The sequence below is a fragment of the Sitophilus oryzae genome, unplaced genomic scaffold, assembly GCF_002938485.1.
Source record: "Sitophilus oryzae breed Bouriz unplaced genomic scaffold, Soryzae_2.0 scaffold_484_pilon_pilon, whole genome shotgun sequence".
Taxonomy (NCBI): Eukaryota; Metazoa; Arthropoda; class Insecta; order Coleoptera; family Curculionidae; genus Sitophilus; species Sitophilus oryzae.
Window position 1 is genome coordinate 316,072 of NW_022147067.1, and position 144,179 is coordinate 460,250.

The window sequence follows — 144,179 nt, forward strand, 5'->3', positions numbered from 1 at the left end:
AACAAAAATTAATCAGTACCGAAAGTATCAAAAAAACCCGGGAAATCCCGGTTCCTAAGAAGCGCGGTACCGAAATTCCCGGTTCCGAAAAACAGCTCCGGTTCCGAAAAACAGCTCCGGTTCCGGAAACCCTAATGGCCACGCGCATAAAATAGTTGTTCCTATTTTTCACCGCTAGTCTGCCGCGATAAAGCGAGAAGCCGATGCACTATAGACGTACCTTTACTGTACGTCCATAGTACGCCGGTGTAAATAGTGGTGTTAAATTTTATAAATGTTGCATGTAGTTTATAAAGATACTTACCCCAAAAAATGTAATGATAATATTGATAATACCTATCAAAAAAAGCGTCAAAGATGGCTAGAGAATGACAATCGATGACAATTTTGGCGATGTCATGCCCTCTAAATATCATTTACTTGACCCTTACTCTACTTTATTCCTTAATGGCACTTAGGTACTGCCAGTTGGCCTTCAGAAGGTTGTAAATTATTTTTATATTGAGTAAAAATGAATTTTAAATGGTGTGATTTAAAATTCGAGAAATGTTTAATCTTTCTGTAATTCGTATTAATAATTGTTGACGAGTTTTGTGTCAATTTTTAGTAAATGACGGCTAGAGATTGACCACGCCAAAATTCTCATCGATTGTCATTTACTAGCCGTCTTTGACGCCGTTTTTTTTGATATTGTTATTTGTTTGATCTTTTTAACAATAAAGCACTATTCTTAATATGGTCCAGATCTGTAGCTCTAAATTGTAGTGCGGTGAATAAAATATCCTTAACTGATTATTACGTTATTGCATATTTTATATTCTTCCATTCACTTAGATATTTTTATTCAATAGATTATAAGATAAATTATAAATGGTACACTCATTTCTATTACATAGTTTTTACTTTAGTGTAAAATAAATTTATGAAACATAGTTAAAAGTTTTTTATTATTAATAATATACTTTAATATAATATAATATATAATACAAATAAGTTTAAATAAAAATTAAATATTATCAACACAAAAAGTATAAGCTTATAGGCAGGGCAAATGCTTTAGAAATAAGAATAAATACGAACAAATATATAAATCACCTAAATATTATTTAAAAAAGATGTTTATAAATATTTTTCTACTTTAAAAAAATATCAATGATAAACATAAATATAAATAAGTTTCAATAAATAATTAATAATTATATACTAACGACTATTTAAATAAAAAAAACTACAAATACAAACATACAAAAATTACTAAATATCACATTTACATAACAACATAATTAATAAAGAAATTACAAGAAAATGCTGTAATCTATCACAACAATTTTTTTTCATGAAATACTACACTTAAAATCATTATGTATTTTACTACCTACCATCACAGCTTCCAGTAATGTCAATAAATTACCATTTATTACTCCCAACACTTTCTTCGGATTTAGTTTACTTTCTGTAGGTAATTCCATTAATAATAGCTTGCTGGCACCCATTTTTATAGACGATCGTAGTTTGAAACCTTCAATACCTAAAATTTTAAACGCATATATTAATATTTATCTCATTTTTATGTTAATCGTTTCTAATAATATCTCAGTCGATATACACATATATTGAGCGACACATAAATATATACATCCTTATTACTCGGTCAAGAACATTTTTCTGTTTTACGATTTATTTAACGCTTAAGTCCCGGTTACAGTTAATGTTGATCGCATTAAAATAATATTGAAATCGTGGCTTTTGAGTGGCACTAATATTATTTTTATTTAAGTATTTTAGTTTTTTGCTAGTGTAGTTACTAAAACTATAAAACACTCAGGTACTAGGTTTGTGTGATGTAACGCGCTGTTTCTGGTAGTACAAATTAAGTGAAAAGGACTCGAACTGGGCGTCGCGTTGTGTTCTGACAAAATTCAGAGTTATTTTAATAAAAAATGTTAAGTTAAGTGAAGAAAATAAATGACAATCGGAATTGTATTGTGGATTGTCATTGTCAAATACTTGTGACAACCATGGTGACAACACAAGCGATTCCTACAAAGGATTTGTATTATCATCGGATAATACGAATAGGTATTCGTATATACAGGGTGTTTCAAAACAAATACGAAAAACTTCAGGGGTTGATTCCTTGTTCAAAATAAAGGCTAGTTTGCTTTATAAACATTGGGTCAAAAGTCAACCATTAGGGAGATATTGTAGTACAAAGATGGCGGAAAAATAATGTTTTTATTTTTTATCTTGAAAACGAAAAGCGATAGACTAATGAAATTTTATGGAAGCATTACTGTTATGAAAACACACTTTCTGGTAATTTTTTCACTTTTTTAAAATAAGTGGAAGGGGTTGAAATAAACTACCCCTATCACTCTTGTTAACGAAATTTAAAGAAAAATCTTATCAAACACACACAAAATTAATTTGGATAGTTTAGTTTATTTAGGAACTTTTTTATCTCTTGTGTTTTTTTGATAAAACTCACCGATTTGAAATTAAAAAATAAAATGTAAAGCATTACATGTCAGGACAAAAAACATTTTTAAATAAAGAATCAAGTGAGCTGCTGTACTTTTTTTAGGAAAAAATCTAGTTGGCCGCTGTCACTTTTCAGGATGTTTCTAATATTATTTTATCTGACTTTACTCTACTGCAATACGTTATTATCTTACGATCAATTAATTATTCCGAAGCCTTTTTTCTTTATGTGAAAATGTTTTTTTGTCCTGACAGGCAATGCTTTACATTTTATTTTTTAATTTCAAATCGGTGAGTTTTATCAAAAAAACAGAAGAGATTAAAAAGTTTCTAAACAAACTAAACTATCGAAATTAATTTTTTTGCATGTGTTTCATAAGATTTTTCTTTAAATTTCGTTAATAAGAATGATAGGGGTAGTTTATTTCAACCCCTTTCACTCATTTTAAAAAAATGAAAAAATTACCGGAATGTATGTTTTCATAACAGTAATGCTTCCATAAAATGTCATTAGTCTATCTCTTTTAGTTTTCAAGATAAAAAATAAAAACATTATTTTTCCGCCATCTTTGTACCGCGATAGCTCCCTAATGGTTGACTTTTAACCCAACGTTTATAAAGCAAACTTCCCTTTATTTTTAGCGAGGAACCACCCCCTGAAGTTTTTCGCATTTGTTTTGAAACACCCTGTATAATGGACCTATAACGGAGGCATATATATGCATATATCCTATAACGGAGGCATAAAAATGCAGTAAATTTACGAACATAAAGAAAGCTGGTTTTAAGCGCTTATTACCAGCACCGTAAGTAAATGGGCGCGTTCAGGGACGATCAGCGGCTGAGTGGCTGAGTAAGCGATTTCCCTAAACGGTCTATTCTGACGAACAGCAACAGTGAGCCGCTGTGCAAAATTCTCAGCGGTAAATATTTAGGCTGAGATAAGTCAGCCTTAATCTATTTCCTTATCAGTGGTCAACTAATGTAAAATAACTAAAAATAACTTTAATTTTCTCATTTTATTGTTTACTTTTTATGGTTTGTTGAAGTTTGTAGTCAATCCTAGTTAATCGAATCTTTAAAAAATAGGAGATATTTGCTGCCAAAAAAGTTACAAAGCAGTAGGTTAATCTAAAACGTTCGAAAAGACTTGTAAATAGAGATCGAAGAAGTTAAAGAAAATAAGAAAATTCAACTTGATTTCTATCTCATGTAGAATTTTCTAAATACATTGAAATTAAGAAAAAATACTACTTTCTGAAAAAATCTAAATCGGCATAAATAACTTTTGATTGTAATTATAATACCGTCTGATCGAAAAAATATTGCGCCTAGTTGGCTTATAAATAACAATCGATAATATTCCCTATATACATAAGTTTACTTATAAAGTAACAGCAATCTTCACCTCCAGATCACCCCTGACGTCGTTTTTTTTATTGTAGGGTATTTACACCTTCAGTAATTTTATTTATACCATACCATCGAAAAAAATGCGTAAAAGGTGACTTGGTCGAACTGCCCAGTAGTTCCTGTTATTTTAAGTTGTTTTGTTTAGGTGTATTATAGATAAAATTATTTTTTTAAACTTATTTTTTACGAAGACGATTTATTTATATTTCTCTCAAATTTTTATAGTAGACAGAGAGCGCATGAGACAGCTACTGTTTCTTGTTCTTTCTGCTGCTTTGTGCCGTTTAAGGAATATCGTAAGCTGCTGGTCAGCGAAATTCTACGCTGAATGTCAGCGGCTGTGTTCCCTGAACGCGCCCATAGCTTCTAAGTCCCAATAGTCAAGTCGCATACCCAACAATGTTGCCGTTTGCTGTCGCCTTATTTTATGAACGGTTCTATAGCCAATTTTGCAAGAGCAGCTGTAGATCTAAATATCCATTGGTGAGGCCGAATTCGCTTCGGGAACGAGAGGTCCCAGGTTCGTGTCCCACAAATATACAGGGTTATTCACCAAATACGACACGGAGTATTGTAGCTAAACGATTAGATTTTTACAAATTGTAAGTTTTGGGTTCGTTGAAGGACTATTAGAGCTACAATTTACAAATAATTTTACAAAATACAGAATGTCCCAAATAAGTAAAAAATATTATAGTTGTATTTTTTTTTAAATGGAACACCCTGTATATTGTTCTATTTTTAGATTCTACGATTGAAATAAAGATAAAAATTTGATTAAGGTTTATCACACTTAAACCGTACCGTTTTTGAAATATTTTGCAATTTTGTGAAATTGCAGTAAAAAATTTAAGGCTTCATTTCTCCAATGTTATCGAAGTTTTTAATATCGAAGTTGCAATAATAAAAATTATACTACCTTATACTGAGTGTCCAAAAATTTATATTAAATAATTACTAGCAATAAACGACAATAACTTGTTTAATTTAAATAGTAAATTATTACCGGAAAAACCTGTAAATTTTACCGGAAAAATTTTACTCTGTAAATCTTACCGGCATCAGATGCACAATTTGATTGTCTATGAAAGTGTATTACCATTTTTTACCTATCTCTTGAAGTTTTCGTAGAAAATGCATTTTCTGATAATTTAGACCTCAGTTATCACTCTCTAGTTCTAGTTTATTATTGCATTTTATTTATACCCATGGAATATTGACATTTTAGATTTTTTTAAAGCAACATATGAACAAAATGTACAGGTGGTAAAAATGATATTATTGTAAGCCTAGTTGTTTAAAGAAAGAAAACTATTTAAATCTTTGTAAAAGAGGATACCAATTATTTCTAATTTCTCATATACCACCATTATTTCGGCACTAAAATTAGTTAGTTACATACTTAATTGTTTTAATTAATAAATTAACAGCAGTCATATTAAATTCATAAAATTTCATAAAATAAAATAAAAAAAATTCATAAAATAAAATAAAAAATTTGCATTTGATTAAGAAATCAAAACAATAATAAGTTATGAAAAGAAACGTCTCTGTTGTTATAAATAAACATTCGTCAAGAAATTAAATAACATTTATAAGGTGTTACTTTTTACCACACTGTCTAATATACACACAAAATTCTTTTTAGTATTTGGAGCAATTATTATTAATCAACGTAAAGTTTGAATAATGGGATCATATTAATTGGTCCTCTTTAACAAAAAAATATTTCAACAATTTTTTTATCTTTTAATGAAATAAGCGAAATATATCGACAATATTAGTATCTGTACTCTTTCAAAATTTCTTACATCTTGAAACATGATCTAAAATGTCAATATTTCATGGGTATAGTAATAAATGAAATCTAAATTATAAGAAAATGCATTTTCTACGAAAACTTGAAGAGATAGGTAAAAAAATGGTATAATACAATTTGACAGACAATTAAATTGTGCATCTGATTCTCGTAAAATATACATTTGATTCAACGATCTTCTCCATGCTACCGAGAACCATTCGCTCATATAGTTTGTAGAGATGGCACAGCATGCAGCAGCGAGATCGGTCTATAGCTACTGGCTAGTTCTGGATATTTGGCCGGTTTCAGGAGAGCCACGATTTTTGATTTGCGCCAAAATTTCGGGATTTTGTGGCTTTCGGTGCATTCTTGAAACCATTTTAAATATATTCCATTCAATTTTCTTGACCATTGAAAATGACCACGTTTTTGTTGCTGGGTCGAAGTTTTTAATCTGCTCGGTACAGAGATCATCTACGCCTGCTGCCTTCCAATTCTTCATACTGTTTAAGGCATTGTTGAGTTCTTTTAAACTGGATGGATGCTCCAGGATGTTAATCTCGTTTGCTCGATCTCTCTCTAATTTTGATATTCTAATTCTTTTTTCGGGTTTTCCATTCTTCAGTAGCTGGTGGGCAATCTGGTCAGGTTTGATGTTACTGATTTGTTTCCTTTCAATTGGGTCGCCATCAAGTTTCTTTAGGAAATTCCATGCGATCTTACTACTGTGGGTCATATCAATTTGCTCTAGTTTCTCAACTTCAGTAAATATTTAGTATTAAAAACTTCGATACCCCTGGAGAAATGAAGCCTTTAAATTTGTACTGCAATTTTATAAAATTGAAAATATTTAAAAAAAGGTAAGGTTTAAGTGTGATAAACCTTAATCAAATTTTCCTTTATTTAAATCATAGAATCCTTTGAATAAGAAGACTAAGGAAGGAGCATAATGCTATCCATGTATTCATGCATGATGGGCGGAAAAAGCGCCATAAAAGCACTCTAGGGTAGGGATCCTTGACAGTTCTGTTTTACGATGCATTTGACACATTTGAATTTGATTTGAAATTTTATGGATTTGTCAGTCTTTACGGAGCTTATTTTATGTTATTTATTATTTATTCTACTACTGATAGTTGTATAAAGGTAGTAAATCTAGGTGGAAATTGTGGCAGAACTTAAATTAACAGTGACACTATCGCGATTTATCGAAGAAGACTCTAAAATAGTTGGTTGTCTAGCGTGCGGTAGGTCTCGGCAAAAATTGAGTGAAATAATGGAACAACTTTTCGCTAGTAAGTGACTATATAATATACATACGTGTAGTAAACCGATCATTTATGAAATTCACTTAAATTAACTAAATTATATATTTTTCTTGCATTTTAGCTTTTACTTATTACTTGTCAAAGATTAGATGTCAAAGAATTTAGATACGTTAATTTGACTTACTTGCTTCAGTAGCGTATCATGTGTTTGTGGTAATAAATACTTATTATAACTTATCTATTTTTATTAGAATTATATATTTTTATAACAATTTTAATAACTACCAACATTTATTCACAACGTAAAATAAAACAACAAATTATTGAGTCTACCCCACGTCTACCCTACATCATAGTTTTACATTTTTTAAAAAAAATTAGAACGACACTGATAAACCGGATTTTTAGTCGGCCATATTTGAGGCCCATCGCAGTGTACCTAAGATTTTTGATATGCTCCTTCCTTAGTCTTCTTATTCAAAGATAGAATCTAAAAATAGAATAATATACAGGGTGTTCCATTTCTTCATTTCATTCAAAAACACAATATAATATTTTTTACCTATTTGAGACACTCTGTATCTTGTAAAAATATTTTTAAATTGTAGCTCTAATAGTCCTTCAACGAACCCAAAATTTACAATTTGTAAAAGTCTAATCGTTTAGCTACAATACTCCGTGTCGTATGTGGTGAACAACCCTGTATAACATTTTAATTTATTTACAACTGTCGGCAATAGCAATCGAAATACGCCGTAAGATTCTCGATCGGTTTGACATAAATATGACAGTGCCCACCAATGAAAATGCGAGTTACTAACTAATAATTCTAATTCTAAGTTGGCAACCGAGCTGGCAACTCAGCTAGATACTTTACCTATACCGTTATTCATAAGCTACAAACCTAACCTTTCGATGAAAATATGCGTAAAAAAATACTTCCTAGCACACAACCAAATAATATTAGTACAAAGGTACAATATCAAGTTTATTATAGTGATGTTCTTAGGCGCGTATGACACAGGTCATTACCAAGAACGAGTTAAATTGTTTTACAAAGGGGTAGATCTACCCCAAATGGGGTAGCTGTGGCACCACTGCTGTTACCACTTTTCCTGACGCTAGCTCGTGTGTCACGGCCTTGAATTTTTATTCCCAACGCGCATAAAGAAGTTTCACTTCAAAAATATATGTTTTTACTTTTCAAGATTTCAAAATGCAAATTGTCACACAATTTTTTTATTTACCTTTATACTCGTACAGCTGTAATATCTCATTATTTTCTATAAATGCCAGGAGAGTTTCTCCATTATCTAATTCAATCGAAACGAGAGAATTTGGCTTGTATGTCAGTATCTTATCAAATAGTTGTCTATTCTTTTCAAATGGGTTTAAATAAATCTGAAATCAATTAAAATATGATTTGTGTACCAATTCAATATGAACAAAATAGTACTACCTCAACCAAATCTAATCTATGGCCCACTGTGGTTCCTTTGTGCCTGGCCACAGCTAACATAGTTTTTGGTGCTTTGCTAGTTCCAACTTTTATAGCAGTTATGTCGCCATCTTTTCTTCCTGGTATATCGGGATTCCACTCTTCCGTTACATTCCCTGAAAAATGGCGAGAGATTTGTAAAATTACAAACAGTCATAATAGAGTAAGGTCCCAGAGCGATCAGACATAACATATTTTCACAAGGATGAAACTCTAGGCTGTCAGTAGTGTTCTCATGTGCTTTGAATACAGGCGTTTTTGTGAGGTTCGCCCCGTGACACCTTGACAGATACCAGGTGAGAAAGGTAACTAAAAGAAATAGGTGACCTTTACTTATTTTTACTTATTAAGCGCATAGTTCTCCCGCGCTCATAGTCACGGCTAAATAATTTTTGTGTTTAGAGGATGTCTGGTCATTATAATCTGTCTGACTGATTAAATATAACTTTATAATAGCTGTCTTAATAACATATGTAAAAATCAGATATGTAAAAATAAGTAAAGTTCATTTATTTCTTTTAGTTACCTTTCTCACCTGGTATCTGTCATGGTGTCACAGGGCAAACCCCACAAACACGCCGGTATTCAAAGCACATGAGAGTGTTACTGAGAGCCTAAGGTTTCATCCTTGTGAAAATAAGTTTTGTCTGATCGCTATGGGATCTTGGACTATAACATTTTTGATTCTATTAAATTTAATTATTCACTGTGAACATTTTTCTTTAAATATAGTTCACCGATTAATGAATCTGTAACTTTATTAAAATCAAGTATTTACCAATAATAACAGCTTCGGCATTGATTCCGAAATCTTCGTCTATAAAAGAATTATCCCTGAACAGATGCTGTATTGTATTGCCATTTCTCAGAGACAGTCCTGTGCTGAAGCCTCTTGGTACAAAGTCTGCATTATCTAAAAACGATCAGCAATACAATACGTTCATTCAATTACTTGAGCATTATACAGGGTGTCAAGAAAATAGTGTATCTAACTCCAGTGGGTGATTCTACAGATAAAATTATATCAGAAAGTTTCTTGACCATATGCCCTAAAATGCTTCCCTAAGTAATTACAGCCCTCGAAAGTTTAAATAAAAATAATATATTTTGTTTATTTTTAAGAACATTGGTAAACAGTTTTTCTTGAAATTTGATACTCTTACATACATTTTAATGCCAAAGCAAATGGCGATTTGTGTAAAATTCCGTGACAACCCTGAAAATGTACTTTCCATTAGGGTAGACAGTACTACTGGTGGTACTTCTTTTATCCTTATACAGGGTGAGTTTCCTACGATGTTGTCTATGGGTATTTCGGAAACTACTGGAGATAGAGAGTCGGTTAAAAGGGGAAAGTATTGCAGTATTGTGGGATGATAAATATGCGTTTTTCAGATTTTTAAAAAAGTTCATGGATTACGAGAAAAAAACAAATTTTGGCTATATTAAAAATTGTCCTTATTTCCTTCCTTCTATTTTAGACAAAAAGTTTTCAGATAAAAATTGTAGATAATCACATCCCTAATGAGTTTGTGTTCTCCGATTTTTTTTAAAGCCAAAAAAAAGGAAAACGGTTTACCAATGTTCTTAAAAATAAACAAAATACATTATTATTATTTAACCTCTCGAGAGCTGTAACTTCTTCGGGAAGCATTTTAAGGCATATGTTCATAGGGAATTTTTGTTTTATTTTTATCTGTATAATAATCTACCAAAGTAAGATAAACTATTTTTTGACACCCTCTATAATTTCTATTCAACGTTTTACTTTTCTTCGGTATTTTGCAACTACAAGATACCCTTTATATTCGCTAAAATGTATTTTAATACCTAATAATGTGTCCACTCAAGAATAAAATAATGTAAATAGCAAAATATCTTGATGTGTAATTGCCAAGTCATTATAATTATTGTAGAAATAAAGACGTCTAATATTGATACGGACACTAAATGTTTTTAATTGACTAGATAACAATTTAAAACAAAGCCGTTAAATATAGGTGCTTACATAGACACTAGCTAAAATAAGCTGGCTTGGTTTTATAATATATTTTTTACATTTTATGTTTTTGTGATAGGACTTGTATTTACCTGAATTTACTGTCCATTTTCTATAAACTTGGATTTCAAATTCACTATTCATTCTTATTTTGAACTCCGTTACAAAGTCCGATTTTAACCCATAGAATGTTAAGGGTACCACAGAAGCTTGCAAAAGTTGCTGATCTTCGATGCTATCAATGAACTGAAATAATATCAGACATAGTATAATTTCTGTGAGTCATTTTTATTCACGGGGTTGAAAATTTATTGAATTATTAATATCCCTATTCAAAATAGGGATTGATGGCAGAAGGGTGAAAATTTAGGGTTGTATGTATTTTTTAATGCCACATCATAAAAAATAAAAATAAAACATTTTGACCAAATAATTTAAAAAAAATGGGGCGGACCACCCTTAAAATCACTTAGGTATATAAAAAATAGATAACAACATATTCTCAGACCAACTCAATATTCATATAAAATTTCATCAATATCGGTTAAGCCGTTTCGAAGTAGTATGGTAAATAAAACTGACACGAGAATTTTATACCGGGTGTGCCTCAAGTAGTATGACATAAATTAGGATTGATAGACGCATTCTTTTTGGTCCTATTTCAGTGGAAATGACTACAACTTTTGATTTTTAAATGACACTCTCACTATTTTTTTACTGTATTCTATAGAAAATGACAACTCTGAATAGAATAACATATCATATGTCAACTTTTGACATTTTCGCATGTGGTTTATTTGAAATTATAAAATGCGGCTCATATAACGACAGTTGGACTCGAAATACCAAGTGTGTGGTTATGTTTATAAATCATACGTAAAAAAATGCTTTTTCCAAATAAGCTAACGAGACAACCTCTTTCCATTTTAAAAATTGAGATACGATTAAAAATACAATTTCGACATCTTTTTAACCGGCCAAGACAAAACACGAAAAACAATGGACGATTAAATGTATTTTTCCAAGGCTCCTTCATTAAAAATTAGTGTTTTTAACTAGCTAAACTATGGCAATTTAGATTGAAATAATTAAAAATACAATTTTTTTTAGTGAAAATGTCAAAAGTTGACATATAATATGTCATTCTATTCAGAGTGTTCATTTTCTAGGATGCCAGTTAAAGATCAATAGTTATAGGCATTTCCGGTGAAACAGAAAGTGACCAAAAACAATTAAATACGTCAATCAATCCTAATTTATGCCATATACCAACATACCAACCATCTCGAACCCAGGTATATTGCATTAATATAATATTTTACAATATTTTGTATTATTTGAAATACTAATTCCGATAAATAAATTAAATTCTAATCTACTAACTTAATTTTAGTTTTAATATAGGTATTTTTAGGGTTCCGAAGTACCTATCAAAAGGTCCAAGCAATTAAAACCATATATTGAGGTTTATAGACCCTCGAATTTGTAAAAAAATCAAACTTCTGAGTTAAAGTAAAAAGATAGTTTATGGAACTTCGGATAGTTTAGTTTATGCTCATTAGATAGTTTCTACCGCAAAAAAAGACACTCTCAAGAGGATCAAAATATATTGGATATTTTGCGTTGACCTAGAACTACGAAATTTAGCAGGTAATGCCGTTTTATACTACAAGTATAGGAAAAGTATAAAAACTATAAATTTGTAACTAAATCATAAAAAATAGTCTTTATACGTTGACTCGCACTGGTCCGTTTTTTTGTATTTCATAATTCTATATTTTCCTATCGAAAACGCTTACCTTCAAATTATTCTCTGTAAATTCCCACAAAACAGTAGAAAACCTTATTTTGCATGCTAAATTCATTTCCTCGTCACCTCTACTGACCAAAAACAATTCTTTTTCGCCTTTGATTAGTTCAATTTGACCAATGCTTCCTGTATGCACACTGGCTGCATTGTAAAATCTATTTTCTCTATATACGAGTAATAGGGATACACAAGTTTTTTCTTCTTGCATCAACAGGTATTGCTTATTTTGACGTGTAAAGAATTTTACATATTTGATGTTTTCTGTCAAAGATATCGCCTGTGACTCTTCAAAATATTTAAATTTGTAAATTTGATTCCTAGCCTGTTTATGTAAGTATGTAATATCGGTACAAAAACTATTATAATCGCTCTAAAGGATAGAAAAAAAAAGACATTAATTGTTTCCATTAAGGTGCGTACTCACTAGAGCATTTTGCTTCGAACGAACCAAACGAGCCGAGCGCGCAGAGCCGAATTCGACAAGTGAATACGTGTTCGCGAGCAAAATTTCACCGAACCGAGCGCGCCAAACATTTTTGCCGGCTTGTCGGTACATGCATTTTACTCAAAGTGGATGCGTTGTTCAGTGGGTACGGAGGTTCGTTGCGTTCATGGTGTTCGTCCTATTCGGAGCATTTGCGTCTAAAAATTTTCATTGTTTTGATTTTTCTTTGCTCAAACGAAATGGAGTGGAATAGAGAAAAGTACCTTCAGTTAATAGACATTTATGAACAATATCCAGTGCTTTGGAATCCAAAGGATGGATTATACTAAAATAAAGTTAAGAAGCTTGATGCGTGGAAGCAGATAGATGAGATCATGGGATGTGCTTCTGAAGAAGCAAAGAAAAAAATTGAAAGTCTTCTCTGGCAAGTTTCATAAGGGAGAAGGCGAAAGGAAAAAAAATCTATTACATTTACGCAAATTATATCGAATATAACAATAAAGCTTGTTTTTTTAATTGAAAGATTTGACAAATGTCACATGATTTCTAACCTAGCTGTAAAGAAGCAATCACGTGAAAAATATCAAATTTTTATTTAAAGAAAAACAGGCTTTACTGTTTTTTATTTACTTGGAAAATTTTGGCATGTGTCAAATTTTTAAATATTTCCAGCGACTGAACCATTGCATTTTCGGCTACACTAATGATGCTAATTTGTTCTAACTCAGGTAAGCATATAAAATTAATGAAATTACCGAACTACGAATATCAAACACATAGAGTAAAATAGTATAGTAGAGTAAAATAGCAGAGTAGAGTATATCAAAGCGCGAATAAAAATTAAATACAACTGAACGTGGGAACACAGCGAACGCAAGAAGCACTCTGAACATCGCGATCTTTTCCTTATTGAGTTCGTTCGTGCGCGCTCGGCTCGCTTGGTTCGTTCGGACCAAAATGCTCTAGTCAATACGCACCTTTAGATTTCATTTAAATGAAAATTACTTACAATAACCTTTTTTTCGATGTCACAGCGGTCTTTTTCTTTTTCCGAAACATCATCAATTAACTGAATCATACTCATTCCATTAATCGTACCATTGCCTTCCAAGTTTTTAATATCTAAATCAGTTTTAATTGTCCAGTTATTTATAATTTCCTCTGTTTGATTAGAAGATATCGGTAGAGAGTATTCTTTCCATTCGGTAATATTGATTCCATTAATTAAACCATCAATTTCCAAATTACCATTTACAAAATCTTTTGTATTGAAGCTATATGTAGCGTTTAGTATTTGGTCTGTATTTGTTGTTACAATTTTTAAAGTAGATTTGTTGTTAACTGTCGGTGTTGTAAGCATTTCATTAATCACGATATTATTTAAAAATATAATATCTGATGATATATTTTGTTCAACATTTGCCTAACAAAACGTAAATAAATTTATTTGGAGTAACATTTATAAAAATTGTACTAACCATTGCAGTTTTATTTCTTTCAGATACCAAATCTACTCCATTGACTGTATTTCCTACACTAATATTATTTGTTAGGACAGCTTCATTAATTGTAATATTTTCTATTAGTTGATCAGTTTTTAAGGGAACGATCGCATCCATATTAATATTATTTAAATATTTTGTAAACAAGTTGTCATGAATTAGAATATTGTTGAAACAATATGTTCCTAAAATGAAAGAATTAGATATTAGTTCTACAGAGTCCGGCAAGAGTGCGTCGGGCATCTGTAGCTCCTAGAATAAAAAACTTGGGAATTTTGTTTAAGTGCAAACCTAAACTATGTATTAGGATCTATTTCAGGAAAATATTTAAATTTCTATAGGGTGGCTCAAAAAAGTCTTGATGATTTTTTTTTAAATTGAACATCCAGTATATTATTGCATTTTTGGCTCTTTTTCAGATCACTGTATATAATCCTAAGATATCAATAAATATATTCCGATAGTTTCAGAGATATTAATGAGTAAATAAGAAATATATAATTTTTCAGCCTTTCTTAAAAAAATATTAAATATACAAGCACTGTACTGAAATCAAAACCAGAGTACCTAAACCGATGAGTAGCGACAGTCCCGTTTTCAATTTTCTTTGCGGCTGCGCGAAATAAGTAGGTTATCTGTCATACGAAGAAGCGAAGTTGCCACTGTTGCCATTTATCAAATATCTCTATATACTTTATTTCAAGTATACCTTAAGCAACGAATCGTTTTTTTAATTATTTATTAGCAGTAAGATATTTTATACATTCAAATTTAGAAATAAGGATAAAACAAAACAAAAAAGATATGTATAAAACTTTATAATTAATTCCACTTCAAATTGTGAGCAGTGTATACCATGTTTATAGGACCACTTCATAAGTTGAGCAGTTAAATACGTAGTCTATCTGTCAAACACGTCAAAAGAGAGAGAAAGAAAATTTGGTCCCACCACATCAAAAGAGCCGACGGTTTCTGTCGCTACTCGGCGATCTACGTACTCTGTCAAAACTATATTAGGTATTTACTTTAGATGGTTTTTTCTTACTTTCCTATAAATATGGTAATCGTAAATCATATAGGATGTTACTTTGTTTAATTTACGATTCTATTATTGTTCGTATATTATTTTTTTACTAGATGGAGGGTTAAAAAATGAGGGGTTTCGCAGATATTCGCGGTTTCATATTTTATATGGCATTTTCCACAGTAAATTTTTACTAAAGCCACTCAATGATTGAAAGAGCCATATGAAATAATACTGCGTGTGTCTGCAAAACCATTAAAAATTTCGATATACTTTACTTACAAAAAAACAAAGCAAAATTATTTTATATTTTATAAAGTTTATTATTAAGTTGGGTAAAGTTTATTATTAAGTTATGTAATTAAAGTTGGGGTAGAATTTTAAACACCCTGTAAGATTTAAGATTACGAGATTTATAGGAAAGTAAGTATATATCATCTAAAGTAAATATCTAATATAGTTTTGATTTCTAGGACAGTTCTTGTATTTGCAATATTTTTTTAAATCTCGGTTGAAAAAAAAATATTTTTTATTTATTTAATAATATCTCTGAAACTATCGAAATATATTTACTCATATCTTAGGAATATCTAAAGGGATCTGAAAGGAAGCGAAAAAAAAATTAAAAAATCAACGAAAAAGGAAGCATTTAAAAAATCATCTCGATCCACTCCTACTTTTTTGAGCCACACTATAGAAGTTAAAATATTTTCCTGAAATACATCCTCGTATATATTTTAGGTTTGCACTTTTCCACGTTTGCACAAAATTCTCAAGTTTTTTTATTCTGGGAGCTACAGATCCCCTACGCACTATATTGCCGGACCCTGTATATTAATTTCTAACATAAATACATTAATATAAATAATATAAAACTCATTAATATAAAAAATACTGATTTTCAATGCATTTGTTATAGTGAATAAAATGTGTGTCTAGAATTTAATTTAATTTCTAATAACCACAGTTTATTTAGTACCAGCTGAATTAATACCATTCATAGTTCCAAAACACTTGTTGCGGCGCGGCAAAAGCTGTTATAAGAATGGCTTCAAAACTGCGGGTGACCAAGGAATCTCTAGAAAGGTGGAAAAATTCAGTAGAGCAGAGATAGGCGAAAAGGTTCATATTAGACATTCGCCAAAATTCACGACTGACCTGTTAAGACAGGAAGACTATTAAAACTTTAGTCTACCAACAAGTCAATCTTAAATTGATAGAATTGTTGGACAAAACCATGTGCAAGTTCAACGACAAAAACAGAATTGTGCAAGAAACGACAAAAGAGATTTTAGGACAATATTAGCCAATGATAATCCATTGACAAAGAACTATGTATATGGATAGCTCAGTCTCCAAGTTGTTAGAATTTTTGAAATTATTACTGATTGAAAAATGTAACCTACAGTTCAGAAGAGGATCACAATAAATCTGAAAAGGTCGCAGTGTTCTGAGTATGAAACAAATGATCGTACCTCAAGAGGTTTGTTGTTAATAGGCTGTGAAACTAATATTATATTATTATACGTAACTACATAAAGTCAAATACCATTTAGACGTCCCCTATCAATATATACAGCGTCCTCCAAATGTTTTATCAAGTCTTGCCCATACAACTTATTTGTATTCAGTGCTTCGGTAACTTTTAGAGTATCAAAAACGCCCACAATCTTATTAAACTTGATAGGTCCTTCAATAGTCATGTCTTTGGTAATAAGTACAACTTGTTTCTCAAATATTGGTAGTAACTCCCCATTAATATCATCTTTAATTGCTAAATTTCCATCAATATTGACCTAAAATAATCAAACTTAAACAAAATTAACTAGACAATAAGCTTGATATTCCTACAGGTTCTTCAAATATGACATCCTTCTCTAAATATATATCATCATCGGTATAAACTAATTGATTCAGAAGATCTTCTATGATTTGATCGTTGATAGTTCCATTTATTTTTAAATCCTTGATGTAAGGTAATCGTTGAAATACTACATCACCTGTAAGGGATCTTTAATGAAAAGCTCTTTTAAAAAACAACAGAGCAAAATATTACCTTTTACTACAGCTAACTTGTCAGTTATGTTTATATTACCCAAAACATTTTTAATGTCGACATTCTGAACATTAATACCAACTTTTAGGTCATCTGGTACAGTGACATTTCCAACAAATACTATATTTCCAACGATACCCTGTTTGGCGTCCCTTCTTAAAATGTTTCTCAATTCTATGTCGTTCAAATAATCAATTTCAAGCAACTTGTTGACACCAACACCATTTATGAACACTAAATCTCCTTGAATGCTGACACTTGTTTCGTTTTTGTAAATTAAATTTGCTGCGTATCTTTCAAAGTTAGCACCGGCCAAATTAAGTACTTCCAAAGAATCAAAATAACAATTTCCCTTGAAATGAAGAAGTAATATTTAAGCATTATTTTTAAAAGATTCACTTACGGTTATTAGTAAAGATTCATTACTGTAATTTCTGCTTAATTTTACCAACATGTCATTATTAAGAATACTTTGAAAGTTTTTATCGTTTATTGAGTCAATATTGAGATTATTTTCAACATACAGATCTAAAAAAAATATACATCTTTTAAGGTGTTGTTAGTTTTTCTTTAGATACTTACCAGTAATGTTTGGTTGTTCATATAAAGCATTTGTTACATTTTTTATAAGTGTTCTGTATGATAAATAATTGTCGTAATCAATTTCATTTACGTTTTTAGGATCAATATAGGATACAGTTAGCTTATCAATATAGAACGGTTGCAAAATACTTTGATTGTTTACGTAATGCAAATATCCATCTAATAGTCCATTTAAGTCAAAATGTTTGATATTTCCAATAATATTTCCTTCAACTACCAGATCATCTACGTCCATACTTAGGACTACTTCATCATTAGTAGAAGAATTACGATTTATAGACGCGTTGTTAGATGTTATGTTATTTAGATTTTCAAAACGAAGTGTGTTTACATCTAGGTCATCCAAGAACAACAATTTTGAATAGATTGTATAATTTTCTGTTGTTTTTAGTAAAGTTTCATTCAATTCGGTAACATTTTCACCATCAAACAATCCTCCGATGTCTATATTTTCAAAATATACATTATCAGATATTGTATTGCCTAACAGCTCTTGCTCAGTGTCTTTTGTAATAAAAGAGTCTATTGAAATGTTATTTATTTTTCTCGAATTAATATTGAGATTTTTTAATGAAGTAAATCCTTCTGTGAAATTTTTAATACCCGTAATATTTACTTCGGTTTCATTCTACAAAAAAATATAAAATATTAAATACATTCACAGAAACTAACGCATATTGTTTAAGCACCTGATAAACAAAGCTTTGAAAGTATTCCCTTGCATCGATATTATTTAAATTTTTCTCTATTATCAGTTTGCCCTTAATTTCTAAACTTTTCAATTCAACATTTGATATGATATGCTTTGTGTCTTGTAAGCCAACATTGGGAAGAAAATTTTCAATTTCTTCGCCTCTAATATCACCTTGTATCTAAAATTAAAATGAATTTAGTACAGAACAATAATTATATTCAGTAGTTAAGTTATGTTTTTTTTTGTTCTTTGACATTGTAAACATTTATAAATGTTTATTTTAAACAATAAGACTGACAATATTATTTGTATAATGTTTTGTATTATCTTTTGTTTGTTTGTGTACCTTGTTTGTTTAGTTTACCTTTGTCTACAAAATGACAATTTTTTTGCTAATTAACTTAGCGATCAAGGCACAGGCAAAACCGCTTAAGTTAGAAGCACAAAATAAAATTGTTCTTAAATGTTTCTTAAGTAACGTAATTAAGTGTTACAAATTGATTTTCAGAAATTCATCTTCTGAAAAGGCGATTTCATATTTATGAAAAATATGAGTATAGGTATATAGAAGACACAGAATTCGAAATAGAAAATTAGAGAAAGTATAGTAATTTCCAGCTTAAGCCGAGGAACAATACATAACATTAATGTGTCTTGTTTTTTAATTCTGGGTGCAACTTTTTCCGACAAAGAATTTTGGTAATTATGTATTATTTTGTAAAATTTGTAATCTCTAGGATCTTCTAGATGGTAGCTAAGGTAATGAAAATTACTATGATTTACAAAACAAAATATGGGTAGTCACAAATCAATGTGTGTGAATTACAAATTATAATACAATTTTATATATAATTTTCCTGGACATATGAGTAAACCTATTAAGATGAATAGTAATTTATTTGCAATCTTTATGTATAAACCCTACATCTATTGTAATTTGACGGAACTGTTTATGAGTTTTGAATAACAAGCTTCTTAAATTTAAAAATATTTTTTTTTTGGAAAATTACAAAAAATATTGTACTTATTACAGTTGAGGGTTGGAACCTTTGGTGTTACACAGCAAAATAAAAACACTAAATCACCACAATACACCAAAACACTTTTACACCAATACACCAAACCATGTTAGCATCATCAGCAGATGATTATAAACTAGTTTATAATCATCTGCTGATGATGCTAACATGGTTAGCCAAACGCGCGTCCAGTGTAAAAGTAAAAGTGTTTTGGTGTATTGTTTCGCTAACCATGGGTACCAACGCGCGTCCAGTGTAAAAGTAAAAGTGTTTTGGTGTATTGTGGTGATTTAGTGTTTTTATTTTGATATTGTACTTAATTCAAATTACAATGAAATCATTGGAAGTTTAAAAATATATTTTATTACTTTTACGACTTTAGCTGTAAAATTATACGGTATTTTGTAATTTTACTATATTTTGTAATAAAAACAAAAAACAGAACTATACCGGGTGTGTCTCAAAAGTGGCTCACTCCTATATCTTTTTTTATTTTTTCAGATAGAAAAAAAACGAGATTTGGTATGTTGGCATATGACATAAATTAGGACTGACTGACGTGTTCAATTGTTTTCGGTCACTTCCTGTTTCACCAGAAATAACTACAACTTTTGATTTTTAATGGCACCCTCGGTATTTTTTTTTACTTTATTCGATAGATCATATGTCAACTTATGAAATGCTCGATTAACAAAAAACGTATTTTAAATTTCTTCTCTAGAGTGCCATGGCTATGTTAAAAACACTAATTTTTAATCAACGAGCCTTGGAAAAATAAATTTGATCGTCTAATGTTTTTAGTATGGCCGGTTAAAAGATGCCCAAATCGTATTTTTAATCATATATCAATTTTTTTAAATGGAACGAGGGCGGCTCGTAAGAATATTTAGAAAAAGTATTTTTTACGAATAATTTGATACCACACACTAGGTATTTCAAGTTAAATTGTCGTTATGAAAAGCATATTATAATTTTAAATAAATCATAGGCGAAAATGTCAAAAGTTGACATATGATATGTCACTCGATTCAGAGTGTCATTTTCTATCAAATAAAATAGAAAAATACCGTGGGTGACATTTAAAAATCAATAGTTGTAGTCATTTCCGGTGAAACAGAAAGTGCCCTAAAACAATTGAATACATCATTCGATCCTAATTTATGTCATATAATAACATACCAAATCTCGTTTTTTTTAAATGAAAAAAATAAAAAAGTTATAGGGGTGAGCCATTTTTGAGACGCACCCGGTAGAGTAAAGCTACAAATCAACTTTTCTATCACCGTATAGTGAATTTCAAAAAAGTGTTTTGTAATTTTCCCAAACTGAGTTGAATCGATCCTTGTGGTAAATTTACTACACGTAACGTAAATTCAGTAGGCAAAAAATTATTACTAAATTGTTTTAGCAGAAAACTTCCAAAACATTTTAAATAAAATGGTGGAAGCAATTTTTAACAGTGTAATTATGCTCTGCTAATCCATTTTTGCACCCATATTTTTCTTTTATTGTAATTTTTTTACGTAACAAATTCTTTGTTGATAAAATTATAGCTGTTTGAAGAACAGCCTTTATGCACCTTCACCGTTTTAAAGCAACTGGCAGGATCTTTTTCATATAAAATGTATTATTAATAGTAATTTCTTTCAAGTCAGTTGAATTCCTGTGACTTGATCAGTTTACTCGACTCTTGAAAATGCGTCTTAATTAAATAGTTAATTTATATTATTGAACACTGCTTCAATAACTTAACTTTAACAAGCATAAAGCAGTGGACATAAACTATTAGAAGTCTACATCTTTTATAAAAAATATAATAAAAAGATCGAAACAAGTTTTCAAAAAATAATATGATAAAGAAAATTTACTTACATCTATGTTCGATACGACTTCTATGTTATTAAAAGTAATATTTCCCTGAATATCTTGGTCTCCAGATAACGTAACAACATTGTTTAAATCTATGTTGTTAACTAAATTCTCAGAAACAACCTCATACCCTCTAATAATATTGTTAAACGTTTTTACACCTAAAATTATATTTAAATGACTATATAGTAATGTGTTGATAATTTACAAGAAAATATAAACCAACCTGATATTACTAGCTGATCTTCGTTAGAATTTAAAAGAACATAGTCTTCAGGAAACTTCAAGTTGTTCAAGGAATCTGTCTTAACATCACCAGTAACACTGAGGTACTAAAATGAATAGAAACATTATTAAACTAACTCTTCTAAAATTATAGTTATTAATGATACAAGTTCGATACGAACATCATAATGAAGTGTTAGCCGAGTGGCTTAGTTACACAGGTTTCATTAAAAAGTTCATATCGAACGTGTATCATTCAAAATTTAATCTACGACGCGACACGAGGGACGATCCAAACAGATTTGATTTAATTTAAAATATCAGAGATATCCTCATAAAAATTCAAAATTATCAGGTGCCCATATTAGTCGACGCCGTGGTAACCGTGCTTGAAGTGTCCCTTGAAGGCATTGCGCAAAACGTTGTCCATTCCCTATTTCCCGAAAAATCAAGACAAACGTACGAGCAAGCCTATGTTAAACTTGAAGATTGGTGTAAAGGGAAAGGAATCAAGAATAGTAGTAACGAAAAGGCTTCATCACTTTGGGTATATTATTCCATGCTACGTTCAGTTATATCAGTAAAGAAAAATACAGATATTGGTAAGTACGTCCATTTAATTGCATTTCTAAAAAGAAAATCGGAAGGATTTCGGTCAAAAAATCGAGAATTTTAAGAAAAGAAGACACAACTCGTTTTTTGTTGGAAGCTGATGATAAAACTTATTTCCTGACAAAAGTTTCATTGATAGTGGGACTTGCGAGAGCCTGCCGGCGTATCGAGTTGACAAATCTGCAGCTGCAAAATGTTAAAGATGAAGGACAATGCATTCATGTCATTATTCCATTTACGAAAACAAAGATATCACGAGATTTTTTTATAACGAAAGGAAATGTTGAAGGAATAAATATGGTGGAAATGGTTCGAAGATATATAGCTATGCGGCCAAGCAACACGGAGCATACTCGATTTTTTGTGGGGTACAGAAATGGAAAATGTATTCAGCAACCCGTTGGCATTAATACTTTAGGGAAAATGCCGTATAAAATAGCATTGTTACTAAGTCTTCCAAATCCACAACGATACACTGGACATTGTTTCCGTAGATCCTCTGCGTCGTTGCTTGCAGATTCAGGAGTGGATTTATTAACTGTTAAAAGACAAGTGGCAGAGAGCTATATAGAAAATTCCAAAGAAAATAAGAAAAAAGTGTCATGCAATATTTTAGGTAACATTTCTGGCAATGATGGGTCTTGAACAAGTTCAAGCACTCAGGAAATAAATTTACTTTCTAAAAATTCGACTCACCTGCCATGGTCTGGAATTAATTTAACCAATTGTACTGATATTATAATTAATGTTTATAATAAATAAACGTATTTAGGTACCTTTTTTTGCTTTTTCTTATTTTAAAATTTGCGTGTTATTATGAATTCATAATAGCACTTAGTGCTATTATGAAAGCCATAATGACATCCAAATGACAATGTTAAATGTGTCATAATAACATTGTTGTAGATTAAATAAATAAGTATATCCCGTATATCCTTACTTCAGATATTGTTAGATTTGATATATGACAAGTAGTAGTCGTAAAACACAAGTCTCTCAAAAACATTTCAAAATCCTCGCCATTAAGATTTTTAACAGTGACATTCCCTGGAATGGTTATAGTATCGTAGATTCTATTACCAAATTCGGAAGACTTCGAAAAATTCAGAGCTAAATCTACATTATTCAATTTTTCAGTATTGAATCCATCAATGGCTTGCAGATTTTCGAAATGTAAAATACCTTTAAAGAAATAAAATTATTAAATTGTTTTAATAGATATCCACTGTCAACTTATTAAAGTACCTTTGGCTTCTTTCACATTAACCCATTCATTTTTAATATTAATATCATTGACCATATCTGAAATGACATTGATGTTATCAACTTCGATAGTATTTTCAAAAATTGCATCTCCCTGTAATTCAATGTTATCATCATGTTTGATAACAAAAGCATCATGTTGTAAGCCATTGACGTTTTTAAACATAATATTTCTAGTGATTAAGTTTGAAAAAGTCTTTTCACCTTTAATATGGCTTAATTTATCTTTTCTAAAAATAGATTAGGTACCTCGTAATAAAATAGCTTATTTGTCATGTATTTTTTAAGCATTACCTGACAACATCTTCAATTAGGTCCGAAGCCGATTCATTACCTATGAATTTTGTATTTATTTTATTAGTAGTTAGTTGACCAGTTATGTTAACAATGTTATTAAAAACGATTTTATCAAACTTATTGATTGAAAGTTTCATAAAATTTTCGTCTTTTAGTTGCTCGATGTCTTTAGCTAGATCTTCAATTTCTTTCTTTATATTGTCCCTATTGGAAGTTTTTGTATTTGATTCAGGTTTTAAGAAAGGGGCATTATTGAAAGATGGAATTTCCGCAGTGCGATCTAGAAGGATATTGGAGTTGTATTGTTCCTTTAGATTCTTCAAGTCTTCTTTCTGGATTTTTATTTCTTTCTAAATTATAAAGAAATAATTAATGGAATTAAGGTGCGTTCTCACTAGTCGGTTTTAATGGATCAACTTCAGTTATCAACTAAAATCGAAACGAATATTTGTTCACACACACAGAGCTGCAACGAGTTAGTTTTAAAAAGACTTAAGAATTATTTTAAGTCACTTCTAAAATCAAAATGATTTAAGTCAAGTCAAATTCAACATAAAGTTCAAATGATTTAAATCTTAAGTCTTTGACTTAAATCATTTAATTTCAAATTAAGTCATTTTTGTAAAGACTTAAATCGTACGTTATTTAAGTCGTTTTTATGACTTAAAGCCGCGTCTCCACCAAAGCAACATATGTCGACGACATTGTCATCAACTTTTGTTACTATTTTCATAAATATTATCGAGAAATGTATATCGTACCTACCAAAGAAATATTGTTGCTCGACTTCATTTTTCGACTAAAGAGCGAAAGTTTAATTAATGCTTATCAACATGTGGAGCGACGAGGATGTAATTATAATCTCAGCCGCATTCCTTATTATTTCGCGAAATGAACGTCGTCAAGCCAGGCGGCAACGTAGGTTTTGGAATCGTCCTAGCCTCCGGAAGAGAAATTTATATAGTGGTAGTGACTTGCTCACTGATCTTTGTACAGATGACTTAAATCCGCTCCACAATGAAATAAGAAGTACTACCAATAATTTTCTAAGAATGAGTTCAGCTGACTTTGAATCATTGCTCCAAATGATGATTGATCTTTTTCAATCCAGATTTCTTGTTTTATCATTGCTCCACTTCTTACCAAATTTATTTTTAGCAACAGAATCAAAAACAAACTTCTAGCCTTGTGAACTACACGAGTACAAATGGCAAAATATACCCGATAAAGTTACTGATAGAAGTTGATTCGACATGTTCCACATGATTTCGACATGTTTGTAAACATTGTCATCGACACGATTTTTCTTTGATGTACCGCTCCTCAAGCGAAACATGAAACAAAGTCGGCGACTTAAGTCTGCGACATAAAATGTCGACGACTTTACTGAATTTTCAGCAACATTGTCGACAACACTACGAGCGCTAACAACTATATGTTGGGACAAGGTCATATTTTGGAATTATTGCCCTGGTTTTTCAAAAAAATCCTAAACAATTTGACAATATTTTTATGAATTTGTAAATCAATCCATATTTACAGTAGCGGATTTTGTTCATAAAAGGACAAATTTGCTGACAACTAAATGTTGGGATAAGTATTTTTAAATAATTAATATCATCATAGGCGGCTTTGCTATAAACGTCACAAATGTCGCAAACTGTTTACTTCAGCATTGACAGCTTGTAAGTGACTCGATACTTTGAGTACTGATATTTACTGTAAGTAATTTTAATTTTTTTAATTTTCAATTTTCTTAATTATTTAATTCAAAGTAAAGGTCCGTGGGAAAGCTACAAATCAAAAACTACGCAAAATTATCATTCGTCAATACAGTACGGGAAAAACAATTCGAAAAATTTCTGATGATTTAAGTATTCCAAAAACCACGGTCTTTAATATAATCAAAAAATACGGCAAATCTGCCAATGTAGATGTTAGAGGTAAAAGTTCGGGAAGGCCAAAAGTTCTATCTCAGAGAGATTTACGAAATTTAGTAAAAATTTGCAAGTCTTTGAGAAGAAGTACTCTTCGCGAAGTAACAGTTACATGGAATACTGTAACTGGTTTAAATATATCAAGAGAATGTTGCATATATAAATGCTGTCTGGGGTTTTACAAGGTAAACTTTATTTTGTGTGGATAATCAATTACCTGAAGATTATTGATACAAATTCTTATTTAGGCCAAAGAGAAACCGCCACTGACAGAAATTCAAAAGAAAAATCGCTACAATTGGGCAAAATCTAAATTATCGTAGACACGAAATGATTGGAATAAGGTCATATTTAGCGATGAGTCTAAATTTGATGTTTGCGTTGGAGATCATCGAAAACGAATAATACGAAATAAAGCAGAAGCCTTTCATAAAGATTGCTTAAAGAGGGTTGTTAAATTTCCTAAGGAGATTATGGTTTGGGGTTGCATGTCAGCAAGAGGTTTGGGCAAATTAAATTTTATTGATGGCACTGTTAACGCCCAAAAATATCAACATATACTTGAGACCTCACTTTTGCCTAGTGCTCAAGAATTGTTTCCAAACGAAGACTATATTTTCCAACAAGATGGAGCATCCTGCCATTCAGCAAAATCAACTAAAAATTGGTTCCGTAATAATAATATAAAAGTTCTATCCCATCCTGAAAGTAGTCCGGACCTCAATGTTATAGAAACTGTGTGGCATAAAATGAAGCAATATTTAATAAACCACCCTCAACGAACAATTTTTGATTTGCGGACAAAACTGCAGTAAATTTGGGATAACTTTTCTCCTCAAATGTGCCAATCTTTGGTAAATATAATGCCATTAAGAGTTTAGGCAGTTGTTAAGGCGAAAGGTGATGTAACTCCGTATTAAACAAAGTTCTTGTTGTGCTGTCCCAATATATAGTTGTCAGCAAATTTGTCTTGATTTTGGCAAAATAAGCTATTATCAAAAGTGATTTGTTTACAAAGTTATAAAAATATAGTAAAATTGTCTAGATCATATTGTAATGTTTGAATTTAGAATAATAAACAAAATAAATTGAGTCGTTTTAACAAATTACTATTTTTATTGCAAAAAAAGACCTTGTCCCAACATATTGTTGTTAGGGCTAGTAGTCGGCGACAAAGTCGCCGACAAATGTTGCCTTGGTGGAGACCCGGTTTAAGTCTATATTTTTGACTTACATCATGATGATCTGCAAGTTAAGTCAGTAAAATGACTTAATAGTCTAAGAGCCAGTGAAAGGCTACCTGTATGGATTTGACCAGACCTGTGGTTTTGTACAGTGAGGCCCCTATACTTACTGTACATGACATGGGGACTCACTAAGCCCAACGTGGCGGACGTGACGGGAGCCAAGGTAAAAAGGTATCGATTTTTGATAAATTTTAAACGTATTTTACCACGTCTGCCGTTCTGCAATTTGAAAATATATTATAATTATTATCGGAAAACAAGAATTGCAGACCATTATCACGCGTTTAACATTGCTGCAGACAATTTTGAAAGTGGTGAAAAAAAAATTGAAAGTAATTGACCAGATCTATCTGCCATTGATATATTTTATTTATTAGGGTCTTATAAACTTATGTTAATCACGGCAGATGTCTTTATTGAGTACACACTTCAATAGACAACAAAATCTGAACTACTATTCGGTCAGATGTATGCAGAGACTAATAACTTTAATTATAATGATTGGTATTATTTACAAAATTCTCATTGGAATATTTGGATGCTCAATGGAACTGGAAATAACGTATATTGACGTCACAAAAATGTATAAAGAGCTTGGTGAATTGTTAGCCAAAATCTTTATCGACTTCCATATGTTCACAGGATGTGATTTTAATCCGGCTTTCTTCAATAAAAGGAAGAACAGACCTTTTACGTTATTGAAAAAAGATGTTGAATTTCAACAAGCATTTGGGATGCTTGAAGAAGAAAATTTGACGGAGGACCAGCTACAACAGGTATTTAACAGCATTCAGAAATTTACTTGCCAGCTTTATAATGCAAAAAAATCGACCTTGATGATAGAATAAGATAACAACTTTTCGACAGCAATTATAAAGCTTCCGACGTCAATTTAAACTTCAGCAAAAAATACTTAATTTTGATGCAAGCTCAATCCCACTATGTTAGAGTGAGCTTTACCAGCAACTTCTAAGAACACATTATATTTCAACAATTTGGAAAAATGCTCACAAAAAGCAAACTTACGACATTGGACCCATTAGATTATGGTTGGATTGAGCAAGAAGAGAAATTTGTGTTCAAATGCTTCGAAGAAGGTCAACTTCCAACCCCTGTGAGTGACTTAATTATCCAAGTCCCTGGTAAATTCATAGTAATCAATTCTTTATCGACTATGTTCGGATCAATTTACAAATTACATTTATTTCATAATTTACGTTTTATTTTTACGGATTTCGATTCAATGGACGATAAATAAGGCGAGTCAAACCATGAAAAACATGATTCCGATGACGATGAATAAAAATTCAAATTGATAAAAAAGAAATTTATTTTATAATGCGTGCATGATTCACGTTTTTAATTCATTTTTCTTTAAATTTTGTCTTAAATATATAAAAAAAAGATAATCAAATAAATATTTAATGATTATTTGCTGACTGTTATATCTAGATATTTGAAATTCTTTTAAAATATGTTTACTTTTTTATCATCAGCCTTATATGTTTTAGTATTTGTTGACAAAATTAAATATTAATTTCTATAAATACAGTGATAGACTAAATCATATTGATGTGAAACAGGGAACGTCATAACCATACATCTGACCGGATAGTAGTTCAGATTTTGTTGTCTGCTGAAGTGTGTACTCAATAAAGACATCTGCCGTGATTAGCATAAGTTTATAAGACCCTAATAAATAAAATATATCAATGGCAGATCTGGTCAATTACTTTCAAAATTTTATGCCATTGTTGCTTTCCGATAATAATAATAATATATTTTCAAATTGCAAAACGGCAGACGTGGCCAAATACATTTAAAATTTATCAAAAATCGATACTTTTTACGTTGGCGCCCGCCGCGTCCGCCACGTTGGGCTTAGTGAGTCCCAATCAGTCCCAATGTCATGTACAGTAAGTATAGGGGCTTTACTGTACAAAACCCTAGGTCTAGTCAAATACAAACAGGTAGCCTTTCACTGGCTCTTAGACTATAAATCAATATAATTACCCTCAAGTCAAGACAGAATTCAATTTAAGTACCTTTTTTAAATGTTAATATTAATTTTCTTGTATTACCAATTAGGCGATTTTCTTACTAGTATCGTAATATTAATTTATTGTAGGTACAGATATGAGACTAAAACCACATAAAATAAAACGGTTAATTTTCAGAACAACTGCAAACGTAAAAATATGATTTTTTTTATAAAATTTAACCGATTTTGTAGTACTTATTACCATTACAGTTTAGATTTCATCGAATACATATCTAATAAAAAGGGGCGATGCGTCTTGATCACTATGTAGCTAAGGGCTAGATTATTTTAAGGTACTCTTCAATATATTCGAGATAAATTTCTTTCATTCGTCTTTTGGGCTACATAACGGAGTCGGGGATTCACTTGAAAGACAACAGACTTACTACGCACGCGTAACATGACAAATAATCAAAACCGGATCCGAAAAGCATTGTTTTTTATTCTGCTCGACAGTTTAAAAAGAAATGCTTCTGTTAAAAATTTATCACAAAAATATATAAAAATCTGACTTTATTAAAAAGACTTAAATCTTTTTCTATTTTGGAATAAAGATTTAAATCATAAGTCATTTTGCAAAAGACTTAAATTTTAAGTATTAAATCAGCTTCCCAAGAATGACTTAAGTCATTAAAATTATTTAATTAAAAAAATGACTTGTTGGGTAATGGTTTTTAAATTGGCTGCGAACGAATAAATTGTTCAAGTGGGCATACCAGCTACTTGCGAATTATTAATGAAGGAATCAGAGACATTTTGTCAAAATTTCGCAGAAATTCTAGAAAACGTCTTTTATGGGTCAGGAATTGGATACTGCAAAGAAGTACACTGGGTGTTTCAGGAATCCTACTCGAGGAACTGGCTTTAGAGGACGAAATGCAAACAAACATCATTTGAGAATGCCTGAATTGCCTTGAAGTCATCATATCTTTAAAAGATTTTCACTATTAGCATTTTTACATCGAAAGTTTTTACTAAATAAATAGTATTTTAAATAGTTTAATGCAAATAAAAGACAAACAATGCAGCAAAGAAACATTTGCAACAAGAATGGATGCTCCAAAATCAATACCAAAACCAAGACAAAGACCAAGAAGTCTTTGTTTTGGTTTTGGTCATCACTACACATTTATACATAATAACCTATTTCACAAGGATTTCAGATAACTAATAAATATTTACTTCTAATTTTTCCTTGCGTTTAACAAATGTGTCCATTTCTTCTTTCTTCGGATGTTCTAACGGACGAATATTAATCTCCATTTTAAATACTACAGATGCGTTGTTAACTTTAGGAACTATCAAGCCCGTAAAATCGTCAAATGATATATAAGAGGATCCTAAAATCGTTTGATTATAAGAAAAGAAATCTAAAAGTCAATTTGATGGAAGATTACCAATCAGACCACTTTCTGAACTTTGTTCCATCAAACATTTTAGTCCGGTGTATGTCTCGTTGAATAAGTTGCATTGCATGTCTTCGTGCTCTTCGAATCTATAGTTATAAATTAGCATTTTATTCAATTCAGCAGAAAGTGGTAAAGAATTTTGAAAGTTGGTAAGAAAAATCAATTAGTTTTTGTATGTGAGTAAGATATCATACATACATTTTAAAATCCTAAAGGTATTATGTAATGAGGTCGGATTCACAAACTACATTGTTATAAAAACAAACCTGTTTCCATTATAAGTAATAACGTCAATTTCGAAAGCTGAATGTGATTGATAGAACAATTTCCTTTGTGCCAATAGAACAGTCTCATCACGGTAGGTATGGACAGGAACTGCCAGCCAGTAAGTGATGTTTTCCATATTAGAATTAACTATCTCCTCTTTAACAAGTTCAGAATTTCTAAACTGGTAGATCTTGGCATCTAAACCGTTAAACGCTAAAAATGACTTGAACCCGTTCTCAAAAGATATCACCTGATCTGCGCCCTGACTGGGCAATTTTTTAAACAAAGTAAAATGATTATCGTAGTAGCGAAATATGCGTACTTCGCTTAGAGTTGGTTGAGGTACAGAGAGGTAAAAGATTGAATCTGCGATATTGATTGACATGGATTTGGCGGATTCGTGTAGAGGAATGGATTGTAAAAACCTAAAAAGAATATTAATGAATATACTTATGTTATAAGTTATAAGTCTGGTAAATCAACTGTTAAGGTATGAGATAGAATAAAAGTAATAATCATAAAAAGGTATGAATATTAGAAAAAATAGGTATATTTTCTGAGCGCGTTTGGCGTATTTGCGAGCGATCATGTATGCGTTGTGCTTGCAAATGATGAAAATGTTGAAATAAAATCTTATAGGTAATTGATTAATAATTATATAGGCACTAGCTGTTCAGGTATCGATATACAGGGTGGTCGGGAAACTTCGGTTGCATATTCCGCAGATAAGTAAAATGTTCATATAAATGTATGGGTAGTTTTGGAGATATAGGGTGTTGAAATTTAATTTTTATTTCGATTTTTTTCCAAATAATTTCTGAACTAACATCGATATTTGCATGAAAATTGGTATCTGGGAGTTTTTGACATGAGAATTTTTGACATGATTGATTTTGATGTTAATATGACTCCTATTTGCAGAGGGCACCACCTACATATTTTTTAACTGATTTGAAGAGTAATAACTTTTCGTCTGTACCTGTATATAATACTACTGAGTAAAAAATATACATTTACGAAGTTTATTACGTAAAAGAAGTCTTTTGGTAAAAATCGCTACGACTAATAATGGTTCTCGAGATATTTGTAGTCGAAATTAACAATACCTCTGTCATAATTGACATAAATTAAACATGTTGACTAAATACCGTATGATCGAATAAAAACGGCGTCAGCGATGGCTATGAAATGAAGATCGCTGTCATTTTATATGTAAATTTATATAGGAAATGCCATCGATCGTCATTTCCAAGCCAACTGGACGCCGTTTTTATTCGATCATACGGTAGTTGCCTATTAGACTGAAATCATAAATTTGAAATGTTTTTGCGCCAAAAGTTCAGCGGAAACTATTTATCATAATTTTTTGAAAATTTATGATTAATTTAAAAAAAATAAGAAATTCGTAAATTTATCTTTTCAGTCAAGTAACTATATCTTCTCAACATGTTTATTTTTGTCAATAATGACATGTATTGATATTTCCATTCTAAATATCTTGAGAAGGGTTGCTCGTAGCGATTTTTACCTAGAGACATTTTTTATATAATAAAGAATTACGGAAATGTATATTTTTTCACTCAGTAGTTTTATACAGGTACAGACAAAAAGTTGTTACTCTTCTAAATAGTTAAAAAAACATGTAGGTGGCGCCACATACAAGTAGGAGATATATTGACATCTAAATCAAAGTTCTCATGTCAAATAACCCCCAGACACCAATTTTCATTCAAATATCGACCTTAGTTCAGGAACTATTTGGAAAAAATCAAAATAAAAATGAAACTTCTACGCCCTGTATCTTCGAAACTAAACATTTTGGGACTTACATTTATACAAACTTTTTTACTTATCTGCAGATTATATGCTATTGCAGTTTCCCGTATACAATTCGACCCAACCTGGATACCTACAGGTTTAGTTTTGACAAAAATTTGTTTGGTCTCAAAATTTATGAATTACCGATTTATTGAGTTAAAATAAAATGAATAGTGATATTTACCAGTGATCTACTGGATTCAATGTGAATTCATAGATATCCACAAAATAGCTTGAGTCTCGAAGGTTAGCACTGAGAGCAAACATGATATTCCTATTGCCCATTTTAGCTAATTGATATTCCAATATCTTTTTATCTAATGACCACGCCGAAACTTTTTCCTAAAACATTGGAATCATAGTATTTTTAAATAATATCTACCTATCAGTCAAATCATATACCGGGTGCGGCTCAAAAGTGGCTCACCCCTATAACTTTTTTATTTTTCCAGATAAAAAAACGAGATTTGGTATGTCAGTATATGACATAAATTAAGATTGACTGACGTATTCAATTGTTTTTGGTCACTTCCTGTTTCACCGAAAATAACTACAACTTTTGATTTTTAAATGGCACTCTCGGTATTTTTTTACTTTATTCGATAGAAAATGGCATTCTAAATAGAATAAAAAAAAATAAATCATATGTCAACTTTTGACATTCACGCATAATAAAAAATTGTATTTTAAAATTCAATCTAGAGTGCCATGGCTATGTTAAAAACACTAATTCTTAATCAAGGAGCCTTGGAAAAATAGATTTGATCGTCTAATGTTTTTAGTTTTTTAGTGTCTTGTCCTGTCCAGTTATAAAATGCTCAAATCGTATTTTTAATCATATCTCAATTTTTTCAAATGGAACGAGGGTGGCTCACTAGCATATTTGGAAAAAACATTTTTTTACGAATAATTTGATACCCCACACTTGGTATTTCCAGCAAAATTTTCGTTCCGAACCGCAAGTTATAATTTCAAATAAACCGAATGCGAAAATATAAAAACTTGACATATGATATGTCATTCTATTTAGAGTGTTATTTTCTATCGAATAAAGTAAAAAAATATAGAGGGTGCCATTTAAAAATCAAAAGTAGTCATTTCCGGTGAAACAGGAAGTGACCGAAAACAATTGAATACGTCAATCAGTCCTAATTTATATCATATACTAACATACCAAATCTCGTTTTGTTATCTGAAAAAATAAAAAAGTTGTAGGGGTGAGCCACTTTTGAGAGGCACCCGTAACATATTTACCAAAGTATATTCATTTATTGAGTACCAAACCAATTCAATTTTTTGTTCCTCGGTGTATGTAATTAACATCGTAAAATCAGTACCGTTTTTTCTTCTATGATAGAGTTTAAAATTAACTATCGGTGTGTTTAAGTCTAGAAATATAAAAATAATATAAATAACCCTATATTAAACTACAAATCGACTTACTAAATATTTTAAAGTTAATGCCAGGAAGGCTTTCATTTCTTTTTAAGTATACGATTGCCAAATGACTGTTATTTATTAATCCAGCGTTATAACATATTTTTCCAATATTCAATGTTTTCCATTCTCTCACAGTAAAGTTAAATTTATGAAACGCTTCCACATTTTCAATGTATATTTCTGAAAGTTTTAAATTTAGCGTTTTTCAGAAGCCTCTTACATTAGTAGAATAAATGCTGTTTTTACCTTCTCTATTTGTATTTTTAAAACTATTTTCAAACGAATTCCACTCATCTTCAAAACAACCACAAAAGGAAATTAAACACACCAAAAATAATACAATTTTATATAACATTGTGACCAAGAATTTAATACATGCTTATTTTAAAACACTACAAAGACAGTTAAAGTTAACGTATATTAAACCATATCTTAATCGAGTAAAAAATATTTATAATATAAAAAACTAATGGTAGGTATTCACTAAAAAATATGTTATTTTCTTTTTACTTGATATCATGTTACAAATACAGAAAAATATATTATTTATTTTAAGTTATTATAAAAAAGTAAACATATTTTACGTATTAAATAGTATTAATGTATTAATTATTGTTTTTAATTAATGAGAACTATAAAGTGCTATAAATAAAAATCGCTGTATTACTGGTTGTATACCCACCTAACCATACATTCAGTTCAAGGATTTAAATACCAGAGGGCAACGTATAATGTTTATTTTTATTTGACGCGTCGGTTTAAAAAACTAACCTCGAATAAAAGTAAAAGTTGTGTGTTGTGGCGTCTCGTAAAGCTTGTTGTGCCCTAATAACTATAAACATGAGGGGAAATCTTACAAACAACGGTAAAATTGAAACTCTATCATTCGAAGAGGTTCAGAACAACTTCACTTCGAATATTCCACAGAAATCATCATTAATCAGTGTGTCGGCGAATGTTTATTACGGTTATCAACCTTTAACAACAACCGACAATTCCAATGAACCCATGCAATGCGAGGACTTGACAAAATCTTCGAGTGAAATGGAAATTTCGCAGAACGAGTGCTATTTTTGGAACAGAAAACGTGCAAGGGAGAGCTCAGATCCCTTTTTACACAACTGTAAAAAAAGGCGCCAAGATGGTAAGGGTGTTTTGTTCAAGGATTGATTGAAGTAATGAAATAATTGTATATTCGGCGGGCCGTGTTTTCGATATTTTATAAAATAAATTAACAAGAATAATTGTTTAAATCAGCAAGATAAATATACTGGTGATGTCACGCCCATGCCTATTTTTAATATTGATGATGTTTTTAAAATAAACTAATATCTCAAATATTCTATTAGAGGTGCCAAAACAAACATGCCAAGAAAGAACGCCAAACAAAACTGGATTAGAAGAGGATTTGCTCAGAGAAACCCATGGATGTAGCTATTATCATTGGATAGCTAGCAATATATAAATCAGTATATTCAGTAGTTTGTGGTTGTTCAAAATATATTGCATTTATTTCGACAGTGTTCTGAAAAAGATGCACATTAGAAATTTAAGTATAGGCAAATTTGTTAGTAAATTTGATAAGTCCTATTTTTCTATCAATGTTTTAGAATAGATCTATTTTATAGAATATATGGCACATATAATAACAAATTTGTAATTGCAAAACGAAATATTTGTTATTTTTCTAACAATTATCACAAAATAAATGATTCTAAGATTTATATTGTTTAAATTAAGTTTGGTTATAGGAGAAATAAAAATAGTTATGCAGAATATAAGTATTTATTGAAATTTATCTTTGCTCATATCAGTAATGTATATATTTAATGTTTTGAGAAAAATAATGTACTATTCGAAATGCGATACAATCAAATTAAACTTGATTAATAAATAAACTGTTAAGTTCATACCAGTATTTATATAAGAAATCAGAAATGAAAAACTTTTCGATCATACATATTCAGTTTATGAGACTAAATATCTTAAAACAATTAATTAAAACATACATTTACAAGAATGGAATAATGACCTGCCAGATAAAATCACTAGTGTTATTAACAATAGTCCAGGATTTACAGATTAACAGAAAAGTGAATCAAATGAACAAATTAATATATGTGAGAAATGAAACAGTATAAAACGAAATAAATAAATATCCTCAAAAAATCTCACCAGTTTTATGCAACAGATCTAAATAACATTTGAGAGCAGTAAAAGCCAAGAGTAATCTAAATAAAAATTATATAAAATAGGCAAATATACACAATAAAAATATCTAATAATTTGTTTTTAAAATGTGATGGATAGGAAAAAATATTGAATCGAACAATTTCACTTGGCTCTTCATCCCCACTTTTATAAGAATAGAATACAACTAAGATTTATCACATTTTTTATACAGGCAAATAACTTCCTTATGAATTAAAAGAAGTGAAACATTGGTGTATCCTTCAAAAAACCTCCATAATTAAAAATTTCTAACTATAAACAGTAATTTTAGTATAGAGATAACATTTTTGATATATAGGAGATAAATATTTGTTTATTATTAATGATTTTATATTCACAGACAAGTATGTTGTATAACAGTTTTTTAATAACTTATGATATGAAATTTATATCAGTATTCTTATACAGTTTCTTAATTAGAAATGTTTCTTCAAATTTCGATGATTTCGCTTCTAACTTTAATTCTTTAAGGAACTTTGTCAGATGAAGTTTGTTTCAGTAGGGCTCCACATCATGATGTGCACTTAGAACATCTGAAACAATTCTAACTATGCCATATACCATATGATACAAAACTAAAAAAAGGTATCAGGTTACCTCAGAAATTTTGATCAATGTCATATGCCTCATAATTTTAATAACAAAAATTATAATCAAAAAAGTTCATCAAATCTAGGGTAACTTGACACCGTTTTTTTCCGATCGTATTATATAATTTAATACCTTTAGTTGGAGTGGCAGCACCTGATTTGATTTTCGTTTGTAATCTAGTTGGAACTTGATCTAAACCTTCACTACTCGAGGGAAAATCTATTGAAGGTCCATTTAGCACTTCTTCAGAATGACCCTAAAATTTATTTTAAAAAATTACATATATATCCTGAAATAAAATATAGACCAAACAAAATTGCGCTCACACACATCAGGTTCCCTATTTCAAATTTTCTTAGAGTGTCATCGATCGTCATTTCCCAGCCAACTGGACGCCGTTTTTTTTTCGATCATGCGATATTTTACAATAAAGTACGAAAATTCCAAAATATGACAACTACTCATAAAATGCACTAATGCGGGCGTCCTCAGTGGGCAACCTCACACTTGACTGTACTATAAATAATTTATTCTGCAGAAAAACTCGCATATTTTTCGAAGGAATGAATTGTTTTTAAAAATATATCACTTACTTTTAAACAAAATATTCATCGGACAAATCATACTGCATTTTGTAATTTTCTGTACCTGTTTACAACTTGCTGATCACTGTCAATACTCTTTCTTTATAAGCATTAGTACCCGACAAACAAAATTCAATTATTATTTGTGTGTTATTAGTAAAAAATATCTTGCAAAGAAAAATGCTGTAAAATCTTCATCCATTTTGTATCTAATTTAGGATCATTTTGCTTCTACTCGTTAATTTTCTCTAAGGTAACATAATTTTGAATTGAATTCAACCTTTGAATAAGAAGACTAAGGAAGGAGCATAATGCTATCCACGTATTAATGCATGGTGGGCGGAAAAAGCACTCTAGGGTCATGATACAAAGAATACAAGGTATGATATTGCGCAGGTTGGTCACTACGTCACAGGTGATAAACGGCACCATTGGTCGGCTAGCTCTGCGCGCCAATTCCAAATTGTCGAACAGATTGTTATGGATATTTTATTGTATGGCGTATGACGTCACAGGTGGTATGCGCAAACTTAACGAAATTGGAGCCGCTATCGATCATACCTTGTTTTCTTTGTACCATGCCCTAGGGTGGGGATCCTTGACAGTTCTGTTTGACGATTCATTTGACACATTTGAATTTGATTTGAAATTTTGTGGATTTGTCAGTCTTTACGGAGCTTATTTTATGTTATTTATTATTTATTCTACTACTGATAGTTGTATAAAGGTAGTAAATCTAGATGGAAATTGTGGCAGAACTTAAATTAACAGTGACACTATCGCGATTTATCGAAAAAGACTCTAGAATAGTTGGTTGTGTAGCGTGCGGTAGATCTCGGCAAAAATCGAGTTAAATAATGGAACAACGTTTCGCTAGTAAGTGACCATATAATATACATACGTGTAGTAAACCGATCATTTATGAAATTCACTTAAATTAACTAATTATATATTTTTTCTTGCATTTTTGCTTTTATTTACTACTTGTCAAAGATTAAATGTCAAAGAATTTAGATACGTCAATTTGACTTACCTGCTTCAGTAGCGTATCGGATGTTTATGGTTATAAATAATTATTATAACTTATCCATTTTTATTAGAATTTTATATTTTTATAACAATTTTAATAACTACCAACATTTATTCACAACGTAAAATAAAAAAAAAATATTGTGTCTACCCCACGTCTACCCTACATCATAGTTTTACATTTTTTAAATAAAATTAGAACGGCACTGATAAACCGGAATTTAAGTCGGCCATATTTGAGGCCCATCGCGGTGGCCCTAAGATTTTTAATATGCTCCTTCCTTAGTCTTCTTATTCAAAGAATTCAACTGACGGATTAAATGAGACAATGTTGAATGACGGATATCGTGTCTGAATATGATCCTTAATTCGCTGCCAAACCAATGTTGCCAAACTTTACAGGCGGTTGCCATATTGGAGGAATGGCATAGTTGCGGATGCGTATTTGTCTTCGGTCGAACGGCGAAAAGTAACGCCTAGCTCATATACTTATAAACTCTATACAGATTATCGCCTATCTCTGCAATATGTTGGAGTTGAAGCCGAGTTAGAGACAACTAGATAACCGGTCCATGTATATTTCACATAAGTTCATCTGTTAGGCAATCTGGCGCAATAGCGCAACTCCAAAATTCCGAATATCGATTAGGCCTTACTCTGAGGATTTGCCATATGTCGAACGGGAGCGCAAACGAAAGCCGTACGAAATTGGACGAATGAACAGTTGGTGCTAGCATCATCTCTAGCGTCTAGTCTCTTATTGGTCTACTCGATAATTCAAAATTCAGGCTTGCGCACTACGCTTGAGCACGCCTAACTGAGCGACTTATGCGAATTCCTTCAGTAGGAATATACCCATTTCACCGGCTCGGCTTCACAGAATTCAGGGTGGACTTGATACAGTTACTTTATAAATATATGGCCTAACTATAGCCACAGCTGTAGCTTTATTGATAAGGCCATCGCTTTGCGATCGAAAGGTCCAGGTTCGTATCCCACCAATATAGAACTTTTTTTTTGCATCAAGTCTAGAAATTACAAAATTTTCGTTTAACATTTCAAAACCAAAACTCGATATCTCGGAAACGGTTGGATTTAGGTACATTATGTGTATTACAATTTTTGTTTAAAATCGAAGGAAGAATTGAAATACCCAATAATATACAGGGGGTTCCATTTAAAAAATGTATCTTTGAGCTGCCACGACTTTATGACGGATCCTGTATACTTAAATTTATTACAAGATGTTAGGCATTTAAAAACCCTACAACTTTTGGGACCTCGTATACTTTGCCCAATAATCGACCGTTTCCATACATATTAGCCCCACTGTATAGCAATATAAATTTCAAGAGCGCAACTTCTATTGATCTTTCCAGCAAAAACATTACCTGCGACATAATTTTCATATCATCTTCCTCAGATTCCACAAATCCTCCAACAGCGCCCTCCTCGTCTAACTCATTTTCTTCCATCCTAGTTTGATCTGCTTCTGCCAAATCGCCATTTTGAATATTATCGCCATTTTGTAAAGCATCTAAACGACCATTTAATTAAAAACAAAAGTAACAACACAACGATACAAAAAATACCTTGATTCGGAATATCAAACAATGTACTAGCAACACTATATGCAGCATTTGAGTGTATAGAATCCTTTCTGTCTTGACTCACCCGGGTTTCAGGTATAGTCTCTTGTATTAAATGAATAAAAGATAGTTCTCCTTGCAAGAAATCTCCTATAGTCTGGATGAGATGTATTTTTATGTCATGGACCCTAAAATATTAATACGCCTTTAGTATGATGTCGTGAAATATATAAAATATATAAAAAGTTGGCGTGCACGAAGTCGTCGAAACTCGAAACTATTACCAAATTAAATTTCTAAGAAATAAATATTCGTTTAAAATTTGAACGCACTATTTATTTTTATTAGAATATATACCGTGCTGTCAACTGTTACTTTTGGGTCGGTATTTACATGTGTGGAAGTAAAACGCATAGGGATCTTATAAATCGGAGTGAGAGAAATGCGACGGTGTGCTGTTGCGGCGTTGCCCTATCTTTTCCTATCCGGTCTTTCTCTATGAAGTAAAGTAAAATCACGATCGCAAACCGCTTATTTTTAAAAGACTTTTTTCGAAAAGATAACTAGATAAAATAATTAGATATGTTTCTGAGCATCCGAAATGGAATTATAAGAATATCGTTAAGGTGTCAATTTTTTTGATAACGAGAAAACGTCAACAATCCCGATAATTTAAAAATTCAACTTTTTAACACATAACACGCCAGAACTTAAGAATCACTTTAGATACTGAAACCTTTTTATTTTGAAAATCGGATCTTGTACAATATGTTTAAATAAGAAAAATTCAATAAGGTTGCTTTATTCTATTCAAAAATTTTAAACAACCCATTCACTTACTTTTAGTGGGTAGCAATTTTCAGCAATCGTGTAACTTTTTTATTTATAAAGATTTTCACATACTGTCTGCGAAGAAAATATAGCAGAAATGTTAAGAAAGTTTTTGAAAAAACTACAATCAATTATTTCTAATAGATTTCAATTTGTGAATTCAGAGTTCTAATAGCGCGACCACTGTCGAACACCAACTGAATTCCACTTATTTTTACCATTTTTACCAAAAATGCAAGTGTTTCTAACTTGCATTTAAAATTTTCAAGCTATAGGGAAAATTACAATGACTCGTTAATAAATAAACAAATAAAGGATCACCAGACGTGATTAAATCGTGAAGCTGAACGCATGATGTGCACCTTTCCCTAGAACTTTAAGTACTGACAGAGGTACTGATTGGGTCTCTTAGAAATGTGCACAGTTTCTCGGTTTATTTCATGCGTTTGACAACGTTTTTACTATTTTCTCTTTGCTCGGTACATTATAAACGCATTGTGCTCTTACTTAGGAAATCTCGACCCAAGACTAACCTTTGCCAGCTCTTAGTACAAACTCATATTTGAAGTGAAACTTCTTATTAGCAGCAATTTTTTATACTTACTTTTTGCCGAGATACTGTTCTAGTACATCATCTAAGACATTCGAAAAATGTTTTAAAAACACGGTATCTTTCACAGATTCCTTGAATAACTCAGATTCCAGAAACACCTGTTTTATAGTCGTTAAAAGACTGATTCCCATGACCTCATCTTCAGTGTTATCTAGCAAAGAAATTAATTCTTTATAAGAATTTTGGAGCAATGGTTCGTCAGACTCCTGGAATGGTAAAGAAAAAAAAATACATGCCAAAGTTATTTTTTTTGTCTTAATTGACATACCAAGCGCATATTTAAAATGTCTGATGAGAATTGCTTGGTAGGCCTTGACCACACTGAAGCTTGTTCAGAGGACTCTGACAATGTCAATGAGTCAGACTCCGTCAACTAAAAGAAATAAGGTATACACAAATGCAAAATTATTAAAATCGAATAGAGGTCTATCTTCATAAGTGAACTGATCAAGTAACAGGAATTCAAATGGCTTGAAATAATATTACGTGTTTACGCATTTGATATCAAAAAGCTTCTGCTAGTTAGTATGTTGTAAAGTTGCCAAAGTGCATAAGGCTGTACTTCGAACAGGCAAAATTTTGCCAACAGAATTGACAGAAAGTTTATTGCGAAAAAAAAACTAGAAATAAAAGAAGAATATGGACCAGAAAATGTCGCAATTAGTCGCAGAACTACTTATGGTGCATCTAATAATTTAATACCTAAGCTTCAGTTAGATCCTAGAGATTACAAACAAATTTTAAGGGTGGATGCAAACCCATTTAATTTTTAGTTGGAAAAATATGTACCCAGAATTAAAAATCAAGACACATTAATGCGTAACGCTATTTCTCCACAGCTTCAGCTATAAATTACACTAATATTTTTCATAAGTATTAATAAAATCCACAGAAATTTCTTCTGTTATTTTAAAAACACCACTTGGACGCCTAAAGTTAAACAGTAGTCATATTACATTCATGCGAAATGAATTCAAGTGACTTGATCATTTGACTTTACTCGCTAGTGAAAATTAGTAAAAAAGAAAAAGAATATGATACAAGAGCCTTAAAATTATTCTACCTGTCTTGGATTGGCATTTTGCTGGGATGGCAGAGACTGAGTCAGAATGTTTTGAATGGACTGGAGAATTTTCAGTCTTAGCGAATCGGATTCTATTTTTTTGAGGTCTTTGAATAACTGTATGAGAAAATGAGGTCTGGCTTCGTTGGCTGATATCAAAGAGGCTACTTCTTTGTAAACATTCTCACGCAGTTCGTCAACTAACTTATTCCTAAAAAAATATGTCTGCGTAATGCTCACATTCCAAAGTTTGAAATCCAATGACAGATGAATTAACCATACTAGTTCTCAGGAGATTTTAAAAAGACTATTATTCATAAATTGTATAGTGTCTTAAGAGATTATTATGATTTATTTTAGTCTACAACTTTGAAAGAACAAATATAATTTTAAGATATACTTTTGTGCGCGCTAAAAAAATGCACATCAAAAAAATGTATTGTGCGGCGCAGCTGGTGTGGACGCACCTTATGAATATCAATAGCTAAAGAATACAAGGACTAATAACACCCAAGACCAAATTGTTACCAAACCACCAAACAGTGCCGTGGCCGTGCCGTTTTTGATAAATGTTTTGACTACGCTTATGGTGTATGCGGTGGTATCATACTAATTAATTACGAAAAAAACGTATTAAAATTTTAACAAAAGGTACAAAACTAGTATCGACGTATAGCACATATCAAGTATATATATAATACGCGAAAAATAATTATCGAATTCACTAAGAAAACGCTAAAAATATGAACGCGAAAGATGAGTGAACTGTTCATTTACCTATGAAACGTAACTCCTGGCTTTTTCTTATCGCTGCGGCTTTTACACTTGAAAGCTGAACTAATCACTATAGTAATAAAGTTTATACAAAGTTCACTACACACTATTAACTATTAAAAATGGCTGAAATTGTCGCTGATGATCAGCTGATGACTCATTCGTTGCAAACAAAAAATTGGCGTCTAATATCACATATATATCACATATAATATCACATTCTGCTACAGTCCGTATATGAGAGTTACATGTCCTTGTATTTTTTAGTCATTGAAGAATATTCTATAAATAGGCAAGATAAGAGGCAAATCAGAGATGGTGCAAATCAATGGTGCAAAACAACCTGTTTTATATAACTGCTACTTATAAATCACAGTTGTTACTTCTAAAAAAAACTTTTATTTTAAGCTGTAACTGTTTAACCAACAGTAACGTTCTGACTGATATTAGTTAGAACAGTTTTGTCCACATTAACAAAATTTTGATGTAATTCCTGACAATAGTCAAGGAATGTTATACTAGTAAGGAAGAAATAAAAAGTAATTGAACTCAAAAATTGAAATTTTTCCGCTCAGTTGCATGAGAAGAAGTATATCATTTTAGCCTCTATTATACAGAGTGAAAAAAATAGTGTACCAAACTAGAAAATAAAAATAAAAAAAGTTAATGAACAAAATTATACCCCTCTGAGAAATTACCCTTTACGAACTATTACGAAATTTTACACTGTCACCATTTGCTTTGGCATTGAATACTTTATTTCAAGAAAAATAGTTCACCAACGAATCTTAAAAATAAACAAAAAACAATTTTATCTATCCTTTCGAGAGCTGCACCTAAATTCCTCAAGAATCATCTGAAGGCATATGTTCATAGGAACTTTTTCTTTTATTCTTATAAGTAGAATCACCCACTGAAGTTTGGTACAATATTTTATTATATCCTGTATATATTTTTAAGATATGACATTTATAAATCTTACTTTTTGGGTCGTTGACTCGTTTGTTCGTTGTGCCATTCGTTCTGTCTTCGTTCAGGAACGATCGTTCTAAGACCATTACTATCATCTTCAGCACCATCTATTAACGACCTAGGATGGCTGATATTGAACAATCGATGTAGACCCAGCTCCAACTCTTCCAAGTTACGATGTTGCTCGAGCTGCGCCAAACCGGCAATCTCCGATTGGTCGCAGCCCAGTTTGTGCCTGTTTTGATTCACTATTAAAACGTCAGGGGGAGGAGCTTGATGCTCTGAGGCTCTCGATGCCGTTTCCGTGTTGTGTCTGGTGGTTTTGAGGACTCGTTTTCGAGGCGTATGTTCCTGGGAATTGGTCGATGAATGTTCGGAATTGCTTTTCGACGTTCCCGCGGTGAGAGGGAACGGGTTCTGCGTCCTGTCAATTCCCGAAGCTGAATTTTGGAAGCCGCTCTCGCTGTTTTTTGCCGACAATTGGTTTTGGCGAGAATAGCTGAAAAACGTGGCTTTAATTTGCTAGAGCAGTTCCTACATTAGGTCTAAAATTAAATAATTTGGATCTAAAATTATTTTTATATTAATTATTACCGACAGTGGAATTTTTGCTCTTTTAAACTATGTAAATAATTATTACAAATTGATATAAGTATTTTGAAACTTGATTTTAATTGATAATTTGTTACCTACACCAAGGAAGAGTAAATAGACAAGTATTGCTTAAAGTTTCATTCAGAACCTTGCAATTAGTGGAATAAATTAATGGTTTCAACTACTTCAAATACTTAAGAGTCCATTTAACTAGTCCGAAACAGTAGCAAAATAAGCTTTCGGCATTTAACGCTTTATGTAAAACTGGCTAGGTATTTTTACACAAATGAAGAAGGAAATTAAAGATAAAGGATTATAATATATTGGTATTGTAGCACATTTTTAGACAAGTTTTTTATTTTTAAGATTTTGATGGTCATCAACATCAACAAAATATTCCTTATGTTCGGACTAAATTTTCTCGAAAATAAAGACATAATTTAAAATTCCGTTACAATACGGAAATAGATTAAAGTTTTGTGATTACAGTGATATATAATTTATACGGTTTTGTAACAAATTTCTCGCTATTTTATAGCAAATGCTGAAGCTCTGCAAATCTTAATCAACCCTTATTCAAAGCACGTGTGTTTGGAATTTGGGGTGCGGCTTAACACGACAGGATCGGGCTAAGCCTTAGGCAGATTTCTGAATATATAATAAGGAAATATATAATATATATTTCCTTCGGCCACACACCCGCTTTACCCGACCTCTGAGTAACAGTACAGCGTAATTTCACTGACATTTTCAATTAATAGAAAAAGTAATCAGACTTTTGACTTTTCCACTAATTATACTTCGAAATTTGCGACAAATGTCATTTTGGCCTTCGACTATCCTCCGTCAAGAGAAATTGTGGTTAGAAATCAATAGTTGATTGTTTTATAAGCAAAATATTAGGCTTTCTCTATGTATACAATTGGCTAACGCAAGCTGTTGCTAGGATATTATATTAATTTTAACAGTGTTTCTTAAACATTGTGAATGATCGTAAACTAAAAAGTATAAAGAATAATTGAAACCACTAATTTATTCCACTAAATGCGAAGGTTCTGAATGAAGCTTTTGTTTCAATCTAATTGAAATCTACTACCATTAATTTTGACGTTTTAAATGCTTACATTGAAATTAGACAAACAACCTTCTACGCTAATTGAAACGTTACACGCTACAGGTTGTTTCTGAATAAGTGTCCAATAATGATGTATTTATAAATTAACCAAATATATTTTCTCTGTCAAGATGTTACTTCAATATGTCATATGGTATGACATATGGCAAAATGATTGGTCCTGATATTGGGCATGGTAAAAGTAATTTTGTATTGGTCCCTGTTCTTCCTGTATATTTTAAATTATTATTATTTCCAACGACAGGAAGAGATACATTGTTAAAAAGATAAGCTGCTTCTTGTCGGTTAATCCAACTATTGCTCAAAAGAATGAAGTTTCGTAGTGGTTTTGATATTCTTATTTGCTTTGTTTTATTGATTAAATTTGCAGAATATTTGAAGTAATAAACCTGCTACAATATTATGTAAAAAAACTTTACGTTGTGAACGTTTATGCGACCTACACACAAAAAAATAGCCAAATATATATTTAGATACTCACCTGAAATTATGATCTGAGGTCTCTTACACCAATATTAAAAGGATAATTTTAAAGGATAAAAGGAGGAATAGTTGAGAGAGAAAATATCACAACATAAACTACGAATAAATAAATAAAACACACAAAAACTAACTAAAATACATAATGTCGCTACGTGTACGATGGGGTTACCTTCTAAAATTGTCCCAATAATTGTTAGCTCTGTTGCCAGGCGCTACTTGATTATTCAAGGCCTGCCCGTTCCACATCTGAGCAGGTAGGGCCTGATGGTTCAGATTAGATGAATTGACGGCATGCAGAACGTTGTTAGCGTGATCGATGCTTTGCGACGTGTTCAACTGGCTCAGATTATTGAGACAGGACTCGAGCAGGCCGCTATTAGGCACGCCGGATGGGGCTGCTGTTGCGGCTACGTTAGCGAAAGAAGCCAGATCGTTGTTAGAGGCCACTGCTGCGGGGTTATATTGGTTAAGGTTGGGCATGGAGCAGGCCGCGGACACTTGGTGGTTAGTTTTAGTGGGAGCGGGAGGACGGAGATTGTTGTTGGGAATCTGGTTTTGGACGACGCTAGAGGGATAGGGGACTTGTAGATTCAACGGCATGTTTTGATCATTCATGGCCTGAATAGGGTACGGATGAACGTCTAATCGTTCTTGGAGCTGCAAAACAAAATGTGTCTTAAAACTAAACACACGTATAGTTGCTGCAAAAAATAATTGAGATTATGAGAATCTGTTGTGTATAGGGTCCTTCACAAAAGAAACATATAAAGAAATCAATAAAATTTGGCGTGTATGGCACCAAAGATGTTGAAACTATTCCCAAAATAGGTAAAAATTAGTTTAAAACTTAGGGTGTACTTTTCATTTATCTTATAATTTTATCATTGTTAAAAGACAGCATGCTATTGCATCAAGTAAACGAATTTGCCAATAAAAAGGCTTTATACTATATATCTTTATTATATATATCTTTATTATATATAATAAAGGCTTATCATAAGTTTTTTTTTTGCAAATCCGATATGTGGCATTTTCGAATATAATTTTAAAGTTCTGTTTGACAAATATGATATTAAATCTGCACTTTGTTTAGTTAAAAGAGCGATTTTCATTGCAGTAAAATGCCAAAATCACTAAATAGTCGGAATCAGTAACTTGTCTCGCCTCTCCACAATTATTTTGAACAGGAAAGATCATGATGAGCTGTTTATGCCGTTAAAATGCGTCAAAGAGGTAACAATTGATATTTATTGGGCTTAAGTTTTAAGGCTTTTAATAAAAATACATATATCTTTCTACGCGTTTCAGCTGCGCTCACCATCAAAATATTAGTTTACGGACTATGAGTAGAACCTCACAATAAGTGAAGAATTTGTCTGCCCAAATTAAGAGGATATACAGGGTGGTCCGAACGGTATTCCGGAAACTTCGGTGGCATTATTTTGCAGATAAAAATAAGTAAAAAAGTTTGTATAAATGTATGTTCGAAAATGCTTAGTTTCGGAGATACAGGGTGTAGAAGTTTCATTTTTATTTCAATTTTATCCAAATAATTTCTGAAGTAACGTGAATATTTGGAAGAAAATTGGTGTCTGGGAGTTTTTTGACATGAAAAATTTGATTTTGACGTCAATATGACTCCAATTTGTAGGGGGCGCCACTTACACGTGTCTTAACTGTTTTGAAAAGTAATAATATAATGAATAACGATAATTTCGATTCCAAATATCTCGAGAACCATTACTCGTAGCGACTTTTACCAAGAGACCTTTTTTACGTAAAAAACGTCGTAAATGTATATTTTTTCACTCAGTAGTTTTATACAGGTATGGACGAAAAGTTAATATTCTTCAAACTGGTTAAAAAAATAAGTAGGTGGCGCTCTCTACAAGTAGAAATCAAATTGATATCAAAATCAAAATTTTCATGTTAAAAAACTTCAAGACACCAATTTTCATCCAAATTACTTCAGAAATTATTTGGATAAAATTGAAATAAAAATGAAACTTCTACACCCTGTATCTCCGAAACTAAGCATTTTCGAACATACATTTATACAAACTTTTTTACTTATTTTTATATGTAGAATATGCTGCGAAAGTTTCCGGAATACAGTTCGAACCACCCTGTATATTTGTATACTTACCATTGTAACGGTACTTCTCAATGCCGCCAACTCCCTTTGTTGAAACCACAGCATCTGGCAACACTGGTTCAACGTGTTCAACATAAACGATTGCGTCTGTAACGTGTTTGTCGTTAACCAGTTTTGGTAATTGTTGGATTCGTTATGATTGTTATAGTTAGATTGTCCGTGAGACCAAGGCGCATCGCCATTTCCATTAAAAACATTTAATTGATTCTGAGATGTTCTAAAAGTGGAAGACGGTCCCTGCTGTTCAGAGTAGACGGAAGAGGGCGTTATATTGTTTCTCACTTGTTGAAAGTTGGATTGTTGCTGATTGTTAGGGATTTCTCCCAGGACTGAATCGCAAACCGTCTTAATCAGCTCCAGTTGCTTTTGAAGCTGTAACAGATATTAAATAATGACTACCCTTGATTCTTCCCTGTATAAATAGTAATTATATAAGAGAAAGAAAATACACTACAAATAGAAATAGAGAGGTAGGGAGGATGAGCTTCGACGAGTGTGAATCCAAATAGTTTCTTATGTTATGTTCGCGCTTAAGTTTACAGGGCAGAGTAAAAAGTAATAACAGCTCATAACTTCTAATTTATTTGAGTTTAATTTCCTCTTTTGTCCTATTGCTGTTCCGAATTTCTATGTTAGTTATTCAGACTTTCATCTGTTCTAATTTTTTTTTGAACTTATAGACTGATATAAATGGCATGTATATTCTTCTGAACTATTTTTAGTATTTCATGCGTAATTATTGAATAATAAGTGAGTAGTTAGTTTGGTCAATTTTACTATTCGTTTAGTATTTTAATCGTAGCTCGTTGTTAGTATTTTAATCGTAGCTCGTTGTAATTTTGAGAATATTGATGGGTTTAAACAAGAAAATAAGATATCAAATAAGAAATTCCTATTTGTAAACTTTCGAACAGCGAAACAAAATAGCAAATATATTATAAATATATAACTATACTTACTTTGTCTTGTTTATTGGACAATCTTTGTTGTTCCCTTACAAATTCTGAGGTGTTTGATGACAAACTCCTCAAGTTTCTTTCAGGAGTGCGAGAAAACGATTGAATTCTCTCAGTCGGTATTTCACATTCTGACTGACTGTCGCGTAATCTCTTGCTTAAATTTGATTGAAAATAGTTGGTCTGTTGTGGAAAGATAACATTTCCACCGTCTTGGATTTCAGAATATTCATTTTCATCACCGTTACTGTAAAATAGCGAAAAATACGATATAAAAAGCTGTTTAGGTACAGAAAAGGTAGGCGTAGAAATGATTATAATAATTTTGTCCGTGTCGCCCTCTAATGTCATCTATTAGAAAATATGCTTGATAGAAAAATAACTTGGGAAAATATACTTTTTATATGAATGATTCTCTGTAAAAATAATGTCTAATGTAATAATTTTATTATTTAATTATTTTACTGTTCCGCATTAAAATGAAAATAACAATGTTAACTTACACTGTTATATTAATAATTTAAAATTTTAAACTTCAACACATTCAATGTAACTTTAAAAACTTTCTAAATAAAAACTCTAGTTCACTGGAAGTTTGCACTGTGGTTTTATTTAATTATTGTTTAGCGAAGTAGATAAAAAAACATGGCATTTTATTACAAAATTGTATTTATGGATTAAATTTCATTTGTAAACACACAAAAGTGAATTCTGAAAAAATATCAGTTGATAATATGCATTTAATACTTCTAAACAATTTTGTAAAATTACAATATTGTGTGAAACAATGCAAGATGTACTAGCTTAAAATAGCTTATTAAGGAGGCTGTAATATACCGGGTGCGTTTCAAAAGTAGCTCACCCCTATACTTTTTTTATTTTTTCAATTAAAAAAACGAGATTCGGTATGTTAGTATATGACAGAAATTAGGATTGATTGACGTATTCAATTGTTTTCGGTCACTACCTGTTTCACCGGAAATGACTACAACTTTTGATTTTTAAATGCCACCCTCGGTATTTTTTTATTTATTCGATAGAAAATAACATTTTGGAAAGAATGAGATATCATATGTCAACTTTTGACATCTTCGCATATGGTTTATTTGAAATTATAACTTGCGGTTCGTAACAAAAATTTGACTCAAAATACCAAGTGTGTGGTATCAAATTATTCGTAAAAAAATGCTTTTTCCAAATATGCTAATGAGCCACCATCGTTCCATTTGACAAAAGTTGATATATTATTAAACATACGATTTGAGCATTTTCTAATTAGCCAGGACTAATAAGACACTAAAAACATTAGAAGATCAAGTCTATTTTTCCAAGGCTCTTTGATTAAGAATTCGTGTTTTTAACATAGCCATGGCACTCTAGATCTAGTTTCCGGTTAAACAGGAAGTGGCCAAAAACAATTCAATACGTCAATCAATCAATTTATATGTCCTATACTAACATATAAAATCTCGTTTTTTATTTGAAAAAATATAAAAATTATACAGGTGAGCCACTTTTGAGACGCACCCGGTATATTAAGCCATTGCAACGTGGTTTTTAACTTAACATATTCAATGTTACTTTTAATTTTTATGATTATTTGCAAACATTACAGAGAGGATATTGTAGCATTAGGAATTATTCTTGTTTTACAGAACTTTACAAAAAAAAAACCATTGTCATGAAAATCCTTGGAAAAATATTAAGAATATATTTTCTGAAAAGTATGTAAATTTATGAAATTTGACACAAATTCAAAACCACTGTCCTATTCATGACATTCACTTTATAATAATTCACACAATAATTAATAAACAAATCACATTTGTTAAGAACTTCTGTTGCACACTGCACACCCTGTAAATACTTAGTAAAAAATCTTACCTAGACAGTCGATCATCGCTACCTTGATCGTGGCAAAAAATAGACGGTTTCCAAGACATATCATTATCTGGATTACCAATAACATCATGATTTAAATTTGAAGTTCCAGCTGTAACAAGTTGATTATTATATAAAACTTATGAATATTGCAAACGCTCTTACCTTTATGCTTTCCCATTATTTCTTCTAATTCTCGTTTTTTAGCTTCCAGCTCGGATTTTAATGCGAGTTTTTCATTTATGCTGCTGGTCCTTTGTTTAGGTCTTGCCCCTTGATTTCGCTGAGATTTGTTTAACTGTTTCTGATATGTGTCATTTGAGACATGATTATCCAATCTTTAAAAAAAAAATAACAAATAATATATAATTTAGAGTAAATAATTTTATCAGTACCTATTTTCAACATAACTGTCATTTCTTTTGTGCACAGGTTTAGAAATTTGATTTTGTAAATTCTCAGCTCTTAAACAAATTTCATTTGCGGTTGCTTGCACTTCAGCAGCTGAAGAGTTTTCAGCATTGTTCACTATATCCAGCATTTCTTTTAATTTTCCCAACTGATCTTTCATAGAGACTATATTACGAACCTGTAGGCCTGGTTTACAATAAAATATATTAAATTGTAATAAAATCAGTAAGAGTTAAATAAATAAAATTTATTAATACTAACCAATTTCATTAGGCTCTTCATCTTCAAAAGATTGAAGCTGCAGAACCAAATTATCTACTTGTTCCTTTTTAGTTTGCAATTCCAACAGTTTGTTCCTTAACTCGGCTTGCTGTAGTCTCAATTCAGCATCTCTATTATCTAAAACCTACAAAAAACATTTACAAATCTCATAAAAAGAGGAAATGGAAAACTTACATGTATGAGTTCCTCCCTCTCATTATTGGCATTGGCCAAAGTGACCAATTGACTATGTAGATTTTGCATTTCTGTCACAATCTTCTCTGGGCCACCATTTTGATTAGCATTGCTTCTGTTCAGTCTTCTAGCTCTATTCTCTAGATCTTTTATTGCCGAATCAAACTCAGATAGAGACATATTTTTGTTTAGTTTTTGATGATCTAAGTTAACTTGATTACTACCTACAATAAATAAATGTTAGTTTAATATTTAAAAACCTAATAAAAATTTACAATGAGGGAGCAGAATTTTCTCTTGATTATGCCTAGCTTCAACAAATCTATTTTCGGCTTTATGTTGCTTAAGCAAAAGCTGTTGTGACTGTTCCCTCAAAGCTGAAATCTCATTATCGTAGCTATTAATGTCTGGCTCAATTTTTATTCCATTTTCACTATTTTCGGACGAATTGTCGCCATTAGGTAAACCCTAGAACAAACAATAGTTTTTAAATCTAGATATCAGAAAAAAATAGCGTAAAATTTTATAGAAAAAAAATGTCTTTATAAAATACAAATTTTCTTTAATATTAAAAAATATATTAGTAAAATTACTGTGTTACACATACCGGGTGTTGCATCGTCGTTGGGAACATAGGAAATCCCATGCAAAATTTGAACTGTCCAGATATTGGCTCCCCTATGGATTTTATAGCGAAGTCGTAAATAGACTTTTTAAAGGCCTACATTTGGTAAACACACATGCCAAGTTTGAACAATTTTGGACAAACCAATTTTGTGTAATTTGAGAAAAACTTAATCGATTTTTATATTAAAAACGAACAGGTAACAATCAAACACCAGTCAAAAACTGACTGGACTATAGCTTAGGTTTGCAAACTATGATTTTGTCATTGTCAAAAGTCATTTTAATAAAATTTTAATATTTAGGGAAAATTAACCGAAACATGTCAGATACACTGTCTAATCTATTTCCCGCGTATTTTATCATGTTCACTTTTTCTTTATGTATATAACAATAAATTATTACTAGTACTAAATATTAAAAGTTTATTAAAATTAAGTTACGTTTGAAAATGACGCTGACAACTTAAGGAATGTCGGTTTTTGACTGGTGTTTGATTGTTACCTATTCAGTTTTAATTTAAAAATCGATTAAGTTTTTCTCAAATTACCTAAAATCGGCTTGTCCAAAATTGTTCAAATTTGGCATGTGTGTTTACCAAATGTAGACCTTTAAAAAGGCTATTTACGACATCGCTATAAAATCCATAGGGGAGCCAATATCTCGACAGTTCAAATTTTGCAGCATGGGATCTCCTATGTTCCCAACGAGGATGCAACACCCGGTATAATATGATATGCAATGTTGAATATATTCCCTTAAGGAACATCTAAACTATATACTATAGTAGTCACCTATTCTGCCATGTTAAGGAAAAACGCCTAATTAACTTCAATTACGATTCAAGTGTATGATTAAAACGATAAAAGTATTTTCCAAATACATGAGAAGCAAAAGCACCTTTGACTTTATTTTCGGAATTATAATGTCATATAATAAATCTATACATTATAAAAAATATTCTAAAAAGTGCCCTATTTACTAGTACCGTATGATCGAAAAAAAATGGCGCCGGGAGGCACGTATAGCCGCCCATATTTAATAAAAAGTTGGTTGGCAATTCTTTTAGTTTCAAAGTAAAGAAATTTTTCCAATTTTTTTTATCTCAAAAACTGCGACTTTGACTGATTTTGATCGACCAACATTTTTATTGGTAGTCCCACCCTGATGAAGATGTTAATAAAAATAAATATATATTATATATATATATATATATATATATATATATATATATATATATATATATATATATATACACTTATATATATATATATATATATATATATATATATATATATATATATATATATATATATATATATATATATATATATATATATATATATATATATATATATATATATATATATATATATATATATATATATATATATATATATATATATATATATATATATATATATATATATAAAGTGTATATCCGTCGATCACATAGCCTACCCACCAAATTTGGTCGCTATCGGACGACATCAACTTCAGACGTTCCTTACGTCAAAACTAGCTGTCACAGTGACACGTCTCGTACACGGTCAAGTTGGCCTTGATCCAATCTATCGACATATGAAATTTCATTTAAATCGAACGATTTTTTGATTTGATTCATTGATGATGCTGTTTAGTAGTGCACGAAACGTCGACAAAATATCATAAAAAGATGGAGCTCTACATTCCGAGTTTCAGCTCCCTAGTTCAACATAGGCCCCGAATTACGACGCTCCAAAGACCAATCTCAATTTCATCATTGACTTGCCACTTTCTTTTCTCGCTAGCTCGTACGTCAATGCCGTGTCGTGTCAAGGCCCCGTCATGTCACGGCTCTCATTTTTACTCCCATTGCGCATAAAGAAGTTTCACTTCGATAAAAAAATCTTGGGTATTGGGGAAGTTCAAATGAAAATACGTATAAAATGACAGAGATCTTCATTTCGTAGCCATCGCTGACGCAGTTTTTGTTCAATCACATTGTATTAACAAACAGCAACTTAACTTATTCAGCGCGTCAGATAAGGGGTTTTTCGTTAACACGGCAGGTATTTATAAACGTTCTTTTATCAACATAAGTGGGTACTTACTCACTAAAATTAGTACAATATATACATACAGGGTGCGATTGAAATAGTGCATTAAAATTGATTTGAATTTCGATGAATACTCCATATACTAAAAAGTTTTACAGTGTGTCCCAATACCTAATACCCTTGCTAATACCTATACAGTGTGTCCCAATATTCCATGAACATAGAACTACTACGTATTTTTGGAATCAAAATATGTTCAGAGGACACACTTTACCTCGGACAAAAGTGCTTCGTTTGTCCGTTAGAGAGCATCAAACTTAAGTCGAACAAAAGGTAAGTAAAGCCGGGTCCATATATGTAGCACTCTATTGTATCAGGATCATATATCACGTATCAAGAGTATGGGTCGTAAGTATGGACGTTTATTTGGGCTGTGACGACTGAATATGCATATCGTGCCTAAGTAAGCGTCCATACTTATAAAATTCATACGTATCAGCTTACAAGCGTGCGTATCAGTGTATGTGGACGGTACAACAAATCATCTTGTATCGTCGTATCATGTTCATCAATTCTCATTTATATTATCAGGACGGAACCCTCGATGCCCCTTTGATGATCGGAGAAAAACCGCCCCAAGACGGGTCACGGCGTATCAAGTCAATTGTATCGTTCTACTGTATCAAAACACGTCCAAATGACAGATCGTGATACGTGTATCCGATACGCAGTGTTAAGATACGCGCAAAAATTCGGATTGGCATCGATCAGATACGGTATCACAAAGGTGTACCATATGATCGCGTTAATTCTGCGTCCAAACTAGCGATCATCATACATGTTGGGGCAACGCGACGGAGATATGATACAGCAATTTGCTACATATGTGGATCCGGCCTAAGGTAAGGTAAAAAGTAAGTAAGGTTAAAGGTAAGTAACAAAATAAGTACATATTTTGAAATATCTTAAGACTCGTTATTCTGATCTGAATGATAAATTGAGTGTCTATGTTCTGCTGAGTGCGTTAACATTTGACTTTCATAAAAATCAAGAAAAAGTACGGAAAGGGTGAAAACTACCCCTACTTAAATTTTTGTATAAATATTTCTCCACCAACGATCAATTTTTTTTTTCGTAAAATGTTCCTTCTAGTATTTACTACATTTTTTGTCTCTTGTAAAAAATCGCGAAGTTTCAATATTCGGTGGACATAAAAGAACTAAGTATTTTTTCAATCAAAATAAGTTAATTGCACGCAATTTACCTCTATACAAAAGTACTTCGTTTCTCCCGTTAGAGGGCATCAATCCAAAACATACCTGAATGTTAATTAAATTAAAATTTATTTCGTTTTTTAAGCTTTTTATGAAGCTCATTGTCAAATATAATTAGTGATACTAACCATATACTAACATAAAATTCCATATCATATTTTCGCTAGCTTGATATGACAAGAAACATTTTTTGAAAGTCAGCTTCAGAATTTTTTTTTTCATCAAAAAGTTTGCGCGTGCGTTTTTTACAAGATACAAAAAATGTAGTAGATATTAGAAGGACCATTTTACGAAAAAGAATCGGTATTGTATTTGTATTGTATTTTACTAACTCCACTGCGGCCGCGAGGGCCTATTGTGGCTCAGTTTCTACAAGTTCTTTAATAGAAAAAGAGCATTAAAGTTCACCCTCAAGACCCAGCCTTTTAACATAGGCCGTTATGTCCGAGGGTGATATTTGCCAAACACCTCAAACCTGGTACACATAACGTGCTTCATTGTTTCGTCATCTTCCATACAGAGTCGGCATTCGGCGTCTTCCACCAGTCCCATCCTCTGTAGGTGTGATCTCAGCCGGCAGTGGCCCGTGTATAGTGCCGTAAGCAGACGCGCTCCGTTCCTACCAGCCTTTAGGAGTTCATCTGTTCTACGTTTGGATGGCCCTGCTAGGATTGTCTTGGCATGTTCCATTCCGGGACTGTCATACCAATCCCGAAACGTCGCACCCCTAACCCATTCACAGAGCCTGTCTTTTGCGAGATTTTTTGGTACGCTAAGTGTCGGTTCTGGGCTCACGAATGGCGAGCCTGCACCAGTTTTGGCGAGGGAATCAGCACGTTCATTTCCCTCTAGGCCGACATGTCCCGGTATCCATATCAGCGACACTTTGTTTCAATCTTCTAATATATTGAGTAGTTTCTTACAATGAAGAATCGTCCTGGACGTGCTTTTCGTTGCCTCAAGTGCTTTCAACGCAGTTTGACTATCCGAAAATATGCTTATTGTTTTCCCGGTGTATTGCTGTTCTACCAGCAGTGGCACACAGGTTTCAATCGCATATAGCTCAGCTTGGAAAATTGTGGTGTGTTTTCCAAGACTGTGGTAGATCTCAGCCTTTGGACTGCTGCAGTAAATTCCTGCGCCAGATCCTTTATCGTTTTTGGATCTGTCCGTGTACCAACACATTTCCGCAAGTAATAAGCCGTTTCTCGGCTTATCCCATTCGTCCCTATTCCGAAACGGGACGTTGTAGGTGCGCGTCAAGAGTTGGATTGGTGCTGTGAAATCCGAGACCATTCCCAGAATCTCATCCGATTGTAGTTCGTATACTAGTCGATTTTGTATGAACATGATTGTTCATTGGCCTTGAAAAAGAATCAGTGGTCGGTAGAGTTGGAAAATATTTATAATAAAATTTTATTTTAGGGTGGGGGTAGTTTTAAACACTCCCGTACATTTCCTTGATTTCTGTGAAAGCCCTACATTCTCATTTAAATCGGAATAACGGTTCTTAAAATGAGTATATTTTTTTAAAGTTTGATTCCCTGTAACGGACAAACAAAGCACCTTTGTATAGAGGTAAATTGTGTCCAATGGACTTATGTTGATTCCAAAAATACGTAGTAGTTATATGTCCACGGAATATTGGGAGATCCTGTATACAGGTGACAAAATTCATACATTAATGGAGCATTAGAAAGGTAAATTTAAAGAAAAATTTCAAGTTTAAAGTTCAAAAATAACATTAAAACTAAAAAAAATTTTAAGATTGGCATACCATTCTAAGTGAATTGATATACATATCATAAAAGTTTTTTATCATATTTTTTTCAGTTAAAGTTAAAGGGCCACATAACCCTTCAAATTTATATACCCCACTTCAGTGACATCCTTTATATTAGTTTTCATTTCTTAAAACCTAAGGATTATTTAAGTTAGAGCTATGTTAGAGCACACACTGTATAAACAGTTTAAAATCAACAATTTCACCTGCAAGGTATTGTTAGCTGCAGCTTCCATTTTCTCACTGTTATCAATTTCTTCTAACAAATTCACTAATTTCTTTTCACTATCTAGCAAATCATTTCTCATTTGAAGCAAGTGAGTTTTTTCATCTATGTCAAATATCTTGATGGCAAATCAAAAATTATTATAGGTGAATCATAAATATTAAAACAAAGACAAGTAACATTTAAAATATTAGGTACCCAAATATGACCTAAACATACATGTAAACAATTACCTGTTCGTCAGAATTTCTTATGCTGGTCATGAGTGAGCTTGTGACTTCTAAATATTCCCTAATTTGGCTAAGTTTATCTTCAATTTGTTTTCTATCTGGATACTTTGTTACATTATCACACTTTAATGTTGAACCTACAGAATCCCTCCTTGAATTTGACGAACTGGTTACAGGTGTAATGCCGTTGACTAAATAAAATAAATGTTAGAATTGGGTTACTAAAAGCTGTATATAAATTAACCTGAATAAGCAGCTAAACCGTTAGGTAATTCAGATCCATCTAAAGCAACATCCATACTTAAGTACTTATTTCTTTGATTTCTACGTTTATTTTGTAAAATATTGGACGAATCTACATATGTGTGCCATAAGGGAGACTGCAAGAAAGAGCTATTTACTCGAACAACCTATTTAAGTTCTATTAATAATTTATATTATTTTTAGAACACCTTCAATAACATTGAGCCCAATAAATGTTAGATGTAAATATAAATAGGTTACTAATTCAAGTAGTCTTACTAAATTATTAGACATTCTTGGGCCTTTTGACTGCTCCTGTGAGGTATGAATAGCTGCAGCATTATTAGAATATTTTATTTTTGGAACTGTTCCCGTATTTGGTCTATTTTTATGTCCAGTACCATCGGCCATTTTTTTAACATAAACACTTTTGAGTTTTTAGAGGCCTGTTTGTTGAATTCAATAAATTATAATTTTTCGGCTATAAATTAAATAATAAATACAACACTTTACAGGCTGAATGCGAAAAAGTATGCAATAAACAAAAGGTTGTCAAAAACAATTTTATTCTCTAGTGACACCAGAAGTGACACTAATAAAATTCCACAAATTCCTAGCCTATTATTTCTAATTTATTTCTTAAAATGGTATAATTCTGGCAACACTGGCCAGAATCTTAATCTAAGGCCAATAGTAGAAAAAAATACTTTCTCTCAGGGATGTGCCCTTCATCAATCTTTTTAAGTTTTCGAGAGAAATACACATAAAAAACCATAGAGAATCTTAAAACTCTTGTTTATATTTAAAACATATAAGGAAAACAATTAATTTGAATTCCTGTCCCATGTTTCTAATATACTTTTCTTATTCATTTTGGGAATTTTGAATCTGTCTTTTGAGCAGGGTTCGGAAAACTACATGTTACTTTTAAAAACTACATAAACTACATTAGATGTAGTTAATGTAGTTTATGTAGAGGGTGTAGTTTATGTAACCTATGTATCATCTATGTATTATGGAGTGTAGAGGTAAGGAGAAACAACTCCGTGCATTAAAAAATGGTCAAAAAAAGGGAAGAATTGGGATGGCGCTTCTGTAGCAAAAACCAAGAGAAAGAGGTAACAAATGCTCTATTTTATAATGCGCGAAGGCTGCCTGTTTTTCCGATCTGGGTTCCTTTGGTGGGGGTCACGCCAGGAGCGGATTTAGAAATTTTTAAGTGAATAATGATATACATCTAATATATAAAATTCTCGTGTCACAGTTTTTATTACCTTACAGATTTTTATTCAGCAACAATAGACTAGGCTCTTTTTTTTATTGCTCTCATAAGTTATTTCATAAATGTCATTCAAGACGACGAAAACATTATTCTGATAGTTTTTAGCTTAAAATTAATGTTAATTATATTTAAGAAAAAAATTATTTAAAGTAATAATTGGTGATGGGTTTAAAATAAATATAATGCAGCTTTAAAATAACTTCACACCTACATTTATTTAGTAGTATAAAAGTAAGTCAACATGTGGTTTTATTATCGATATTCAGAAGCAATAGACTGAGCCTCTTTTTTATTGTTTCTCATAAGTTATTTCGTAAATCTCATTCAAGATGAAAAAGCTTTAGTTTAAAATTAATGTTAATTATAATTAGGAAAACTTTATTAAAAGTTTAATTGATGATATGGGATTTATAGATAAATATAATGCAGGTCAAAAATAACGTAACACATTTTATTTAGTATAAAAATTAAGCTAATATAATATAATTTTATACTGTACAAGTATTTATTTACGTTTTGCCATCGTAGTTGCCATTCATTTAGAATAGTGGATTTTAAATGTTCGATAAGATGGCTTAACTACCTTAATATCAACTACTTCTAGACAAGAATTGTGTGCTGTATTATCTTCTTTTTCACTCCCAGCTATTCCAACATGGCTTGCATGGCTTGGGACGTGAAATAACTCATGTCTTTCTTGTAGTTCACCCAATAGAATCGTCTCGCAGCTTCCTTCCAAGTTGGTAGTTGCTATTCATTCAGAATAGTGGATTTTAAATATATTTGGTAGTCGGATGGTTTAACTATCATAACTATAACTACTTTTAATAATTCTTTTTCTCAATTCTTTGCACTATAATTTGCATCCCACGTATTGTAATATTTTCCTTTGAATTTCGTTTCCTATTGTTCCATGGCTTGAGACGTAATGTTATAGCCCTTCCAGATCCTCATGTATATGTCCCTTTTTCTTGTAGTCCACCCAATAGAACCTTTCTCTTAGCTTCCTCTCAAGTTGGTTCATTAAGAATAGTGGATTTTAAATATGTTTTGTATTCGGATGGTTTAACTACTGTAACATCATAAATAAATTGTATACCAACACATAATGGCCAAACTTCAACAGACTTTAATATTCATAAGCCTCATCAGAAGAAAATATTTTTTGATCCAAAGTTTCTTTTTCATTATTAGAATAAATTACCTGCAATTTGTTAATTCATTACAACATTGAATAAAAGATGCAAAGTGTTTATACATACTATAATAGATAAATCTTCATTTTAAATTATGTGATAGATCTGCTTGCTTGTAGGATCTAGACTCATAAACTCAATAATTTCTTTTATTGATATAACCAATAAAGTGGTAATGATGAAATTTTGTTTTTGATTTGAGCAGTAGGGTCCATTATTTCCATTATTTGATGCTGTTATTGCTCTACAAAATGTTGATCTTTATCAAGGGATGTTTATGTGTATAATATTATTATTTATGTGTATAATAATACTGTATGATCGAAAAAACACGGCGTCCAGTGGGCTTGGAAATGAACATCTCGATGACATTCTCCATATCATTTTACATATAAAATGACAGCAATCTTCATTTCATAGGCATCGCTGACGCCGTTTTTTATTCGATCGATCAAATTGTACTTACGTGTGTAATATTCATTTAATGGTTCCTGTTTTAGTTGCTGGTGTTCATATTTTGGTTTTTTATTGTGTTGTTGCTCTACAAAATGTTAATATTTATGTGTATAACATTACTCTTTCTTTTGTATAATAATACTTATGTGTATAATATTCATTTAATGGTGCCCTTCTTGCTTGTTGCTGTTGTTGCAACTCTTAAAAATTTAAATTAACCTGAGGCAGTAGGTAGAGCTTCATCCTCAACATTTTCCTATGTAAATACTGCAAGTGGACAGTATTTCTGATGACAATTTTATTCATAAACTTTAACATCTTGTTCTTTAAAAACGAAACTGCCATACCTTATCTGTAGATTTCAAAGCAATATCTAAATGCTTTTGACCATCGCTGTAATCTAATTCTTGTTTGAAAATCAATACCTAATATTATCCTGATGATTTTGATTTTTTGACAGATTATTAAAATACAGCACTTACAGTTAACGATATTTCTTGAAAGTACCTACAACTTTATTTATTTCCTACTTTTATTTGTTTAAAAAAATGCCAACAATTTGTGCATGTCTGTCAAACTTTAAAATCATTAAAAATAAATTTTATTCAGGTTGTAACTTTATAGAAAGGATTGTAAAAATATACTTTGTAACATGTATGTCAATAATCTTACGAAAAATGTTTACTACACTTTTGATTGACTCTAAATTTTTACATATATTACAAATAATACAATACTGAATTATATTATGTATTTTACAGGCTTTGCCTTTGCTCTTTATTTTTTCCATCAGCCATTCAATCAACTTCGCACCACACACTTTAACCATTGTTATATAATAAATAAAGCACAAAATATTGATAAACAATAATTATTTTTATATTCTAAAAAATAAAAAACTTTTTGGGTAATGTTTGGTTATATTTATTTTTTATTCTCTTATCTATGGTTACTTTTCATTTTTTTTTAGATTTATGCGTTTTTTAGCGCCACTAATCATTTAGCGGACCCTGTCATTCTTCCCATTTTGTGACCCCACTTTTTCATTAAAAGTACCATAGCGCAGGGTTCGGAAAACTACATGTTACTTTTAAAAACTACATAAACTCATTACATGTAGTTAATATAGTTTATTTTTAGGGTGTAATCAATGTAAACCCTATGTATGCTTAAATTTTATAATGTCAAGCCCCATTGAGATGAGGATATATTAACCAAGTTGAAGCTTTTAAAACACATAATGTATTTAAGAAACAGGAGAGTAAATGGCTTTAAATATAACTATTTACATCTATATTATCTATTAAACCTCATACAAAGGATGAATTATTCCTTAATATCAATACATAGTTTATTAACCTGCGAAGAAATCTCATGTAGCTAATGAACTGAGGGAAAGGGTCTTAGTTTTACAATACGAAAATCTACACGTAGTTAATCAGGTAAATTACGATGTACGCGCTACTGCCATTTCGAACCCTACATAAAAGTTATTTCTCCCTTGCCTCTACACTCCATACTATGTATGTAACTTTTCAAAGGTGAAACCTAATTAAAGTGTTTTATGACAATATTATAAGCTTTTACAGAATAAAAATGTACTAGTTAGGAAAAAAGCTTGTTAAATTATTTCCATATTTGTGTTTAGTTATTTGCCTCTGTAAAAATGTGCAGATCAAGGACCTATTTGTGCTAAAGTTTCCAAATGGTTCTCAGAACTTAGCTGTCGCCAGCGACACGTCAAGATGGACCAATGAGATTTGTACAAAATTCAAACAGCTGTCAATTTTAAAATTTAGTACAGCTCCCATTGGTTGTTTGAAATGTCAAACTGTGTCGCCCGCGACACGACGTAGTTCTGAGAGTAGGGCTTAAGTAATGATCCGGTGGCTGACCTTGAAGCCCATATTTGCTGCATTTGATCATCAATACTCACGCAAGCTTACATCGTCGATGTTGCCAAATTGCAGTTTATTTTCAATTATTTGCAGTTAAAATTTTTTTTTTTTAGTGTTAATCAATAATAAATACAAATTCTATAGGTAATTTTATAATTTCAGATTAATCTTGATATCCAAAAATTAAGGTAAGAAGAATATAGATTGAATTAAAGGGATAATGAAGATTGTGAAATGAAAAAATTATCAGAAGATTAATTGTAATAATGATAACATTTATTATATCAAAAGAATATTATAGTTTTAAGAGTGGAAAGCTTTAGTGATTTGTCACACGGTGGCACGCTTTTGGAACATAATCAAGCCTGAAAATGCTAATATTTTAAATTTTGAGGACTACGCGCGGCGATATTTCGTACGGTGTTGCCAAAACATATTTTATTTCTCGATATTTAAAGAAATATGTATTGATTATATATTTCGTATTCGTTAGTACATGAGGCATCCTAAGGCTATAAAAACGTAGCTATGAAAATAAAATTTTAGATTTTTAATTTTTTTGTACCTTCTAATAAAAAATACTTCTATTGTAATATGTTATGGTCTTGAAATAAAACTATACTAGTTAGTAGTATTCCGTGTTACCAAATAACAATAAAAGGGAGTTACAACAATTAGAAAATGTGCAGATCAGGGCCATGTAAGTGAAATATTAAAAATGGTTCCAGCAAAAGTTTCCCAATTATGACGGATGATGGCGTTGATCGTCAAAATTTTTGGACAGGGATTTTGCTTACCGTTCTTTCTAGTGTAATACACTGCATTGTGTCAAAAACAGTAGGCTAGACCAGGACCAATCAGAATGATCCAGTCTTTCTTGGACATTTGCCGCGGAGAGTGTGTGTTAATTTATGTTTAATAAGTGTGGTTGTGTTTGCAGTTTAATTTTTCGGTTTGATATTATACTTAAAATTAATTTTGAAGTATTGTATCACCTGTTTTTATGTAATAGTACTTTTTCTAGTTCTATGATCTGATATGTTATGATTTGTTAATGTTTGTTTAACAATGTTATACCAAAGAAGGTTATACTTAATATACTTGCTATCAATTTACCTAGCCTAACTTTTTATCAATAAACTTTGCTTAGATTTTCAGATTATTTAATTCCTTTTGTTTCCGTTTGTAATTTTATTTTAAGACATATTATGTGATTGTTTCACATAATATGTTTTTAAAATAAAATTACAAATAACAGATAACAGAAATAATTAAAATAAAAAAAGTGTATTTTCATGAGATCCCCCATTGCCACACTTTGGCTAACCTATAATGTAAAAGTTACTCGATGGTCTATATGGTAGTCACTAGATTGTCCTTTACAAACATATGTCGAGAGAGATGGCGTTACGAAAATGGAACCGATTTATTACAAGGAACTTGGGCTTCTTTTTCGTTAGTATATTCTGTGGTGCAGATATATTCGTGCCTACGTGACCAACTAGTATCTAGCTACAGATGACTGTTTTGTGTCTACTGTCAACTAGAGAGCTACTGCACTTAAATGATAGGGACATGTCACCTCTTATCACACATCTATTCCAATAAAAAATTAACTAGTATGATTATGTGTTATCTGTGCTAGTATTAGGAAACTTGAGTAAATACGGAGAATATTAATTCGTTCTCTAAGATGAGCACTACTAAGTAATTTTTTAAAATTCGACCCATAAGGGGGTGTAATTAGATAAAGGGGTGTAATTATACAAAAAAAATCTGTACCTACCAATTATGAACTTTTGCACAGATGTGGCGCATTTGAACATTGATAAGCGATTTTTTTGGAAATGTATAGCCTAAGGGTAGTGAAACTGGAGAATATATTAAAATATACAGACATTCGCCGACTAAAATAATTTCTAATTTATCTATACTGTTTCTGTGTCAATAACATCTGAAATAAAAGGCCCTGAATGAACTCCATGAAATTTTGTACAAAATGTTAGTTCTAGAAGCTGTAAAATTTTAGTACAGAGGTTTCCTTAAGTGACGAAATTGAGTATCCAGAAGCTAATTTTGACATTCATCCCCTAGAAATAAGGGATGAAAATTTGGCCTAAAGTTTGTTACAATCGGTTTAGAAGTATGAAATTCTGCACAGAGTCGTTCCTTATGTAACGTAATTTAGCACTAAGTAGCACTTTTTAGGAAATTCGCCCTCTCAGGGTGTGAAATGAGGGGGTGAACGTTCCTGAAACAAATTCTGTTGAAGGGAATATGAAAATTTTACAGAGGTTTCCTTGTGTAGCGTAATTGAATAATTAGAGTGATTTTATGGAATTCATTCCTTAAGGGGGTAAAACTTAGGGGCGTGAAATTTGTATAATTTTTTTATGTAAAATCCGTTCTAGAACCAGGGTATGAAATTCTGTTCAGGGAGAACCCTCTAAAATGATGAAAGTGAGTACCTAGAAGCGAATTTTTCTTTGACTACATCTATAAAAACCGCAATTTTGACATGCGCCGAAATATTTTATAAATTATCCAAGATTATCTGTTTGACGTGAATCATATACGTGAAGCCGCGGGTTTCAAAAAATAAATTTATTTTCTGCCGCGAAAGGAAAATTCATAAAAATAAGGGATGAAAATTTGGCCACAAAATTTGTTAAAATCGGTTTTTAGAAGTATGAATTTTGCAGACGTCATTCCTTATGTAACGTAATTTAGCACTAGGAAGCAATTTTTGCTTAAATTCGCCCTCTAAGGGTGTGAAATGAGGGTGAACGTTCTGAAACAATTCTGTTGAAGGAATATGAAAATTTGCACAAGGAGGTTCCTTATGTAGCGTAATTGAATAATTAGAGTGATTTTGGAATTCATTCCTTAAGGGGAGATCTAAAACTAGAGGGTGAAATTTTTGTATAATTTTTATCGCAAATCCGTTCCTAGGATTAGGAGTATGAAATTCTGTTCAGAGGTCCCTTTTAAATGATGAAAGTGAGTACCTAGAAGCGAATTTTAGGCATGCATCCCTGAAAAATAAAGGGATGAAAATTTGTAGAAAAAATTTGTTAAAATCAGTTTTAGAAGTATGAGATTTTATGCAGACGTTCCTTATGTAACAATAATTTAGCACTAAGAAGCAATTTTTGGAAATTCGCCCTCTAAGGGTGTGAAATGAGGGTTGAACGTTCTGGAACAATAAATTCTGTTCAAGGAATATGAGAATTTGCACAGGGTTTATTATGTAGCGTAATTGAATAATTAGAGCGATTTTTGGAATTCATTCCTTAAGGGGGATAAAACTAAGGGTAAAATTTTTGTATAATTTTTATGTAAAATCCATTCCTAGGACTAGGAATATGCAATTTTGTACAATAGGTCCACTTAAGTTTTCATCACTTAAAAGGGACCTCGTGAGTACCAAGAAAGAATTTTGGACATACCCCCCTAAAAAATAAGCACTCCCTATAAAACAATTAAAATAAAAAAATCTGTGTAAAAATAAAAAAAAGTTGGGGTGGACCACTCTTATCACTTAGGGGTTCATAAAAATAGATAACCTGGGAATAGGTTTGTGACCAAACCAAAACCAAACCCAGACCTACTGAATATACATATAAAATTTTATCAAAATCCAGTCTAGCCGTTTCGGAGATGGTAACAAAAGATTAAAAAAAACAACCTATTAAAAAATAGGGGATGATGATGGAACGGTGAAAATTTTAGGGTTATTTGTATTTTTTAATGCCAACTAAAAATAAAAACATTTTTTCTTTTCAAAAAGGTAAAAAATGAGGGTGCAGATGCTACCCTCTCGGCTACCTAACCACATAAGGGGTATAAAAATAGATAACAACCTATTCTTATAGACATTACTGAATATACATATAAAATTTCATCAAAATCCAGTCAAGCCGTTTCAGGAGATGGTAACAAAAAACTTAAAAAAGCAACCCCTATTAAAAAATAGGGGATGATGAATCTGTAGAACAGTGAAAATTTAGGGTTGTTTTTTAAATTTTTAATGCCAAATAAAAAAATTAAAATATTTTTTCTTCAAAAAAATAAAAAAATGGGGGTGGAGGCTACCCTTATAACTTAAGGAGTATAAAAATAGATAACAAACTATTTTTCAGACCTACTTAAGACATTGCGTAAATATAATAAAACGTCATCAAAATCCAGCCAAGCCGTTTCGGAGATGGTAACAAAGAAAACAACCCTTATATAGAAAATAGGGGATGATGGTAGAACAGTGAAAATTTAGAGTTGTTTTGTATTTTTTTAAGGCCAAATAAAAAAATATTTTTTTTTCCAAAAATAAAAAAATGAGGGTGGGCTACCTCTCGGCTACCCCTGATGATCACTTAGGGGTATAGAATATATAACAACCTATTCTTAGACGTTACTGAATATACATATAAAATTTTATCAAAATCGGTTAAGCCGTTTCGGAGATGGTAACAAAAAACTTAAAAAACAACCCCTATTAAAAAATAGGGGATGATGGTAGAACAGGGACTTGAAAATTTAGGGTTGTTTGTATTTTTAATGCCAAATAAAAAAATTAAAATATTTTTTTTCAAAAAATAAAAAAATGGGGGTGGGCTACCTACGTTATCACTTAAGGGTATAAAAACAGATATATGTATTCTCAGACCTACTGCTCTTGTTTTATTTTCACCATCAGCCATTCAATCAACTTCGCACCACACACACTTTAAACCATATGTTATATAATAACATAAAGCACAAAATATTGATAAACAATATACATGTTAAAATTTCATCAAAATCTTGATCAAGCCGTTTCGGTTATGTGTAACAAAACATTAAAAAACATCCCTATTAAAAATAGGGGATGATGGTAGGAGGCTTCAGTGAAAATTTAGGGTTGTTTGTATTTTTTTAATGCCAAATAAAAAAATTAAAATAATTTTTTTCAAAAAATAAAAAAATGGGGGGTGGGCTACCCTTATCACTAAGGGTATTAAAATATATAACAGATTTTCTATTTTCAGACCTGCTCAATATACATATAAAAATTTCATCACAATCAGCCAAGCCGTTTCGGAGATGGCAACAAAAAAAAAGTAAAAACAACCTATTAAAAATAGGGGATGATAACAGAACATTGAAAATTTAGGGTTGTTTTGTATTTCTTAATGCCAAATAAAAAAATAAAACATTTTTTTTCTTTTCAAAAACTAAAAAAATGAGGGGTGGGCTACCCTCTCGGCTACCCATATCAGTTAAGGGTATAAAATAGATAACAACCTATTCTTAGTTTGTATTAATCTTGATATCCAAAATTAAGGTAAGAATATGAATTGAATTGCTAGTGATAATGAAGATTATACATATAAAATTTTATCAAAATCCTGTTAAGCCGTTTCGGAGATGGTAACAAAGAAAACAACCCCTATTAGAAAATAGGGGATGATGTGTAGAACTGGTGAAAAGTTAGAGTTGTTTGTATTTTTTTAAAGGCCAAATAAAAAATATTTTTTTCCAAAAATAAAAAATAAAGAGTTGGGCTACCCTCTCCGACTACCCTTATCACTTAAGGGTATAAGAATATATAACAACCTATTCTTAGACGTACTGAATATATGTATAAAATTTTATCAAAATAGGTTAAGCCGTTTCGGAGATGGTAACAAAAAACTTAAAAAAAACAACCCTATTAAAAATGGGGGATGATGGTAAAAAATGAAAATTTAGGGTTGTATTTTTAATGCCAAATAAAAAAAATTAAAATATTTTTTTTTCAAAAAAATAAAAAAATAAAAAGGGGGTGGGCTACTATTATAATTAAGAAGGGCCAGGTATAAAAATAGATAACAACGTATTCCGACCTACTGAATATACATATAAAATTTCATCAAAAGTCGATCAAGCCGTTTCGGACATGGTAACAAAACATTAAAAGGAACATCCCCTATTAAAAAAAGTGAGGGGATGATAGAGTAAAAGGAAATCTGAAATTTAGGGTTTGTTTTGTATTTTTTTAATGCCAAATAAAAAAATTTTAAAATATTTTAGCTTTCAAAAATAAAAAAATGGGGGTGGGCTACCCTTATCACTTAAGAGGTTATTAAAAATATATAACAACCTATTTTCAGACCTACTCAAATATACATATAAACATTTCATCACAATCAGGCCAATTACCGTTTCGGAGATGGCAACAAAAAAAATAAAAATACAACCCCTATTAAAAATAAGGGGATGATAACAGAACAAGTGATGGTGAAAATTTAGGGTTGTTTGTATTTCTTAATGCCAAATAAAAAGAAATAAAAACATTTTTCTTTTTTTCAAAAACTAAAAAAATGAGGTTGGGCTACCCTCTCGGCTACCACTTATCAGTTAAGGTATAATAGATAACAATTATTCTTAGACGTACTGAATATACCATATAAAATTTTATCAAAATCAGTTTAAGCCGTTTTATGAGATAGTAATAAAAATTAAAAAACAACCCCTATTAAAAATGTTATAGGGGATGAAGGTTAGACTTACATACTGAAAATTTAGTGTTGTTTGTATTTTTTAATGCCAAATAAAAAAATATAGATTTTCACAAAATTTAAAAAATTAGGGTTTGGACTACCCTTATCACTTAAGGGTATAAAAAATATACGTATAACTACCTATTCTCAGAATAAAACTGAATATACATATAAAATTTCATCAAAATTAAGCCGTTTCCGGAGGAGTACGGTAACCAAACCACCCAAAACTGCTTAACACAGGAATTATATAGATAGCTATCATATAGAAAACTGCAGCGTTACGGAAGCGGAAAGATTGATTACAAGGAACTAGATGAAATTTTTCGCTATTCAAGAAAGTTTTGGTGCAGATATATTCGTGCCTACGTGACCAACTAGTATCTGTAGCTGCAGATGACTGTTTCGTGTCTACTGTCAACTAGAGAGCTACTGCACTTAAATGATAGGGACATGTCACTCTTATCACATCTATTCCACAAATGGTACAATGTGTATCCATTACACAAAAGCTCGAAGCTACATCAGGAAATCTTCGAGTAACACACGGTACACAGTTCTAAACCGTGCTCTAAGTATGAGCACTACTAAGTAATGGGTCATTTAATGAATTCGACCCATAAGGGGTGTAATTAGATAAAGGGGTGTAATACGATACAAAAAAAACTGTACCTACTAAGAGTTAATTTTGCAAGATGTGGCGCAACACTGGAACATTGATCAAATATTTTTTTTTACTGTATAGCCTATATGTAGTGAAACTGGGGGGTAATAATTATATTCAAAAAATGTTAGTTCTAGGAAAAATTGAAATTTTGTACAGAGTTTCCTTAAAACGTAAAGTGAGTAGGTCCAGATATTTCAACATTTTTGAAAATTTGATCTACTTGAAATAAGGGATGAAAATTTGTACAAAAGTTTGTTACAATCGGTTTTAGAAGAATGCAATTCTGCACAGACGTTCCTTATGTAACGTAATTCTAGCACTAAGTAGCAATCTTTTTTGGAAAATCTGCCCTCTCAGGGTGTGAAATGAGGGGTGAACGTTCTGAAACAATTCTGTTGGGAAGGAATATGAAAATTTGCAACAGAGTGTTCTTTATGTAGCGTAATTGAATAATTAGAGTGATTTTTTGGAATCTGAATTTTTAAGGGGTAAACTAGTGGAAATTTGTAATTTTTTTATGTAAAATCCGTTCTAGAACTAGGAGTATGAAATTCTGTTCAGAGGTCCTTGTAAAATGATTTGGAGTTTGTCATTTTAATTCATAAACAAAAATTTCATTGTTTGTCATTTTTTTTGGATTTCCTATGTCAGAAATCTTCCCTTAGTCGCTGAAGGGGACTATGTAGAAATCCTTTATGAATGGATTTTACAAAGTTTTATTCTCAATCCTTCTAAATGATGAAAGTGAGTACCTAAATGAATTTTAGGCATGCATAAAGTTTAAAATAAGGGATGAAAATTTGTACAAAAATGATGCGTAAAATCGGTTTTAGAAGTATGAATGTTGATAGACGTTCTTATGTAACGTAATTCAAGCACTAGGGAAGTTGTTTTTGGAAATTACGCCATCTAAGGGTAAAATGTAAAATGAGGAGAACGTTCTGTATAACAATTCTGTTGAAGGAATATGAAAATTTGGTGCCAGAGTATTCCTATGTAGCGTACTTGATATATATTAGATTCACTGATTTTTGGAATTCATGTCCTTTAAGGGGTAAAACTAGGGTGAAATTTTGTATAATTTCTGTTTTTGTCAAAATCCGTTCAGGGATTAGAGTATGAAATTCTGTTCAGAGGTCCCTTAAATGATGAAAGTGAGCACCTTGAAGCGAATTTTAGGCATGCATCCCCTGAAAAATAAGGGATGAAAATTTGTAGAAAAATTTGTTAAAATCGGTTTTAGAAGTATGAATTTTGCAGACGTTCCTTATGTAACGTAATTTAGCACCAAGAAGCTACTTTGGAAATTCTCCCCTAAGGGTGTGAAATGAGGGGTTGAACGTTCTGAACAATAAATTTGGTTCAAGGAATATGAGAATTTGCAATAGAGGTTTATTATGTATGTAATTGAATAATTAGAGTTGACTTGGAACAACAAATTGTTCAAGAATATGAGAATTTGCACAGAGGTTTTTAGTAAAGAATAAAGAATACTATATAGATTTTTTGAATTTTCCTTAAGGATCTTCTGTAAGGGTAAAATTGTTGTATAATTTTTAAATGTAAAATCCATTCTAGGACTAGGAATATGCATTTAGTACAGAGGATCCCTCATTGGATATTTATATGAAAACTGGTGGATACCCAGAAGAATAATTTTAAAGATGCACCCCCTAAAAAATCATAGCACTCCCTATAAACAATTAAAATAAAATTTCTGTCATAAAATTATAAATAAGTTGGGTGGACCACTCTTTATCACTTTGCATGCGGCATGGCAAGTAGATAACTCTGGGGAATAGGGTTGTGACCAAACCAAACCAAACTTAGGACCTACTGAATGCTATAAAATTAATATTCAAAATCGGTCTAGCCGTTTATACAGAGATGCGTAACAAATGCACTTAAAATAACCCCTGACATTCATGTTTTTATGATGATGGAACGGTGATTGATTTATTTTAACTGTATTTTTTAATTCCGGGTAAAAAATAAAAACATTTTTTTCTTTTCAAAAAATAAAATGAGGGTGGCTACCCTCCTCGGCTACCCTAACCATTATAGGTGCATACAAAAATAGATAACAACCTATTCTTTATAGACGTAATCTGAATATACATATAAAATTTCATCAAAATCGGATTGGGGTCGTTTCGGGAGATGGTAACAAAAACTTAAAGCAACCCTATTAAAAATAGGGATGATGAACGGTGCTAAAAAGCAACCCCTGCTAAAAAAATAGGGATGATGGTAGAACGGTGAAAATTTAGGGTTGTTTGTATTTTTAATGCCAAATAAAATTTGTAAATATTTTTTCTTCAAAAAAATAAAAAATTTTTGTTCTACCCTTATAGACTTAAGGTTAAAAAAAATCAGAAACCTATTTTCAGACCTCACTTAATATACATAATAAAATCTCATCAAAATTCGGTCATTTATTTTTTTTTATGGTAACCGAAAATCGAATTAATATGTATTAGAAAATAGGGGATGATGGTAGATTTGGTGATTCTTTAGAGTTGTTTGTATTAGAATTATTAAATAAAAATCATATTTTTTTTGTCCAAAATTAAAATACATTTAGACTACCTCTAAAAAACCCTGACACACTAAGGGTTCTAAGAATATATAACAACCTATTCTAGATGACTTGAATATACATATATGAAATTTTGAACTCAAAATATTAATATTAAGGAGATGCAGTATCAAAAACTTTCCAAACAACCCCTATTAAAAACATGGGATGATGGTAGAACGGTGAAAATTTAGGGTTGTTTGTATTTTTTAATGCCAAATAAAAAAATCCAAACATATTTTTTTTTTCAGAAATAAAAAAATGGGGTGGGCTACCGTTATCACTTAAGGGTATAAAAACAGATAATGCATTCTCAGACCTACTGAATATACATATAAAATTTCCATATCAAAATCGATCAAGCCGTTTCTGACATGGTAATGCAACATTCGCAAAATCGATTGCCGCTGTTTCGGACATGGTACAAAACATAAAACATCCCCTATTAAAAAATAGGGGGATGATGGTAGAACGGTGAAAATTTAAAAATTGTTTGATATTTGGTAATGTAGAAATAAAAACTAAAAAGTTTTTTTTCAAAAAATAAAATAATTAACAAGTAATCTACCCTTATCACTTAAGGGTATTAAAATACTATAACACGTTTCTTATTTTCAGACCTACTCAATACCATATAAAATTTCATCACAATCGGCCACAGCTGTTCCTCTGAGATGGCCAACAAAAATAAAACAACCCCTATTCCCCAGTAGGTCTATGATAGCAGCTACGGTGAAATTTAGGTTGTACAAAAATTTTAATCGCCTTAGTGGAATAAAAACATTTTTTCTTTCAAAACTTCTTATAGGGTGGGCTACATTCCTATTATACCCATATCAGTTAAGGGATATAAAAATATTAGATAACAACCTATTCTTAGACGTTTCGTGAATATACATATAAAATAACTAAGTCAAAATCGGTTAAGTGATTCAGATGAATAACATTTTCGGCTACCCTTATCACTTCTTAAGGGTATAAGAATATATAACAACCTATTCTTAGACGTACTGAATATACATATAAAATTTTATCAAAGTAATCGGTTAAGTCTGTTTCTGAGATGGTAACCTAATTGATTTTAAAAACAACCCCTATTTAAAAAATAGTAATCCGATCCCAGAACGGTGAAAATTTAGGGTTGTTTGATATTTTTTTCTCCCGAGATAAAACTTTTTAAAAGGTTTTTTTTCCAAAAATAAATTAAAATACCCATTATACCCTTATCACTTGAAGGGTATAAGAATAGATATTTTTATCTATTCTCAGACCTACTGAATTATCACATATTTGCTTTATCAAAATCGATCATTTTATTATCAGACATGGTAACAAAACATAAAAAAATCCATTATCCAAAATAGGGGAATGTGGTAGAACTATACCGATTTAGGTTGTTTGTATTTTTTAATGCCAAATAAATTAAAAATATTAATATTTTTTTTCAATAAAAAAAAAACTATAATGGGCTCCTCTTCAAAATTCGGGGTATTAAAAATATATAATCTTATTTGATTTATACAGGACCTACTCAATATACATATAAAATTGTATTTATCACAATCGGCCAAGCTGCTTCGGAGATGGCAACAAAAAAAAATAGAAAAACAACCCCTATTAAAAATAGGGGATGATAGCAGAAATTTGGTGAAAAATTTAGGGTTGTTTGTATTTCTTAATGCCAAATAAAAAATATTTTTTTCTTTTCACCACTATTTTAAATGCATCACCCTGTATTTTGTATCACTTAATCGAACAAGGTTTTCTTTCATCTTTTTGTTTTATTTATAAGCACTTCCCTATACCTAAAATTGATATTTAATGAGAAAATTTTTTACTAATCAAATAACTACTAAAATGAGGGTTTCCTACCCTCTCGGCTACCTTGTTAAAAGTTAAGGGTTAGTAAATGAGCCATAGATAGTCAACCTTATGTCTTAGATAACCCACATGAATATATATAGCAACACAATTTTATCAAAATCGGTTAAGCCGTTTTAGTAATAAAAAGTTAATAACAACCCTCTCTATTAAACAAAACCTTGTTGAAGGTATGATACAAAATTTGCGGTGTTGTTTGTATTTTAATGCCAAATAAAAAATATTTTTTTTTAAAAATAAAAAATACCAGATCAAACACCCTTATCACTTAAGGGTATAAAAAATTTATGTATAAGACACTATTCTACAGTACCTACTGAATATACATATAAAATTTCATCAAAATCGGTTGCTGCTTCTGGAGGAGTACGGTAACTTCAAAACCACCCAAAACTGTAACATGGGAATTATATAGGATGCAATATCATATGAAAACCGTAGAGTGCGGAGAGCGGAAAGACTGATTATAGCAATATTTAGAAATTTAAAACTATTCAAGAAAGTACACACAAAACAAAGGCAACGCCGCGCGTCTATTCGTTCAATTCGAAGAAATAGTTGGAGGCTTCACGAAGCTAGGGCCTCGCTCGAGGTGGCGGTATTCGTCCTACGGGTATTATCCCACCAACCGAACGCCATTTCTGGCAGCTCCTACGGGTATTTGTCCTACCAACCGAACGTCACTTCGGGCATGTTCTGTAGTCCTTAAAAATTCCTGTTTGCAGGAATTTTGTCCTGGCTTAATTGTACTAAATCTGTCAACGTCGCCATTATTTTTCTTCAATCTTGTTTTGTTTTGGAATTTGGACAAGATTAAGCTCTAGAAAAGTTTAAAATTATACTTTTTATGAACGGATTGACGAATAATGTTATGAATAATGTAATAGAACCTGATATAAAATAAACCAGAAATATTTAAGCAAGGTAAAGCATAAACAAAATGAAAGTGATAGCAACACGACTTACCTTTAGATAAAATCAGTTATTATATAAGAAGAAAAAAAAATACATGGGTTGAATTTAGGTGCTACCATCTAGGATAATAAATGTTTTCCTACGGATTCCGTGGGTCCAAATATCACTTAAACTCACTGATAAAATACTATAACGAATTTATTTTCACGTTTTATACACAATTACTAACTTATGAACACATAAACTAACTATTTATAAGATTCCTTCACCAAATTGTCCGATTTTCATTTTTCACGCAATATATTCAAATTTCAAAAATAAGCTCAGTTGTCGATTATATAAAAATTAATATACTTATTGACTGCTTTCGAAGCATTCCCCAATTCTCGGAAAGCGTAATTTTTCATACCAGACAATAATGTCTGATTCCCTTACTTCTCGACTTGACTAAAAGTATAAGCCTTCCGAAAAAGTCTTTAATTTCTGGCGGATACGTTGCGGTTGTGCAGGCAACCAGTAATGTATACATTTTTAATTTCTGGCGGATAATATTTTTTCTTGACATTGCCCCCTTTCAAATTTGATCGTCCCGATCAAGGTTTCAGCCCTGATATCTCTATCAATTTTTCCAGATGGAACGGCCTTTCATCTTACTTTAGAATAGCTGAAATGAGTTATATAAAAATAAACATATTTATGCCTCTTAGATGACTGTATAAACCTCCCGAAATGAAAATTAACTTTGGGGGATGCTCCCTTTTCATGCGCTGTGGGTTCATATAATATTATCCGCTATCGTCCTGTATAAACTACCGTAGAATTTAGCTCTGGAGGTCGTAACAGAAAAGTTCATCCGCTTATATAGAACAGCGTAAAAAAAATACTTGGACGAAGCACTTTTGAATTCGAAAAAAAAAACCTTCCTAACAACTCTTTAAAACGACCGTCCAACGTTATCTTGTTCCATAATATTCCTCCAGAATCACAGTTAATTATTATCCTATAAAGCTGCGCAAATCTTAACAACGTTGACACCATTTCTTAACATCTTCACAAATCCACCCAGTAAAAATGGTCTTTCAGCTTGCTCAGGGTAATTGTTTACCCCAAGATGGGCTCCAGTTTTACCACCATGAATTTCTTCCAAATACCCAAGTGACTTTCTTCCTTGGCAATTCAGTAACTGAGTTGTTGGCGACCTGCCATCCGCACTTTCCCACGTGCGCTTTAACAACCATTCTCAATCACCAGTGAATTCCACTGAGCCCAGAGAGCTTTGAAAACCAGCCCTCTGTCCGCAATATCCTGCGACGGTGGTCTCTCAGTTACCTTCCTTGAGCCGTAGTATTGCGAGATGTCTGGGATCTTTCATTATGATCGGCTTCCTAATTGTATCGTCGTGCCAATTGTTTGTAAAATCTCAATAAAAAAAAATTCCGCAGACTCTGATAGTGCTTTCATGATGTTTCATTTTGTCCAAAACACACGTCGTCGATTCTAGTCGTTGTCGTAAGAGATTTGTACTGTCCTACACGGCGAAAATGAGAGGTTTCGCATTTTCTCGGAACACAGTCTATCTTGGTACTCACCAGGTTCTATCACGCATTTCGATGATCTTTCTTCCATATTTCCTGGTCTCAGCTCTCTTAGTTGACAGAAAATATATCATTTCCGATTTTCAGGATGTTTCTATGGTGATCAAACGAAAACCATGTTGACTGATCACATCCATACCCATGATAAAATCATCTTCAAAATGTGCGTTGCCACTCAAAACGCTATGCCGTTGGCTTCAAATTCCCCTTAACTCCAATTCCATGAAAGCCTTCTCCCCGTACAACGGCTATTTCCTGCAACTGTACGTAAGATACACTCTTCTTCTAAGAGGCATCATCTTCAATCCTTGCACTGAGTTAGTCCGCACCAACGATACCATAGCGCCTCTTCAATCCTTGTACTGAGTTGGGGTCCGCACCAACGATACCATAGCGCCTGTGTCCACAGTCATTCGAATTCTTCTCTATCATTGACCTTCCTGTTGATCACCAAACTGTCAGCGGTTTTTCCTAGACTCCTAACGGAAAAACATCCTAGGGGCTCTTGTTTTCTTCAGCCAATACTCGCTCATTAGTGTTGATTTCCTGACGTTTTTTCGACCGATGGTATCTGGAATCGCATTTGACGCGGCAATCCTATCTTGATGTTGGTTCATTTTGGTTGTTGATCTTTTATATTTAATTTATGTCCTGGGATCTTCGATGTGCCGATGTTCTCACGATGGTGAATGGAATCAAGCATCTAAATGGATGCGATTACTCCCACCTAAAATGCTGGCCATTCCTGCCACATGCTATAGCAACTTTATGCTCCCTGGGATTTTATCTCTGTGCCTGATGTTCTCTGGATTTTGTCCGACCATCGCATTTGATGCGAGGGATCTCGTTTGTCATTGTCACTTTCCTGCCGCATCCATGTCAGCCCCTCATAGCCGCAGGAATTTTCATTTCTTTGGTTTTCTTAAAACAATTGTTTTGTCGATTTTCTTATATAAACGTTATGTGAGAACTATTTGGCTGTTCAGTCAACCGTATACCGAGCTTACAGATATTCTGTTTAGGAATGGCGCTAAATGCAGCTTCTATTTTCAGCGTTCTGACGAGGCGCTTCGCTGCTGGTAGAAAAATCGCGATATTTGCAGCGCCTCTGTAATTCACTGTAATTCATTGTCCCTCAGTCCGCTGGATAAAGCACTGAGCAGCCAGTTCTTCCTAAATCCTTCCGGTGCTTCTGGATACGCTAGGTGTACCAGGCGACGTAAGTCTGTGCTTCGAATTCCCGCAGACTTCGACCTCTGCAGGCGTAATCTTGATCTGTGCCTGGTAAAGTTGGCGTCGATGTTGGTCGCCATATCTTCTGTCCAGTGCAGCGACCAAAGTTTGGTATTCCTGCTGTTGGGCTGCAGGAATAGTTTGCAGGAGTTCCAGGGGCAGGGCCACGCAGCGATGACATGATGCGCCATGGCTTTCCTGGTCAGTCCATCCAAGTTGACAGCAGCCGCTGCTTCAAACTGGCGGGTGGTACATCGTCCAGGTGGTTTCGCCCATCGTAGGTCGTGGGGCCTGAGGTTCGCAGTTCCATGAACGCCATGGTGTCCATATTTGTACCTTGGTCTTCTGTAGGTCCATTCTAATTTTTCCATTTTCTCGGTTGAAGGCGTAACAAAAATATCTTCTACCGGCTGAGTCTTAAATAGTGATTCTATTTTTCCTGGCAACGCATTTCCAACATTAAGCTTCAGAATCTTTAAAGGATGTCTCCGAAAAAATTTTCTGAAAAGTCGGAATTTCCTGATTTTCTAAGATTTTCGAATGTCTCTTAAATAATGTAAGGTATTTATTTAATTAAAATTGGTGATTTATTTTATCTTTTATATATAAAATAAAATTGAAAAACTGATCAAGACACATTGGTTAAAAATGGCCAAAATACATTTCATTCTGCATTCTACTTTTTATTAGTCAAATTTTTATCCTTATAAACGCCCATTCCTAATACACTTGTTGTCGTTGGATTTCTCAAATCTTCGAAAATTTTGTCTTGATTTTCAGAATTTTCAGTAAGCGGTCCTGTTCTTCTGCTTTTCTTAGTCGGGCTCGCTCTTCTTCCTCGTTCTTTACGGAGTCTTTCTTGATCTTCTGCTTTTTCTTTCGCAGCCTCTCTTGTTCTTCTGCCTTTTCTCTTCTCATATTCTCCATAAAATCGCCCAATTGAATTTCGCTTGCTTCCTCCATTTTCTTCGCTTGACTGTCTCAGTACCAAAAAGCCATCTCGCCCACCCGGTGGCGGTATTCGTCCAATCCACTTAATTTCTCCTAAAATCCTCTTGAATCGTCACTTCCGACATGTTCAATTGTCCTACGGATTCCGTGGGTCCAATTTTTCCACAACTCACGTATAAAATACTGTCAACGTCGCATACTTTTCAATCTTGTTTTTTGTTTTGGAATTTGACAAACTTATAACACACAACAAACTAACTATTTATAAGATTCCTTATCAATTAAATTGTCCGATTTTGTTATGAATCACGCGGTATATTCAAATTTCAAAAACTGTCTCAGTTGTCGATGGCTCCGGCTTATATACTTATTGACTGCTTCTCGAAATTTCAAACACGATTACCTCGGAAAATGTATTTCTTCATATAAGACAATTCTACATGTCTTGATTCCCAGGTGTGTATCTAGACTAAAAAGATGGCGCCTGAAAAAGTCTTTTAATTTCTGGCGGATACGTTGCGGTTGTGCAGGCAACCAGTAATACATTTTTAATTTCTGGCGGATAGGTCATTTTTCTTGACAATATGTATTCAAACAAAAGCTGTAAAACGATTAACAATTTTTAGAAAATATTAAGCTATCCACAAATTCCTGAAAATAAATTAGCCGTGATTTGCGGAAAAAATGTTCTTAATTATTTTTCCCACATGATGTCCTTTCAGGTTCCAGGTATGTGATATTGTTTTAATTGCAAGATCGTAGCTTACAAAAATTCATTCTTCAGGAAACAGCACGGGCATGTATTAGGCATAATAAGTAATTATAAAAATATGAGCAAAAATGAGATGGTTTAAAAGAGTGAAAATTTTAAGGTTAAGAAATCTGAAACTCAAAGGAAAACTGATTAAAAACTGATAAATAAGTACCGTTAAACTGGAAAAGCAAACTAGTAAGTATTTTATTATGAATCTATTCACTATAACATTGTGGTATTTTACGAAATGTATTTCTTTTGAATTACAGCTATACGCATAATACAAAAGACAATTTATCATCTTTAAAACCATAAGGCATATGATATATGAGATAGGTAGGTATGTACCATGTGGTAGGTACAATATGATCGAAAAAAAAACGGCGTCAGTGATGGCTATGAAATGAAGATCGGTGTCTTTTATATGTAAAATTATATAGGGAATGTCAAGGATCGTCATTTCCAAGCCAACTGGACGCCGTTTTTTCGATTATATGAGACATAAGTGTCAGCCTTCCTAGACCACAGACCTTTATATTATACTTCTAGCACAAGGACATATCGGCAAGCCTTAGGTTGGTGTTTACGCGTGTAGGTGTGAATCGCTATGGTGATCTGGTCGGAGATAGAAAAATATAAAATATTTATTACATAACCACACTTAATCTGATGATTTCCTATGCATTCAATACCAAGTTCAATACATCTGATTGTAATAAGCATATTGGCCATACTCTTCATATACATGAAAATCGTATCAATCGTGTATCACATAGCACATTTAAGAGGACTGATCCTATAAAGGCATTTATTTTTGTTTTCTATTTATAACCTCGTTAACTCATTTATTTTGTAGATTTATTGAATATTAAGCTCTAGGATAAAAAAACCTGCTTAGACAGAACATGGGTATTTTCGAATACTTTATTTAGAAGATCTTGTCAGGACAATGATATAAGATTACAGAAAAATATCTGACGTAGGACAAATGTATAAAGTCTTCAGGATACCCTTCGGGAACAATTTAGAATGATGCAGCGTAAACTACAGTAAAGTCTGAACATTAAAGCATAAAGGTAAATAAATTATCCATACATGTGTGCAGCAAAGTCGTAATATAATAAATTTATTGTTTTCAGAAACAAAATCCACAACTTATTCTGCCAAATACAAATAGTACACATCTTATTTTACTAAGCGTGTTGACCGTACTCTTCATACACACAAAAATCGGCACCCAAGGCCTGAAATGCCAACTCTAGTATACCTATTCTATGTAATAAATATTTTTTTAAGTATATTTATTTGTATTATTATCTTTCTAGATTAAAATATTTTTAATCAGTCTGAGAATCAATATGAATTTATTTTTAAAAAAGAACGAGTATACCTAAAAGCAAAAATGATTTAAGTTAGTATGTCAAAATAATAAGTTAAGGTATTTTTAGAAAACCTGTATTTTAAATTGCAAAAGCTGATAGAATTTCAAATATTTTTCAAACTAAAAAAATGTATCGATCTGAATTAATTTTTCAAATATAACCAGAAAAAAATATCTATCTTAAAGTTGCAGCTGTGGTTGCAATACTCTGTATTGCTAAAAAACATTTTATTTATTAAAATTACAAAATTACGGTATAAAGTTATAAAAAAGTACTTTATAAAAAAAGATCTCCAAATTGTCAAGAAAATAATAAAAAGGGAAAATTCTGAAATTTACAGAAATTTCTTTTTCACTTTATTCCAATTATGTTAATGAGAGTGAAAGTAAAGACTATGGAGAGCTTATTCGTAGTAAAGTAACTAGTTAATTAGTTATTCTGTGTATAGCAAAGACTACCTGTAACGACCCCTAAAAGTAGTTAATAATAATTTAACATTAATAATTAGGTATTTCTTGCCTGAGTGCCTTGAGACAAAACCGGTAAAATAATAAGAACAAAATATGTGAGCAAAGGAATTCATAAAAACCGTAATATGTAAAGTTGATTAAAACAAATTACATATAAATATATATAAATACTGTAAAATCAAAAAAAAAACAGCTGGAAGAGCAGCAATTTTTTTTCAATTGTATAGTACTGTATGATCGAAAAAAAACGGCGTCCAGTTAGCTTGTTAATGATTATCGATGACATTCCCCATATAATTTTAAATATAAAATGACAGCAATCATTATTTCATAGCCGACCACTGTGACCATTGTGTATTATTCTTATTACTAATACTGCACCCAATCACTTTTTTGACAATAATCTATAAAAAATAAAAAGGTAAACAATTTTTCATATTATAAAATAATTTATTTCATTACAGGCCATAGGCACAAACCGTCATTTTTACTCCGAATAGGACATGCTATTTTTTTCAAACGTCACAAATATTTTTTTAAACAATTTCAAACTTTGCAAATAATATAACAAGATTTAAAAGTAATACCTTTGTAACTAATTATACCGTATGAGATCGAATAAAAACAGCGTCAGCGATGGCTATGAAATGACAATCGATGACATTTCCCATATAAATTTACATATAAAATGACAGCGATCTTCATTTCATAGCCATCGCTGAGGCCGTTTTTATTCGATCATACGGTACTTATATCGAGAAACTATGGTTACACTCGCCGTTGAATTTGACACTTTATAATCAGTTTAATAATATATTTTCGTACTTTGTGCTTGTATGCGTAAAAGTGCTTTATTTTTATGCCTAGGCATTAAAATTACTTTTATTTTATAATCACGTCGCCAAAATTAATACTTTTGTTGCGTTTGAAAAAAAAATCATTTATTTGTAAGTTTTATAACATATCTAATTAAATTGGGCCGAAAGGAGTCAGTTCTGAACACACATCCGTGGTTCTGAATCATTCTTAATTTATTTTTAAAAAAGAACATAAATACCTAAAAACAAAAAAAATTAAAGTTAGTAGATATGTCAAAATAATAAGTAAATTAGATATTTTTAGAAAACCTGTATATTTATTTAATTGGAAAAACTGATGAAATTTCATATATCTTTCAAATTAGAAATTGTATCCTAATTAATTTTTACTCTAATTGCTAAAAAACGAATATTACAAAAATTAAGTTATAAAGTGAGTTTAGTTATATTAAAGTTCACCATATTGTCAAGAAAAAAAATTATTGCTTTTAAATTAAAAAATTATGTGCAAGTTAGGTTAAACTACAAGTTAAACAATATAGATAATCAAAAAGTTTTTTGATAAAATTTGCTTTTTATGATGTCAGATCATTTCTATGAAAAATACACTAGATAGAATACATTAGATTTTTATTAAAGACGCTGATGGGTAACTAAAACATTGACTAATAAACCTTGTCCATTTTAATATAAGAGGTCACGACATATTCCCCTTGGAATCTTTGTGAAGGTGTAAGGGGTGTATAATAAATTAATCCTTGTTTTATAATAAAAACCATAAAACATTTATTTGTGAGTTAAATAAACGCCTGCCCTCGCCTGTCATAGGCAACCAAAAATACATATAAAAAAATCTTGTAACTTTAGATGAACTTTAGTAATTATGTCAGTAAACTCTTAATTGGGCCTCTAGTCTATTATATTTAATGTACAAATATATTATTAAATTTTAATCATAGATTAAATATTTTAATCTAAGCATTAAGTAATAAAACTATTTGTGCCCATTTATCATAAGAGGTCACGAAATATACTCTTGGTAGTACACAAAACAGTGTAAGGGGTGTAAATAAAATGTATAATCATTGATTTTTTATAATATAAACTATAAAACATTTATTTCTTATTTGTGAGAATAAAAAAACAAAACAATGCATAATATAAACTATTTTAGAATTAGGTATAGGCAACCAAACACACAAGAAAAATAATTTAGATAAAACCTTGTAATTATTTATTAAATATGTCAATAAAGTCTTAATTAAGTCTCTAGTCTATTTTTATTTTATATTTACATAATATAAATACCTTACACTCTTTTTCCGATACAGAAAATTTTGTTAATTGCTTCTTGAAAATGCGACAACCTGACAACGCTGTTTTTAACGTTCGGGACGCGTTCGGGTGGACGACTCTACCCGAACAACTGGTAGGACAGATGCTCATTAGGACAGATGTGGTTCTCCCCCTCGCTCGCCAAAGCGAGGCTCCATCGACAGGTCAGATTTTGATGCGAGACGAGACTTCTAGGGTATTAAGATATTCTTTGATAGGACTCATCATAATTTTACAGATTTCTGTAAAAAGAGCGTCGCCGTCGAGGTTAGCAGCTAGGTTCGGTATTTAGATCTGCAAGCAATCCGACGAAATTTTCGACATATCACATATCACACCTCACACCGCACACGTCACTATATAATGCAAAATCTCTTTAAGATCACGTGGTTTATATCATAGACAAACTAACAAAAGCTTTTGTTAGTTTGTCTATGAATTGAAGTCTAAAGGAGGAGGCAGATCGAACACGCAAAAATTATGGGCCCAGTTTTTGAGATCTAAATGAAGTTCGAAAATCGCCGTTAGGGGCGCTTGTGATGATTGGGATACTAGAAATACACAGCTTCTTATGGCAAGAATAACTATTTTGTTATAAATTATAGAGCCAAGTTAATATTTGGGCATATTTTTACCAGAGTTAGCTTTTAGAAACGTGGTTTTTCTAATTGAGCAATGTGCGTGGCTAAAATTGTGAATACAAAACCTTAAATTTGAGTTTGAAAAGTTAGTTAGGTTATATTAGATGCCGGTTTAATATATCCTTTTCCTAAGTTGATATTATAAAAATGTTTTATTATGTGGTTCTTTTTAGTGCATACACGACCGAAGAAACATATAAGCTGCTAAAATAAATCTTCCCTAGAACTGTTGTACAAAAAAGATAGAAGTTCCAGCAACAAATTTATCACCAGTTCAACCTTTGATTTGATGTAAACAGTAATTGTTTCTTGATGAGAAATGCGAATGAAATAGTTTATGGTGTGATTGTGTTAGTGTTTTATTAATAGTTTTGTTGATGCAGTTTAAAGGTTCATAGTTTTTCATTAAAACATTTGAAATTGACATGTTTACATGCAGTTTAGTGTGATACCATTTTAATAAACATTAAAATCTTTCGAACTAGTAGTGGTTTTATGGCGATTGACAGATTGAATAACGAAAATTAAGAGTATTTTATCAGGAATAACTTAATCATAAATGGAAACTGAAGACGAACGTTACCATTGCACCCTTTGATCGGTGTTATCTATTCCATAACTTTTTATAGCTGAAACTAGAGAGTAGGTATATTGAGCTGAAACGTTTCCTGTGTTCAATAGCGTTTTTTCTAGCGTTGAATTGTAAGTTTTAATGTCATTAGCAAAGTTTTGCAAATTGTCACTGTTTCGTAGACAATTAAATTCAAGATATATTATATTCAATGTCACCTAATAATTGTAAAGGTTTTTCTATTGATATTCACTTTATTAATATAAGGTAGGTTTGTAAATAAAATATTAATGAATAAATAATGTACTCAGTTTATTTCAAAAGCACAAAAATACAGAGTTGTGAATATGTATATACGCTGACTTATTTCATCATATAAATATTTATTTAGCAATATTAATACATTACAACTTTTGTTTCTATTAACTAATTCCACTAAATTTAATAAATAAAATATACAATATATAAATTTAATATACAATTTAGCACTTAGATATTAAATATCTATATGTACTATGCCAAAAAATAGTTCCGTCAGTTAATTTGATCTCATAATGAGTCAAAATATCTTCATCTAGAAAATGTAGTTCACAAACAGCATCTTTGCTGCTAAGTGTCTTGTCTGATCTGGGTATCGCCTTTTGCCACTGCTGTAGCAAGCTAGGATCCTAATAAAAGATATATAATTGTTAAATAAAATAAAAAAAAAACATTTTTCACTATTAAAGCTGTTATTTTGAGAATACGATCTTGAAGTATAAATATTTAATATTCACTTTCAATAGCACTGTTCAAACTGTGGTTAATATAGGTACATGTCAACAGGTAATTTTAGCACCTAGTAAGTATTAAATTATTTTAATTTTATAACAAGGCCTCCTAGGTTATGTTATACACATGTTGATTTTAGGCTATATTTCCTATTAATTTGGTTTATAATTTAATCTGTACACTGACAGTATATAATTTTAATGTTTTTCTTAACATCTATCCATAATTTTTATAAATAAATAGTCATACTACTTACATTAGGAGCTTTGAAAAGGCTTGGGTTTCTTTCACCCCGTTCTTTATTTGCCTTGTTTTTATTGGGATTCCCACTTGTACAGCCAGGTACAAAGCAATTTCTACCACGACTCATTGTTGTACTGCTAAAAATTCAGTAAATTAACTATAAATTTTATTAAAAACACAATTAAATCGTATACTAACAATGAAAATGTAGTATCCCAGTCGATCGCAGTGCCTCTGCTGTCAAACCGAGGAAGCTGCTTAAAAGTGGGGACAGAAATTTCAAATTTGCCCATTGCCGATAAATCTCCTTTTTTTAGCCCTCCATATCTATGGTTTATATAAAAAAAATGTCGGATTGGTCGCAGACCTAAAGACCGCACCTGGCTAGTGATTGTGGAATTTGGGTATGTTCGCCGTGGAATATAATTTTGGACCATTGGCAACGCTGGAGGTTATAATAAGTTGAAGCTTTAAAAAACACATAATGTATTTAAGAAAACAGAAGAAATATGGCTTCAAATATAATATTTACATCATATTATCTCTATTACACCTCATACAAAGGAAAATTATTTATAATATCAATACATAGTTTATTAACGTAGTTTTCATGTAGTTAATGAACGGGAAAAGACGTAGTTTTAGAAGAAAAACTATACGTAGTTAATCAGGTAAATTACGTCTTAATTAACTACTTCCGAACCCTGCTTTTGAGGTCTTTGATACAAGCGTAGCTTTATTACAGTATTTTACGTTATTTTAAAAGTAAAAAATCTGCCTCAAACAACTATTATAGACAAAGAGTAGATATAGATATGGATATTTATTTACCCATCCCTGTTTTAAAAGCCACCCATAGATAGCCATTTGGAGAGCCCGAATTATTTATCAATAGTTATTTGACAGCGTGCAGCGTGGCAGCGTCGCAGTTCGCAGCTAAGTTCATAAATAAAAGAACCTCTGTGGGGGGGTTAAGTTTATGACTTTTGACAGTTTATGAAGAGGAGATCAGGGCCATGTAAGTGAAATATTAAAAATGGTTCCAGCAAAAGTTTCCCAATTATGACGGATGATGGCGCTGATCGTCAAATTTTTGGACAGGGATTTTGCTTACCGACAATACGACGTGAGCTACGACCGGACCAGGACCAATCAGAATGATCGTGCTGCAGTCTTATTATGTTAAAATTAATTTTTGAAGTATTGTATCACCTGTTTTTATGTAATAGTACTTTTAGTTCTATGAGAGTTGTTTCTATGTTATGATTTGTTAATGTTTGTTTAACAGTGTTATACCAAAGGAGTTATACTTAATATACTTATCAATTTGCATAGCCTAACTTTTTTATCAATAAACTTTGTAGATTTTCAGATTATTTAATTCCTTTTGTTTCCGTTTGTAAATTTTATTTTTAAGACATATTATGTGATTGTTTCACATAATGTGTTTTTAAAAATAAATTGCAAATAGCGAATAAAAATAATTAAAATAAAAAAGTGTATTTTACAATTCCCCCCGGCCCCGCACCCCTTTGGCTAACCTATAATGTCAGCTATGTCGAGAGATGGCGTTACGAAAATGGAACCGATTTATTACAAGGAACTTGGGCTTCTTTTTCGTTAGTATATTCTGTGGAGGAGATTATGGAACAGTTTCGAGTTCGAGGGGAAGCCGCGGAATACCAGAACGTGTAAAATGGCGGATAACGACATCGATTTATATGCTGATGATATAGAGCAGGATTTCGCACAAGTAAGATATATTTAAGTTTTTTAATACCCGGTAAATTAACATTTAATCCATGCATTTCATACACAACTGTAGAATGTAATTGTAATAGTACTATTTTTGAAAACCGGCAAGGCGTTGCTTACCTTCATGTTGTAGTTACAGTTTCATTATTTTAAGGATGAATATTCTGGCGAAAATGTTGATCTATACGATGACGTTATTGCAACTCCGGCTGCATCAAATAATGCAGAAAATGCGGACACAAAATTTGAAAACCGTTCAAATGAAAATACAAATGGGGCTGTAGTAGCTGCAGCATCGCATAACACATCAGGTAGAAGACATCAACTGTATGTGGGAAATCTAACATGGGTACTAAACTAGTTTTAATTTAAATGTGTTCTTCAGTTTTAATATTGTATTATTAATTTTAGTGGACTACTGACCAAGATATAGCTAATTCCATTCATAGCATTGGCATAAATGATTTTCATGAAGTTAAATTTTTTGAGCAACGTGCAAATGGTCAGTCAAAGGGTTTTTGTGTGATTTCTCTTGGTTCAGATGCCAGCATGCGAAAATGTTTGGATTTGCTGCCTAAAAAAGAACTCAATGGTCAGCATCCAGTTGTTACACCAACTACAAAGCAGGTAAGTTATTATAGTACAAATGAATACATTTAACTAATTTTGTTATAATTTGTATACCTAGGCACTTTCAAATTTCGAAAGCCAATCAAAAACTCGACCTTCTCCATCAAATAATACTAATTCAAGACCACCACATCAAGGTCCCCCAAATCAAGGCCCTATGCCAAACTTTGGAGGAAGAATGCCTATGAACCAAGGTCCAATGAGGGGACCAATGGGTCCTCCAGGTGGTCCCAGAATGCAAGGCCCACCAGGTTATAATGGCCCTCCCAATATGAATCAACAACCACCGAGATTTCAGGGACAACCACAGTGGAATGGACCTCCACGACCCAATGGTCCTGGACCAAACATGGGACCGATGCGTCCAGGTCCTCCGCCAGGTCCTCAAGGTCCACCCAGACCTCATATGGTATTATTTGTGTGAATAACTTAACGAGATATTTGCTTAACGTGCAGATTTTCAGTTCCAAGGACCACCACAGGGTCAAGCGCCCAGAATGCCTCAACAAGGACCCCCTCCTGGTGGTCCCGGTATGCGTCCTGATTGGAATCGTCCACCGATGCAGCAAGGCTTCCCACAGGGTCCTCCTCCAATGCAAGGACCTCCTAGGGGGCCGCCGCCGATGCAAGGTCCACCAGGAGTCATACCGCCGCAGGGACCACCCCAAGGACCCGCTCCACATGTTAATCCGGCCTTTTTCCCACAAGCAGGAGGCCCGCCACCTATGCAAATGGGTGGACCCGGGCCGGGACCTATGGGTATGTATCTTTTTTAGTTACATACATTCTAAATTTTTTTGCAAAAATCTTATACATTCAGTAAAATTACTGTTGGGGGTTGGAATATTTGTTGTTACAACAGCACTAAATACTTTACTTTTAACAGCGGTTTTAATCAGTTGCTGATAATGTTAACATGATTAGTGAAACGCGCTTTCAGTGTTAAGACTAAAGTATATTGTGATGAAACAGTTTTTTATTTCGCTTTCATTAAAATATTTTTGCTGAATGTGTTATCAACCATACAATTGAGAAAAAATGGTATACTTGTTTTTTCCTACTCTCACTAGATGTCATAAATTAAAGATTGACACAGATTGACATAACATCTTCAGTCAAAAATTAAGTCTCTAGACAAAGAAATCGTTTAAAAATATTTTCTCTGCAATTTTGAATCACATCAATCCTATTCATAGTTTTTACCATTTTCTATGTTGAAGTAAAAGTGTTAAGTCAATTTTAAGTCCTGATACACTTTGCACATATAGTCTGTCCCAAGACAAGATCCTTGACAGTGATAGATGTGTCTGTCATTTTATTTTCAAAGTAGTTTATTTTATTTTACTAAGAAATAAGTTGGTACAATTGGAACGCATCGCATAGCAGAAAATTAATATATTTAAAATTTGTGTGACGAGTGATTACTTCAAAATATTGTGAAAAAAAAACTTTATAAAATTGAAAAAATCAACAAATATGAAATGAATATGAATAAAATTACACAATTATATTTTATTAAAAACAGTATTACAGTATGTGGTAATACAAAACAAGCAAGGGTGTATTTAAAAAAACACCACATACAAAAAAAGATATAAAAAAGATTTCCTGCTTTGACGCCGTGTTTCAAGCTCAAGCAACTATCTGCATTTATTGTTACATTTATCAGTATAATTATTCAGTATGATTATTATTTACCTATTGTGTGCTGCTTTTATATACTCCAGTTTTTGGTATCATATTACAAGATAGTATACAAACTTTATTTGTAGCTAATACAACTCTCTGTCCATAATCTCTGGCAAACTGTCTCTCTGGGCACCGAACATTAACTGTAAACTATGATCTGAGTCAACACTTAATTTCCCCTTTGAGTTTTCCTCCACTTAATTTTAAAAAACACAAAACACGTAATAACACAGTCCAAAATGCAAAAAACAAAATATTTATCATTTCTACTTGACATAATTTGACAAAATTATAACCTATAATTTGGCAAGAGTTTGACAACTCTCACAAATATTAAGTCGAGTTCATACACATCGGCGTCCGTTTGTCGTTCATCTGTCATTTTTGAAATAAACTAATAAAACTGGTTAAAAACAACAAGAGATGACGCATTACGGATTTATATATAAACCCATCCATAGTTAACTTAAAAAATATTAGAAACTTTTTAGTTAAAAAAAAATGGATTGGTATGGACGTCATCTGCTTTTTTTCTGTCATCGTCTGTCGAAATCTTACCTGAGAAAAAAAAACAGAGTATAACTAGTGTTGTAAAATGCTCAAAAATTTATTTTTGGAGAACTTTTTCCGAGAGTGAACAAAAATAAACGAGTAAATGTTTAGAATTTATAGTTGGCGCAATGTAATGTAATCAACTACTACTGGCAGTATTAATATCGTTATATTTTACAGTTATGCCACAAGGCCCTCCTCATGGGCCACCCCACGGTCCTCCCATGGGACCCCAACAGGCTCCTCCACACGGACCACCTCACGCTTACGGTCCTCCAACAAACATGAGCCAGCCACCTTACGGAGGACCGCCACCCGAGCATAGATCAGATATTCCTCCGATTAGTGAGCAGGTATTTAAAAAAATCATAAGACTCTATTTATTATTAATAATTTATATTGGTTATTTATTACAAAAGGAGTTTGAGGATATCATGTCTCGAAACAGAACTGTCTCGTCCTCGGCCATTGCTAGGGCTGTTTCTGACGCGGCCGCTGGAGAGTATGCCAGCGCCATCGAGACATTGGTAACGGCCATTTCGTTGATCAAGCAATCGAAAGTGGCTAATGATGACAGGTGCAAAATTTTGATCAGTTCGTTGCAAGACACGTTGCGAGGTGTCGAAGATAAAAGCTATAGCAGCTCGTCGAGAAGAGACAGGTCTAGGTCTAGGGATAGGTCTCACAGAAGAGTGAGACGTGAAAGATCTTCATCAAGGTAAGTTAATTATTAATTTGAGGTATTTTTATATAATTAATATAATTGTTTAATAGAAGTTACTTTTAAATTTTGATCTCGAGGTAATTGGTGCGATTGTATTTTAAAAATCATTCTTCTTTATGTAAAATGTTTAGTTAAAGCAGTTTTTGGTAAATGATTTTTATTCAACCAGATATGGGGAAAATCCATTGCTTTACAGTTCAATTTATTTCAGTATTCAAACTTGGAGTTTATTAGTTTATATTAGAACTCTCTCCTATAACAGTATTACCAAAATTCAGAAAATTATATACAATAGGCAGATATGACAAAATCCAATACCGCCATAATTTCTCAGTTAGCGTATACAATATTTTGACATGACGTTTTTGTATAAATTATTCTCACAATTTATTTTCAACATAGAAAAATGAAACAAGTTTAGATTGGAAAGTGCCCATAAGGACAATGTAAACACTATTTGGCGCTATTCTTGCAATTGTCGCGACCCGAAGCTTCTTCCGAAGATAATTTCGGATCGGTTCGGCTTTTTCCAGAATTATGTCGCCACATTATTTATTCAAATTTATTATTATTTTCTTTTAATTTTATAAATAAAATACACTGTGTTGCATACAAAAAACTTTATTTTATATAAGGACATGTACGTGAAATACCTATGAAACATTAGAAACCGACGTTATGCCACTATCCACGATGGTTTTGCAGTCTACAGTTCACACCTCAGTTTTTTAGTTTTTAATGCTACTTTTTCACAATTATCACGGGTTTGAGTAAATAAAATTTAAATTAAACTCACAAGATAGTAATATTACTTTGAGAATGGACGCTTTAAACACTTTTTGGGATTTTTTCAATAAGTGCTGTTTAAATTTTGAAATATTTTATGATTTTTGAAGATTCTGACTTTGGCAAGAGAAAATTATTCCTGTTATTGTTGGCGGTTGTTCTTAGCAACCGCTATAGCAGCGCCAGATCGCGTACAACGGTCACGACCTAAAAAAATTATATATTTTGACGGGCTTTCCAATCTAAATTTATTTCCTTTATCTATGATTCTCAATATGAAAATGCGATCTTAACCTAACTTTTTAGTTCAGAATTTTCGGTTTTCGAATAATTAGTATAATTTTAGTTAAATTATACTCATATACAGTAAGCAAAATTTTGATATGGCAATTCTGCATTCCCTCCCGTATTATATAAAATAAGTGAATCAGAAGAGCAACGATATTCATAGTTTTGAAATCCCCCCCCCCCCCCTAAATATCACATCCCATATCGCTCGATTATAATAGTAGATTATGTACTGGTTTATGTACAGGGTGGCGCACCTCATTCGCCTCGGTTGATTATACGAAAACGGAAAGATGTAGAAACAACATTTTTTATGGGTTTATGTCAAGAACAGTTAACCTAATAGGACTGCTCATTCAGCCAAAAGTGTCAGCCAGGTGCATGCGAAAACTCCTCGCTTTGTGACGTCATTGTAGTCCTTGTCATGGTTATTAGTCCTTATCCGGCAACCAATAATACACACACGTGCATTATTGGTTGCGGGGTGCAAAACGTTCATTATTTAGTTTTATTTATTTAAACACCTTATATGTATGCAGTATAGAAAATTAACTGTATAAATCGTATTAAATACTCGGATAATGCATTTTTAAGAACAGTAGTTCCCAGCATCACCTTTTTCAGGCATTCTTTTTAGAGTATTTCCATATTTTGCTTTAAAATAATTAATAAACAATATCGTAGGCACTTAGTAAGCACTTTGTCACAATCCACAACACAATCTGAACGTATTTATACACTCTATAGCTCTAAAAACTTTAAAAACACCTTTTTCATATTTAAAATTGACAAAATAATTAACTCAAAATTTCTCAGCTGTTATTTTTATAAGTATACCATATGCAACTAATAATACACACTATCATGACAAGGACTACAATGACGTCACAACTGTCAGCTGAAGCGCGGGAAGTGGCGAACGTACGTCTTATGAGGATGAGCAATCCTATTAGTTTACCGTTCTTGGGTTTATGTAGAGAGCCAATGTGGGGGGGGCATAATTTAAAATTATTTTCAAATATACAGGATGTGTTAGAACTAAATTCTATAACAAAATTATATTTTTTCTTATGGAACACTCGGTATTTTATTTCATTTTTTAATTCTTGGGCATAAAATAAGGCATTTATTTTTTTTATTAAGGGTTTAATATGTTTAAAAACTTTGGTTCTTGAGATATTTAAAAATATTTAAATATGCACGCTATAAAATGTGTGTCAACACCCTGTACATTACTTTTCAGAGTTAATTCTTGTGCTGGCTTTGAAACCAGAGAAATGAACTTTACTAAAAAAATGATTGCTACCTTGTATGTATACAGAGGTATCAAAAATTGCAGGTCTATTTTAAATATTTTATATAAAAACTTCGTTATTTCAAATACAACACTATGTATTTTTTTAAATAAGTCTAAGCAAATTTAAGTGTTCTTTCAAACTATGTTAGGGTTACCTCTATACTAATAAAAAGCGATTTTTCAGTAAAATGGCATTCAAGATGGCTGATGTCGCCATGGCAAGTTGCTAGTGACAGTTAGTAGCTATTTTCAAAACTGACATTAGTTTATGGACTTTATTGAAATTTTGAAAGAGCAATTAAATCTGCTTCGACTTATTTAAAAAATATGTAGTGTTATGTAAAATAAATATTTAAAACAGACCATCAATTTTTGATACCCCTGTATACATTTAAGGAAGCAATCAATGTTTTTAATAAAGTTTATTTCTCTGGCTTGAAAGTCAGCACAAGAATTAATTCTGAAAAGTAATGTACAAAGTGTTGACAATTTTTTTTTATTATAGCATGCATATTTAAATAACTTTAAATATCTCCAAAACCAAAGATTTTAAACATATTAAACTCTTATAATAAACGGCTTATTTTATGCTCAACAATCCAAAAATGAAATAAAATACCGGGTGTTCCATAAGAAAAAATATAACTTTGGTATGTATCTTAGTTCTGACACACCCTGTACATTTCAAAATAATTTTAAATTATGCACATTGCCTTCCCACATATACCCATAAAAAATTTTGTTTCTACATCTTTTCGTTTTCGTATAATCAACCGAGGCGAATGAGGTGCGCCACCCTGTATAAATGTATTTATTCATTTACTCATACACGTAAAATAACGTTACAATAGGCTTAGAATAAAAAGTTTTAGTAAACAAAAATGTTTTCTTTCCTTGTTCTAATGGTTGACAAGAACACCATAAAAATCACGTATAAAACTGCATCTATTAGACAGATCTGATCAAGCTGATAATGCCTACTAAAAATTATTTGTGTACTCTTCGCAGTCTGTCTGGTGAGAGACAGTATAATGTTAGTTATGTTCATTTATTATAGTAAGCTTTTTCCTGTCACTTTTGCATGTCACCTGTCAAACTTGTATAATATGTTCTCTTGCCGGACAGACTATATTCTGACATTATAGATTGTAGATTAATAGTTTACCAATCACTGCTTATTGGATTCTGATTTTATTGTATTTTTATAATTCTGTATTATATAAATTACTTGTCAAATACTTCAATAATTTTTGGTTGCGAATTTACCCAATCACCAATATCGGGGCCCAGTAATATTGAAATATTTTTTTTTGCTTTGCATTAATTGCACCAAATGTATATATTTTAAAAATTCTCGTTTTTATCAGTTCTGAAGAGGGAAGAAAAGTGGATGATAGATTGACATATACAAATTTATTTCTGGATTATGAATTTTCTATGAATTTTCGTTTTATTTTGGGCTTTGATTCTAAATCTTTTCGACAGTCGAAATCCATGTGAAACCTGATTAAATTGAATTTGTGCTTTAAAATAATAATTGTATAAGTTAAGATAAATGTTTAGTTTTTACTCGTCCATAACACCTACTGCCTATTTGATTATCAGTCACTATATGATTATAAATACTCCTGCATTCTTTTTACTATTTTTTTATGCCTTTCGATCTAAATGTAATTTTATCCTTTAACAACTCTAGTAAACCTGTTAAGAGGTCTAAAGTTAGCTGGTCAAGAAGAAATATCTCAATTACCTTAAATTTATCTACAAACGTGGCCATTTTAAACTTGTTATAGAAATGTAACTAAAATAAGCTTGTTCAGACGAGTATTATCAGGAATACTTTCGATCTTGAAAAAGATTTAGAATCGGAGCCCCGATAAAGATGAACGAATTTGATAATGGTCAATTTCTAGGATATTTGAAACGAAATTAAAGAATGATAACCCTAAAATGCGGTATCCTAGTAACCGGAATGAATCTGTGTAAGCACCATTTTTTTTCGACTTATTTTTGTCGTTCGCTAGACTACAGCTTGTCGTTTTTGATGCATCTAGGTATCGAGACAGGAGCAGGGACAGAGAACGCGATAGGGATCGCGACCGTGAGCGCGAGAGAGACAGATATTACACGGATAGTTACAGGGAGAGGGAAAGAGATAGAGATCGTTCCAGGAGTCGCGAAAGGCTAGAGAGAGAACGGGAAAGGGATTACAGAGAAAGAGAACCTGAAGAGTAAGTATTTTAGAATCATTATTAAATTATATGAAGAATGGTTCGGCGATCGTTCAATGTTACGTCATCATTATTTGTCATTTATGCGTTTTTTAGGGTGTGTCTGAGATCAGTTCATATCTTTATTCAGTTTTTGTTTAAATGATCGTGTTTACCAGTTATAAAAATATAGGGTGGTCCCAGTTGTATTCGGGAAATTTTGGCAGTTTATTCTTAAAAAAAGTAAAAAGTTCCTAAATTAAATTTATCATTTGGTACATTCAGTACATATCCCCATTTCAGTCACATAACTATCTAATCAACATATTTATTTGTCAAAAATGACATGTATTGACTATTTCCATTCCAAATATCTTGAAAACGGTTGCTAGGGGCGATTTTTACCAAGAGACATTTTTTACGTAAAAAAATACGGAAATGTATATTTTTTACTCCATCGTTTTATACAGGTACGGACGAAAAGTTATTATGCTTCACATCAGTTAAAAAACTTGTAGGTGACGCCCCCTAGAAGTAGGAGTCATATTGACATCGAAATCAAATTTCTCGTTTCAAAAAACACCAATTTTCATCCGTAATATCGACGTAATTGAATTACGACGACCTAAAATTAATTGGAACAAAAACTTAAATTAGTGCTCTCTGCGGCTTTGTCAGGTCGTTGTTATTTAGTTTACCCCTCTGTTACTGCAGCAGTTGTGTTTTAAAAATAAAACTCAAAAACAACACTTAACTATTTTAAAATTGAAATAGATGAAAGGATAAAGCAATTTAAAAATTGACAGAGTTATAATATTGAATATCAAAACAAAGATTAAAAAAGCATCAGCAACTCGCTATATCATTTAAAAAAGTCTATCAATTTGTATTTTACATACACATTTGCATTGTACTTTCTCCTTATACAGCGTCTACGAGCAAGATTATTCACCAGCGTCTCTTTCTGGAGAAAAACGTCATCATTATATGCTTGAAGGCATTTTTGTAATTCAAAATATTGAATTTTATCTGACAGCACAAGCAATTTTTAGGCTGTTTTGTTTCTTACCTCGGTTATGGTTTATGGTTTTCTGTTCCGTTTCTGTGTTTCCAGAAATTTTTATTATTACAGAACATTTCCTTAAAAAAAATCTGTCAATATTGCCAACAAATTAACCAGCGTAAAAGTCGTTTTCCTGGTTCTTTTGTTCATTAACTCTTATTCTATCTTTTTGTTGTTGCAAAAAATGCTTGAAGTGTCTGACGCGTTTAACAGCTCATTTACAAAGTGTTTTTTCAAAATTAAACCCCATTCAAAAGATACATCCAGTATGAGTTTAAAATTCTACCTATTATAATAAGAATATTGGAATTTAAAAAACATCAGTATTCAGCATTTCTGCTATTTTGTCAAACTGTTCCGTATTATACCGGTATTTTTCAGGAGCCCATCCTTACCGTAGTTAACCTGCTTTTACAATGGAATATAGCTTTAATTTTGACATTGATTGAGTCCGTCATTAAAATTATAGTCATAAATAAATGGCAATTGCCAATGTGGAGTAATTTACGAAATGCTGTAATGACGTCATCAATCTCTTTCATCTGGTTGCCAAGAGGTAGAAAGAGCACGACAGTGTATGACGTAACGTTGATCGATCGCCAAGCATTCTCTATATCGTTTTTATCATTAGATACAGCAGCCACAAAATATCCTAAATCAATAAATATAAAAATGGCTGTCTTATATTTGAGATCAAAACTGTTTTTAATTCTTTACATCGGCAAATAACTAGAAAAATGAAAGATATTAATTTTGACCTAGGCCACGAGTGTCCAGACCCAGGAACAAGTCGCCGGTGGAGCCGCCCGAAGCTAGCGCCGATACTTCGTCGAAATCCCGCTACTACGAAGAGCGCTCGTATCGCGAGAGAGAACGAGAATCGGGTCGCGGTCGCGAAAGCGAGAGGGAAAGAGATAGAGATACTAGGGATAGGAGAGACGAATCTCATCGGTCCCGCCACTAAAGCGCGCGTCGGTATCAATTTACCGCCTTTTTCTTTTCAAAGTACAGTGTTAGCATTTTATTTGATTTTCTCATTTTAATATTCGTTAAAACATAAGTTATAAGGGTTTTTAGTCAAGATTAAGGGTATATTACCAAAAATGGCATATGCTGTCAAATGTCACAGATATTTACATAAACTATATATTTTTTCAATAGGAATGGGAGATTCTTTGGGCCTTCTAATGTATAGGGCGTCCCATTTAACAAATATTTATATCTATATCTGACTTTTGACATGGTATGCCATACGTGGATTATTCATATTAAAAAACTTGACCAAATGCTCTGTAAGTTGATTTTTAAGGAATGTCAAATTCAAACCGGTTAAATGTGGTAGAAAATAAAATGCTAACACTGTGTCATTGGCTTGCTTGTAACACTTTCTATATTTTAGGAATATTAACTAAGTGTAGAGTTTCTTTTTAGTAAGGAAGTTTTAACTGATTTCGAACTATTTCCAAAAAACTCGATTTTGGCGGTTTTCGCGAAAATTTTAATTGTATTTTTCAAATCACTCTATTCGTGTAAGGTATCATGTACGATTAGTATCTAGAATATTAAATGCTTCGGTTTAATTTCCTCTATATCTCTTTGATTTTGCTGTAAAATTACGGAAATACACTCAACATAGCCAATCAACTTAGATTCGTAGTCTTTGATGTTTATCGTTGGTGTAATCGTATAATTATTCGGTGTTTTCGGACAAGTTCAGCGAGGAATTTGAAGAAAAGAAGACAAATCAAAGAAGAATGTACAATTTGGATTAAAGAAATTGTTTGGAAAATATATTTTTAGTGTTTTTGTGTTTAATACTCACCTCACCTTTTATTTTGTATTTTTAAAATTGATTTCTATATTTTTGGCTATATAATTTTTACTTCTGAATAAGTTCAAAATTGATTTTATTAACGAATTTTGGCACTGATTTTTAAAACGTTAATGTTTTATGTTTTTATTGTAGTGGTTTTTGAAAATTCACATCCCATTTTTTGGAGTGATACTTTATGTACCAGATATATTTATTTACCGAATATTTTTAAAAGCCATGTGTTTAAGTTCAAACAGCAATATATGGGGATTTAAACTCACATTTTGCTATAAGTTTAACTGTGAGTGTATGTTTATATTTGTCTGTGATTTTGTATTTGAAAATTCTCAATATTGAATTCAAAAGTACCTGTATATAAATGCGATCGTGTATATAAACATTTTCGAATGTCTATATACAGTATATTCAAAAAAAACGGTGTCAAGATACTTTAAATAACGATCGATGACATTTCATATGTAAAATTAACGCCGTTTTTTTATCGGTATGATCTGAAAAGTGTTCTGAAAAAGCTTCATATCAGATTTTCTATTTCTGATTTTTACGCTAATATCAAATGTACATATCTATACTGAGAGATTTTTGAATTATTAAAATTTTTGGTTTCAACTTCACAAATTATTTATTTCTAAGTGTTTTGTGATTGTGCTCTTTTTAATACTAATTATACATATTTAAATACTAAATTATCACAGGATATACAGAGCATGGTACCGTAAAACGGGGCCACTTCGGATAGTTTTTGAGGTTTTTTGTAAGTTACTTGACCTAAGTGTGTTCAAATTCAACCAATATTTTTTGTGTGGGTTACTACATCCTTCCCCTATGTCTAACTAAAAAAAATGTGGAACTTTCTTTTTCTAACGTATATATTTTTATGTTTGAAAAGTGTCCGAAGTTATCCCCATAGGTGGGGTAACTTCGGACATGCCTTTAAAAATGTGTAAATTTGATGTTATACCAGTTAAAAGGAAACTTCGGACAAAAATATAAGTTTAAAAAAAAATCAAGCTCATTTTTTAATAAAAACTCAAAATTAAAACTTCAAACATTATTTAAGACATTTTTATTAAAAAAGATTTGATTATTTCTAAAAATATCAGTCAAAAACTATGCCTCTTCCTCGATACTCATCACTGGTTGCCGTTCTGGATTCTTATCATGAATCTCCTTAACTTTATCCCCAATTGTGGATTTGGGAATCTTATAATACTCAGCCGACTCTCTTAAGGTTTTTCGCTTTGCTTTGACATCTACGACTGCTTGCTGTAACTTCTCTGGTGAATAATTTTGGTAGGGGCGACTCCCCAGTTGCTTTTTGTAACTTCAAACCATGTCCGAAGTTAGCCTTCAAAATATGATTTTTTTGCTTACGACCATCTGGAAAAAAAAATTGAACGATTAAAAATCTTCAAATTACATAAAACACTTTCAGATAATATACCTACTGAATACTAAAAAAAGTACGACTTTATGAACAATAGGTTTAGTTGTACGCCAGTTACTTTTTCCACTTTAAAAAAACAACAAAAATTGCATACTTACAAAAATTGACGTAAAAAATACGCCGGGCCCGAAAAACACTCGATACTTAAGAAACGTCCGAGGGCAACTGTTTTAAACACGTTCCAGTCCACACGCGGATGCTTTGATGATTTCGCTACCCCCTTCATATTTTTTCTTTTTTAAGGACCCGTTGTCCGAATTTACCCTTGCTGTCCGAAGTAGCCCCGGTTTAGGGTAACTTATTGGGTTAAATAATTTTTCTATGAAAAATTGATGTTCATACACGAAGTCTCTGTTCCAAATTTGAATAATACTAATTTATTGTTGAAAATAGGTATATTATTAATCACAAATTCTTGATAGTTATGATGATTAGACATTAAAATATTAATTTTGGATGTAGGAAGTTCATAACAAGACATAATGTTGGAAAAAGCTGTTGTGACTTGGTATTAAATATTTGTTGTAAAAAAGATTAGTGAAAATACGAAAAAGGAAATCTAATAACATTTTCTGAACACTGGGTTCTGTTATCTAGTGCACATTATACGCACTGAATAAATTAACTGTCAAATGCAGATGGCTGTGTTATAAGACTAATTTATAGATTTAGGAAACTGTATTTTACTTATTTGTTCCTTTATATTTATAATTTTATTTTATATAGAGTATATTAAATTTTTACATGTTTCGAAGTATAAATGAGCTAGTTCTAACAGAAGCAAAAATCAAAGACAAATAAATTTGTTTTCAGGTTTCAGAATTATTTTAGCATATCATTTTTAATAAGTGTGTACATCGTGAAAGAAACTAATCAAGCTAAACTTATGAAAGTATTTTATCAGTTGTTTAAAAAAACATTCCAGTGTAGTGTATATGTGCAAAAAATACACTTAATCTTATTTTTATTAAAAATTTGCAACTTTGTATAGCTCTTGGATTATTCCAGTTTTTTACTTTTACTACCAGAGGTATAAAATTGTGTAACTACACTCACCAACACGAAAAATGTGCACCTTAAAATATTGATGTATTTTAAAGTTTAATAAATTTCGTTCTAGTTGGCCGATTTAGGTGATTTTTTAAGCAATTTGTAGCTAAATTATTTGACTTTTCAGTATCTCTTTCTAAATTAAAAATAAAAGTTTCCATCGGTCAATTATACGAGGGAAAACAAAATGTTGCTATTTTGGTGAAAGTTTGGAACGCCCTGTGGATATGTTAACAAAACAAGGATTTTAAAAATCATTTTATCATCTAGGTACGTCTTTTCTTGAGAGTTTGTTTTTGGATTCATCACTATAGCTTTATTTTTATTGGGGATGTTCGCTTTTGACTAAGACAGTAACGATTTACAGTAATTTTAGAATTGATTTTGAATCCTCATTACCAGTCATTGGAGCCGCTAAGTCATTGGAGCCGCTATCGATCATACCTTGTTTTCTTTGTATCATGTATTATTATTATTTACTCTGGTAGAGATGGTTTTAAGTTCTGAAGTATCAGCTATTGCTGCTTTAATTTATCATGGCAGAGATCAACTTTTGGACTTAAAGCCATATCTGCTAGAGTAACTGCTTAAAGGTGCGTTCACACCGGCTGCGCCGCTCCGCGCCATTTTCATTCATTCATTTTTTTAACGTGTACTTTTGAAGTGTATTTTTTTAGCGCGCACAAAAGTTGAAAAAATGATTTGAATGGCGCGGCGCGAAGCGGCGCAGCCTGTGTGAACGCACCTTAACAGACAAAAAATATTTGATTTTTCAAAGACAGTGATATTACATAAATCATAATCACAATCATCAATCACACTGTTTTATAGGTTTGTTTGACTAGGACCGAAAGCAAGGGTATTGTTTTAATGTAAAAAATATACGAAAAAATGTTGGTGTCTTTCAAAAGCGAATATCTAAAAAAAATACGATGTACTTAAACAGCCGTTAAACGGTAGCCTACTAAAATGCCGTTAATAGATATTGTGACGTCGTTCATGTCGGCGGAAAGTAATGCCTAGCCTTAAGCATTCTGCAAGAGCACCTGTGGGTCAGTGGCTGAGGCTATCGCTTCGTAAGCGAATGGTCCATGGTTCAAATCTCACGCCGACCAAGACTTTTTTATATTTTTTTTGCTTATAGCGTGATCTTATTGCCTTGGTTTCACTCTTTTTAGTTGGATTGGTTTAGTTATTTGGCGGGTTGGTTAGCGTGGTTATTTGGAGGGTGTTAATTCATTGGTTAGTTGGTTATTTGGTGGGGTTGGTTGATTTTTACTAATTTATATTTGTTTTTTATATTTTTTATCAGTGTCGACGTTAGTTGCGTTGGTTATTTGGTGGGGTGGATAGCGTTGGTTAGTCCTTATAAAATTTCTATATTTCATAAAGCCGTCAAGTGCGTCACATCAACGACGTCATACCTATTAACGGCATTTTAGTAAGCTACCGTTTAACGGCAGTTTAAGTACAGCCAAAAAAATAAAGCTATTAAGATGAATCAAAAACCAAATATTGAGGAAAGATACAACCAGATGATAAAGTGATTTTTTAAATTCCTTGCTTTGTTGACGTACTCCACAGGATGTTGCAAACTTTCACCAAAATATAATTTTGTTTCCCTTCATAATGTAATTGACAGATGCCAACTTTCGTTTTTAATTTAGAAAGAGATAATAAAAATTTAAAAATTTAACTACAAAAACTGCTTTCAAAATAATCAAAATCGGCCCACTAGAACAAAATATATTAATCCTTTAAAATACATGAAAATTTTCCGTTGTTTCGTGCCTGTTAGTGTATTTCTTTATTTGGCATATAAAGTAAATTAAGATAATCCTAAAATATCTGTTAAAATAATAAAGTTTTGGACCACTTGAGACCTTTTAAGACATACTGGTATCATACACGTAAGAACAAAGAAGTTTTTTAGGCAGTAAATTAATATATTTGTAAAGGAAATATATTTTATAGAAGTATGTAATGTATAAATGCCTATAATTGCATTCTTTCTAAAGGAAATTCACTGAAATAAGCAAAGACTGATAATACCTAAGACTTAAATGTATTAATTTAAATGACAATAAAAAATTAAAAGTAAAATTGTTACAAATCATCTGTGTCTGACTCTGAGTCAGCTTCCATTGCTTGCTTAGCAGCTCTTTCTGCTTCCTGATATACATTATCCGGTACTTTTTGATGAAGGCCGTTGCTCTCTTTGCAAACCCAAGAAAGTTCCAATTCAAAGTTCTTATCCTTGAGCTCATCGTGAACCAAGTAAATTCTAAAAGAAAAAAATATGTTTCGAGAGGAGAATCAATGCACATTTTTGTGAAGCTTACATTTTTGCAGCTTCTTTGGCTAATTCTCTGCAGGGCAATTGAGATACCTTTAATTTTTCAATTTCTGTTTTTGCTGCTTGTTTGGCCTTGCCAGTGGCACACCCATGATAACCCTAATAATAATTTGAATTAATTTATATAATTTCCGCTAAATATTTAAACTTACATAACTAACTCCTGAAGGATCGATTGTATACATGGTTGGTTCTCCATCTTCGTAACTGGCTAAAATTACACTACAGCCATAAGGCCGTATAGCACTGTACAGAGTATAGGCATGCATGTACATGCTAACTCGATCATTTAAGTATTTCAGAGGGATACTAACGCCATATTGTTGCCTGTAGTCAGCCGCTTCTCTTCTTGCTATTTGAACTACCTGACGTGCATCAGCAATAAGACCAGAGAATGCCTAAATAAATTAAAGAAAAAATGGTATTTCATCATGACTGATTATACCTATCAGCAAATTTTACCATTCCAATATGCTTGTCGATATTAAATATTCTTTGATTAGTTCCAGGTTCATGTAACTTTGAAAGAATAAGTTTTTCGGCAGCTAAAATAATTCCATCAGATCCTTTCAAACCGAGAACGGTTCCACTATTTTCAACAGCTTTCATAGCATATTCTACTTGGAAAACTCGCCCATCGGGAGAGAATTGGGAAGCCGACAAATCATACTAGGTATAAAGGTATTAAGATGTTTTACTAAATATATAAAACTAATAATGTAGTACTTACTCCTGTCCCAATAGAACTCATCTTTTAATTTGCTTAATATTTTGAAGATCAAAAATCTTTTAAGATGACGAAGCTGTTTACTCCTTTGAAAAAGTTGCTTGTTTGCAAAATTTCTAAGGTTAGTGTTTGATCAGGAATATTTTCTTCTTTGCGTTTTGTTGATTTTTTTGTCACACCATTTCAAGGATGGGCATGTATAAAATCCATTGTGAAAAAAAATTGCCCTGGCAGCAGTGGCCGCATGACTAACCACAGATTAAGCTACGGATAATTTTTTTTTAAATTATCTGTAGCTTAATCTGTGGTTAGTCTTACGGCTACCGCTGCCAGGGCCCTGTATTAGGGCAATCTAGACTATTTGTTGTGTCAATAATCCTGAAATAAAAAATTACCACAGAAGAATTTTCGCGAATCAAGTTATGACCATCTTTATCTATGGTTAAGGCCTTAATGTTACCATTTTTTTCTGTGGTTAGAAAACATATGACTTATAAAAACTAGGTTATTTAAGGTGTTTTTTGAGACTGTTTTATAAGTTTATTTTGTTTACAATGGAGCCCCAATTTCCTTTATTTAAAACGATTTTATCATACGCTGTATTTATAATTGCCTCACCGGTCGCTACTTTTTTTATTACCAAGTTTTTCATTTTTGAAGGTTGTATTTATTTGAATTGGAAAACTTCTTAATTTAACTTGTTCACAATATTGCAGGACTACTGGGAATAGCAAGTACGGGCGCAAATATATGGTCGGCGGTGCTCGCAATAATTATGCTCCATATAGCAATGGGATTATATATTTATAGGGCATACTTTGAAGCTGATAAGATGAAACCTCAAAAAATAGACTAGTCATGTGATGCAAGCTGCAGACGAATAGTTTGGAGCATTTTTTTAGTTTTGTATTATTTTACTGCAATTAGTGCAGAGGTATTTAATTTAAAAGGACTATTGTTTATTTATTCATACCTTATTATTGATATGGGGAAATCTTTTCTCTATAAAATATATTCAAAATATACTATTAAGTTAGTGCCCTTGTAAGATTAATATGCATATTATGTAAAAATTGAAATATCAAATGTTATTTTATGGAAACTATTGTACAATTAGCTGTATTTATATCTTTAATTTTTATATTTTGAAGATTCCATGAGATAACTTTAAAATAGCATTTTATAAAATAAAACTAATTTTTTTAAGTTTGTTTCAGTTTAACTGTTTAATTTTTAATAGATATATGCCTAGTACCCTTTATACAAGGATTAAGAATATATAAACAAGGATAATAGGTACCATATTACCTATTATCTGTAAAATATAAAAAAAGGAAAAACATTAAATGGTAATGGTAAGCATTTCATCTTTTTATCTCAAAGAAATCATGTTTTTTTATAAAATTATATATATATAAAAAAATAAAATTATATATATTTTTTTATTTAAAATTATATAGTTTTAGAAGTACTCTAATTAAAATATTCATAATCAGTGATGGGTGGTGGTTAAATACCCTGGTTGTAATTTGGATATATACCTGGCATGTACCAAGGAGGTAAACTCCCATTGAGAGTATTTTATTTCATCGGGAAACCCCCTTGTAAAATTCGATTATTCAAACCAAGACATGAGATTTTGCTACAGGTGTTTGACATGTCGACCTCCTTCTGTTATGGACAGACGGGACCGTTTTTGAACATTTCTCGCGGAATTCATTAACTCAGTGGGGGTGAAATATACTCTCACATAACCGCTAAATATTTTTAATTCTTGTCTAGATTATAGGGGCAATTTAAAAATAAGAACCTTTATTCTTCTGCAAAGATAAATATCCACTAAGGATAACTGGCACTATGTCCGGCGGCCTCGACGGCCAACGGCTGGGATCTTGGTTAGCTATTCAATTATTCTCGAAATTGGGTGCACAAATTTGCTGATAACTTCAACGTCCTGAGACGGTGCCTCGTCTTGCTGGTAAAATATGTTTTCGAGTTCCATTAGGGGCAGATCATCAATAAGGGGTCCAAAACCTACTAGTTAAAAGTGGCGAACTTTAAAATTCTTAATTCTCTTTCTATTCTGTATTTCGAAGGGGACTATGACAAAATATCAAGTGTACTATATTTTTGGAAAGGTAATTTTAAGTTCTTTTCATTTTATTAAAAATATTCAGTGTGTCCAAAATAAAAAAAAATAATTTTTCTGTTGATAACCCTTAAATTATTAATTTTAAAAAAAATATATAATTGAACCATTAAATCGAAAAAGATGCTTTATTTGGAAATTTTTTCAAAAAATACAAAATTTTCCGTAACAAAAAAGTTATAGCGATTTGTTAAAAATGCACATTTTTGAAAAACACTTAGTAACTAAAACATAAATCGATGTGCGGTTTTCACCAACATGTTTTAATAAAAATTGAGCTCCAGCCACCAATATTAATTTTCGCCTATCTCCTATAGGAAAGGGTGTTTCCCTTTAAAAGCGTAAATTTGACCCACCCTGTACACTTGTAATTTTCTGTCACCCTTACTACATTAAAACGATTTTCCTCTCTTTGCGAAATAACGCAATACCCCAATATGCCTGTTTTTTAAAACAATATATTTGTGTTTATAATTTTCTATTTTAAATATTTTTTCGCTAAAAAACAGCAAGTAAATCCCAGCCAGAGGGAAAAACTCTACGCCAATATATCCTTCATACCAGACAAGAAAATAAGAGAAAAACGACAACCGCAAACAGGAATTTCCCATAATCTGTCCTCAACGTCAAATTTTGCCACAGCCGCCGGACGTATCGGTCGGTCAGCTGTCCCGACTGTCCGCGCTGTGGACACGCAGGACAATGGAAAAGTAAGACAAATCGTTAAAAATTAGACTTATTTCCATTCCGCGTTACGCTCAGAGAGATTATGCGGGGTGGTAAGTTGAAAAATGACCCACGTTAAAAACAGATAGAGATTAACAATGAATCTGGTGTGCGGCGTGGTTATTATATCGGGTTTTTGTTTTTGTCTTATTTTGAATGAGAATTTATATAATACCGTATGATCGAAAAAAACGGCGTCAGAGATTCAGATTGGTCTGAAATGAAGATCGCTGTCATTTTGCCTGTTAAATTACATGGGAATCGATCGTCATCGATCGTCATATAATTGCAAGCCAACTGAACGCCGTTTTTTTCGATCATGCGGTATAATAAATATAAAAAACAAAGTTTCGTTAGTTACACCATTTACAAAACAAAAACGCCTGGACCGATTTTAATGATCTGTATCAGATTTGTCTCCGCCTAGAAAATTATTGTTTACTAGCGTGTACCAGCGACTTCGTTCGCGTCGAATTAATCATTTTTAATGGTGGTGATAAAGCAAAGCAAGAATTTCCATTAACATACAAACTGGATAAAATTTTCTCACATTTATGTCAGCATGAGAAAAAATAATATGGCGATATTATTATATAACTTGGTAATATTTGAGGGATAGTTTCATCTCGTTGGAATTCGAGTTTCGAAAAATCCCTTCTTATCGAACCTCTAAACCCTAAAGTCAATCTGTTTTCCAAAAATCAGCTTTTTATTGTATATATTGGTATATATTATACTAGGTTTGGAACTCCGCAATTAACAGCTCACGTAACGCACGCTTGTAGGCTTGGTGCATTTCAGATGATTTCAACAAATTCCGACCGCAGCGCCTCAACGGCAGAAATCAGAAATTATCAGTACATATTTCATGTCGCCGTTCGGGTTGCATATCTGTAAACGACGTCCATGATCGCGATTCGGTTCTAGGCCGAACGATACCACGTAAACAACATATTTATCGCAAATCCGCCGATTCCAAATTTTAACTGCCTTATTAACACCTCTTATAAACACCAGACGATATCGCGAAATTTATTAATGTTTTGCTCGTAATCAGCGCTCAGGATCGCAAATTTTGTTTGTCAACACAAATTAAACGAGCTAAAAATAAAAAAGTTTTTTTTTCAAGCGGTCACCCCTTCCAGTAACAACCACACATATTGCTGCTTAACATTGCTGATCGTACGAAAAAATACACGTTGACGTGCTGTTGATTCATAAAGATTTCGATTATTTAGAGGACTATAAAGTAAAACCTAAATTGGTGTCGAGAAATCAACAGAAAATAGATTTTCAGGTGACACTATTTTATGTTCATCCAACTTACATACGTATGCAAATTACTTAAAAGAAAATAGAGATATAATATATTTTATATAGAACTCAATATAAATTTCTTATACCTAACTTTTCTTAAAAAAGAGATTTGTCCTTAACTATAAAAAATATTCAAGAAGGAACTAAGTTACAATAAGGTGCCCGGTGGCGTAGAGGTACAGGCTCTCGTCTATCAATCTCAAGGTGTGGGTTCGATTCCCACACCCGGCATTTCATCAGCCGACTATTTTTATTAAAATAAAAATAGTTTGGGTACCTAGGTCGACTCAGCCTTAAATGAGTACTTGGGATTCACAATCCTGAGGTAATAATAGGTGGTTGAAGCGTAGTGCTACAGCCACATTACCTTCCTTGTATACCGAACGGCTCTAGTATAGCAAGCTGTACCTTGCTACTCCCATGGCGTTAAACGCTATATACGGGAGCTATTATTATTATTAACTAAGTTACAATCTTCTTGTACCAGAAAAACTCAAATTTTACCTGCAAAGAAACTACACGAAGTGTAGTTTTTGTTTTAAATTTCCGAAGTAAAGCATGGTCATTCTGTAAACATTGGGTAAAATGTCCTGGAAATTTAGAACATTCTGTAACTTTATTCATTTCAGGCATTAGGTAAGGATCATCGGCATCCTACCCAAGCAGCATTTGGACGTCGGGACAACGTTGTGTCACGCGACCAAACGTCGGGGCGCAACGTCGGCACAACTTCGTGCCAACCCTAGTCTGCACTAGTTTGGAGAATAATTTTTGGGTCGAAACGACGTTGGATACCGACGTTGGCTAGAAGCCTAATTTAGTACAAACTACAACGTTGTTTAAAATCCTAATTCACAGAAATACAAAAGTAATATGGCGTCTAAGTCGCGTTTTATCCTAAATTGGGATAATTATAGTAAAAATATTATTTTTATGATTTAGTTAGAGACATATGTCAGATGGCAGCGAAGGAATACAAAACAAAAGTATTTAAGTTTGGAGGATGTTTGAAGATCATAATTATTGAAACACTTTAACCGACTCTGTAACTCGTTACCCAAGGCAAAAAAGTTAAACGCAAACAACTTTATTGATAAATGTATTGTTTCTACTTTGAAAAATACTAATGGGCCTTAAAATTAAAGAAGTTTTAAAAATTTTCTTGAATTTTTTTTTTAGTAAAATGAGAATAATTTATTCGCAGTCGAAAAAATTGTTTCCGCGTGTTTTTTAGGATCAAATATTTCAAGTTAATGTATTCAAAAAGCAGGAATTGCTATTTTAGGAACGAAACATTTTCTTATTTAACAATATGGCGGCTTTCACTTTGTTGTTTTGGAGATTAAGATGGAGTAGTTCGAGTAGTCGCATACTGGACTAATAAAGTCGCAGTTCGGCCTTAACAGGTAGTATACTAGTCGCAAGATTGCCTAATTTAGTCATCCTAGAGTCTAGCTTGTGCCGCACTCTATAATCTAAATAAACGAGGGAGTGGATAAATTATCGGTAATATATGTCGATGTATATTTAAATTTAGTTTTATATGTACCTTTCTTATGTCCCATTTTAATTAAGTTTTTTTATAAAAACAAAAACAGCACTGAACTGTCTGACTGAACAGAACAATGAAGTGAAAATTTAAGATTTAAGGTTATGGTTCAATACAGTTGCAAAAAGGTAGTGACTCGACGTCCTAACAACGTAAGAATAAGGAAATCTAAACAACGTTGGAATTAGTAAAACAAACGACGTTTGCATAACGTTGGAATAGGTCCTGAAACTGACGTCGGAAAACTATATATTGTCCAACGTTGTAACTACGTTGTCCGAATCACCTAAAGATAACTTAAGGCAAAAAGGTTAGAAGGCAACGTTTATTCGACGTCGCAGAAGCTTCTACTTTGCTGTAGTACTAGTCCAACGTCGGCACAACGTTATAAAAACGTTTAAATTTATTTTAATACCGAAGGTAGGGAGCTAACTATTTTTTGTAACTAATCCAACGTTGTGTTTAGTAAACATGTGGTCGCAAGTCGTGAAAATGCTACTTGGGTATCGTGGTTCAAAGTCAGTACTGGGAATACTCAAATGTATGGCTCGTAGCTCACTAAAACTCTGGATCAGGGAAAAGCAGAATGTCTACTGGAGAAACAGACAAGGGTACAGGCATAACAAGGCTTTTATCCAAGGACCTAGCTCTAAAAACGCAAAAGAACTATTAATGCTTAGCAGGAATAAAGTGCGAATTGCAACAGGTTTATTGACAGGACACATAGCTTTCAAGTTTTACCTGAACAAGCTCAACCTGTATCAAGGAAGTCTTTGCTGCAGACTCTGCGATAAAGATCCTGAAACAGCGGAGCACATAATATGTTACTGCGAGGCTCTAGATCGCAAACGACACTGTTTATTTGGGAAAGCTAGGCTAGAACCGGATGAACTATGCTCCTATCCTGTCAAGGACTTCATAAGTTAGTGCAGGGTACAGGGATAGCAGAATGGGTGCAGATATAGAAAGGGGACAAACACAATAGGCCCCACAGGTCGCAGTATATCCGGTAGAGGACGGCCCCTTGTTATTGAAAAAAAGGGCCGATCCTGAGGCTGCTTGACTATTGGATAAGATTGCTATTTCTTGTTTTCGCAATTTTCTATCTAAGATAAGTTCTACGCATCTTTCGATTGCGTAGATTTTTGCCTGAAGGATACTGGGTTAGGTGTATTTAGTTTTTGTCCTAAATTCTCCTATCACTATTCCTGCTTTGGTTTTTGAAGCATCACTATACCAAGTTATGGTATGGTCTTGTAAATGCTTAGCAAACGTTTCGACTTTCCCAGTAATATCGACATTTATTCGGAAAGCATATTTCGATTAAAAAATATTCTATAAAATGTATATCTATAAAAGTAAAGGTATCTACGCTGAAAATCGCGGGATATTCCGTACAAAAATAACAACCGCCGAGAACGGTAAAAAATATTTCCTCCGGTTAAACGAATTCCTGATAAATAAAGCCGTTTCGAAATTGAATTTATTAAGTAATCCCAGTCTGAAAGTTATTTATATCGTAAAAGTTTAGCGAGTTAGATTGAATCTATTACTGGAGGGATAATAAATTTATTCAGTATGTATTAAATTCAAAGTTTTAATGCTTTTAAGACCCGTAACATTCTATTTAACCGCGCGCCGCGGTAGAGGGCTGGAATTTTTGAAAGCTTGTTTCTCTTCTTATATACGCAGGTGGAATGCTTGCCGCCCCCCTTTATACTGTTGTTTTGAAACGATTCGAGGGTGAGACTAATGATCTTCTATACAGTTTATTAAATATCTTTTGGGGTGGGGGTGGTGGGAGGGAACGAGGGTTTTAGAGATTTAAGATGCACGAGCGAACAAGTAGGGTTAATTGTGCTTTAAGGATATTTGTATATTACAAAATTTACCGGTAACCAGAGAGCTTCAACAAGTCATATTTAAAAAGACTTAAATTTTAAATCTGAAGTCATTTCCAAAATCAAAATGATTTAAATCTTAAGTCAGTTTCAACATAAAATTCAAGTGATTTAAGTCTTAAGTCTTTGACTTAAATCATGTTATTACAAGTCAAGTAATTTTTTGTAAAGACTTAAATCAATTTAACATTTTTATGACTTCGAGATATATTTGAGGGGTTCAAAAGTGAACTGGATCAAGTACTCCTTAATAAAGTTTACTCCAGTCTAAATAACCATCATTCTACAGCAACAATTTTCTGTGATTTTTCTAAGGCGTTCCACTGTGTAAATCATAAGATCCTAATTAATAAACTGCAGCTCTATGGGTTCAGGGAACATCTCTCGAATGGTTTAAGTCGTATCTGAGCAACAAAAGTCAACTTGTGAGAGTGGATACCACGTCGTCTTCTAGCAAGCCAGTAGAATGTGGAGTACCACAAGGCTCAGTACTAGGCCCTATTTTGTTTCTTCTTTTTATTAACGATATTGCTAACATAACCATCAGTGGCAAAATATGTCTTTTTGCGGACGACACTAGCTTCACTTGGAGCAACAAGGACGTCACGGCACTTCATAGGATTATATCAAATGACTTAATCACCATTAAATCTTGGTGCGATTCGAACCTCCTGAGTCTCAACATTTCTAAAACTAAAGCAACCAAATCAAACTATACCAAACCAAATCAAATTTCTCATGTCAATACTTCAGAAATGATTTGGAAAAAATCGAAATAAAAATGAAACTTCTACACCCTGTATCTCCGAAACTAAGCATTTTTGGGCATACATCTATACGAACATTTTTACTTATTTTTATCTGCAGAATATGCTGCCGAAGTTTCCGGAATACAGTTCGGACCACCCTGTATACAAAGATGCAGTTTTCAGATTACTGTGCTACTTTTTTATGAAACTAAAGATGGTACTCAGATTTGTCCTAGCCTTCTTAGTTTCTGAAATAAATCATGTTCTATACAGGTTATTAAACATCTGCGTTAACGAGAGTTGTAGGGATTTAAGATGCACGAGCGAGCAAGTAGGGTTAATTATTGTTTTAAGGATATTTGTTTCACTGAAATTTCTATTGAAATATGTCTAGTAATAAATACAGTAGGAACCTTTAGTGTTACAATAGTATTTTTTAATCATTTATTTATGACCTCTAATCACTACGTTTCAACACTAAGGTAATGATATATTTTCTTTGGTCTACCATTTGTTGGTCTACCATTGTTTCTTGTAACATTGTAGATAGGATTTTGTTGCAAGTCTGCACATTTATATATGGAAGAGTCTCCTTTCTTTGTCCTGGCATAGTTGTTTCTGAATGGGTTTTTGGTTCTTAACCTTGTCAAGGGTTCTTACATTGGGTTCTTGCACAGTGTTGGCTTTGGCTCAGTACAGTATTGCTTGTAATAATACTTGTATAATGTTTGGTCAAAACTCTGGATCAGGGAAAAGCAGAATGTCCACTGGAGAAACAGACAGGGGCACAGGCATAGCAAGGCTTTTATCCAAGGACCTAGCTCTAAAAACGCAAAAGAACTGCTAATGTTTAGCAGGAATAAAGTGCGGATTACAACAGGCCTCTTGACAGGACACATGGCTGTCAAGAGTTATAATATCTTATCTATGGTCAAGAGTTACCTGAACAAGCTCAACCTGTATCAAGGAAGTCTTTGCTGCAGACACTTTTTATTTGGTAAAGCTAAGCTAGAACCGGAGGAACTCTGTTCTCTAAGTTAATGCAGGGTACAGGGATAGGAGGGACAGGAGAATGGGTGCAGATATAGAAAGGGGACAAGCACAACAGGCCTCACAGGTAGCAGCGTTTCCGGCAGAGGCCGGCCTCATGTTTTGAAAAAAAATATGTTTGTCCTGTATACCATACAGAAGTTTAGCTTGTTCAAGTAATTTTTTATTTTTAATTTTTATAATTCTTTAAAGACCTGTAACATTCTATTCAACGCGCGCCGCGGTAGAGGGCTGGCATTTTTTAAAGGGTTGTTTCTCTTCTTATATACGCAGGTGGAATATTTGCCGCCTCCTTCATTCTGTTGCTTTGAATTCGAGGGAAGACTAATGATGCTATATTCAGTTTATTAAATATCTTTTGGGGGGTTAAAGCGAGTTATAAAGAAGATGAACGAGGAAGCAAGTAGGGTTAATTGTGTTTTAAGGATATTTGTTTATTACAAAATTTACGGACAACTCATTTTATACTAAATAATAGTATATTATTTTATTATGAGTAAAAATGATACTTTACATGGCAAGGGTGTACGTTTGACGGCATTACAGGCAAGGCTATTTTTTCAAACGTCACAAATAATTTTTTAAACGCTGTCACTTTAGTAGCAGATTGTTCCTTTAATAGCATTTATATAAGTTTTATTTTGCTATGTTTGCTGTTAGTGAAGGTAAATGTATTAAAAATAGATAACAGAAATCGTACGAGTTCATCACCCTAAATTTACAAAAAAATTAAACCCATTGTAACTCAGAAAGTATAAAATAAAAGTATCAAACTTTAAGTAAGCTTAAAAAAAAATACGTAAAAAAATTACTACTATAGTATCGTATTATATTTGGACATTATAAATCTGTGATCCGTTGCTGCTACTAACATGCACTTTTTGAGTTTTTTTTTTATTTTTTTAAGATAACGCAATACACTCTGTATCTAGAAAACAACGCAAGTTAGGACAAACGATTGTATAAAATATTTTTCTTAGTATTCTCGTAAATACGCTCTTAAAATCTGTGTACTCAATTTTGAATCATCCTGTATTTTTTTTTGATTTTATATTAGTTTTATTTATGTTATTATTATTTTTGTAAATCTTAAGTTTCATTTAAAATTTATTCATTGCGATATTATAAAAAATGTTTGTTTATTTATATTTTGTGTCAAAATGAATTAAAAAGACTGATTTGAAAGCTCTAGGATTTTTGTCCCAATGGGATGTATGGATGCACCCTCATTGAATTTGACACTTAATGTCAGTATACCGTATGATCGAAAAAAACTTAGTCCAGTTGGCTTGGAAATGAACATCGATAACATTTACTATATAAAATGACAAGATCTTAATTTCATAAACATCGCTGACGTCGTTTTCATATTGTATATTCTTGTACTTTTGTGCTTACGCCTAAAATTGCTTTAGTTTTATGCCTAGGCGTTAAAATGGCCTTTTTTATATTATCATTAGTATTTTTGTGACGAAAAAAAATATATATATATATATACATGCAACGCCACCAATACGCAGCCCCCTACATCACGCGGACACGTCGAAGCCCGGTAGTCTGGGTTGGCGCGGCAAGGGGCGGACGTGCGACGAATTTAATTCGGCTGGAATATTTTCTTGTTTGGACGGCGTATATCGGCCGGGCGTCATGTTGCGCGGTAGCGGGAAGCCTGGCGTTGTTGCCGTATCTTTAATTTTTACTCTTTGCTACTTAAATTATATAAGTAATATTTATTTAATGTATTTTGATGATTTTTATGACTCATGTGATATCAAAATATCTCATTTTTCAATAGTAGTAAAATTGCAAAATAAAACACTAATTCACCACAATATACCAAAACACTTTATTTTTGTACTAAACGCGTGTTTATTTAACCATATTAGCATCATCAGAAGATGATTAAAATACATGATGACAAAAATAAAGTGTTTTGTGGTGAATTAGTGTTTTATCTTGCTGTTGTAACACCAACCCTCAACTGTAAAGTAGTAAAATTTTAAAGTTATATTTTAAATTTACAATTATAGTAAGCAGTTGAAAAAAAACTTATTTCTAAACATTTCTTATAACTATTGCAGAATGACTCACTGTTTTCATTAAACTTTTTAGCAGGTTTTCTATTTGTGTATTTAATAATTTTATTTTATTTTTTACAAAATTGGTTAGCAATAGTAGCCTAAATTAATAAAAAAATGTTAATCTATAGTGTCATTTTAACAGAGTTATTTCCAGGTTGAAGTTTAACTTTTTCAAATAGAATGCTGTACCGGGTGCGTCTCAAAAGTGGCTCAACCCCTATAACTCTTCGTTCAATAAATCAATAAAGAAAGCAACAGTTTGCAAATTGGGACTTTAGGCTTTCATATGTTCCTTGTGTTCTTTATTTCTCCATTCTGATGAAAGCAATACACCGGAAAATTAAAAAAAATGGTTAATCCGATAATTCTTCCTTCTTCTTTAATAACTAAAAAAATATTGCTAAGTTAGCTGCATATACAATATTGCCCATTATTGTAAGTTAATATGGTTTTTTATATAACAATTATCATTATGTAGATACAATTTATTTCAATGTATAATTGCAGTTTTTAAATAGAATATTTGCATTTTTAATGCATTATTTAACTTTTAACATAAATCTTAATTTAAGAGTATTATTATTTTATTTAATTTAATTGAACCAGAGAATTTTGCTCTTCGTCATGTTATCTTAATAAACTGCACTCACACTCGCAGATAACGCGCTGTCAGTCAGAGATATTGATATTTTTATGAACTTGTCCTATACGTAATTTCACACACAGAAACTAGCGTAGAATAGACAATAACCAAAATTTTACGTCGACTCGATTGTTTTGATTATCTCATGTAAATCAGCCGCCTATGTCATAAACTTAATTAATTAATGTATCTTGTTTATGGAAACAAGTATAGGATATATTTTTCGAAAGCTCATAACAAGACAAATAAAATTAAATTTTTTAATGAAATAGGCGACAATATTAGTATCTGTACCTTTTGAAAATTTGTTACATCTTTAAAATAATCTAAAATGTCTATATTCCATGGATATAGTGATAAATGAGGTTTAAATTATAAGAAAATGCATTTTCTACGAAAACTTGAAGAGATGGGTAAAAGATGGTATAATACAATTTGATAGACAATTACATTGTGCATCTGATTCGCGTAAAATATATAGGGTGCTCCATTTAAATTCATTGCCGTTTAAAGCTAGTCATTATTTAATATAAATTTTTGGACACTCTGTATAAGGTAGTAAAATTTTTATTATTGCAACACAATATCTGATCAATAAATAATCTTCAGTAAATATTCAGTATTAAAAACTTTGGTACCCTTGGAGAAATGAAGCCTTAATATTTTTACTGCAATTTCATAAAATTGAAAATATTGCAAAAACAGTAAGGTTTAAGTATGATAAAACTTAATCAAATTTACCTTTATTTTTTTAATCGTAGAATCTAAAAATAGAATAATATACAGGGAGTTCCATTTAAAAAATACAACTATAATATTTTTTACATATTTGGGACACTCTGTATCTTGTAAAAATATTTTTAAATTTTATCTCTAATAGTCCTTCAACGAACCCAAAACTTACAATTTGTAAAAATCTAATCGTTTAGCTACAATACTCCGTGTCGTATGTGGTGAACAACCCTGTATATTTTATATGATGTTTTATATGATTTTAAGTTTATTTTTCAATAAAATATCTAAAGTAAAAGACTGTTTATTTTTAAAGCTGTAACTGCAAGTCCTAAACGTCACAAGTTTATAAACTTATTATTTTTTAAATATACAAATAAGTACTATGTATTAATACAGGGTGAGTTTCCTACGATGTTCTCTATGGGTATCTCGAAAACTACTGGAGATAGAGAGTCGGTGAAATGGGGAAAGAATAAGTTTAGTGGGATCATAAATAATATGCGCCTTGCAGATTTTTCAAAAAGTTCATGGCTTACTAGATATTTCGAAAAGAACAAATTTTGGCTATTTTAAAAATTGTCCCTAATTCCATTATAATCCATTTTAGACTAAACGTTTTCAGATAAAAGTTGTAGATAATCACATCCTTAATGAGATTGTATCCTCCGTTTTTTTCTAAAGCTTGCCATTTTTGACATATGACACAAACATATGTTTTTTTAAATGGAAACCATAGTTGGCCATGACTTCATAAAAAGCGCCATTTTTTAAGCTTTTCAGCGATATAAGCTATAATATGTTTTTTTTTTGAAAAATTACTGAGTTATAGCCAATTCTTATAATTTTTTAACAATTTTACTTAGTTAGTCATGGAAACAAGTTTAATCGTCTTTGCTCTCCGAAATGTGAAGCTGTCACATCCAAACTTTGTAAATTAAAATAAATAAAAATTGTAAATACGAATTTTTCAAATGAAGAAAAGCGTGTAGAATTATTGGTTTGACTTTTCTTGACCATACATTTTCGAGGATACGTTGACAGGTGAATGTTACGTTTTTTAGAGAACGGTTTTCAAGACATGTTATAAAAGTTAAATTTAGTTATAGCCAATTCTTATCTTTCTTGACTAATTTCACTTAGATTGCATGATACCCTTATTCTGTTATGATTTATCACTTATAAAAAGTCAGAAAATAGTATTAAACGGTTCTTTACAATTTACATTACACAAACTAAAACTTAAAAAATAATATCACTACACACTTTAAGTTATTTTAGAAATGTTCAAAAAATCCGACTTCGTTTTGAGTTGCATCTTTTTAAAACTGAATTACTACCTATTTGCCATGAACTTCTGAAAATTCTGAAAAAATCTAAAAAAAAATCTGAAAAGCGCATATTTATGACCCCACAAAACTACAATTCTTTCCCCATTTAACCGACTCTAGCTCCAGTAGTTTCCGAGATACCCATAAAGAACATCGTAGGAAACTCACCCTGTATATTTAAAACAAAATAATATTATAAAATATGATTTACGTTTTTTATATTTATTATATTATAACACTGTATATTTTTAAAGCTTCCATTTATATTTTCTTAGTGTAATTAAAAATCGTAAGTCTTAAAATAATTTTCTAAAATAAATTTATTTTAAATTCAATATAAACATCTAAAAAAACTATTTCATTAATTTTCTAATGATAATCTTAAGTAGAAAGATCTAAAATCTTTCGTTTAGGTAGGGTACGATGTTGCCGGATATAGCGGGCTTCTTATACTCTTATATATATCAAACATATACAGCGGGCTTCTTATACTCTTGATATGTCTGTTACGCTTACGCGCCCCCAGGTCACATACATGGGTACTAGAGGTGTATATTTTGATATATTTTAAGATTTTATGAAGCCCGACCAATTTTCGGCTATCGATAGAGATGACCTTCCTGATGCCTATATTAAATATATACACGCGGTTACGAAGCCCGAAATCGGGCTTCCTAAAACCAAATCGGGCTTCGTAATGATGGCGCGTGGTACGTTTCGGTCTTGATAAAGGCGGATTGCATGTATATATATATATATATATATATATATATATATATATATATATATATATATATATATATGCATATATACAATATATATATATATATATATATATATATATATATATATATATATATATATATACATATATATATATATATATATATATATATATATATATACATTATATATATATATATATATATATATATATATATATATATATATATATATATATATATATATATATATATATATATATACATATATATATATATATATATATATATATATATATATATATATATATATATATATATATATATATACATTATATATATATATATATATATATATATATATATATATATATATATATATATATATATATATATATATATATATATATATATATATACTAACTATATATATATATATATATATATATAGCTACATACATTATATATCATATATATATATATATATATTACATATATGCTATATATGAACAATATAATATATATATATATATATATATATATATACTATATATATATATATATATATATATAGTATATATATATATATATATATATATATTACAGTGTGAGTCTTAATAACTGCAAATATTTTCAGAGCTGGATAAAAGAAACACATTTTTTCTTTACCGTTTTTCGAAATAAGTCCAAAATAACTGAGTTATTTTACTTTAAAAATTTCCAAAAAGAAATATTTTTTGCTTTAATTTTGTGAACTACAGTATCTTAATCTACTTCCTACGTTGCCATATTATCAAGAAATTATGTTTTTTTAACTAAAAAAAAATAACTAATAGATTCGATACATCAGGTCTGGAGAGACCAAGTTAAAGAGGTGGAGAAAATGAAGACAGATCTTCCAACCTCCACCTCACGGGTACCTCAGCCGGAGACAAGCTCCTCGATTGTGAAGGACATGGAGGGTTAAACCCCAACCGTGGAAGGGTGTATACCCTCGTAGGAGGTAGATGCCCACTCCTCGGAGGATGAACATCTGTTGTCAGAGGAGGATGGGAAATACCTTGTCCCGTCTACAATGGGAAGATTCCCGTGTATGATGAGTTATAGACACTATGACGAGCTATAACTCAAGAAAGGGGGACATATTAGATACATAAAATTGCGGTGATTCACCCCCACCCCCTCTTTCTCATTCTACATTTTACATTTTGTTTGTATATATGACACTACACAAACAGTTTAATTTTAAGAAAAACTTCATTTCCTTTTTTGCACAATTTTTATATTTCTGATACACATATTCTTAAATACTGCAAATTTTTTAAGAAATATAAGTGTCGATATGATGTTAATTATATATTCGTATTTTTTAATTAGATGAGAGAAAATAAATTTTAAATTAATTAATAATTCAATTAATTTATAAATTTATATAATTCGAGAGGCAATAATTGTGTCTATATAGGGTATCTTTTGTTTTATAGAAATTTGTATATATTTACCTTTAACTAATTCTCGAAGCAATGTACATAAATTAATTGTATTTTAATATTACAGTTGAGGGTTGGAACCTTTCGTGTTACACAGCAAAATAAAAACAATAAATCACCACAATACACCAAAACACTTTTACTTTTACACTGGACGCGCGTGTCAGTTTATAATCATCTGCTGATGATGCTAACATGGTTAGTGAAACGCGCGTCCAGTGTAAAAGTAAAAGTGTTTTGGTGTATTGTGGTGATTTATTGTTTTTATTTTGCTGTATTTTAATAGCAATAAAATAATAGTATTATACTTAAATATAAAAATAATCTAATTTATAGTCTAGGTAGTCATTTATAAATCAGATACATCAGTAAAATTAATGACACTTTCCTTTTTCCAGAGCTTAAAGCGTGTCTAAGTTGTTGAGTATTTTTTTTAAATAAACGTCTCTCTACTGACAACTTCAACTTCCACTCTCTTCGTTTATCACTTTTACGAGGTGACAGTTCATACTACCGATAAAAGTTTATGCTATCGACAATATCTACGCTGTACCACGGTGGCACAAAAGATATAAATTGACTGATATAAGACGGGAAACGTCAGCGCCTTGATTGTCTTCTCGAGTGGTCCTCCAAATAAAATTCTCGTAAAAAGGTCGCCGAGGTTGAACTGCAGTCAGTAAAGCCATCGATATCGCGTGGTTCAATACAGGTTAACCTTCAATACCGCAACATAACTTCCTCACTTGCATATGTTTATTTTTATGGCTTTTAAATCATATCCATAGATTTAATAGTTTCAATAACAGGTCCTGGTTCATTGTAAAGGCGTTGAGTAATATACGGGTGCGTCTCAAACGTGGCTCATTAATAACTTTTTTATTTTTTCAGATTCAATTGTTTTCGGTCATTTCCTGTTTCACCGAAAATTACTACAACTTTTGATTAGAAAATGGCACTTTAAATAGAATGGCATATCATATGTCAACTTTTGACACTCTCGCAGTAAAAAACTATTATTTTAAATTCCAATCTAGAGTGGCACGGCTATGTCAACACCAATCAAGAAGCCTTGGAAAAATAGATTTGATCGTCCTATGTTTTTAGTGTCCTGGCCGGTTAAAAGATGCCCAAATCGTATTTTTAAACATATATCAATTTTTTCCATTGGAACGAGGATGGTTTATTAGCATATTTGGAAAAAGCATTTTTTAAAGAATAATTTAGTATATGTTTATTTGCTTTACGATTTTTTTTCAAACGTATATCTGTCACACTTTTTGGAGCCCCCTCTAGGGAAGAGTTGTCTATATTGAACCACGTTCGAAAAACTTTCTTATCTTTAAGAGATATATTTTCAGTAATTAAATGAAATCATTGTATTAAAATTCAGAAATATAATTGTTGTATTAGCTATTTATGGCAATGAGCAAAATAAGTCTAAATATTTTTTAAATGATCTATAAAAGTTCAATTTACACCAGGTATTTCATAAATTGAACCATACGTTCCTTAATATGAACCGAGTGCAAAAATATCATTTTTAAAGAAAACAAAGTGTAATAAACAAGTTTTATAATCGCACAACACATATTTTATATTTAGTACAAGTACAGAATATATTTTTTACAGAAGGGCTAAAAGAAACTTAATAAACACTGAAAATTGAAACTATATTTTTAATAATAGTAAAATAATTGATAATTAAAAAATATGAACACAATACAAAGCGACTATAAAGCAAATAAATGTAGTAATACGGAAATTATTAATTGTAAACTCCATGGCAAAAGTCGAAACAAAAGTTTTCATCCCCTTCTTATATCAATTAGAGCATTTCTTCAAATTGAGCAATATGTTTCCAATTTTAAAATAATTTTACTTTCAGGTGAAAAAAACACATTTTTTATCTGTTTCTTTTTACAGTACCCTTAGGTAGTTTATTAGTGCCCCTGTCATGTCTTAATATAGTTGATTTATTAATGCCATGTACACTGACCACATCGTCGAGCACATTCAAGCTTTGATAGTGTAAGCCATATCTTGTTCTATCCAGAGCCTATATTTTCCTCTTCTTGATATGTTGATAAAAAGTAATTGAAACAAACACCATAGATTCAATCTGACAGGTCTTATTTCGTTTCAATTCTTAAATTGACCCGGTTCAAATTAAGAAAATTTAGTGGGGTCAAATTAAGCAATTTGACTGTGAAATTTCTTGTCTACCCTCACTTAGAAAACAGAATTATTTCAAACTAACTATTATGTGGAAAATATACATAATAATATGATTTAAACACAAACGTAACATTAAACTTACCTGTTCACAAATGACGCCTTATAAGGTACATTCAGGCTGAGAGCGTCGAGCTTCGCGTCGCGTTTGCGTCGCGTCGGCGTTTCGAAATGGAATCAATTCACTTAACTTAAACTAGACCGTTCAGGCAGACAGCGTCGCGTTTACAGTTGCGCTAGCGTCCGCTGAGCGTCGGGGTTCGAGTTCAATGTACCTTTTTAGAGTATAGTGCGAAAATACTACATTAAGTATACACAAAGCATAACACATAAAATAATAAGTAGACCCTTATGATTTATCCATGAAGGTCATTTTCGAAAACTGCCTCTAATAGACAAACTTATTTTATGTTTCAATCATAGGTGGTGCCTATATATTCCTAATTTTGAAATAGATGACCGGACCGTTTCAGTTTAGATGCGGGTTCAATATAGGCAACTCTCCCCCTATATATCTTTTAAATTGTGCACTTTAACATTCTCTACTGATTCTCGTCCTCAATAAAACGCGACGGCATTTTACGTACAAATTAAATTACAAATGACAAAATAAACAGAATATCTCCCAGAAAAACATTTCTGTAAAATAAGAGAGACGCTAAAAAGTAATGATAACTTAACAGCTGACGTCGCGTGTTCGCTTCCATTTCAGTTGTAAATACTAAGATCATGTTTACCTCTTTCTGTTGGTGCACATTAAGCCGGGTCTCCACCAAAGCAACATATGTCGACGACATTGTCATCAACTTTTGTTACTATATTCATAAATATTGTCGAGAAATGTAGATCGTACCTACCAAAAAAAATATTGTTGCTCGACTTCATTTTTCGACTAAAGAGCGAAAGTTTATTTAGTATTTATCAACATGTGGAACGACGAGGATGTAATAATTATAATCTCAGCCGCATTCCTTATTATTTCGCGAAATGAGCGTCATCAAGCCAGACGGCAACGTCGTTTTTGGATACTGTGAAATTTTTTACTGTGATACGTCCTAGCCTCTGGAAGAGAAATTTATATAGTGACCTATATATAAACTTTTGGCCTTGTGAACTACATGAGTACAAATGGCAAAATATACCCGATAAAGTTACTGATGATAGGAGTCGATTCGGTGGAGACGTCTTTCGACATGTTTGTAAACATTGTCGTGGACATGATTTTTCTTTGATGTACCGCTCTTCAAGCGAAACATGAAACAAAGTCGGCGACTTAAATCTGCGACATAAAATGTCGACGACTTTACTGAATTTTCAGCAACATTGTCAACACTAGTCAAATTTTGCTTTGGTGGAGACCCGGCTTTAGACAAGGAAGCATATCCGTAATGATGGTGATCAGTTTAGAAAAAGAAAAAAATTACCTTACGATCTAAAGCCGGGTCTCCACCAAAGCAACATAATATTTCGACGACATTGTCATCAACTTTTGTTACTATTTTCATAAATATTCTCGAGGAATGTAGATCGTACCTACCAAAGAAATATTGTTGCTCGACTTCATTTTTCGACTAAAGAGCGAAAGTTTATTTAGTATTTATCAACATGTGGAACGACGAGGATGTAATAATTATAATCTCAGTCGCATTTCTTATTATTTCGCGAAATGAGCGTCATCAAGCCAGACGGCAACGTCGTTTTTGGATACGTCCTAGCCTCTGGAAGAGAAATTTATATAGTTACCTATATATAAACTTTTGGCCTTGTGAACTACATGAGTACAAATGGCAAAATATACCCGATAAAGTTACTGATGATAGGAGTTGATTCGGTGGAGACGTCTTTCGACATGTTTGTAAACATTGTCGTCGACATGATTTTTCTTTGATGTACCGCTCTTCAAGCGAAACATGAAACAAAGTCGGCGACTTAAATCTGCGACATAAAATGTCGACGACCTTACTGAATTTTCAGCAACATTGTCAACACTAGTCAAATTTTGCTTTGGTGGAGACCTGGCTTTAGACAAGGAAGCATGATCCTTTATCCGTAAAGATGGTGATCAGTTTAGAAAAAGAAAAAAATTACCTTACGATCTAAAGCCGGGTCTCCACCAAAGCAACATAATATGTCGACGACATTGTCATCAACTTTTGTTACTATTTTCATAAATATTGTCGAGGAATGTAGATCGTACCTACCAAAGAAATATTGTTGCTCGACTTCATTTTTCGACTAAAGATCGAAAGTTTATTTAGTGTTTATCAACATGTGGAACGACGAGGAAGTAATTATAATCTCAGCTGCGTTCGCAAGCTTTTAAGATTTATTTACAGTAGAATTTTCATTAAAAAAAATCTTAAAATCGCTTTTTGAGGTAATAGGAGATGTTGAATACAGCTGATTATATAATAAAATAATAATTAAATAAAATCATTATGTAATAAAATTAAATAAAATTATAATTTTGATTTTGCCCATCTTTTAATCTAGAAACTTACCCTTACCTTTAGAATTTCCGTATCCTGAGTGGGACGGGATTTAATTTTGTCCTTTAAGAACATTAGCATATTGTATGCAAACCATTTTGGAGTGTACACACTTTCCGTGCCCATGCCCGAACGTGTTGAATCTTTGGCTTTTTTGTACTCTCTAAAAAATGGCCCGGTGATATTTTTAATTTTTCTCTCAACTTCCACCCTCTCCACTTCAAAACTAGTTGCAATATCATTCCAGGCATCATACTTTCTATTTCTGTTCTTATACCAAGTATGCTTAGTGTCCCAAAATTCTTTGATTCTAATGTTTCTTTTTTTATTTTTACATAATTATTTATAAATTTCCAATAGCAAGGGAAAAAGTCATAAAATATTGTTTCAAGATCCGATGGGCACATCATATTTTACATTTAATAAAAAAGAATGCGCTACTGCTGTCCCGTTTTTTGAAACACAACCCTGGTCACTCCCCTCCAATAGAAGTATTTCAAAATTTATTCAATTTCAAGCCAATGTAAAACATCACTGAAAAGTTTACTTCAGTAATTTTCCTGTACGTTTGCCTCGTGTTATCTTTAACTGGCATCGGCAGTAACAAATTCATCAACCGGTAAAATGGGAATTTAATTGTTTCGGAGAAATTCTGTCCTCATCCGGGGATTTAAGTAGAATTTATTGCCTGAGGTTCGGTAGCATTCGGTAAAGAGCTTAAAGGCTTATATAAAAATAGAAAATTAATTAATGGAATAAGCAGTGTTATAGAAAACCGGAAACAACTCATAAATTCTTTGTAAAAGTATTTTTCTGTCTTGCCCGTTTTTTTCTATCCTACTCTGATTGATGACGTGAAATCTCATTTATTTCCGGAACGTGTAGCGGCTTGCCTAGGCAGGAATAAAATAATTTATAATGTTTGTTCTAGGAAAGGCAACAAAATTCCTCATCAGATATTACATACCCAAGTACATACCTTTATCCCTTTTTTCAGTGACTAAAAGCGAGTTTTTTTATAATTATACAGGGTGGTCCGAATTGTATTCCGGAAACTTCGGTAGCATATTCTGCAGATAAAAATAAGTAAAAAAGTTTTTATAAATGAATGATGAAAATTGGTGTATAGGTATTTTTTGACATGAGACATGTGATTTTGATGTCAATATGACTCCTACTAGTAGAGGGCGCCACCTACATATTTTTTAACTGGTTTGAAAAGTAATAATTTTTTGTCCGTACCTGTATAAAACTACTGAGTAAAAGAATATACATAATGTCAAATATTGACGTTACTTCAGAAATTATTTAGGAAAAATCGAAATAAAAATGAAATTTCTACACCCTGTATCTTTGAAACTAAGCATTTTAGGACATATATTTATACGAACTTTTTTACTTGGTTTTATCTGCAGAATGTGCTGTTGAAGTTTCCGGAATACATTTCGGACCCCCCTGTATACTATGGAAAATTTTTACATATTTAACATACAGACCTTCAGAGCATCTGTCTTGATAATTTTTATAAACGGATCTTCAATGGAACGTAAACCAGCTTATATTTAATATACAGGGAGAGGCAGAAATAAGTGCAAACATTTTCAGGATTGGTCGATCTCGATAAAAGAAACATATTTTCTCTTTACCGTTTTTCAAATAAGTCCAAAATAACAGAGTTATTTTATTTTGAAAATTAAAAAAAAACACATTTTTACTTAAATTTTGAGAACCACTGGATAATTTCTGGGTTTTCTGTCTTGCAAATTTAATCTACAACCTATATTGCCATATTATCACAGTTTTTAACACAGTTATGACACTCTAGATTGAAATTTAAAATTCAGTTTTGTTTTAAGCGAAAATGTGAAAAGTTGACATATGATATGTCATTTTGTCAGATTATCATTTTCTATCAAATAAAGTAAAAAATAATCTGACCGAAAATAATTGATGAATACGTCAATCAATTCTAATTTATGTCATATACTAACATACCAAATTTCGGTTTTTTATCTAACGAAATAAAAAAATTATAGGGGTGAGCCACTTTTGAGACGCACCCGGTATAATAGTATCAATATAATTACATATAGGCGATACCAATTAAACTTTTAGTTACATAATCAAAGGCGCGATTTTTAAATTCATTGTTGCAACATCAAATAGCTTACTGAAATTATCTTTCCCAATTTTTTTCCAAATTAATATAAACCCAAATCGGCCCAAAATGTTAGTCATGACAATACCTAATTTAAGACAGTATTTTTAATTACTAGATTTTTAAAATTTACCTATATATAAAAGATGGGATATAAATAAAAACAGCTCAGCTTGAAGAAATCGCATCTAGTAGAGAATAAGATAAAGTAAGCGCTGACAGAGCGAGAAAATGCGAAACCATCTCCGGAAAAAGATAGTGCAAGAGGAGCGACCACAAAAGCTTTGAAATTAGCGGCCAGTATCGTAAAAACATTTAAAGCGAATCCCAGTGGCCGAACAATTACGAGCATCTTGTGTCGTTTCTTTTTAGAGTTCACGGCTCGCAAAAATCCCTATATGTGTGCGAAATAAAATCCCAAAAAACGTTTTATTACAAACAATGGCGTACTTTAATAATTGTTATGTTTTCCTTTTATTTTTTTACGCTATAGTATAGGTTGCGTATTAGTAATGGCAGTTCAGCGTCAAAGCTGTATTGGAAATGAAGATCGTTGTCATCTTGTATCTTTGGATAAAGGGATTAAGTTTATGGATTAATCTCTCCAAAAAATCCTCTATGAGTATTTCGCTACTGCAAGAAAATCTACAAAATAAAATAGTTATTTTTTGTAAACACTTCTGCGTTAGTCCCAAACCGAAACTACTTGTCAGAAGTTAGGTTTACAGATATACAAATTTGCTTAACGAACAAAAAAATGCTTAACGTTTCGAAAAGTTTATCTCTTTCCGTCGTCGGAAGTAAAAAAAAATACAAAGAATAAAGAAAAAAACTATTTAAAATATTTAAATTCAACTATTCGAGAAAACAGATACGTCTACAAAAAAACCGTTGACGTTCTGTTAAAATGACATTATAGCCAAGTTAAACTTCAAAATTAACAATTACTACCTGATAACAATTACTTAATAAGGTAAAACCAAAAAGCACCAAACTTTCTGTATGATTGTTTTTAATTTTTACGTAGGTAGGTACCTATGTTATGTTTATTTATGTTATTAACATTTTTTATTAATTAAAATTTTTATTAGATTGTATTAAAAAGGCCTTTTTTATTTGTCTTTTAGAGGCTATCGCTTCTTTCATTATAATTTTGGCGTTATTAAAATTTATAATGAAAAAAAAATATAATGAAAGAAGTGATAGCCTCTAAAAGAAAAATAAAAGAGGCATTTTTAATACAATCTAATAAAAATAAATGTATTGCTCATGTATCTGTAGATGTTAGTAATGTATGGCAATCGCTTCTTTGATTTTAAAGAACATCATATCACAGATTATACAGATTATAATCTTTGTTTTTCTTTATTGTTTTTCGTGGTTCCAATTTTCGGAATCGGGCACTAGTTAGGTGACTAGTTTGCGCACATAGCACGACCACTTATGCCCTCTAAAATTGTGCACAGCGCCTGACCGGCACAGTTATTAGAGAGATATCGGAAAACCGATTATTTTTTAATCAATAACGTTTAAAAATTGCTTAAATGGGCATGTGCGGGTATTTGACAACCGGAGCCGGCCGGCGAGATCTTTTATTTTAGGTTATGTTTGAATTGTTTTGAATTATTGCTTTAGTTTTATTAGGTAATTTGATATTTATGTAGCTGGGATTAGTTTTAATTAAATAAATATGGCCCAAAATATGGATTCCACCTCTTCCAATACAAAAGAACCTATAAAGAGTCTTAGGTTTACAGCAGATGACGACTTAGCCCTTCTAAGAGAATTTCTTGCTTGTTGTCCTAAACCCATTGGCAGACGTTGAACAATAAAGCACTGGAAATAAGCACTTTAGTTTTAAAATACCTAGTAAAAACAAAACAATTTCAAGGTTTTAAATTCAAAGTTAGGTTAAGTTTAAATAGCGGACGCGACGCGATCAGAATTCTTTCCGATGCGATAACTATAAATGAAGAGAGTTAATACCACCTCACGTAAAGGAAATAACACCTGGCCTTATTAACGTCCATGCACGCTATTCGGTTTAGCGATATCTCTATATTACTGTGTTTATTGTTATTTTACGCGAGTTTATTTTTGCGCACAGGAAATTTGACTCGTTTGCACATCGTCATAAAAAACAATTTTCGTACCACGAATTAGGGACAAGATTTTTATCTGTATACTTATAGGATACCTAATCTGTGATAATATGTTCTTTAAGACATAATAATGGTAAAATTCGCTACCAGTAACCTTTCTCAAGACATTTAGAATGGAAATAGTCAATACATGTCATTATTGACAAAAAAATAAGCACCTTACCTTGTGTAGATAGTTATTTGACTGAAATATTAAATTAGGAAAATTTTAATTTTTTTAAATTACTCATAAATTTTTACTGCGAAGAAATGGCGATAAAACAGTTTCTGATGAACTTTTGGCACAAACATTTTTGAAATGTAGTACCTATGATTTGAATCTAACAGCTATTTAGTCAACATGTTTAATTTATGTCAATGATGACAGGTATTGATAATTTCTCTCTCTCTCTAAATAAGACTCCAAATATCTCGAGAACCATTACTCGTAGCGATCTTTTCTTTTTTACGTAAGAAATATCGTAAATGTATATTGTTTTACTCAGTAATTTTATACAGGTACGGACTAAAAGATATTACCCTTCAAACCAATTAAAAAATATGTAGTCGGCGCCCTCTACAAGTAGGAGCCATATTGACATCAAAATTAAATTTCTCACGTCGAAAAACTCCCACACACCAATTTTCATCCAAATATTTACGTTACTTCATAAATTATTTGGAAAAAATCGAAATGAAAATGAAACTTCTACACCCTGTATCTCCGAAACTAAGCATTTTAGGACATACATTTATACGAACTTTTTTTCTTATTTTTATCTGTAGAATATGCTGCCGAAGTTTCCGGAATACAGTTCGGACCACCCTGTATATGACAAATTTACATAAAACTACATTGATTCCGCTACATTAGTTTCTATGCTGTCGGTAATAAAAGACAATTTCGGCAAAACCCGCGTGAAAATCATCCAAGATCTCCTTAAACGACGCGCGACGCGGTTTCAGCGACCCTCTGAGCCGCTCGCCGGCGATCTAGTTTCTTAAGTAGGCTTTGAGTCCGGCTGTCGCGCGTCACCATGACAACTGCCACGAGAAATAGTTTTTTGTTTTAAACATTAACAATAAAATAAACTCAATTAGAAAAATTTATAGTTGTTGTCAAAATGCGTGTTATAATTTTCTTTGATTAATTTGAAAGACTTTTATGTTTTTTAATGTGGGTGTAATGTGTGTTAGTGTTGATGGGCGACTTTTCCTGGATATGTAATGTAAGTACAATATATTTTAATGTCTGTAGCAGGAATATTTTTGTATTTTATATGTTATAAATGTTAATTTCCTTAATTTTACCGGTAGCCGTGTGTAGTAAATGGGCTTAATGTGTTTTGTCCTTACTTTTAATCCAAAATGGAGTTAAATATAAATAATTTGTGGACTTAATCGCGGTTTCTAGTATATTTAAATAACAAAATTGGAGTTTATAGGATTAATTGGTTGAGATGGCCCGCCCATTTAAAAATAAATATATTTCTTTAAATTGGAAACAGTCAGTTTTCAACATAAATCATTATTGACTTTTACAACATAATTCGCAAACTAGGGAGAGGGTAATCAGACAACGAACAGAGATGATATGTGTTAAAGCCTCTAACATTACGGGGAAAACTGTTCGAAACAGGCCAGGGTCGCGTTTCATCGTCCAACTTTGTCGCAGAAGACTTTTTTCATAAATCTCAGTGAAATAAGTAAACCTAGACGTCTCTAAAATATCTGTTGTTACGATGATACTTCGTTATGTAATTACATCTCGGTTTATGTTGATATATATTCCACAAAATTAATATTTGAACACGCGTTTATAATATGTATAGTAGATATTTAAGAACAAAACTTTTCACTTAAACTGCAGGAATATAATTATTACAATATTTTTATGATTTAATTTTATTATAATGAATTAGTATATTAAATTTTATATGATATGTTTATTTACGGTTAAATAATTAATATAAAAGTAGTATTGCTTGATGAGTAATATTGGTAATATTATCAATATATCCATCAACAAAAGTATGGTGGGCGGACATTTGCAATGTTCCTTTATTGTTCTTAAGAGAAATCTGTAAACGATGCTTTTATTAGCACCCAGCATGGTTTGATATAAATCCATGAATAATTCAACTAGTATTTATTATGCAGGAATTTAGACAATTAAGACAATTAAAACAAAACCAAATTCATAAACTAAACTTTGCTACAAACTACAGTATAAAGGTCACTTTACCATAACCAGAAATAATTAGACGATTTTTTAAATAATTTTGTGTATATTTTGTCCATGAGGCGCAATACCGTGGATTATAAGCCGATAAATGGTAGCCCGCCAGTTAGTCACTGTTTTAGATATTTTTTTACTATACCTATTGTAATTAATAATATTAGACAATGACTAAAACTAAATATTCTTGTGTAGCGTTTGAGGAATAGCCAATTTAATCTACCATTGGTAACTCTTTTCGTATCAGTTTTTCCATGTTTACTTATTTTTCTAAAGCCACCACAACGTTTCACCATGATTGCTTCGTGTTATGTCACAAAATATAAGATAAATAAGCCCGTGTTATAAAAATTAGTAAAAAAATACAAATACATACAAAATAAAAAACAACTAACCAATCACAGCGGGTCTAGATCTATTTCAAGAAACGTGGGAATTAATTTTTATAACACGGGCTTATATTTATCGTACTATTTCCAGAAATGTTTTGCGAAATGTTCCACGAGATATTTCCAGAAATATTCCGTAAAACATTTCGCGGATAGTGATAGTGTAGAAGCTATTTTAGATAATAGCTTTTAGACGTTCGAGACGCATTGATGTTATTTTGGTTTGTAAGTTTCGTTATTGCGATAAGGTATCGTCCCATTGCTGCCAAAAGTCATTAACTTACTTTTTATTACTTCTGAGAAAAATGCGTCTAAAAATGAATTGCATTGCATAAAGATGTTATAGTTAGTAACTATTCGGTATTAAAATAAAACATAAATAGCCAGAAATCGTAGTTAATGACTTTTGCAATCGATTCTCCGCTTCAAAACATAGTTAGTGATTGAATTTGGTTGTTCAGAAAAATGTTAGTTAGTGACTTTTGGCAGCAATAGGACGGTATGTTATTGAAAAAAGTTTTTTCATTATTTAACTAGTTTTAACTAAAGCACGTTATTTTGTTTTCCTGTTGTGCTAAAGCATTTCCTTATTTATTTCGTATGAGGATTATATTATACAACATGTATATGTCACTGTAAATGTCCGAAATGCGGTAAAACCTAGGATAAGCGCGCTAAACCTAGAATTTACCAAAAGCAAGTGATAAATGCTCGAAAACTTCTTTATTTTGATTCCATTTTGGACTTTTACTGGACCCAAACAGTAAATCTTAGGATTTACCACACCGCATTGGTAAAAGTACGAATTATATTTCCTATAGCAACAATATCGACAAATTAAGGATGTCGATATACAAAGACATCTCTGTTTTTGTTTACTTAGGGATTGAAATTTTAACGATTATCGTTTCACGATATCGATTTTTGTAACGTATCAGTCTTATATTTGTTACTGTAAAGTTACTGTTACTGCGCGCTGAATCTAAGATTTACCAAAAGCATTAACTAATTAGGTTAGCCTGGTTATTTGGAGGGTCTTAATGCATTGGTTAGCCTGGTTACTTGGAGGGTGTTAATGCATTGGTTAGCCTGGTTACTATGGAGGTGTTAATGCATTGGTTAGGTGGTTATTTGGAGGGTGTAAATGCATTGGTTAACCTGGTTATTTGGAGGGTGTTAATGCATTGGTTAGTCTGGTTATTTGGGGGGTGTTAATGCATTGGTTAGGTGGTTATATGGTGGGGTTGGTTGGTTTTTACTACTACTTGCTTATTCGTACTTTTACCAATCCTAAGATTTACTGTTTGGGTCCGGTAAAAGTCCGAAATGGAAGCAAAATAAATAGTTTTCAGGCTTTTTCCACATTCATGCTTTTGGCAAATCCTACGTTTAGCGCGCTTATCCTAGGTTTTACAGTATTTCGGACATTTACAGTGACATATATATTTAATGGAATCAATTTATGTCGTTAATAATATATTTCAGATAGTTTAAAAATAATCTAAATACAATCCTTTAGTGTCTATTAGGATGATCGTTAAAAATGAAATCTTTTCAAGTGGCCAAAAACAAGGTACTATATTTTTTTTTTTGATTTTAAACAATAATAACACGTGCCGACGGCCAACTGAAATTGCCATTTCATAGGATATTTCAATTGGCCGTCGGCCACGTGTTTTTTTCAAAACCTAAAAAAAATCCCCCTAATTTATTGTCACAAGGAAGGATTTTTGGAGCGCCAGAAAAAAATAATTTTTAGCCGTCCTAATGGACAGTAAATTACTGTATTTAGATTATTTTTAAACTGAAATTATTCACAGCATACATCGATTCCATTTCACATACACGATATATGATATAATTTTCATATGATAAATAAGGAAAAGCTTTAGCACAACAGGACAACAAAATAATTGGCTTTAGCTAGTTAAATAATGATGAAAAACATAAATATAGTTCTTAAAATTCAGAAAATAATCACATTTTCATGTAAAAGAACATGGCGTTAAAAAAATTAATTTGTTTGAAAAGAAATATAATATCTTCACTTATCATCTTTATTATTAGCATTTTCTTCCTTATTAAGATGACATAACCAATTGTTCTGTATTGATTTGCCGTTTAACTATTAAAAGTGTACTTAACCTTTGATTTTTATTAATAAATATAGCTATATGCATACTCATTTTTTTCAAATAATGGTAATGTTGAAATACAGAAATTTTAGTAGATGCACTTGTTAGCAAAATAGTGTAAGCAGTCTAGTGCCGATTAAAATTCTCCTCTTGATATTTTGTCGATTTCGGCCTCCTTGATGAGATAAACGTAATTTTATTAATTTCCCTTGATCCAAGTCTAATAGCAACCTTTAAAAAAAATAATATCATTAACTTGCGAAAATTTTAAGTAAGTACTCATTGATTCTTCATCAAACAATATGAAATAAAGTTCCTATAAACATGGGTATGGAAATCCATAGTTTTAGAGTTACAGGATGTTTAAACTTTTTAAAATTAGTTTTTTTTCTAATTATTTTAAATACCATTATTTCGTATAGATATATAAAAGTGACTTGAATCAGAATTAGAAATATCAGAATCATTATACTTTTCTTATGACACACCTAACCGCAAACCTGTGTCCCTGTGACATTCTTGACATTGTCGACATTTCTTTATAGTCGACGTATTGTCGACATGTCGAAGTCAACAATAAAAGCTGACGCGTCGACCCCCCAACTCTGCCTGTATCTAAAAAAAATGCTTTTCTCCTTGTACTTAATATTATACAAGCTTTATTTGTCTCATTTTCAAAACAACGTTTGGTTTACATTCTACACAAATTTAATAATTTAAATATAAGAAGACCTAAACAAGATGCAGCTGCAATAAGACGTCAAGATTTACTTAACTAAAACAAAACTTTACCGATACTATAAAAAATCACCTGTAAAAGCATAAAAGTGGCTCTTTTGTTAACACGAAAGAATTGCTTCGAGTGGTTGCTTTATTTGCAATTAAGAAAAAATTGTTCTCCAAATCTCATTAAGTATTGTGTTCCTGGCTGAGCGAAGCTCTTTATGCTCGGGAAATAAATGAGATTTCACGTAATCAATCAGGTAAGGGCAGGAAAAGAACGAGTAGGAGAGAAAAGATTCTTGCAAAGGATTTTTGAGATTTTTCCGATTTTCTGTAGCACTACTTATTCCTTTAATTAATTTTCAATTTTATTTAAGCCTTTAAGCTTTTTAAAAATCGTTTTCAAACCTGTGCTAATATAATCGTTCTTCTTCCAATCTAGGAATTAAATATTTTATTCTTAATTTTTTAGATTTTAATAAACATAAGTGAAAATTAAAAACAACAAAAATGAAAATTTTAAATAATAAATTAGTATTATACAGGGTGAGTTTTTTACGATGTTTTCTATGGGTATCTCGGAAACTACTGAAGATAGAAAGTCGGTTAAATTGGGAAAGAATTGCATAAATATGGCATAAATATGGCACCTTTCTGATTTTTAAAAAAGTCTTTAGTTATGGCTTACTAGATATTTCGAAAAAACAAACCAATTTGGGCTATTTTAAAAATGGTCCATAATTCCATTATAATCTGTTTTAGACAAAAAGTTTTCAGAAAAAAGTTGTAGATAATCATATCCTTAATGAGATTGTGTTCTCCGTTTTTTTTTTCTAAAGCCTGTCATATTTGACATATGATACAAATATTTGTTTTTTAAATGGAAACCATAGTTGGTCAGTACTTTATAAAAAGCGTACTTTTAAAAGCTTCCTCAGTTATTTTCGAAAAATTACTGAGTTATTAATAAAATACTGTAAGGTCCAAAAAGTTTTTTTTTCAAGCTGTCAACTCAAACTTAAAAATAAAAACCATAAAACAAATTTAAAGGGCGTAAATGTTGTATAATAAAATACAACTATTATTAAAATGAGGTGAATTTAAAATTAAACAGGTACTTGAATAGTTTCCTAATATTCCAACATAAAAGACCCATGTTTAAAAACAATAATAATATGCCACAAAGGCATGTAGTCACACAGACTGTTCTCACACAGAGAATATACTACACAAGTTAATAGGCCAAACTACGCTACGGGGATAACTACTACGGGGATAACTTTAAACATCCTGTAACTCTAAAACTATGGATTTCCATACCCATGTTTATAGGAACTTTATTTCATATTGTTTGATGAAGAATCAATGAGTACTTACTTAAAATTTTCGCAAGTTAATGATATTATGCCACACAGGCTAGTCACAAAGACTGTTCTCACACAGAGAATATGCCACACAGGCTAGTCACAAAGACTGTTCTCACACAGAGAATATGCCACACAGGCTAGTCACACAGACTGTTTTCACACAGAGAATATGTCACACAGGCTAGTCACAAAGACTGTTCTCACACAGAGAATATGCCACACAGGCTAGTCACAAAGACTGTTCTCACACAGAGAATATGCCACACAGGCTAGTCACACAGACTGTTCTCACACAGAGAATATGCCACACAGGCTAGTCACAAAGACTGTTCTCACACAGAGAAAGTGCCACACAGGCAAACTACGCCACACAGGCTAAATATAATGCTCAAGGTAATATCAAACTACGCTACGGGGATAACTACTCTTCAAGGCAAACTACGCTACGGGACTACGGAACCTAACCTAACCAAACTACTTCTCAAGACTAAGTACGCTACATAGGGTAACTGCGGAAAGTAATAAAGCTAAACATAATTCAATCAAGATCAATTTGATAATATCGATACACAAATATATTCTTATCTTCTGTTAAAGTCACATAGACTGTTATTTGAAACCTTTTTGAAAAGTGCAGGTACCATGAATTTTGGGCTTGTTTTTGTTTACCTTCGAAATTCCATTGCGCTCCGGCTTTTGAAATGTCTGTTTGTTATTACGTCAGATAAAGAAAACGTAGCATAGAAAAATAGAGTTCTTACAATACTTAATACCCTAATACTTAACTACCATGGTATATTCACAAACATTTCGAGCAGATGGAACATTTGTTAATATTTATATTCGCGCGAACGCAATGATTTTTTGTTCGGACTATTTGTTCTGCTTGTTCCTGCGCGTTTATTAACATTATTTTAACCAAGTGACCCCTCTAATAAATCTTATTTGACTGGCCTATATGGTATATACTGAATTTATAACTTAAAAACAATTTAATATTAAAGCATCTTTTAATATACCTATAGTTGTATACACACATTATTTCAAAGAAAATCAATATAAGCTCCATATTGTTTATGAAATGCACTTTGTAACAAGGCATTATGACCGCACAGTTTTAAAAGCCTTTTTAGAAGAAAGGTAATTCTCTTAAGTAAGAATACTTTATTCTCTTCATTATTCTTATAAAGAGCGCTTGAACATTTTCTTAAATATCGATTAGGATACTTTAGGAAGAGTTAATAAAGTCAATAGCAGATGTGACTTTCGTTGATAAAGATACATATCCTAAAGATATTTTGTTGTTACACAGAGTATCTCAAAAAAGTAATAATGAATCTAAAATAATTATGTATGTATTTCATTTTCTTTAAAAGCTCTGCTAAAAATGTCTTTATAGGAATTTTAATAAGAGTTCCATCGGGTTGTGCGTGGTAATGAAATGAAACACATTTATGATTAAGATTTTTTTTTTCTTTAGTCCCATCATGGTATACACTCAGATGCAAAAAAGACAACGGTGAAATTTTTGGTCAAATTTAAAGTGTTTTAGTGTAATTTAGTGTGTTTAAAGTGTAATTCGCAAATTAAGTTTTTTTTGTAAACTTTAGTATTTGGCATATTATACAGGGTTAATCGAGGTTTTGTTTTTTTAACTTAACTTTAAAACACACTGTGCAATAATTTCATGTGTAAATTTTCCTAAAATATAATTTTACAGTCAGAACCATGACTCCTGAACATTTTATTTTTTTATTCATGACAATACCTACATGCTTTGATTAATTTTTAAGAGCGAAATGAACTGATCACGATCAATTTGCAATTTTTTCAATTTCTCATTACTTTTTGATGTAATTTTTTAATATGACGAAATGGCTTTGGTGACTATTGCCGTAACGTTATATATTATCTCTATACTAAATTAAAAAAAAACGTTAGAGACTAACGATACAATCCTGATTTTAATCAACATTAATATCGATAACAGAACTAACAATATTAAAGAAAACATCTGTAATTCTGAAGTATACAAACAGAAAAAAATGTAAAAAATACCCTAATACTTTGTATTGCCTCCTTGGCTGCTATAACTACCTGTATACGTCCGTTCATACTGTCATTGAGGCTGCATAATATATCATATCGCTTTATGCTTTCCAATTCTTCTTTAAGAACCAAGCGAAGTTCATTAAATGAAGCTTGTACCGCTTCGCGACTTCTAACCATCTTGCCAAGTATTTCCCAAATGTCTTGTCATATTGAAAAATACCCGTTGCTTGCTCATGAGTTTCGTTAAAAAAAATCAGAATATCTACTTCGTTTTATAAGATATTTCTTAATTTTAGGGACCTAAATTGAAACTTTCCCATAAAATATTCAAAGAACAAACTAAAAATCAAAAACAGTATCCACGACAATTTTCTGTCGTAATTACGTCGGCTGTAGCAATAATCTATCGTCGTCGCCTTGTATTATATCTCGAATCTGCTGACTGAATAAATTCTCGTGAACTAGTCTTTTAATTAGTTCCCCTCAGTCCTTTCGGTCCGGGACAGGTAACAGGTTGTTTTTGGTCCCACTTAGCATCGGGCTACGATGGCACTGGTCGATCCGTACGTAAACTAGTCCTTTATTTAGTTCCTCTAGGTCCGGATCCGATAACATACGGCGGGCACTCCCCACTCCTGCTTAGCATCGGGCTCCGATCGCGCTGGCCGATCCGTCGCCGTCCCATATTATCATATTATATCAATCAAAGTCTCGATCCCGGAGTAGGTCTTGAGGAACTAGTTTCTTTCATTTCGAGGTCGGAATAATTCATTGGAGCTAATTCGTTCACGAACTAAACACCTCTACCGCGAACATAAAATGAAATTAAATTTTTGGACAGTTAATATCGAATATAACCCGACTTTTTTTGATTTATGTAGATTTCTCCATTCTATAATACAAAATGGTGAATATTATAATATGTTTTATTTACTATTTAAATCGTAATTAGTTTTAAGAACTTGTTCAAAGAAACGGAGTTCAAATCTTAACTGAGAATAATTTATTTGCCTTATTATTCTCGTACACAAACGCCAGTGCTCGCAAATACTTTCTTAAACAACTATTTGGATGCATTCGGAAGAGTAAAGAGTGTAGACACGGCAGCATTCCCTATCTCCACTCTAGTTCAGGTATTGTTCTGCTGGAGCCATTGTATGAAGTTAAACAGTATTAATTAAATTTCGTTCGAATTAATTTGTCATACAAAAGCGAGAAAATTAGCTTTGGCAGCGGAGAGCCAGCCGGTAGGTACTATCTGTAGCTTTTCTATGCAAATAAGCTGATTATATCGAAGTTATTAGTGATGATCTCGAACTTCGGCTCTCGGAATTTTCAGTCGATATCGGCGAAAGTTTTAGCCGCATTTGCGGAATTCTACGTAAAGGCGTAGCAGTTTGTGTTAAATGGACATTGAGGAAAATAAAAGTATTTTAAGCTAACGTCCTCTTCATACTCACTGCGCTTTGAGAAAAATGAATCTATAATAACAATATATTTTCCTTTCTATTTGCTTTAGAAGAAATAGCATTCTAAAAATTCTGAGAAGTCTTCTAAGAAGGCTATTCACATATGGAATCGCCCAGAGAGAGAGAGAGAGAGAGAGAGAGAGAGAGAGAGAGGGAGAGCGAGAGAGAGAGCGAGCGAGAGCGAGAGAGAGAGAGAGAGAGGGGGGGGGGATCCCACAACCTATTATAGTGGAAGAATTGTGTCGCGAGATTTGGCATTTTTTTACATTCAATGTTTTTGAATTGATCTTACTTATAAATAACAATATATATATTCTGTAGTTTGAGTTTGAATATTAAAGCCCAAGAACGAGAAACGAAAAGCTCAAAAGTTCTGTTTTTGGCGTTTCATTCTCTAATTCTCTCTAAATTTTAAACTAAGATGATTTGCTTGTAATTTGGATTAAATTTGATCGATCACTGTTGCATTGTATCCGTTGTTCTCCTTATATGTACTACCCAACTCCAGTTAATGCCTGTTCTTGTCACCCGCAATTCTAAAACTTTATTGTTTCAAGCGAGTCTCGGCAAAGTGCTGGTCCGTACGTACTAAAGTCTTTAGCTTTAGTTGATTGCTAAATACATTAAAATTTAATAACTATTAAATTTTGATATAGCAAAGAGTTATTTGAGAAGTATTATTCCGTCTATATAAACTAAAATTATAATGTTTCGATGTAGTCTAGCAAAATTTATGAATCCTTTTTATAATATTGCGGAAAGTATGTTTTTGTACCTACACATATTTGTGATTTTATTTCACACCGGGTATTTTTCAAAAGGGGCAAACCTCTATAACTTTTTTATTTTTTCTAATAAAAATAAATCAGATTTGGTATGTTAGTATATGACATAAATCGGATTGGATTGGCGTTTCATTTAGTTTTGGAAACTTTGGTTTCGGTCACTTGTTTCACCGAAAACGATTACCACTTTTGGTTTTTAAATAGCCTCCTTTGTTATTTTTTTATTTTATTTCCAGAATGAAATTCTGAATAGAATAGCATATTACACGTCAACTTTTAACATTTCCAATTAGAAAAATAGTATTTTAAATTTCAATCTAGATTGCTGTGACTATGTTGTATTCTCTAATTTTTAATCAAGGAGTTTTGGAAAAAATATTTGATTGTCTAATAATTTTCATGTCTTCTTGGCTGGTTAAAAGATGCCCAAATGGTATTTTTAATCATAATACATTTTTTTTTGAAACGGAACGAGGGTGGCTCAGTAGCATATTTTGAGAAAACATTTTTTCTGTTTCGAGTCTTATTTGTCCTTGTATTCTTTAGTCATTGGAGAGGGAATTACAGTTCAGGAGAGTTTAGTTTCAGCTAATAAAATATTGAAAATGATCATGTTAAAATTCAAAAGTGTGTCTTTTTTAAAGTATTCTCGAAAAAGAATTACATTTAGATACTTTAAATAGTTATTTATTATTCTTTTTATTTTTTTCCTTTTGATAACAAGGAAATATACCAACACAAACACTTAGGCCCACTTGCACCGTTTGTATAAACTTTGTTTAAAGGCTAAACAGTGATTAAATTTACATATTTTATTATAGTTAATCACTGTTTAGCATTTAAACAAAGTTTATACAAACGGTGCAAGTGGGCGTTAACGTTTTTTTAAGTATTTTTATTGGTTGTATAAATTTGTTTTGGGGTATAAGCCACTGACAAGTCGGTTTTCGTTTAGATTCTAACGCAGTGGCAATATATACAAAAATATATTTTTGTTTTTTAGCTTTTTCCAGATATTGTGATTCATATATACCGGATGCGTCTCAAAAGTGGTTCACCCCTATACCGACTACAGCTTTTGATTTTTTAAATGGCAGCCTCGATATTTTTTTACTTTATTTGATAGAAAAGACACTCTGAATAGAATCACATATCATATGTCAACTTTTGACATTTTCTTATATGGTTTATTTAAAATTGTAACAAAACGAACATTTGAGTCCAAATACCAAGTCTGTGGTACCAAATGATTCGTAAAACTGCGTTTTCAATATACGGTAAAGAGACACTCTTGTACCAGTTGAAAAAATTGAGATATGATTAAAAATACGATTTGGGCCATCTTGTAACCGGCCAGGAAAATACGCTAAAAACATTAAAGGTTCAAATCAATTTTTCCAAGGATCCTTTATTAAAAAATAATGTTTGTAACACAGCCATAACACTCTAGATTGAAATTTAAAATACGATGTTTTTCAAACGAATACGAAAAAAAAAATGACATATGATATGTTATTCTATTCAGTGTCATTTTCTACCGAATAAAGTAAAAAAAAAATACCGAGGGTGCCATTTAAAAATCAAAAATTGTAGTAAAAACAATTGAATACATAATTTATGTCATATACTAACATACCAAATCTCGTTTTTTTATAGGAAAAAATAAAAAAGTTATAGTGATGAGCCATTTTTGAAACGCACCCGGTATATTTCTGGATAGTACCAGAACTAAAAAACTTGGTTACACCAATCTACATATTTTTATTATTAAATATTCGTCAAGTAGGTTCACTAATTAGAGAAAGCGAGAAAAAAATGGTTTAGCGGAAAATTGAAAATTAATAAAAAATACGTTGGAGAATTTTTGTATGAACTTTAGAACATAAGTATTTCAGGATAACAACGTATTATTGATATGCCTATTTATTTTATGGCATTGCTCATTACGGGTTTTAATTTTTTTCATGCACACTCGAACATATTTTCTGCCTAACCTAACCACACTTAAACATGACTGACGAATATAGAATATTATATATACTTATATACAGGGTGGTCTAAATTATTTTCGTGAAATTTCGATAATATATTCTGCAAATAAAAAAAAGTAAATAAGTTCGCATAAATGTATGTCCTAAACATAAATTTATGCGAAACTCGAAGATGCAAGGTATAAAAGTTTCGT

General features: G+C 31.8%; 6 protein-coding genes and 5 long non-coding RNA genes across 21 annotated transcripts; 6 read left to right on the forward strand and 5 right to left on the reverse strand.

Annotated features, from left to right (window-relative positions):
• Positions 1-1,188: 1,188 nt before the first annotated feature.
• Positions 1,189-34,458, reverse strand: LOC115886340 (protein PF14_0175). Of its 2 annotated transcripts, XM_030905437.1 has the most exons (26): positions 34,285-34,458; positions 34,042-34,218; positions 33,853-33,986; positions 32,783-32,940; positions 30,780-31,205; positions 30,502-30,599; positions 30,287-30,444; positions 23,877-24,229; positions 23,565-23,812; positions 23,260-23,501; positions 21,709-21,814; positions 21,486-21,643; positions 18,590-18,772; positions 17,880-18,528; positions 17,701-17,825; positions 17,298-17,649; positions 17,093-17,241; positions 16,791-17,037; positions 14,194-14,402; positions 13,725-14,138; positions 12,260-12,640; positions 10,553-10,706; positions 9,240-9,374; positions 8,423-8,577; positions 8,211-8,364; positions 1,189-1,528 (listed from the first exon to the last, which is right to left on the reverse strand). In XM_030905437.1, the coding sequence occupies exons 1-26, from the start codon at positions 34,391-34,393 to the stop codon at positions 1,335-1,337; spliced, it is 5,868 nt and encodes a 1,955-aa protein (XP_030761297.1). In that variant the 5' UTR covers positions 34,394-34,458; the 3' UTR covers positions 1,189-1,334. The 2 variants fall into 2 exon arrangements, with proteins under 2 accessions (XP_030761297.1, XP_030761298.1); XM_030905438.1 differs by lacking the exons at positions 23,260-23,501; positions 23,565-23,812; positions 23,877-24,229.
• A 321-nt stretch (positions 34,459-34,779) lies between these two features.
• On the forward strand, positions 34,780-35,760 carry LOC115886374. Its single transcript, XM_030905481.1, has 2 exons — positions 34,780-35,182; positions 35,388-35,760. Exons 1-2 carry the CDS (start codon positions 34,879-34,881, stop codon positions 35,501-35,503), a joined length of 420 nt encoding a protein of 139 aa, XP_030761341.1. The 5' UTR covers positions 34,780-34,878; the 3' UTR covers positions 35,504-35,760.
• A 50-nt stretch (positions 35,761-35,810) lies between these two features.
• LOC115886373 (pericentriolar material 1 protein) lies at positions 35,811-59,406 on the reverse strand. 3 transcript variants are annotated; one of them, XM_030905479.1, is made up of 21 exons: positions 59,086-59,406; positions 58,808-58,943; positions 58,567-58,754; positions 58,314-58,451; positions 52,663-52,855; positions 52,388-52,611; positions 52,193-52,337; positions 51,916-52,117; positions 51,686-51,858; positions 51,524-51,632; positions 49,643-49,886; positions 48,675-49,055; positions 46,698-47,185; positions 44,327-44,815; positions 42,571-42,781; positions 41,776-41,880; positions 41,499-41,713; positions 40,067-40,251; positions 39,866-40,011; positions 36,994-37,117; positions 35,811-36,814 (listed from the first exon to the last, which is right to left on the reverse strand). In XM_030905479.1, the coding sequence occupies exons 1-21, from the start codon at positions 59,215-59,217 to the stop codon at positions 36,795-36,797; spliced, it is 4,248 nt and encodes a 1,415-aa protein (XP_030761339.1). In that variant the 5' UTR covers positions 59,218-59,406; the 3' UTR covers positions 35,811-36,794. The 3 variants fall into 3 exon arrangements, with proteins under 3 accessions (XP_030761339.1, XP_030761338.1, XP_030761340.1); XM_030905478.1 differs by having other exon boundaries at positions 36,593-36,803; positions 59,086-59,405; XM_030905480.1 differs by lacking the exon at positions 58,314-58,451 and having other exon boundaries at positions 36,593-36,803; positions 59,086-59,405.
• A 1,868-nt stretch (positions 59,407-61,274) lies between these two features.
• LOC115886363 lies at positions 61,275-62,440 on the reverse strand. Of its 3 annotated transcripts, none has more exons than XR_004050886.1 (4): positions 62,088-62,440; positions 61,751-61,825; positions 61,351-61,528; positions 61,275-61,292 (listed from the first exon to the last, which is right to left on the reverse strand). It is a non-coding gene; the product is annotated as an uncharacterized LOC115886363 (long non-coding RNA). The 3 variants fall into 3 exon arrangements; XR_004050887.1 differs by lacking the exon at positions 62,088-62,440 and adding an exon at positions 61,960-61,982; XR_004050885.1 differs by lacking the exons at positions 61,751-61,825; positions 62,088-62,440 and having other exon boundaries at positions 61,351-61,744.
• An 18,114-nt stretch (positions 62,441-80,554) lies between these two features.
• Positions 80,555-81,480, forward strand: LOC115886351. 2 transcript variants are annotated; one of them, XR_004050880.1, is made up of 4 exons: positions 80,555-80,708; positions 80,764-80,928; positions 81,003-81,073; positions 81,283-81,480. It is a non-coding gene; the product is annotated as an uncharacterized LOC115886351 (long non-coding RNA). The 2 variants fall into 2 exon arrangements; XR_004050879.1 differs by having other exon boundaries at positions 81,003-81,069.
• Positions 81,481-81,589: 109 nt separating this feature from the next.
• LOC115886352 lies at positions 81,590-82,033 on the forward strand. The gene is made up of 2 exons (XR_004050881.1): positions 81,590-81,809; positions 81,873-82,033. It is a non-coding gene; the product is annotated as an uncharacterized LOC115886352 (long non-coding RNA).
• Positions 82,034-85,214: 3,181 nt separating this feature from the next.
• On the forward strand, positions 85,215-85,863 carry LOC115886358. Its single transcript, XR_004050883.1, has 2 exons — positions 85,215-85,464; positions 85,553-85,863. It is a non-coding gene; the product is annotated as an uncharacterized LOC115886358 (long non-coding RNA).
• On the reverse strand, positions 85,398-87,293 carry LOC115886357. Of its 2 annotated transcripts, none has more exons than XM_030905458.1 (3): positions 87,163-87,293; positions 86,978-87,098; positions 85,398-86,618 (listed from the first exon to the last, which is right to left on the reverse strand). In XM_030905458.1, exons 1-3 carry the CDS (start codon positions 87,255-87,257, stop codon positions 86,433-86,435), a joined length of 402 nt encoding a protein of 133 aa, XP_030761318.1. In that variant the 5' UTR covers positions 87,258-87,293; the 3' UTR covers positions 85,398-86,432. The 2 variants fall into 2 exon arrangements, with proteins under 2 accessions (XP_030761318.1, XP_030761317.1); XM_030905457.1 differs by having other exon boundaries at positions 86,978-87,101.
• Positions 87,294-88,579: 1,286 nt separating this feature from the next.
• On the forward strand, positions 88,580-99,751 carry LOC115886359 (cleavage and polyadenylation specificity factor subunit CG7185-like). Of its 4 annotated transcripts, none has more exons than XM_030905459.1 (10): positions 88,580-88,717; positions 88,874-89,068; positions 89,131-89,346; positions 89,408-89,758; positions 89,814-90,108; positions 91,771-91,943; positions 92,010-92,308; positions 96,599-96,667; positions 96,740-96,916; positions 98,715-99,751. In XM_030905459.1, exons 1-10 carry the CDS (start codon positions 88,661-88,663, stop codon positions 98,920-98,922), a joined length of 2,040 nt encoding a protein of 679 aa, XP_030761319.1. In that variant the 5' UTR covers positions 88,580-88,660; the 3' UTR covers positions 98,923-99,751. The 4 variants fall into 4 exon arrangements, with proteins under 4 accessions (XP_030761319.1, XP_030761320.1, XP_030761321.1 ...); XM_030905460.1 differs by having other exon boundaries at positions 98,721-99,751; XM_030905461.1 differs by lacking the exon at positions 96,599-96,667.
• Positions 99,752-104,236: 4,485 nt separating this feature from the next.
• LOC115886360 (proteasome subunit alpha type-3) lies at positions 104,237-105,504 on the reverse strand. The gene is made up of 5 exons (XM_030905463.1): positions 105,376-105,504; positions 105,108-105,314; positions 104,798-105,043; positions 104,632-104,744; positions 104,237-104,573 (listed from the first exon to the last, which is right to left on the reverse strand). The coding sequence occupies exons 1-5, from the start codon at positions 105,394-105,396 to the stop codon at positions 104,396-104,398; spliced, it is 765 nt and encodes a 254-aa protein (XP_030761323.1). The 5' UTR covers positions 105,397-105,504; the 3' UTR covers positions 104,237-104,395.
• A 326-nt stretch (positions 105,505-105,830) lies between these two features.
• On the forward strand, positions 105,831-106,585 carry LOC115886362. Its single transcript, XR_004050884.1, has 2 exons — positions 105,831-106,032; positions 106,089-106,585. It is a non-coding gene; the product is annotated as an uncharacterized LOC115886362 (long non-coding RNA).
• The last annotated feature ends 37,594 nt before the right edge of the window (positions 106,586-144,179 follow it).

Bases quoted from the DNA above. Each gene is read 5' to 3' on its own strand.
- LOC115886360 (XM_030905463.1), bottom strand. From the start codon at position 105,396: ATGAGTTCTATTGGGACAGGA. The intron at 104,745-104,797 runs GTAAGTTTAAAT...AATTATTATTAG, and splicing joins ATCCTTCAGGAGTTAGTTAT to GGTTATCATGGGTGTGCCAC. The intron at 104,574-104,631 runs GTAAGCTTCACA...TTTTTCTTTTAG, and splicing joins GCCAAAGAAGCTGCAAAAAT to AATTTACTTGGTTCACGATG.
- LOC115886359 (XM_030905459.1), top strand. From the start codon at position 88,661: ATGGCGGATAACGACATCGATTTATATGCTGATGATATAGAGCAGGAT. The intron at 89,069-89,130 runs GTACTAAACTAG...TATTAATTTTAG, and splicing joins ATGTGGGAAATCTAACATGG to TGGACTACTGACCAAGATAT. The intron at 96,668-96,739 runs GTAAGCACCATT...TGATGCATCTAG, and splicing joins AGTAACCGGAATGAATCTGT to GTATCGAGACAGGAGCAGGG.
- LOC115886374 (XM_030905481.1), top strand. From the start codon at position 34,879: ATGAGGGGAAATCTTACAAACAACGGTAAAATTGAAACTCTATCATTC. The intron at 35,183-35,387 runs GTAAGGGTGTTT...ATATTCTATTAG, and splicing joins TAAAAAAAGGCGCCAAGATG to AGGTGCCAAAACAAACATGC.
- LOC115886340 (XM_030905437.1), bottom strand. From the start codon at position 34,393: ATGTTATATAAAATTGTATTATTTTTGGTGTGTTTAATTTCCTTTTGT. The intron at 24,230-30,286 runs GTAAATATTTAT...TTTATAATTTAG, and splicing joins AACGCAAGGAAAAATTAGAA to AAAGAAATAAAAATCCAGAA. The intron at 14,403-16,790 runs GTATTTGACTTT...CTTTCATTTTAG, and splicing joins TGATAGGGGACGTCTAAATG to GAACATATTGTTTCAACAAT.
- LOC115886357 (XM_030905457.1), bottom strand. From the start codon at position 87,257: ATGGGCAAATTTGAAATTTCTGTCCCCACTTTTAAGCAGCTTCCTCGG. The intron at 87,102-87,162 runs GTTAGTATACGA...CTGAATTTTTAG, and splicing joins TGGGATACTACATTTTCATT to CAGTACAACAATGAGTCGTG. The intron at 86,619-86,977 runs GTAAGTAGTATG...ATCTTTTATTAG, and splicing joins GCCTTTTCAAAGCTCCTAAT to GATCCTAGCTTGCTACAGCA.
- LOC115886373 (XM_030905478.1), bottom strand. From the start codon at position 59,217: ATGGCCGATGGTACTGGACATAAAAATAGACCAAATACGGGAACAGTT. The intron at 52,856-58,313 runs GTGAAATTGTTG...TGTTTGTTCTAG, and splicing joins CAGCTAACAATACCTTGCAG to GGTTTACCTAATGGCGACAA. The intron at 41,714-41,775 runs GTATGTCAATTA...TTACCATTCCAG, and splicing joins ACATTTTAAATATGCGCTTG to GAGTCTGACGAACCATTGCT.